Below are 144,179 nucleotides of genomic sequence, written 5' to 3'. Positions count from 1 at the left end.
AAATTTGGATAAAAGTGAATACTTTGTGGTGTCCCGGCCGGGGGGGGGGGGCTGCCATTCCATAGGGCGGTGGGCCATTATAGATACCTGGGTGTGCAGGTGGCACGGGACTGGGGATGGGAAGGGGGGGGGGGGGGGGGGCGTAGATACAATTTTACTAGCTTGGTGGGGAGGGTGGAAGGGGATTTGGCAAGGTGGGATAGTCTTCCTCTGTCACTGGCAGGTCAGGTGCAGAATGTGTTGCCATGATTTTTGTTTTGATTTTAGTTCCTGACGGTCATTTTGCCAAAGGCTTTTTTTAAGGGGGTGGATAAGCTGATCCCCTTGTTTATTTGGGGGGGGGGGGGGGGGGGGGGGGGGGCTGACATGCAAACATGCAACCAATGAACACTCAGAATCGGACACAACCAATGGGCAGTCAGGACACTCAGAGGTGGCATCACCACAAGGGGGCATGACAAACACTATAAAAGGGATGAGGCCTCTTTCCACAGACAGACATCTAGAGGGTTAGACAGGGTTGATCAGCAGCATCACACCCCAGCATGGGGCTTAGAGCAAGCTGGTACAGTTAGACTGAGTTACTACAGTTAGATCAGCAGAGAGTCAAACTCATTTGAGAACTGTGTTAATAGAACATAGAACATAGAACGATACAGCACAGTACAGGCCCTTCGGCCCTCGATGTTGCACCGACATGGGAAGTCAAAAACTAAAGGCCATCTAACCTACACTATGCCATTATCATCCATATGCTTATCCAATAAATTTTTAAATGCCCTCAATGTTGGCGAGTTCACTACTGTTGCAGGTAGGGCATTCCACGGCCTCACCACTCTTTGCGTAAAAAACCCACCTCTGACCTCTGTCCTATATCTATTACCCCTCAATTTAAGGCTATGTCCCCTCGTGCTAGCCACCTCCATCCGCGGGAGAAGGCTCTCGCTGTCCACCCTATCTAACCCTCTGATCATTTTGTATGCCTCTATTAAGTCACCTCTTAACCTTCTTCTCTCTAACGAAAACAACCTCAAGTCCATCAGCCTTTCCTCATAAGATTTTCCCTCCATACCAGGCAACATCCTGGTAAATCTCCTCTGCACCCTTTCCAAAGCTTCCACGTCCTTCCTATAATGAGGCGACCAGAACTGTATGCAATACTCCAAATGCGGTCCAAGACTTTACTCACCACAGACGTTAGGCTCACCGGCCTATAGTTACCGGGGTTATCTCTACTCCCGCTCTTTTCCAGAATCATCTTCGCCATCCTTTCCTCTACATCTCTAGAACTATTAGGTGGCCTATAGAAAACTCCCAACAGGGTGACCTCTCCTTTCCTGTTTCTAACCTCAGCCCATACTACCTCGGAAGAAGAGTCCCCATCTTGCATCCTTTCTACCACCGTAATACTGTCCTTGACTAGCAGCGCCACACCTCCCCCTCTTTTGCCCCCTTCTCTGACCTACTAAAGCACCTAAACCCCGGAACCTGCAACAACCATTCCTGTCCCTGCTCTATCCATGTCTCTGAAATGGCCACAACATCGAAGTCCCAGGTACCAACCCATGCTGCCAGTTCCCCTACCTTATTTCGTATACTCCTGGCATTGAAATAGACACACTTCAAACCACAGACCTGAACACTGCCGCCCTCCTGCGAAGTCAAAACTGTGCTCCTGACCTCTCTACTCTCAATCTCTCGCACCCCAAAACTACAATCCAGGTTCCCATGCCCCTGCTGAATTAGTTTAACCCCCCCAAAGAGTACTAACAAATCTCCCCCCCAGGATATTGGTGCCCCTCAGGTTCAGATGTAGACCATCCTGTCTATAGAGGTCCCACCTTCCCCAGAAAGAGCCCCAGTTATCCAGAAATCTGAATCCCTCCCGCCTGCACCATCCCTGTAGCCACGTGTTTAATTGCTCTCTCTCCCTATTCCTCATCTCACTATCACGTGGCACGGGCAACAACCCAGAGATAACAACTCTGTTTGTTCTCGCTCTGAGCTTCCATCCTAGCTCCCTAAAGGCCTGCCTGACATCCTTGTCCCCTTTCCTACCTATGTCGTTAGTGCCAATGTGGACTACGACTTGGGGCTGCTCCCCCTCCCCCTTAAGGACCCGGAAAACACGATCCGAGACATCACGTACCCTTGCACCTGGGAGGCAACATACCAAACGTGAGTCTCTCTCGCTCCCACAAAATCTCCTATCTGTGCCCCTGACTATTGAGTCCCCAATTACTAATGTTGTACTCCTTTCCCCCCTTCCCTTCTGAGCAACAGGGACAGACTCCGTGCCAGAGGCCCGTACCCCATGGCTTACCCCTGGTAAGTCGTCCCCCCACAAGTATCCAAACGGTATACTGTTACTCAGGGGAACGACCGCAGGGGGTCCCTGCACTGACTGCTTCTTCCCAGTCCCTCTTACAGTTACCCATCTATCTCCAGTCTTTGGTGTAACTACTTCCCTGAAGCTCCTATCTATGACCCCCTCTGCCTCCCGAATGATCCGAAGTTCATCCAGCTCAAGCTCCATATTCCTCATAGGTAGGAAAGGGGACAAGGATGTCAGGCAGGCCTTTAGGGAGCTAGGATGGAAGCTCAGAGCGAGAACAAACAGAGTTGTTATCTCTGGGTTGTTGCCCGTGCCACGTGATAGTGAGATGAGGAATAGGGAGAGAGAGCAATTAAACACGTGGCTACAGGGATGGTGCAGGCGGGAGGGATTCAGATTTCTGGATAACTGGGGCTCTTTCTGGGGAAGGTGGGACCTCTATAGACAGGATGGTCTACATCTGAACCTGAGGGGCACCAATATCCTGGGGGGGAGATTTACTAAATGAATACTTTTCGTCAGTATTCACTCAAGAAAAAGATAATATTGTGGAGGAGAATGCTGAGACCCAGGCTATTAGAATAGATGGCATTGAGGTGCGTAGGGAAGAAGTGTTGGCAATTCTGGACAAGGTGAAAATAGATAAGTCCCCGGGGCCGGATGGGATTTATCCTAGGATTCTCTGGGAAGCCAGGGAAGAGATTGCTGAGCCTTTGGCTTTGATTTTTAGGTCATCATTGGTTACAGGAATAGTGCCAGAGGACTAGAGGATAGCAAATGTGGTCCCTTTGTTCAAGAAGGGGAGTAGAGATAACCCCGGTAACTATAGGCCGGTGAGCCTAACGTCTGTGGTGGGTAAAGTCTTGGAGAGGATTATAAAAGATACGATTTATAATCATCTAGATAGGAATAATATGATTAGGGATAGTCAGCATGGTTTTGTGAAGGGTAGGTCATGCCTCACAACCTTATCGAGTTCTTTGAGAAGGTGACTGAACAGGTAGACGAGGGTAGAGCAGTGATGTGGTGTATATGGACTTCAGTAAAGCGTTTGATAAGGTTCCCCACGGTCGGCTATTGCAGAAAATACGGAGGCTGGGGATTGAGGGTGATTTAGAGATGTGGATCAGAAATTGGCTAGTTGAAAGAAGACAGAGAGTGGTAGTGATGGGAAATGTTCAGAATGGAGTTCAGTTACGAGTGGCGTACCACAAGGATCTGTTCTGGGGCCGTTGCTGTTTGTCATTTTTATAAATGACCTAGAGGAGGGCGCAGAAGGATGGGTGAGGAAATTTGCAGACGACACTAAAGTCGGTGGAGTTGTAGACAGTGCGGAAGGATGTTGCAGGTTACAGAGGGACATAGATAAGCTGCAGAGCTGGGCTGAGAGGTGGCAAATGGAGTTTAATGTGGAGAAGTGTGAGGTGATTCACTTTGGAAAGAATAACAGGAATGCGGAATATTTGGCTAATGGTAAAATTCTTGGTAGTGTGGATGAGCAGAGGGATCTCGGTGTCCATGTACATAGATCCCTGAAAGTTGCCACCCAGGTTGATAGGGTTGTGAAGAAGGCCTATGGTGTGTTGGCCTTTATTGGTAGAGGGATTGAGTTCCGGAGCCATGAGGTCATGATGCAGCTGTACCAAACTCTGGTACGGCCGCATTTGGAGTATTGCGTACAGTTCTGGTCGCCTCATTATAGGAAGGACGTGGAAGCTTTGGAACGGGTGCAGAGGAGATTTACCAGGATGTTGCCTGGTATGGAGGGAAAATCTTATGAGGAAAGGCTGATGGACTTGAGGTTGTTTTCGTTAGAGAGAAGAAGGTTAAGAGGTGACTTAATAGAGGCATACAAAATGATCAGAGGGTTAGATAGGGTGGACAGCGAGAGCCTTCTCCCGCGGATGGAGGTGGCTAGCACGAGGGGACATAGCCTTAAATTGAGGGGTAATAGATATAGGACAGAGGTCAGAGGTGGGTTTTTTACGCAAAGAGTGGTGAGGCCGTGGAATGCCCTACCTGCAACAGTAGTGAACTCGCCAACATTGAGGGCATTTAAAATTTATTGGATAAGCATATGGATGATAAGGGCATAGTGTAGGTTAGATGGCCTTTAGTTTTTTTTTTCCATGTCGGTGCAACATCGAGGGCCGAAGGGCCTGTACTGCGCTGTATCGTTCTATGTTCTATGTTCTATGTCCAGGTCCCTAACACGGTTTTTGAGGAGCTGGAGTTGGGTGCACTTCCCACAGATGAAATCAGCAGGGACACTGACGGCGTCCCTCACCTCAAACATTCTGCAGGAGGAGCATTGTACTGCCTTCCCTGACATCCCCTCTAGATTAAAAAAAAACAAGAAAAAGAAAAAGAAAGGAAGAGCTTACCTGATATTACCTCAAACCCTGATCCCGCTGAAAGGTAAGCAAATTTAAAGGCACTCACTCACCTTCACGACAGGCCCTGCTCCCGCTTCCCAACCACCGTGGGGTGGGGGGGTTGGTTAGAGGAGGAGGTAGGGTGGGAAACACTCACAAAGTGTTTCGGGTTTAACTGTCACTTGCCGACAGCCCCTCCACAAACCACCTTCAACTTAGGCTGACCGCACTGCACGTATGCAAATTTCCCCAGAACAGCTGATCAGTAGCTCTGCTCTGCTGCCCTCTGCTGGTTGCTTGCCTTTACTCAAACTCCTTGGGTCTTCTTCGCAGGTTCACCTTCAACTTAGGCTGACCGCACTGCACGTATGCAAATTTCCCCAGAACAGCTGATCAGTAGCTCTGCTCTGCTGCCCTCTGCTGGGCAGACCAACACATCCTAAGTCATGTCTAATGGCATCATAATTGCCCTTCCCCCAGCTATAACTCTTGCCCTGCGGGGTATACTTATCCCTTTCCATCACTAATGTAAAGGTCACCGAATTGTGGTCACTGTTTCCAAAGTGCTCACCTACCTCCAGATCTAACACCTGGCCTGGTTCATTACCCAAAACCAAATCCAATGTGGCCTCGCCTCTTGTTGGCCTGTCAACATATTGTGTCAGGAAACCCTCCTGCACACATTGTACAAAGAATGACCCATCTAATGTACTCGAACTATATCTTTTCCAGTCAATATTTGGAAAGTTAAAGTCTCCCATAACAACTACCCTGTTACTTTCGCTCTTTTCCAGAATCATCTTCGCCATCCTTTCCTCTACATCCCTAGAACTATTAGGTGGCCTATAGAAAACTCCCAACAGGGTGACCTCTCCTTTCCTGTTTCTAACCTCAGCCCATACTACCTCAGAAGAAGAGTCCCCATCTAGCATCCTTTCCACCACCGTAATACTGTCCTTGACTAGCAGCGCCACACCTCCCCCTCTTTTGCCCCCTTCTCTGAGCTTACTAAAACACCTAAACCCCGGAACCTGCAACAACCATTCCTGTCCCTGCTCTATCCATGTCTCTGAAATGGCCACAACATCGAAGTCCCAGGTACCAACCCATGCTGCCAGTTCCCCTACCTTATTTCGTATACTCCTGGCATTGAAGTAGACACACTTCAAACCACAGACCTGAACACTGGCACCCTCCTGCGAAGTCAAATCTGTGCTCCTGACCTCTATACTCTCAATCTCCCGTACCCCAAAACTACAATCCAGGTTCCCATGCCCCTGCTGAATTAGTTTAAACCCCCCCAAAGAGCACTAACAAATCTCCCCCCCAGGATATTGGTGCCCCTCAGGTTCAGATGTAGACCATCCTGTCTATAGAGGTCCCACCTTCCCCAGAAAGAGCCCCAGTTATCCAGAAATCTGAATCCCTCCCGCCTGCACCATCCCTGTAGCCACGTGTTTAATTGCTCTCTCTCCCTATTCCTCATCTCACTATCACGTGGCACGGGCAACAACCCAGAGATAACAACTCTGTTTGTTCTCGCTCTGAGCTTCCATCCTAGCTCCCTAAAGGCCTGCCTGACATCCTTGTCCCCTTTCCTACCTATGTCGTTAGTGCCAATGTGGACTACGACTTGGGGCTGCTCCCCCTCCCCCTTAAGGACCCGGAAAACACGATCTGAGACATCACGTACCCTTGCACCTGGGAGGCAACATACCAAACGTGAGTCTCTCTCGCTCCCACAAAATCTCCTATCTGTGCCCCTGACTATTGAGTCCCCAATTACTAATGTTCTACTCCTTTCCCCCCTTCCCTTCTGAGCAACAGGGACAGCCTCCGTGCCAGAGGCCCGTACCCCATGGCTTACCCCTGGTAAGTCCCCCCCCCCCACAAGTATCCAAAACGGTATACTTGTTACTCAGGGGAACGACCGCAGGGGGTCCCTGCACTGACTGCTTCTTCCCAGTCCCTCTTACAGTTACCCATCTATCTCCAGTCTTTGGTGTAAATACTTCCCTGAAGCTCCTATCTATGACCCCCTCTGCCTCCCGAATGATCCGAAGTTCATCCAGCTCAAGCTCCAGGTCCCTAACACGGTTTTTGAGGAGCTGGAGTTGGGTGCACTTCCCACAGATGAAATCAGCAGGGACACTGACGGCGTCCCTCACCTCAAACATTCTGCAGGAGGAGCATTGTACTGCCTTCCCTGACATCACCTCTAGATTTAAAAAAAAACAAGAAAAAGAAAGGAAGAGCTTACCTGATATTACTTCAAACCCTGCTCCCGCTGAAAGGTAAGCAAATTTAAAGGCACTCACTCACCACTCTGCAGCCCTGTGCAGATCTGCACCACCAGCGCTCCCAATTCTGACAGCGGCGCATCAGAAGTGTGCAACACCAAATGCTGGACTCTGATCCAGGCAGTGCGATGGAGCCAGATGTGAGTACCTGGACAACACTTACGGAGTGGGCATTATTACGAAGTGCGCATACGCCACACCAGACACATTACGAGTCCAATCAATCCTGGCCGTGGATTCCGAGGACGAATGGCAAGCAGTGATGAAGGTCAACCACTGCGCCATCCAGTTCAAACTGGACACAGGTGCCTCCGCCAACCTGGTTTTGCAGGTGGACTTCAAGAGAATCAAGAAGCCCAATCCTTCCAGCTGCCTGCAAACTCCTGGACTACAATCGAAACACAATCAAGGCTCTGGGGTCCTGCCATCTGCAGGTGGCCAGCCGGCACACACAAGCAGGGTTACGCTTCGAGATTGTTAAACCAGGCAGGGCGTCCCTGCTCGGTGCGCACGCCTGCAAGCAACTGAACCTCATCCAAAGGGTCTACACCACAACGCCGTCCCATTCGGATCTTCAGGCCAGCATCGACAACATCCTAACCCAGTACCCAGATGTATTTAGTGGGATGGGCACGCTGCCGTACGAGTACAAGATTCTACTGCGGCCTGATGCCAAGCCAGTGGTCCACGGACCACAACGTGTCCCTGCTCCACTGACAGAGCGCCTGAAGGCAGAGCTCACGAGTCTTAAGCAAAAAGGCATCATCTCCAAGGTCACTGAACCAACCGACTGGGTCAGCTCGATGGTGGGCGTAAAGAAGCCTTCGGGAAACCTACGCATCTACATTGACTCCACGGATCTAAAAAAAAACATTATGTGGGAACATTACCTCATCTCGAAGTGGGAAGAAATCACGAGTGAGATGGCACACGCACATTTCTTCACAAAACTGGGCGCATCCGAAGGATTTCGGCAAATCCAACTTGAAGAATCCAGCAGAAGGCTCTGCACGTTGAACACGCCTTTTGGCAGATTCTGCTACAACCGAATGCCATTTGGCATCATCTCGGCATCAGAGATTTTCCATCACATCATGGAGCAGATGATGGAGGGAAAAGAAGGGGTTCATGTCCACGTTGACAATATCATAATCTGGTCCACAACCCCACATGTGTCGCAACTCAAGAAAGTATTCCGATGCATACATGAACATAGCCTCAAGCTAAACAGGTCCAAGTGCTGTTTTGGGACATCCACGCTGATGTTCCTAGGCATCAGATTTCCCTGTTTTGGGACATCCACGCTGATGTTCCTAGGCATCAGATTTCCCTGTTTTGGGACATCCACGCTGATGTTCCTAGGCATCAGATTTCCCTGTTTTGGGACATCCACGCTGATGTTCCTAGGCATCAGATTTCCCTGTTTTGGGACATCCACGCTGATGTTCCTAGGCATCAGATTTCCCTGTTTTGGGACATCCACGCTGATGTTCCTAGGCATCAGATTTCCCTGTTTTGGGACATCCACGCTGATGTTCCTGGGTGATCAGATTTCCCTGTTTTGGGACATCCACGCTGATGTTCCTGGGTGATCAGATTTCCCTGTTTTGGGACATCCACGCTGATGTTCCTTGGCATCAGATTTCCCTGTTTTGGGACATCCACGCTGATGTTCCTAGGCATCAGATTTCCCTGTTTTGGGACATCCACGCTGATGTTCCTAGGCATCAGATTTCCCTGTTTTGGGACATCCACGCTGATGTTCCTAGGCATCAGATTTCCCTGTTTTGGGACATCCACGCTGATGTTCCTGGGTGATCAGATTTCCCTGTTTTGGGACATCCACGCTGATGTTCCTAGGCATCAGATTTCCCTGTTTTGGGACATCCACGCTGATGTTCCTAGGCATCAGATTTCCCTGTTTTGGGACATCCACGCTGATGTTCCTAGGCATCAGATTTTGTAACACGGTATGCGCCCGGACACAGACAAACTTAAAGCCACCGAAGCAATGAAAGTCCCCAAGGGCAAGAAGACAGTATTGCGCTTCCTGGGAATGGTTAATTTCGTTGTCAAGTTCATCCCGAATTTGGCCTACGCAACCTGGTGAAAAAATCAACCGTCTTGGAGTGGAAGGCGGAGCACCGAACAGAGTGGCTGGAGCTGAAAGCTAAGCTCACCACTGCACCCGCCCTGGCATTCTTTGACCCAGACCGAGAGACCAAGATATCCACAGATGCGAGTCAGGATGGCATTGGGGTGCTGTTGCTTCAAAGAGACGACACGTCATCCTGGGTACCAGTAGCATACGCGTCACAGGCAATGACACCCACTGAGACTAGATACGCGCAGATTGAGAAGGAGTGTTCAGATCTTCTCACTGGCATCCTCAAATTTCATGATTATGTCTACGACTTGCCAACATTTACTGTTGAGACAGATCATAAGCCTCTGGTCCACATCATCCAAAAGGACTTGAACGACATGACACCTCGTTTAGAACATAGAAAATAGAACAGTACAGCACAGAACAGGCCCTTCGGCCCTCGATGTTGTGCTGAGCATTGTCCAAAACCAAGATCAAGCTATCCCACTCCCGGTCATTCTAGTGTGCTCCATGTGCCTATCCAATAACCGCTTGAAAGTTCCTAAAGTGTCCGACTCCACTATCACAGCAGGCAGTCCATTCCACACCCTAACCACTCTCTGAGTAAAGAACCTACCTCGAACATCCCTCCTATATCTCCCACACTGAATCTTATAGTTATGCCCCCTTGTAACAGCTACATCCACCCGAGGAAATAGTCTCTGAACTTCCACTCTATCTATCCCCCTCATCATCTTATAAACCTCTATTAAGTTGCCTCTCATCGTCTACTGATCCAAAGAGAAAAGCCTAAGCTCCCTCAACCTTTCCTCATAAGACCTATCCTGCAAACCAGGCAGCATCCTGGTAAATCTCCTTTGCACCCTTTCCAATGCTTCCACATCCTTCCGATAGTGAGGTGACCAGAACTGCACACAATACTCCAAATGTGGTCTAACCAGGGTCCTGTACAGTTGCAGCATAACCCTGCGGCTCTTAAACTCAATCCCCCTGTTAATAAACGCTAACACACTGTAGGCCTTCTTCACGGCTCTATCCACTTGAGTGGCAACCTTCAGAGATCTGTGGACATGAACCCCAAGATCTCTCTGTTCCTCCACATTCCTCAGAACCCTGCCGTTGACCCAGTAATCCGCATTCAAATTTGTCCGACCAAAATGAATCACCTCGCACTCCATCTGCGATTTTTCGGCCCAGCTCTGCATCCTATCAATGCCTCTTTGCAGCCTACAACAGCCCTCCACCTCATACACTACACCACCAATCTTGGTGTCATCAGCAAATTTACTGACCCACCCTTCAGCCCCCTCCTCCAAGTCATTGATAAAAATCACAAATAGCAGAGGACCCAGCACTGATCCCTGTGGTACACCGCTGGTAACTGGTCTCCAGTCTGAACATTTTCCATCCACCACCACCATCTATGCATTGTCCAAAACCAAGATCAAGCTATCTTGTCTTCTATGTGATAGCCAGTTACTTATCCAATTGGCCAAATTTCCCTCTATCCCATGCCTCCTTACTTTCTTCATAAGCCGACCATGGGGAACTTTATCAAACGCCTTACTAAAATCTATGTATACGACATCAATTGCTCTACCTTCAGCTACACACTTAGTTACCTCCTCAAAGAATTCAATCAAATTTGAGAGGCAAGACTTATCCTTCACAAATTCGTGTTGACCATCCCGGATGAAGCTGCGCTTTTCCAAATGGTGATAAATCCTATCCTTCAGGACCTTTTCCATTAACTTACCGACCACCAAAGTAAGACTAACTGGCCTATAATTACCAGGGTAATTCCTATTCCCTTTCTTGAACAGAGGAACAACATTCGCCCCTCTCCAGTCCTCTGGCACTATCCCCGTGGACAGTGAGGACCCAAAGATCAAAGCCAAAGGCTCTGCAATCTCATCCTTTGCCTCCCAAAGAATCCTTGGATGTATCCCATCTGGCCCAGGGGAATTGTCGACCCTCAGGTTTTTCAAAATTGCTGATACATCCTTCCTCAGAACATCTACCTCCTCCAGCCTACCCGCCTGTGTCATACTCTCTTCCTCAAAAACACGGCCCCTCTCCTTGGTGAACACTGAAGAAAAGTATTCATTCAAAGCCCTTCCTATTTCTTCTGACTCCATGCACAAGTTCCCACTACTATCCTTGACCGGCCCTACCCTCACCCTTGTCATCCTTTTATTTCTCACATAAGAGTAAAAAGCCTTGGGGTTTTCCTTGATCCGACCCACCAGGGGCTTTTCATGCCCCCTCCTAGCTCTCCTAAGCCCCTTTGTTAGCTCATTCCTTGCTACCTTATAGCCCTCATGCGACCCAACTGAACCTTGTTTTCTCATCCTTACATACGCTTCCTTTTTTCTCTTGACAAGACATTCAACCTCTTTTGTTCCCACACACGGCCATTTCCTCCCTGCCTAACAGGGACATACCTATCAAGGACACGCAGTATTTGTTCCTTGAACAAGCTCCACTTTACATTTGGACCTTTCCCTGACAGTTTCTGTTCCCATCTTATGCTCCCTAATTCTTGCCTAATCGCACAATAATTACCCCTCCCCAATTATAAACCTTGCCCTGCCGTTTGGCCCTATCCCTCTCCATTGCAATAGTGACAGACACCGAATTGTGGTCACTATCTCCAAAGTGCTCTCCCACAAACAAATCTAACACTCGGCCCGGTTCGTTACCCAGTACCAAATCCAATGTGGCCCCCCCTCTTGTCGGCCTATCCACATATTGTGTCAGGAAACCCTCCTGCACACACTGTACAAAAACGGCCCCATCCAAACTGTTCGACCTATAGAGGTTCCAATCAATATTTGGAAAGTTAAAGTCACCCATGACAACTACCCCGAGACCTCCACACCTATCCATAACCTGCTTTGCAATTTCTTCCTCCACATCTCTATTCCTATTTGAGGGCCTATAGGAAACTCCTAACAACGTGACCGCTCCTTTCCTATTTCTAACTTCGGCCCAAATTACCTCAGTAGGCAGATCCCCTTCGAACTGCCTTTCTGCAGCCGTTAAACTATCCTTGATTAACATAGAACATCGAACACTACAGCGCAGTACGGGCCCTTCGGCCCTCAATGTTGCGCCGACTTGTGAAACCATCTGAAGCCTATCTGACACTATTCCATTTTCATCCATATGTCTATCCAGTGACCACTTAAATGCCCTTAAAGTTGGCGAGTCTACTACTGTTGCAGGCAGGGCGTTCCACACCCCTACTACTCTCTGAGTGAAGAAACTGCCTCTGATATCTGTCCTATATCTATCACCCCTCAATTTAAAGCTATGTCCCCTCGTGTTGGTCATCACCATCCGAGGAAAAAGACTCTCACTGTCCACCCTATCTAACCCTCTGACTATCTTATATGTCTCTATTAAGTCACCTCTCAGCCTTCTCCTCTCTAACGAAAACAACCTCAAGTCCCTGAGCCTTTCCTCGTAAGACCTTCCCTCCATACCAGGCAACATCCTAGTAAATCTCCTCTGAACCCTTTCCAAAGCTTCCACATCCTTCCTATAATGTGGTGACCAGAACTGCACGCAGTACTCCAGGTGCGGCCGCACCAGAATTATGTACAGCTGCAGCATGACCTTGTGGCTCCGAAACTCAATCCCCCTACTGATAAAGGCTAGCACACCATATGCCTTCTTAACAGCCCTATTAACCTGGGTGGCAACTTTCAGGGATTTATGTACCTGGATGCCGAGATCTCTGTTCATGAAATGAAAAAATGAAAATCGCTTATTGTCACGAGTAGGCTTCAATGAAGTTACTGTGAAAAGCCCCTAGTCGCCACATTCCGGCACCTGTCTGGGGAGGCTGGTACGGGAATCGAACCGTGCTGCTGGCCTGCTTTCAAAGCCAGCGATTTAGCCCAGTGAGCTAAACCAGCCCCATAACTACACTACCACGAATCTTGCCATTAGCCCAGTGCTCTGCATTCCTGTTACTCCTTCCAAAGTGAACTACCTCACACTTTTCCGCATTAAACTCCATCTGCCACCTCTCAGCCCAGCTCTGCAGCTTATCTATGTCCCTCTGTATCCTATAACATCTTTCAGCACTATCCACAACTCCACCGACCTTCGTGTCATCTGCAAATTTACTAACCCATCCTTCTACACCCTCTTCCAGGTCATTTATAAAATGACAAACAGCAGTGGCCCCAAAACAGATCCTTGCGGTACACCACTAGTAACTGAACTCCAGGATGAACATTTGCCATCAACCACCACCCTCTGACTTCTTTCAGCTAGCCAATTACTGATCCAAACCGCTAAATCACCTTCAATCCCATACTTCCTTATTTTCTGCAATAGCCTAGTGTGGGGAACCTTATCAAACGCCTTACTGAAATCCATATACACCACATCAACCGCTCTACCCTCGTCTACCTGTTCAGTCACCTTCTCAAAGAACTCGATAAGGTTTGTGAGGCATGACCTACCCTTCACAAAACCGTGTTGACTATCGCTAATCAACTTGTTCTTTTCAAGATGATTATAAACCCTATCTCTTATAACCTTTTCCAACATTTTACCCACAACCGAAGTAAGGCTCACAGGTCTATAATTACCAGGGTTGTCTCTACTCCCCTTCTTGAACAATGCTACTCCTCCACTTCTTTTGCCACCATCCCTACTCTTACTGAAACATCTATACCCCGGAACTACCAACAACCATTCCTGTCCCTGTTCTAACCATGTCTCCGTTCTGGCCAAAACATCGTAGTCCCAAGTACCAATCCACGCTCCAAGTTCACCTACCTTATTCCTGATGCTCCTTGCATTGAAGTAGACACACTTCAACCCACTTTTCGGTCTGCCGGTACAGTCCTGCGACCTTGATACCCTCCTCAGTACCTCACTACTCTCAACACTGGCTTCTGGATGACAGCTTGTTTTCCCACTCACACCCTGCCTCTTTCCATAGACAGACATCTAGAGAGTTAGACAGGGTTGATCAGCAGAATCACACCCCAGCACGTGGCTGGTACAGTTAGACTGAGTTACTACAGTTAGATTAGCAGAGAGTCGAACTCATTTGAGAACTGTGTTAATAGTTCAATAAACACGTTGAACTCATTTCAGAGTCTGGAGCATCCTTTAGTTAAGACTGCATCAAGTAGCAGCCTGTGTTATCTGAAGCAGCATAACACAACAGAAGTTAGCCAGGGTTGGGAAGGTGATCCTGCAGAGAGGGCGGTAGTCAGGCGGATTGGGCCTCCCAAATCTATTGTATTATTACTGGGTGGCGAATGCTGAAAAAGTGAGGAGTTGGGTGGGGGTGGGGGGGTGGGGGGGAGTAGGTGGAAGAGTCCCAGTGGGTTAGAATGGAGGCAATCTGTGCAGGGGGGTGGGGCTGAGGCCATTGGCAACAGCCCCACTCCCGATGGCCCTGGGTAAATACTCTGGGAGTCCGGTGGTGGTGGTGACACTGAAGATCTGGAGGCAGCTCAGGCAGCATTTTAAGCTGGGTGTGGGTTCAAGGAAAATGCCGATGGGTGGAGAGGGGGAGGTGAGGGTATTAAAGGACCTGTTCCTGGGAGGTCGATTTGCGAGGCTGGAGGCGTTTGCCTATCACCGCAACCGGGCCACAGCAGGCGCTATCTCACTGGCTCTAACACCTCGACAACAAGGACACCTATGTCAGACTGCTGTTCATGGACTACAGCTCTGCCTTCAACACCATTATCCCGACAAGACTAATAACCAAACTCTGCAATCTTGCACTTGGCCCCTCACTGTGCAGCTGGATCCTTGACTTCCTCACCAACAGACCATAATCTGTCAGCATAGGCCACAGCACCTCCTCCACAATAGTCCTCACCACCGGGGCCCCGCAAGGATGTGTGCTCAGTCCTCTGCTGTACTCCCTATGCACACATGGCTGTGTGGCAAGATTCAACTCCAACTCAATCTATAAATTTGCAGATTAAATGAGTGTGGTGGGCCGTATCTCAAACAACGACGAATCAGACTACAGAAGGGAGATCACTTGGTTGCATGGTGTACTGAAAACAACCTCTCTAAATGTTGGAAAGACCAAGGAACTGATCATCGACTTCAGGAAGCGCAGCCGCTACACACTCCCGTCTGCATCAATGGCTCCAAAGTGAAGATAGTCGATAGCTTTAAGTTCCTGAGGGTCACCATCACCAACAGTCTGTCCTGGTCCACTCACGTTGATGCAACAATCAAGAAAGCCCAACAACATCTCTACTTTGTTCATTCTCTTGGGAAGCTAAAGAAATTTGGCATGTCTGCATCGACTCTCACAAACTTCTACAGATGTTCGATAGAGAGCATCCTATCCGGCTGCATCACAGCCTGGGTATGGCAACTGCTCAGTCCAAGGTCGCAAGAAACTGCAGAGTGTGGTGAACTCAGCCCAATGCATTACACAAGCTTGCCACCCCCACAGTGATTCTGTCTACACCTCCCGCTGCCTCAGGAAGGCAGACAGCATTGTCAGAGACCCCGCCCACCCAGGCATTGCCTTCTTCCAGACCCTCCCATCAGGCATGAAGTCTGAAGACCCACACCTCCAGACATAGGAACAGCTTCTTCCCCAGACTTCTCAACGACTCCCCCTCGCTCTGATCTGTTCCCTGTAAGAACACTATTCACGGCGCCCTATGCTGCTCTTGCTCATGTATTTGCTTTCTTTGGCCCCTTGTTCTGCACTGTAACCAATCACTGTTTGTTGTTGTACCATTTGTTAATGCTCTCTGTTGATTATTCTTTTGTCTAATATCCGGCTGCATCACAGCCTGGGTATGGCAACTGCTCAGTCCAAGGTCGCAAGAAACTGCAGAGTGTGGTGAACTCAGCCCAATGCATCACACAAGCTTGCCACCCCCACAGTGATTCTGTCTCCACCTCCCGCTGCCTCAGGAAGGCAGACACTCCCGAAGGTGATGGGCTGGTGATTGTCTGGGGCAGCAGGGTAGCATGGTGGTTAGCATAAATGCTTCACAGCTCCAGGGTCCCAGGTTCGATTCCCGGCTGGGTCACTGTCTATGCGGAGTCTGCACATCCTCCCCGTGTCTGCGTGGGTTTCCTCCGGGTGCTCCGGTTTCCTCCCACAGTCCAAAGATGTGCGGGTTAGGTGGATTGGCCATGATAAATTGCCCGTAGTGTCCTACAAAAAGTAAGGTTAAGGGGGGGTTGTTGGGTTACGGGTATAGGGTGGATACGTGAGTTTGAGTAGGGTGATCATGGCTCGGCACAACATTGAGGGCCGAAGGGCCTGTTCTGTGCTGTACTGTTCTATGTTCTATGTATGTATTGTGTACGTTCTCTCGGCCGCAGAAAAATACTTTTCACTGTACCTCAGTACATGTGACAATAAATCAAATCAAATCAATCAACTAATACAGCACAGGTACAGGCCCTTCGGCCCTCCAAGCCTGTACTGGTCATGATGCCAACCATTTATATACTCCAATGTTCAGCTGCCAATCCTACCCTTGCTTTAACTATGTTTCTGTGATAGCCACAACATCATAATTCCAAGTACTAATAAATGCTCTAAGTTCATCTGCCTTACACACGATACGTCTGGCATTGAAACAAATACCCTTCAAACCGTTGTGTTTTAGCAGACAGGGTAATGTTGTGCTCTTATTTTTGTTCTCTTATTTCCCCTTCAATTTTTACACCTTCTAAGATCTTTTCACCGGGCCATGAAGTCCCCTGATGTTCGAGGTGACTCTCCTGGTGGGGGGATTCTGCCCCCCCATTCCTGCGGGATCAACCATATTTACCTATTGGACGCGCCCCTGCACTCTGGGGTTTCCCTTTGTTCGGGGGGCGTCCAAAGTGGTTAACTTGCGGCGCCATCATATTCTCTCAACCTGCACCTTACCAGCTGAAGCCAGGCTGAGAGCCATCCCTTTCTTACCCTTGTATTTCCCGCGTGGCCCCCCTTCCTCCCTTGCTGCCCCCCCCCCCAATCACATCCCCCCTCCCTATCTCCCCCTTCCATTCTCCATCCCTGCCCCTGCACCTTGCCAGGCGCTCCCTCCCTGCTGGGAGGTGCGTCGCGGCCCCCCCTTGCTTTCATGCTTCCTAGCGCTAGCTTTCCCTGCTAGTGTGGTGGCACCCCCCTCCCGGGACTGGTCTTTACTATTTCCTATGCCAGCTACTACTCAAATTCCAAAACCTGGCCTTCAAACTGCTGTAACTGATAACACTTCCTGTTCAAATGGTTATCTAGGAGGAAGCATCCTGGCGTTCCCACATAGTGCAGGATGAGCACTCTCATGGCTGGAGCAGCCTGTCATTTCTCTATTTATTAACTGATAACAAAGAACAAAAGAATAAAGAAAAGTACAGCACAGGAACAGGCCCTTTGGCCCTCCAAGCATGTGCCGACCATGCTGCCCGTCTAAACTAAAATTTTCGACACTTCCTGGATCCGTATCCCTCTATTCCCATCCAATTCATGTATTTGTCAAGATGCCCCTTAAATGTCACTATCGTCCCTGCTTCCACCACCTCCTCCAGCAGCGAGTTCCAGGCACCCACTACCCTCTGTGTAAACAACTTGCCTCGTACATCTCCTCTAAACCTTGCCCCTCGCACCTTAAACCCCTAGTAATTGACCCCTCTACCCTGGGGAAAAGCCTCTGACTATCCACTTTGTCTATGCCCCTTATAATTTTGTAGACCTCTATCAGGTCGCCCCTCAACCTCCTTCGTTCCAGTGAGAACAAACCGAGTTTATTCAACTGCGCCTCATAGCTAATGCCCTCCATACCAGGCAACATCCTGGTAAAGCTCTTCTGCACCCTCTCTAAAGCCTCCACATCCTTCTGGTAGTGTGACGACCAGAATTGAACACTATACTCCAAGTGTGGCCGAACTAAGGTTCTATACAGCTGCAACATGACTTGCCAATTTTTATACTCAATGCCCCGGCCAATGAAGGCAAGCATGCCGTATGCCTTCTTGACAACCTTCGCCACCTGTGTTGTCCCTTTCAGTGACCTGTGGACCTGTGCACCTAGATCGCTCTGACTGTTAATACTCGAGGGTTCTACCATTCACTGTATATTCCCTACATGTATTAGATCTTCCAAAATGCATGACCTCACATTTGTCCGGATTAAACTCCTTCTGCCATCTCTCCGCCCAATAGTGGCGGACTGGCCAGGGTGTCAGCTTGCCCGATGGCAAGTGGGCCCCTGATGAAGTGGGCCCCCTATATCAAATAAAAATGCAATAAAGAAACAAACACAGACAACTGTTTTAGTAATAAAAAGGAAGAAGAAAAAAAAGAGAACAGGACACAAATGAGCAGTGCATGAAAAGGAACGAAGCAGGGGAGGTAGTGGAAGGATGTGGAATAGGGGGGCCCGGGTCGGGCATAATTGAGGAAATTCCATGTTTTCAGCAAGAGTGTGTGAATTTAAAGATAAAGTTACAATTCGTAATTTGAGATGGTCGGCAACTTCAAAGGATATCAAGCAATAGTCTTGGTTCAGCCGGTACATCGGTCCGGGGCCCGGAGAGCCAAGAAGGGGCCCGTGAATCTCTGAAGGGCCCTTAAAAATTATAATTAATTAGATAAATAAATCTCCAACTTCTTCCTGAGATTTGTATTCTAACTTAATAAAATATAATTGTTTTTAAAAAGAGCAATACCAAATAAAAATGCAATAAAGAAACAAACAAATAATCACTCAGTGTATGAAGGAACGAAGCAGTGTTAAACGGATGTGAAAAGGAGTGGGGGGGGGGGGGGGGGGGGGGGGGCTCTGGTTCACCCGGGTCGGACATACTTGGAAATCCACGTTTTCAGCAAGAGTGTGTGAATTTAAAGATAAAGTTACAGTTCGTGATTTGAGAAGGTCGGCAACTTGAAAGGATATCAAGCAGTACATAGGGTCGTGAGGTCACCGAAAAGGAGAAGCGGTACCTTTGACCGTGAATCATGAGGTCAAAGATATTGAAGTGATAAGCCATGATCGGTAAACTCAAAGGGTTGCGACTTGTAACACTACACTGGTATCAAACTGGACATGTTAACTTTGGTCGTGGGACCATTCTTAATGTCTTACTATAGTCGGACCAAACTTCTAAGTTTCAACAGTTGTCTCAGTTGATTCCTGGTGTGAACACTGGACAGTGGATTGTCTCCTCTTCTGAAGCTGCATAGACTACAGTAGTATTGACTAATGAACATAGCCTATTGAAGTGTAAGTAAGTTATTTTATATTTTTTATCAAGTAGGGGTTTATCTGGCGTTCCTTCAAGTTATTCTTGCAATCATCAATATTCATTTTTCCCAATGTGGGCTATTTTTAATTAAGTTTTTATTTCAGGAATATTACCCCTACCAGCATGGAAAAGAAAAAGCATAAATCTGGGTCACTAAAACGCAAAGAACAAAAAGAAGCAGAAAGGAATGAATCAGCCAAGCGATGCAGGCCTACTACAGAGTTTATAATACCACAAGCACAATCCACATCAATATCCAGTTCTGCAACAAATAATCAAGAAGCAAGAAACAATGCTCATGGTGATGATGCAATGACATGCGAGTTACAAGAACAGAGAAGAGCTACTTTGAATGTAGAGACAAATACAAGTGCATCCATTACTAATCAACCCAGGCCCAATATTTCTTCTGGCTTCCTTGTTCTGGTATCTGTACTGCCTGTAGTTGCAACATCTGAACACATAGCTTCAACTAGTGACAGGGAATCAGATATTCCTTCAAGCATAAGTGACTTGGTTTCTGAAGCACATCCTGTAAATGAACCTACGCAAGAAAATGAAAGATCAATTACTGGAATCTTCCAATATCCATCACGAGCAAAGCTCAAACAGTTTTTTGCTGAACATCCACTTCAGCCACTTGATGATCTGCCATTTGATGCTCGTTTGTATGAGAGGAAAATTATGAATGACTCAGTCCCAAGAAAATGGCTAACATATAACAAAGAAAATAGATGCTTATATTGTTCATACTGCTTAGCCTTTGAGTTTCCCAACACTTGTAATCCATCACCCTTTGTACGTGGCTTTAGTGACTACAGGCATATTAGCCAGAGCTTGACTTTACATGAATCGACAACACATGTCAGAAATGCTCAGCAATATATCAGTGTGGTTAATGATGGCACCTTAGAAAAAGTTTTTGCAGCATCACTAATTAAAAGGAAAGAAGAAGTATTGAAGCAGAGAAGTATTGTCATGAGGATTATAGACATCATAAAGATGTTAGGCAAGCAAGCACTTCAGTTTCGAGGTCACAGAAATGAATCTGCCTACACTCTAGATAATGAGGTTCTGAATCATGGCAATTTTTTTAGCTACAGTGCAGTTGATGGCAAAATATGACCCCATTATGGCAGCTCACGTTTCTGCAGTGCAAAACAAGTCTAAACAAAGAATTAAACGATTAGAGCAATAAGGAAAGGCTCAAAGTAAAGGCCGTGGTAGACTTGTTACATACCTGAGTAAAACAACTATAAACATGTTAATCAAAATTATGAAGAATATGATACAAGAAAGAATTAGTCATGAAGTTTCTCAAGCAAAATATTCAGGTTGATTCAACACAAGATAATTCATCCATCGATCAGTTTAGCATTATTATTCAGTATGTGCTTAAAGATATTATCTGTGAGCGACTACTTTCAGTTGTGCCAAGTAATGATGGTACAGGACAGGGACTTTTTGATCTATTGATTGAAACATTACAGCATCTTAAAATTGACCCCCAAAAATGTTTATCTTATAGCACAGATGGCGCTGCAAGCTAGCATGGCCAGTATAATGGTTTACAAAGTAAAATTGCTGATGTGGCTGATCAACATGTTCATATATGGTGCTATGCCCATGTCTTGAATTTGGTGATAACTGAAACAACAAAATGTTGTGTGCCTACAGTTTCTTTTTTCAATTTGCTCCAGAATATAGCAACTTTTGTGAAAGCATCACACAAGAGAATGGCTGTATGGATAGAAGTTGTTGGAAAACATCTAGGACAAGAAAAAATGAAACAATTAAAGCTAATTGGTGAGACCAGATGGTCAGGAAAATCCAATGTAGCAACAACTATATTTGGACGTTTTGATGATGCTGCTGCCAGTACTTTCGTAAATCTATTGACATGCTTATCAATGATACAAGATTCAGAAAAGTTTGATGCAAAAACAAAACATGAAGCAAATGTTTCACTTCAAAGTCTTCTAAAGTTTGAAACCATATTGACAGCATTTACTTACTTGTATATATTTGAAACTACAACCCCGTTATCAAGTTATCTACAGACAAGTGGTTTAGGTATGTTTACTGCATGGAGTTTGGTAGATTCAGCTACAACAAAGTTGAAGGAACAGACAAGAACTTTTGATAACGTTCACAGCAAGGCTTTGGAATTTGTAAATAAATGTAATGACAGAATTTCAGTTGGTGGATTCCAGTTGCAACAATTGTAAAATTTGCAGCACTTGCCCATCGTGTGTACTAAAAATTCTGGCATCCAACAGACTTCATAACAAGGCATATGATAACCTTTATGAACTTTATAAAGTCATCTGCATACTATCAGTTACTCAAGTCCAATGTGAGAGAACATTTTCAAAGCTAAAGATCATAAAGCTAAGGTTAAGAAATTCGCTGTCTGAGGAGAATTTGGAATCATACATGTTGCTATCCATTGAAAAGGAATTGTTAGATGAATTGGATGCAGAAGTAATTATTGGCAGATTCGCACAATCATCTAGCGAGCACAAACGATTGCTCTTAATATAGTGGACTGCATGCAATGCTCTATTGTGCTTTTGAACTATCTGTTAATGTGTAAATTGTGCACTAAACTATTTAAAAATATCAACCAATTACTTAAAATTAAAAAATAAATAAAAAATTCAATTATAACATTCTGTATTTACATTTGGTATCTACTGCCAGTAATATGTACTTACTGAAGCCCATATAGACAACAACCACTGCCCTACCTGCATCAATCAGCTTTGTGACCTCCTCGAAAAACAAGTTAGTGAGACATGACCTCCCCGTCACAAAACCGTGCTGCCTCTCGCTAATACGTCCATTTGCTTCCAAATGGGAGTAGATCCTGTCTCGACGGATTCTCTCCAGTAATTTCCCTACCACTGACATAAGGCTCACCGGCCTGTAGTTCCCTGGATTATCCTTGCTACCCTTCTTAAACAAAGGAACAACATTGGCTATTCTCTAGTCCTCCGGGACATCACCTGAAGACAGTGAGGGTCCAAAGATTTCTGTCAAGGCCTCAGCAATTTCCTCTCTAGCCTCCTTCAGTATTCTGGGGTAGTTCCCATCAGACTTATCTACCTTAATATTTTTCAAGACACCCAACACCTCGTCTTTTTGGATCTCAATGTGACCCAGGCTATCTACACACCCTTCTCCAGACTCAACATCCACCAATTGGGCCTCACGGTAGCAAGGGGCCTCACGGTAGCATGGTGGTTAGCATCAATGCTTCACAGCTCCAGGGTCCCAGGTTCGATTCCCGGCTGGGTCACTGTCTGTGTGGAGTCTGCACGTCCTCCCCGTGTGTGCGTGGGTTTCCTCCGGGTGCTCCGGTTTCCTCCCACAGTCCAAAGATGTGCAGGTTAGGTGGATTGGCCATGCTAAATTGCCCGTAGTGTAAGGTTAATGGGGGGATTGTTGGGTTACGGGTAACGTGGGTTTAAGTAGGGTGATCATTGCTCGGCACAACATCGAGGGCCGAAGGGCCTGTTCTGTGCTGTACTGTTCTATGTTCTATGTTCTAATTCCTTCTCCGAGCTGTGCTCAGGCCACTGCTTGGCTTTCATTCTGCACAGGGGTGGGGGTCCATGTACTTTGAACTTTAACAACCTGCCACTGGAGGATGAGCAGTTATGGGACTTGTTCCATCAATTCTGGGCTGACTGGATAAAAAAAACAGGGAACTTCCCCTTCTTGATACCATGGAGGGACGTGGCTTACGTCCGTAGCTTTGGTCAGGTATATGTATAACGAGAAGGGAGCAATGAGGGATCTGCAGCTTGTCAGGTCCCGAAGCACATTTGTCAGATCACAGATCCATTTCCTTCAGTTCCTGGATCAAGGCACCCCGTCCCCTCTATTCACTGGAAAAAAGACATGGTCTATAAGCAGCTTCTTATGCTGCAGGCAAACAACATCCTGGTCTCGGAGCTGGAGGGTCTCAGGGCACAGATCTGAGCCTATTACAAAGCTCTCTACTGACTCCTGATCCATTGAGTGAGAATGCTTCTAGATCTTTGTGGGAGGGGCCTGCCAAAGGTGCTGAGCAGCTCAATGCTCCACGTAGCCTGGTGGAGCTGACGGGTGTTTTCGACAGGATCTCGATAAGCAAATCCCCGGAGCTGACCATGAAGTTCCTCAGAGCATTCTGGGGTCATGGAGGGACGTCTGACAACCAGGCAGCCCTATCCTGACACTGGGCTGGCATTGCCCTACTGCCCAAGGGAAAACTCTGCCTGCTTGAAAACTGGTTTCCGGTCTCCCTCTTCAGCACAGGCTGCACGATCTTTGCCAGGCTGCACGATCTTTGCCAGGCTGCACGATCTTTGCCAGGCTGCACGATCTTTGCCAGGCTGCACGATCTTTGCCAGGCTGCACGATCTTTGCCAGGCTGCACGATCTTTGCCAGGCTGCACGATCTTTGCCAGGCTGCACGATCTTTGCCAGGGCCTTATCACCTGGATCAGGAGGTGTAAAAATAATAATAGGTTAATTGTATTAGGTAATTTCAACTTTTCCAACATTTTTTTTATATAGAACAGTACAGCACAGAACAGGCCCTTCGGCCCTCGATGTTGTGCCGAGCAATGATCACCCTACTCAAACCCACGTAATCCGTAACCCAACAATCCCCCCATTAACCTTACACTACGGGCAATTTCGCATGGCCAATCCACCTAACCCGCACATCTTTGGACTGTGGGAGGAAACCGGAGCACCCGGAGGAAACCCACGCACACACGGGGAGGATGTGCAGACTCCACACAGACAGTGACCCAAGCCGGGAATCGAACCTGGGACCCTGGAGCTGTGAAGCATTGATGCTAACCACCATGCTACCGTGAGGCCTAACATTAATTGTGATAGTCACCATGTTAAGGGCTCAGATGGAGAGGAGTTCATAAAATGTATGCAGGAGAACCTTCCAGCTCAATATGTAAAGGTCCAACAAGGAACGGTGCCGTGCTGGACTGAATTCTGGGGAATGAAGCTGGACACGTGACTGATCTGTTGGTGGGGGAGCATTTTAGTGATAACGACCAAAACATGGTCCAATTTAAGTTTGTTACGAACAAAGAAACAGACAAGTTGCAAAAAAGATTTTGAATTCGGGGCAGCATGGTGGTTAGCATAAATGCTTCACAGCTCCAGGGTCCCAGTTTCGATTCCCGGCTGGGTCACTGTCTGTGTGGAGTCTGCATGTCCTCCCCCTGTTTGCGTGGGTTTCCTCTGGGTGCTCCGGTTTCCTCCCACAGTCCAAAGATGTGCGGGTTAGGTGGATTGGCCAGGCTAAATTGCCCGTAGTGTCCTAAAAAAAAAGTAAGGTTAAGGAGGGGGGGGGGGGGGGGGGGGTTGTTGGGTTACGTGTATAGGGTGGATATGTGGGTTTGAGTTGGGTGATCATTGCTCGGCACAGTAAGAAGTCTTACAACACCAGGTTAAAGTCCAACAGGTTTGTTTCAAACACGAGCTTTCGGAGCACGGCTCCTTCTTCAGGTGAATGAGCCGTGCTCCGAAAGCTCGTGTTTGAAACAAACCTGTTGGACTTTAACCTGGTGTTGTAAGACTTCTTACTGTGCTCACCCCAGTCCAACGCCGGCATCTCCACATCATTGCTCGGCACAACATCAAGGGCCGAAGGGCCTGTTCTGTGCTGTACTGTTCTATGAATTGGGAGAGAGTGGGTTTTAGTAGAATAAGGCAGGATCTGGCCACGGTTGACTGGAAAGAGCAACTTGTGGGGAAATTGACAGAAGAGCAGCAGGGATGGGGGATGGGGGGGGGGGGGGGGGGGTTCAAGAAGGAAATGGGAAGGGTACAGGCCCAACATGTTCCCTCCAGGTAATGGGAAGGAGTCACAAGCTCAGAGAACCATGGATGACCAGAGGAATTCAGGATACGATGAGAAGGAAAAGAGAGGCTTTTAGCAAGTGCAAGGGGAGCCAATCAGCGAAGGCATTAGTGGAGCACAGAAAGTGCAGGATGGAGCTTAAGACATCAATTAGGAGAGCAAAGAGGGGATGAGAAAGCTCTGTCTGGTAAAAGGAGGGAAAATCCCAAGAGTTTCTACAAGTTTATCAATGGGAAGAGTGTAACCAGGGAAAGAGTAGGGCCCATTAGGGGCCAAGGGGGAAATCTGTGGGTGGAGTCAGAGGACATTGGTAGGATGTTGAACAAATACATCACATCTGTCGTCACCCAAGAGAATGAGGAGGTAGATATGGATCTCAGAGAGAGAGACTGTGAGGCTCTTGAGTGAATGGTCATCGGAAGTGACAACGTTTTGGAGGTGTTAGCAGGCTTAAAAGTGGACAAGTCTCCAGGTCTGGATGAATCGTGTCCCAGGATTATGTGGGAGGTGAGGGAGGAGATTGTAGGGGCTCTGACCCAAATGTTTAATTCCTCTCTGGTCATGGGGAGGTGCCAGAGGACTGGAGAACAGCTAATGTGGTCCCACTATTTCAGAAAGGCTGCAGAGATAAACCAGGGAAATACAGACCAGTGAGTCTCGAGTCAGTGGGAGGGAAACTATTGGAGAAAATTCTGAAGGAGAGAATCTCTCTCCACTTGGAGAGGCAAGGTTTGATCAGGAATAGTCAGCATGGCTTTCTCAGTGGGAGGTCATGCCCAACAAATTTTGAGGAGATGACAAGGTGTGTAGATGAGGGTGGTGCAGTTGATGTAGTTTATATGGATTTCAGCAAAGCTTTTGAGAAGGTCCCACATGGAAGACTTATAAAGAAGGCAAATACAAATGGGATCCAGGGTAACTTGATGAGGTGGCATAGCTGTAGGAGACAGAGGGTGATGACAGACGGCTGCTTTTGTGACTAGGAGCCACAAGTGACCTATTATTCATCATTTGTACAAATGACGTAGATGACTATGTGGGGGGTAAGTTGTGGATAACACAGAGATTGGCCGGGTGGTTAACAGTGAGGCTGAGAGTCTTGGATTACAGGAAGATAGAGACGGGATGGTCAAATGGCAGAAAAGTGGCAGATGGAATTTAATCCTGAAAAGTGTGAGGTGATACACTTTGGAAGGAGTAATGTGACAACGAAGTATTCAATGAATGGCCTGACACTGGGAAGTTAGAATCATAGAAACGTTACAGCACAGAAGGAGACCATTTGGCCCATCTTGTCCATGCCAGCCCCAGGACACACAGGTGTCCTTTCTAATCCCACCTTCCTGTACCCGGTTTACAGCACTTGAGATGCAGATTCAGGTATTTTTTATTTATTCTTTCAGAAAATATTTTATTGAGGCATTTATAATTTTAACATTTTAAACAAAGAGATCCAACAAACACAAACACCCACAATAACACAGCACTCGCCCCCCCCCCCCCGCGGCCCCCCCCCCGCCCCCCCTCCCCCCCTCCCCCCTCTCCGGCCCCCCCGGCCCCCCCCCCCGGGCCCCCCCTCCCCCCCCCCCCGCCCTCCCGCCCCCCCCCCCCCCCCCCCGCGAGCATAAACCCTACTTCCCGCAACAGCCTCCCCGAACAGGGGAGCTTTTCACAGTAACATCATTTGAAGCCTACTCGTGACAATAAGCGATTTTCATTTTTCATTTTCTTTTTTAAAATAATTTTTATTAAGATTTTCACAAAATATAAACAAAACAATATTAACAAAACAACCATAGTAGAAACCAAAGAACAACAACCAACCCCCCAGCAACTACAAAAACAAAAAAGCAAACAACAAAAAGGAAAGAGATAACACCCGCCACATCCAACAAACCCATGTACACAATTCTCCCTCCCACCGAACCAACCCCCCCCCCCCCCTCTCAGGGCAAATTTCACCCTCTCCAACTTGATGAACCCCGCTATATCATTGACCCAGGCCTCCACGCTTGGGGGCTTCGCATCCTTCCACTGGAGCAAGATCCTCCGCCGGGCTACTAGGGACGCAAAGGCCAGAACACCGGCCTCTTTCGCCTCCTGCACTCCCGGCTCCACCCCAACCCCAAATATCGCGAGTCCCCAGCCTGGCTCGACCCTGGATCCCACCACCCTCGACACTGTCCTCGCCACCCCCTTCCAAAACTCCCCCAACGCTGGGCACGCCCAAAACATATGGGCGTGGTTCGCTGGGCTCCCCGAGCACCTAGCACACCTGTCCTCTGCCCCGAAGAACCTGCTCATCCTCGACCCAGTCATGTGGGCCCTATGCAGCACCTTGAACTGTATGAGGCTAAGCCTCACACAGGAAGAGGAGGAATTCACTCTCTCCAGGGCATCCGCCCACGTCCCTTCCTCAATCTCCTCACCCAGCTCCTCTTCCCACTTCCCCTTCAGTTCCTCCACCGAGGCCTCGTCTACCTCCTGCATTACCCGGTATATGTCCGAGATCCTCCCTCCTCCGACCCACACCCCCGAGAGCACCCTGTCCCGTACCCCAAGTGGGGGCAACAGAGGGAACCCCTCCACTTGCCGCCTGACAAACACCCTAACCTGCATGTACCGAAACATGTTCCCCGGGGGGAGCCCAAACTTCCCCTCTAACTCCCCCAAGCTCGCAAACCTCCCATCTACAAACAGGTCCCTCAACCTCCTAATACCTACCCTGTGCCAGCCCAGAAACCCGCCATCAGTGCTCCCTGGAACAAACCAGTGGTTCCCCCGTATCGGGTACTCCGTCGAGCCCCCCACCTCCCCCCTATGCTATCTCCATTGCCCCCAAATTTTGAGGGTAGCCGCCACCACCGGGCTCGTGGTATACCTCGTTGGAGGGAGCGGCAACGGCGCCGTTACCAGCGCCTCCAGGCTCGTGCCCACACAGGACGCCATCTCCATCCTTTTCCATGCTGCCCCCTCCTCATCCATTACCCACTTACGCACCATCGCTGCATCGGCAGCCCAATAGTACCCACAGAGGTTGGGCAGTGCCAGCCCCCCCCCCCCCCCCCCCCCCCCCCATCCCTGCCCCGCTCAAAAAACACCCTTCTCACCCTCGGAGTCCATGCGCCCATACAAATCCCGTAATACTCCTGTTAACCCTCCTAAAAAAGGCCTTCGGGATAAGGATGGGGAGGCACTGGAACAGGAACAAAAACCTCGGGAGCACCGTCATCTTAACGGACTGCACCCTCCCCGCCAGTGACAGCGGTAACATATCCCACCTCTTAAACTCCTCCTCCATCTGCTCCACCAACCTTGTGAGGTTGAGCTTGTGCAGGGCCCCCCAGCTCCTAGCCACCTGGACCCCTAGGTACCTGAAGCTCTTCCCTGCCTGCTTCAATGGGAGCCTACCAATCCCCTCCTCCTGATCCCCCGGGTGCACAACGAACAGCTCGCTCTTACCCAGGTTGAGCTTACACCCAGAAAAGCCCCCAAATTCGCTGAGAATCCTCATCACCTCCGGCATTCCCCCCACCGGGTCTGCCACATACAGCAACAGGTCGTCCGCGTACAGCGACACTCGATGCTCCTCCCCACCCCGCACCATGCCCCTCCAGTTCCCTGACTCCCTCAATGCCATGGCCAGGGGCTCAATTGCCAACGCGAAGAGCAAGGGGGACAGGGGGCACCCCTGTCTCGTCCCCCGATGCAGCCGAAAGTACTCCGACCTCCTCCTATTCGTGGCTACACTCGCCATCGGGGCCTCGTAGAGCAGCCTCACCCACCGAATAAACCCCTCCCCAAACCCAAACCTCTCCAACACCTCCCACAAATACTCCCACTCAACCCTATCAAAGGCCTTCTCCGCGTCTAATGCCACCACTATCCCCGCCTCCCGTTCCACAGCCGGCATCATAATTACATTCAGAAGCCTTCGTATGTTGGTAGTCAACTGCCTTCCCTTCACAAACCCCGTCTGGTCCTCGTGAATGACCCCCGGCACACAATCCTCTATCCTTGTAGCCAAGATCTTCGCCAACAGCTTGGCGCCTACATTTAGCAGTGAGATCGGCCTATATGACCCACACTGCAGAGGGTCCTTGTCCCGTTTAAGGATCAAGGAAATCAGCGCCCGCGACATAGTTGGGAGCAGAGCCCCCCCCCCCTCCCTTGCCTCGTTAAAGGTCCGGACCAACAGGGGGCCCAACAGGTCCGCATACATTTTATAGAATTCAGCCGGAAACCCGTCCGGCCCCGGCGCCTTCCCCGACTGCATGTTCCCTATCCCTTTGACCACCTCCTCCAGCTCGATCGGTGCCCCCAGCCCCTCCACCTGCCCCGCCTCCACCCTCGGGAATCGCAACTTGTCCAAGAAGCGCCCCATTCCCCCCCCCCCCCCCCCCCCCGCCTCCTCCACCGGGGGTTGAGACCGGTACAATTCCCCATAAAAGTCCCTAAAGACCCCATTAACGTCTACACCCCTCCGCACCACCTTCCCATCTCTATCCTTCACTCCCCCAATCTCCCCGGCCGTGTCCCGCTTCCGGAGCTGGTGTGCCAGCATCCTGCTCGCCTTCTCCCCGTATTCATACACCGCTCCCTGTGCTTTCCTCCACTGAGCTTCCGTCTTTCTGGTGGTCAGTAGATCGAACTCGGCCTGAAGGCTACGCCTCTCCCCCAGCAATCCCTCCTCCGGAGCCTCCGCATATCTCCTGTCCACCCTCACCATCTCCCCTACCAATCTCTCCCTCTCTCTCTGCTCTCCCCTCTCCCTATGGGTTCGGATAGAAATCAACTCCCCTCTAATCACCGCCTTCAATGCCTCCCAGACCATCCACACTCGTACCTCCCCGTTATTGTTGGCCTCGAGGTATCTCTCGATACACCCTCGAACCCTCCCGGCCACCTCCTCATCTGCCAGCAGCCCCACCTCCAAGCGCCAGAGCGGACGCTGGTCCCTCTCCTTCCCCAGCCCGAGGTCCACCCAGTGCGGGGCATGATCCGAAATGGCAATGGCGGAGTATTCAACATCCTCCACCCTCGAAACCAACCCCCTGCTCAGGACAAAAAAATCAATCCTCGAGTAGGCCTTATGTACGTGGGAGAAAAACGAGTATTCCCTGGCCCTTGGCCTCGCAAACCTCCAGCGATTCACCCCCCCCATCTGGTCCATGAATCCCCTCAGCACCTTAGCCGCCGCCGGCCTCCTACCCGTCCAGGACCTGGATCGATCCAATGGGGGATCCAGCACCGTGTTGAAGTCCCCCCCCCCCCCATGATCAGGCCCCCCGCCTCCAGATCCGGAATGCGGCCCAACATACGCCACATAAACCCAGCATCGTCCCAGTTCGGGGCGTAAACATTCACCAACACTACCCGCTCCCCCTGCAGCTTGCCACTCACCATCACGTACCTCCCGCCACTGTCAGCCACCACCTTCAACGCCTCAAACGATACCTTCTTCCCCACCAGGATCGCCACCCCCCTACTCTTCTCATCCAGCCCTGAGTGGAATACTTGGCCCACCCATCCCTTCCTCAGCCGGACCTGGTCCACCACTCTCAGGTGTGTCTCCTGGAGCATGGCCACATCCGCCTTCAGTCCCTTCAGGTGCGTAAACACCCGGGCCCGTTTGACCGGCCCATTCAGCCCCCTCACATTCCAGGTTATCAGCCGGATCCGAGGGCTCCCTGCCCCCCTCCCCTGCCGACTAGCCATAACCCATCCCCTGCCCGCCACTGGGCAGTGTCTCCCGCTCGGCCTGTTCCCCAAGGCGGCAACCCGCCCCTCCCCCCCCAGCATACTCCAGCTCCTTCCTGGCCATTTCAGCAGCAACCCCGGCGACTCCCGCCACACCTCCTACCCCTCCCCACGTGGGGCTACTCCTCCTCCTCCGTGCCCATCAGCGGGCCCTTCTCTCCCCCCCCCCCCCCGCTCTTGCGCGGGAAAATAAAACAAGCAAAGGCCTGCGCTTCTCAGCCCCGACCCCGCTCCCATCACCGCACGCTTTCGCCGTGCCCAACCCCGCCCAACCCAGCTCCCATTGCCGGTCCCCACCACCAGCTCCCCGCACTCCCAGTTTACCTCCCTGCCCGAACCCGTCCACCAGACCCATACAAAAAGACATTGCCCCACCCACCCTGAAGCCAACACACATCCAGCATGAAACAGAGAACCCCCCCTCCAAAAAAATAGACAGTTACATTTAAATACAATACCCCCATCCCTGACCCTCAGTTTGAGTCCAATTTCTCGGCCTGCACAAAGGCCCACACCTCCTCCGGGGACTCAAAATAATGGTGCCGATCCTTGTAGGTGACCCACAGACGCGCCGGCTGCAAGATGCCAAACTTCACACTCCGTCTGTGGAGCACCGCCTTCGTCCGGTTAAACCCGGCCCTCCGCCTCGCCACCTCCGCACTCCAGTCCTGGAAGATCCGCATCTCCGTGTTCTCCCACTTGCTGCTCCGCTCCTTCTTGGCCCACCGGAGCACACACTCACGATCCACAAACCGGTGGAACCGCACCAGCACCGCCCGCAGCGGCTCATTCGGCTTGGGCCTCCTGGCCAGTATTCTGTGGGCCCCCTCCAGCTCCAGGGGCCCCTGGAAGGACCCAGCTCCCATCAGCGAGTTCAGCAAAACGACCACATCGGCCGCTAGGTCCGACCCCTCCAGCCCCTCCGTGAGGCCCAGGATCCGCAAATTTTTCCGCCGCGACCGGTTCTCCAGCTCCTCGAACCGCTCCTGCCACTTTTCATCGAGCGCCTCGTGCATCTCCACCTTCCCCGCGAGGGCCGCGGCCTCATCCTCCCTTTCGGAGGCCTGCTGCTGCAGCTCCCGGATCGCAGCCCCCTGGGCTGTCTGAGTCTCCAGCAGCTTACCGGTGGTAGCCTTCAGCGACTCCAGCAGCTTCACCTTAAGCTCCTGAAAGCAGCGCTGAAGAGTCTCCTGCTGCTCCTGCGCCCACTGCCTCCACTCCTCGAGGGCTCCGCCGGCCGCCATTTTGTTTTCCTTCCCCCGCTTTTCCAGAGGCGCTGCCACCGCTTTTCTGCTCGCCCCACTCCTAGTCCGGACCATAGAACCCTGGGGATCTACTGCAGACCCCTTCCCACGTCGGGAATCGTCGAGCAAGCACCGCTGGGGGCCCTGAAAAGAGCCCAAAAGTCTGTTTCTAGCGGGAGCTGCCGAACGTGCGGCTTAGCTCCGCATAGCCGCAACCGGAAGTCTTCATTTTTCATTTTCATGGTCCATGTAACTACTTCACCTCACGGTTCTCCCTTCATTAGTTTCCCTACCCTTATTCATCACTTCAATGCCTCCCCCCCCCCCCCCCCCCCCCCGCTGACGGTCAGTTTTCCTTAACGAAGACGATGAATGGCTGCCACCTCCGAGCGAACCCCTGTATTGAACCCCTGAAGGCGAGCTGAATCTTCTCTAGCCTGAGAAACCGGCCATGTCACTGACCCACACCCCCAACGTTGGAGGCTCCAAAGCAAAATCCATCTCTGGGCCACCAGGGAGGAGAAGGGCAAAACATCAGCCTCTCTCCCCACCTAGGCTGCCGGATCTTCCGATATTCCAAATATTACCATCTCTGGACTCGGAGTCCCCCTCCCTTCCAGGACCGCAGACATGACATCCGCAAATCTCTGCCAAAATCCCCTCAGCCTCAGACACGCCCAAAACGTATGGAGATGGTTCGCAGGCCCTCCCCCACAGTGCTCACACCTGTCCTCCACCTCCTCAAAAAACCTGCTCACCCAGGCCACAGTCATATTAGCCCTGTGGACCACCTTGAACTGGATCAGGCTGAGCCTGGCACATGACGAGGATGTGTTCACTCTCCGCAGGGCCTCCTCCCATAGGCCGACTTCCAGCTCCCCTCCCAACTCGTCCTTCCCGCTCCATCAGTTCCTGAAATATTTCTGAGACCCTCCCCAACCTGTTTTAGACATCACCTTATCCTGTAGTCCCCTTAGTGGGAGGCGAGGGACGCTCGGGACCTGAATCCGAACAAAGTTCCGTACCTGCAGGTACTGAAATCTGTTCCCACCCGGCAACACTAACTCGCCCTCTAGCTCCCCCAAACTCGGAAAACCCTCCTCAATGAGAAGATCTGTGAATCTCTCGATCGCTGCCCACTGCCACCTCCTAAAGACCCCTGGAGCGAACCAGTGGTTGTCACAGATCGGTGACCACACTGACACCCCCTCCAGTCTCATGTGCTGCCTCCATTGGCCCTACACCCTCAGGGTCACCACTACCACTGGGCTTATGGAGTACCAAGCCGGCGAGAACAGCAGAGGTGCTGTAAACAAAGCCTTCAGACCCGTGCCCTTACAAGATGCCGCCTTTACCCACTCCCACACCAACCCCTCCCCACTTCCTAACCATCGATATATTAGCCACCCGGTAATAGTTAATAAAGTTTCATAAATCCCCGTGTCCCCACTCAAGAAGGACCATCTTCACCCGCAGGGCTTTCCCGGCCCATATAAAACCCGAGATCGCTGCATTCCGCTTCCTAAACAATGCTTTAGGGATAAAGATTGGGAGACACTGAAACACAAACAACAATCTCGGGAGGACTGTCATTTTCACAGTCTGTACCCTCCCCGCCAATGACAGTGGGAGCACGTCCCACCTGTGGAAGTCCCCTTTCATTTGCTCCATCAACCTGCCCAAATTTAGTTTGTGGAGCTGCCCCCCAGTCCCTTGCCACCTGAATCCCCAGATACCTAAAACTCCTTCCCACCACTTTGAACGGCATCTCCCTCAGTCTCCTCTCCTGCCCCCGTGCCTGGATCGCGAAGACCTCGCTCTTGCCCATATTCAGTTTGTAACCTGAGAACCGGCCAAATTCCTCCAGTATCCTCAGCTATTTGTGATTTTTATCAATGACTTGGAGGAGGGGGCTGAAGGGTGGGTCAGTAAATTTGCTGATGACACCAAGGTTGGTGGAGTAGTGGATGAGGTGGAGGGCTGTTGTAGGCTGCAAAGAGACATTGATAGGATGCAGAGCTGGGCCGAAAAATGGCAGATGTGAGTTTAACCCTGATACGTGCGAGGTGATTCATTTTTGTAGGACAAATTTGAATGTGGATTACAGGGTCAACGGCAGGGTTCTGAGGAATGTGGAGGAACAGAGAGATCTTGGGGTTCATGTCCACAGATCTCTGAAGGTTGCCACTCAAGTGGATAGAGCCGTGAAGAAGGCCTATAGTGTGTTAGTGTTTATTAACAGGGGGCTTGGGTTTAAGAGCCGCAGGGTTATGCTGCAACTGTACATGACCCCGGTGAGACCACATTTGGAGTATTGTGTTAGCACAGGGCTAAATCGCTGGCTTTGAAAGCAGACCAAGGCAGGCCAGCAGCACGTTTCGATTCCCCTAACAGGCGCCGGAATGCTGACATTAAGCGATTTTCTTCTTTCTTTCTTCTGGTTACCTCACTATAGGAAGGATGTGGAAGCATTGGAAAGGGTGCAAAGGAGATTTACCAGGATGCTGCCTGGTTTGCAGGATAGGTCTTATGAGGAAAGGTTGAGGGAGCTCGGGCTTTTCTCTTTGGAGCAGAGGAGGATGAGAGGTGACTTAGAGGTTTATAAGATGATGAGGGGGAGTGGAAGTTCAGAGACTATTTCCTCGGGTGGATGTAGCTGTTATAGGGAGGCATAACTATAAGGTTCAGGGTGGGAGATATAGGAGGGATGTCCGAGGTAGGTACTTTACTCAGAGAGTGGTTAGGGTGTGGAATGGACTGCCTGCTGTGATAGTGGAGTCGGACACTTTAGGAACTTTCAAGCGGTTATTGGATAGGCACATGGAGCACACCAGAATGACAGGGAGTGGGATAGCTTGATCTTGGTTTCGGACAAGGCTCGGCACAACATCGAGGGCCGAAGGGCCTGTTTTGTGCTGTACTGCTCTACGTTCTATCCCCATAATTCCTGCAATCCCCCCAATGGGTCCGTTATGTAAAGGAGTGAATTGTCTGCGTAGAACAAGGCCCTATGCTCCACCCCCCTCACTATCCCCCGCCAAATGTTTGATGTTCACAGCGTCATTGCCAACGGCTCTATGGCCAGGGCAAACAGTAGTGGGGAGAGTGGACATCCCTGTCTCGTTCCCCGGCACAGGCTAAAATATTCAGATTGCACCCGATTTGTCCTTACATTCGCCACCGGTGCCTGATATAGCAACCGGGCCCAATCCACAAATCCCTGGCGAACCAAAACCTTCCCAGGACCTCCCACAGATATTTCCATACCACTCGATCAAAAGCCTTTTCTGCGTCCATGGCCACCACCACCTGAATCTCGCGCCCCTCCGCTGGCATCATGATTACATTAAGGAGCCGCCTAATGTTGGACGCCAGGTGTCGTCCCTTATCAAATCCTGTCTGGTCCTCCCCTTTTAGCACCAGAACACAATCCTCTATGAGTGTGGCCAGGATCTTTGCCAGCAATTGCCATCCACATTTGGGAGATTGGCCTAGACGAGCCTCAGCTCTCCGGATCCTTATCCCGCTTCAAAAAAAGGGAAATTGATGCCTGTGATAACATCGGGGGGGGGAGCACTCCCAGCTCCTTTGACTCATTAAAAGCCTTTACCAAAAGCAGCCTCAACAGCCTGGAAGACTTATAGAACTCAACCGGGTATCTGTCAGGTCCCGGGGCTTTACTCGATTGCATCACCCCAACCCGTCTATAACCTCCCCAAGCCCGATTGGAGTGCTCAAACCCTCCACCAACTCTTCATCTAGCCCCGGGAACTACAGCCCCCCCCCCCCCCCCCCCCCAAATGGTTTCATCTCCTCCTCCCCGGCTGGGGGGTGAGGGGGGGGTTCTGATTTATGCAATTTACTGTAAAACACACAAAACATATCATTCACCCCACCTTCCCCCCTGTATCCCTCACCTTCCCTATTTCTCTCGCCACCTCCCGTTTCCTCAGCTGATGCACCAGTCTGCTGCCAGCTTTTGCGCCATATTCATAAACCGCCCCCCTTACCCTCCTCAGTTGTCTCTCCGCCTTACCCGTGGACAGGATTCTAGCTGCAGTCTCTGCCGCTCTTTCAGAAGCCCGTCATCCGGAGTCTCTGCACATCTCCTGTCCACCTGTAAAATTTTACCGACCAGTCTGTCTAGCTCCTCCCACTCAGCCTTCTCCTTATGGGCCTGAATTGAGATGAATTCTCCCCTGATAACTGCCTTCAATGCCTCCCAGACCATCCCCGCTGACACCTCACCCGTATCATCCTTATGTTCCGCCGAACGACCTCTCTCACCCACTCACACACCTCCTCCTCCGCTAATAGCCCCACATTCAGCCTCCATTGCGGGCGCTGGGCCTTTCCTTTACTAACTTGCAAGTCCACCCAGTGTGGGGCGTGGTCTGAAACCACTATTGCTGAATATTCAGCACCTCAGCCATCAGCGTTTTGTCCATCACAAAAAAGTCTATCAGGGAATATACCTTATGCACATGGGAGTAGAACAAATATTCCTTAGACCTCGGCCTCCCGAATCTCCACGGAGCAAGCCCCCCCCACGCTCCATGAAGCCCTCACCATGTGCTTCATGAAACCCTGGAGCTCCTTAGCTTATACCTTCCCTGACCTACAGATCGACCAATTCAACCTTGGATCAAGGACCGTGCTGAAATCTCCCCCCATAATCAGTCGATGCGAATCTAGGACCGGAATCTTTTCCAGTACCAATCTCACAAACTCCACGTCATCCCATTTCGGGGCATATATATATTATATATATTTACCAACACCACGGCCATTCACTCCAGTTTCCCACTAACCAGAACATATCTTGACCCCCATGTACGCCTCTATATTCCCCACCTCGAATGGCACCCACTTATGAACCAAGGTCACCACGCGGCTCGTTTTAAAGACTATCCCTGAATGGAACACTTGCCCAACCCATCCATCCCTTCCTTAACTTAATCTGATCCCCCACCTTCAGATGTGTCTCTTGTAACATAGCCACTTCCGCCTTCAGTTGCCTCATGTGCACGAACGCACGGGCCCTTTGACTAGTCCACAAACGTTCCACGAGACAAGTCTGGTCACCCCCCCCCCACTGATCAGCCATAGCCTCTCCTAGGCAGTCTTCGGCCCATCTCCCGCACCTCCCCTGGCCTGCCCTCAGGCAACCACCATTATCATAGAATTTACAGTGCAGGAGGCCATTCGGCCCATCGAGTCCGCACAGGCTCTTGGAAAGAGCACCCCACCCAAGGTCAACATCCCCACAACCCAGTAACCCCACCCAACACGAAGGGCAATTTTGGACATTAAGGGCAATTTATCATGGCCAATCCACCCAACCTGCACATCTTTGGACTGTGGGAGGAAACCGGAGCACCCGGAAGAAACCCACGCACACATGGGGAGGACGTGCAGACTCCGCACAGACAGTGACCCAGCCGGGAATCGAATCTGGGACCCTGGAGCTGTGAAGCAATTGTGCTATCCACAATGCTACCCTGCTGCCCTTAAGAACAAATTAATCTACACTCCATTATTCTACCCTAATCCATGTACCTATCCAATAGCCGCTTGAAGGTCCCTAATGTTTCCGACTCAACTACTACCACAGGCAGTGCATTCCATGCCCCCACTACTCTCTGGGTAAAGAACCTACCTCTGGCATCCCCTATATCTTCCACCATCAGCCACCAAGGGGCTGTTTAGCTCAGTGGGCTAATCGCTGGCTTTGAAGGGAGACCAAGGCAAGCTGGCAGCACGGTTCGATTCCCGTAACAGCCTCCCCGAACAGGCGCCGGAATGTGGCGACTAGGGACTTTTCACAGTAACTTCATTTGAAGCCTACTCGTGACAATAAGCCATTTTCATTTAATTTCATTCACCTTAAATTTATGCCCCCTTGTAATAACAAGAACAAAGAACAAAGAAAATTACAGCACAGGAACAGGCCCTTCGGCCCTCCCAGCCTGCGCCGATCCAGATCCTTTATCTAAACCTGTCCCCTATTTTCCAAGGTCTACTTCCCTCTGTTCCCGCCCGTTCATATACCTGTCCAGATGCATCTTAAATGATGCTATCGTGCCCGCCTCTACCACCTCCGCTGGTAAAGCGTTCCAGGCACCCACCACCCTTTGCGTAAAAAACTTTCCACGCACATCTCCCTTAAACTTTCCCCCTCTCACCTTGAAATCGTGACCCCTTGTAACTGACACCCCCACTCTTGGAAAAAGCTTGTTGCTATCCACCCTGTCCATACCCCTCATAATTTTATAGACCAATGGTTTGTTCCACCCGGGGAAAAGGTCTCTGACTGTCTACTCTATCTATTCCCCTGATCATCTTATAAACCTCTATCAAGTCGCCCCTCATCCTTCTCCGTTCTAATGAGAAAAGGCCGAGCACCCTCAACCTTTCCTCATAAGACCTACTCTCCATTCCAGGCAACATCCTGGTAAATCTCCTTTGCACCTTTTCCAAAGCTTCCACATCCTTCCAAAAATGAGGCGACCAGAACTGCACACAGTACTCCAAATGTGGCCTGACCAAGGGTTTGTACAGCTGCATCATCACCCCACGGCTCTTAAATTCAATCCCTCTGCTAATGAACGCTAGCACACCATAAGCCTTGATCACAGCTCTATCCACTTGAGTGGCAACTTTCAAAGATCTGTGAACATAGACCCCAAGATCTCTTTGCTCCTCCACATTGCCAAGAACCCTACCATTAACCCTGTATTCCGCATTCAGATTTGTCCTTCCAAAATGGACAACCTCACACTTTTCAGTGTTAAACTCCATCTGCCACTTCTCAGCCCAGCTCTGCATCCTATCCATGTCTCTGCAGCCGACAACAGCCCTCCTCACTATCCACAACTCCACCAATCTGCAAATTTACTGACCCACCCTTCAACTCCCTCATCCAAGTCATTAATGAAAATCACAAACAGCAGAGGACGCAGAACCCTTCTCCTCCTCCACTTTGGAAGTCCCCTCCCCTTCAGCACTATGATCCCCCCTCCCCCACCTAAACCCCCCACTCTCCCTCTAACCCACCCCAAATAGAGCTTCAGCTCAACCCCCCCCCCCTCTGCGCTTCCATGAACTAGCCCGTCCAGCTAGCCTGGCAGCCCCCTCCAGAGGGTAACATCCTACCCCCCCCCCCGCCCCCGCCCCAGATTCCCCTCCCCCGCTCTTAGTGCAAACCGTCGGAACAAAGGCAAAAAGTTAAAAAAAAAACAATCAATCCCAAGGTTTGGGGGGGGGGGGCCTTATTGATGCGTTTGAAGCCTGCCTGTGAGAGGAGGTTGGCAGAAGCCCCTGTGTCCAGCTTAAACTGGATGGAGCAGTGGTTGACCTGCATCAGCGCCGCCATTCGTCCACAGAATCCAGTGAGGATGGATTGAATTTGTGATGAGTTGGATGTGGCATATTCACATTTGGTAATGATGCCCACACAGTAGGCGGAGTCCAGGAATTCTTCCTCTGGATCCGTTGTGCTGCCAGGATCAGAATCCTGCAATTGTTGCTGTACACACTGAACCCGCCGTTGTCGGAATCGGGAGCTCTGGCCCCTGACTGGTGGTGCAGACCTGTACAAGGCTGCATAGTGTCCAGGCTTCCCGCAGTTTAAACATCGCCTGCCTCTTGCAGGGCAGCGTTTCTTTAAGTGGGCATTGCCGCAGTTTGAGCACGTCATGACATTGGTGTCCTAACGCTTCGCGCGTCGTCGCACCTGCACAGTGTGGGTGTCGGCCGCTTCGTTATCCCGTTGGCATTGCGCATGCGCGGGGCGCCACAAAATGGCTGCTTTCATCAATGCTGACACACTGCCTCCGGGATATGGCCTGCACACACACTGCCTCCGGGATATGGCCTGCACACACACTCCATCCGGGATATGGCCTGCACACACACTCCATCCGGGATATGGCCTGCACACACACTCCATCCGGGATATGGCCTGCACACACACTCCATCCGGGATATGGCCTGCACACACACTCCATCCGGGATATGGCCTGTACACACACTGCATCCGGGATATGGCCTGCACACACACTGCATCCGGGATATGGCCTGCACACACACTGCCTCCGGGATATGGCCTGCACACACACTCCATCCGGGATATGGCCTGTACACACACTGCATCCGGGATATGGCCTGCACACACACTGCATCCGGGATATGGCCTGCACACACACTGCCTCCGGGATATGGCCTGCACACACACACTGCATCCGGGATATGGCCTGCACACACACTGCCTCCGGGATATGGCCTGCACACACACTGCAGCCGGGATATGGCCTGCATACACACTGCATCCGGGATATGGCCTGCACACACACTGCATCATCCGGGATATGGCCTGCACACACACTGCATCCGGGATATGGCCTGCACACACACTGCATCCGGGATATGGCCTGCACACACACTGCCTCCGGGATATGGCCTGCACACACACTGCATCATCCGGGATATGGCCTGCACACACACTGCCTCCGGGATATGGCCTGCACACACACTGCATCATCCAGGAGATGGCCTGCACACACACTGCATCCAGGAGATGGCCAGCACACTCACTGCATCCAGGAGATGGGCAGCACACACACTGCATCATCCAGGAGATGGCCTGCACACACACTGTATCCGGGATATGGCCTGCACACACACTGCATCATCCGGGATATGGCCTGTACACACACTGCATCCGGGATATGGCCTGCGCACACACTGCCTCCGGGATATGGCCTGCACACACACTGCATCCGGGATATGGCCTGCACACACACTGCATCATCCGGGATATGGCCTGCACACACACACTGCCTCCGGGATATGGCCTGCACACACACTGCATCCGGGATATGGCCTGCACACACACTGCCTCCGGGATATGGCCTGCACACACACTGCCTCCGGGATATGGCCTGCACACACACACTGCCTCCGGGATATGGCCTGCACACACACACTGCCTCCGGGATATGGCCTGCACACACACTGCATCCGGGATATGGCCTGCACACACACTGCATCATCCGGGATATGGCCTGCACACACACACTGCCTCCGGGATATGGCCTGCACACACACTGCCTCCGGGATATGGCCTGCACACACACTGCCTCCGGGATATGGCCTGCACACACACACTGCCTCCGGGATATGGCCTGCACACACACTGCCTCCGGGATATGGCCTGCACACACACTGCATCCTCCGGGATATGGCCTGCACACACACTGCATCCGGGATATGGCCTGCACACACACTGCCTCCGGGATATGGCCTGCACACACACTGCCTCCGGATATGGCCTGCACACACACTGCATCCGGGATATGGCCTGCACACACACTGCATCCGGGATATGGCCTGCACACACACTGCCTCCGGGATATGGCCTGCACACACACACTGCATCCGGGATATGGCCTGCACACACACTGCATCATCCGGGATATGGCCTGCACACACACTGCCTCCGGGATATGGCCTGCACACACACTGCATCCGGGATATGGCCTGCACACACACTGCCTCCGGGATATGGCCTGCACACACACTGCATCCGGGATATGGCCTGCACACACACACTGCCTCCGGGATATGGCCTGCACACACACACTGCCTCCGGGATATGGCCTGCACACACACTGCCTCCGGGATATGGCCTGCACACACACTGCATCATCCGGGATATGGCCTGCACACACACACTGCCTCCGGGATATGGCCTGCACACACACTGCCTCCGGGATATGGCCTGCACACACACTGCCTCCGGGATATGGCCTGCACACACACACTGCCTCCGGGATATGGCCTGCACACACACACTGCCTCCGGGATATGGCCTGCACACACACTGCCTCCGGGATATGGCCTGCACACACACTGCATCCGGGATATGGCCTGCACACACACTGCATCCGGGATATGGCCTGCACACACACTGCCTCCGGGATATGGCCTGCACACACACACTGCATCCGGGATATGGCCTGCACACACACTGCATCATCCGGGATATGGCCTGCACACACACTGCCTCCGGGATATGGCCTGCACACACACTGCATCCGGGATATGGCCTGCACACACACTGCCTCCGGGATATGGCCTGCACACACACTGCATCCGGGATATGGCCTGCACACACACACTGCCTCCGGGATATGGCCTGCACACACACTGCATCATCCGGGATATGGCCTGCACACACACACTGCCTCCGGGATATGGCCTGCACACACACTGCATCCGGGATATGGCCTGCACACACACTGCATCATCCGGGATATGGCCTGCACACACACACTGCCTCCGGGATATGGCCTGCACACACACTGCCTCCGGGATATGGCCTGCACACACACTGCATCCGGGATATGGCCTGCACACACACTGCCTCCGGGATATGGCCTGCACACACACTGCATCCGGGATATGGCCTGCACACACACACTGCCTCCGGGATATGGCCTGCACACACACACTGCCTCCGGGATATGGCCTGCACACACACTGCCTCCGGGATATGGCCTGCACACACACTGCATCCGGGATATGGCCTGCACACACACACTGCCTCCGGGATATGGCCTGCACACACACACTGCCTCCGGGATATGGCCTGCACACACACTTCATCATCCGGGATATGGCCTGCACACACACTGCCTCCGGGATATGGCCTGCACACACACTGCCTCCGGGATATGGCCTGCACACACACTGCATCATCCGGGATATGGCCTGCACACACACTGCATCCTCCGGGATATGGCCTGCGCACACACACTGCATCCTCCGGGATATGGCCTGTACACACACACTGCCTCCGGGATATGGCCTGCACACACACTGCATCCGGGATATGGCCTGCACACACACACTGCATCCGGGATATGGCCTGCACACACACTGCATCCTCCGGGATATGGCCTGCGCACACACACTGCATCCTCCGGGATATGGCCTGCACACACACTGCCTCCGGGATATGGCCTGCACACACACTGCCTCCGGGATATGGCCTGCACACACACTGCATCCGGGATATGGCCTGCACACACACTGCCTCCGGGATATGGCCTGCGCACACACTGCCTCCGGGATATGGCCTGCACACACACTGCCTCCGGGATATGGCCTGCACACACACTGCCTCCGGGATATGGCCTGCACACACACTGCCTCCGGGATATGGCCTGCACACACACTGCATCATCCGGGATATGGCCTGCACACACACTGCATCATCCGGGATATGGCCTGCACACACACACTGCATCCGGGATATGGCCTGCACACACACTGCATCCGGGATATGGCCTGCACACACACTGCCTCCGGGATATGGCCTGCACACACACTGCATCCGGGATATGGCCTGCACACACACTGCCTCCGGGATATGGCCTGCACACACACTGCATCCGGGATATGGCCTGCACACACACACTGCATCCGGGATATGGCCTGCACACACACTGCATCCGGGATATGGCCTGCACACACACACTGCATCCGGGATATGGCCTGCACACACACTGCATCCGGGATATGGCCTGCGCACACACACTGCCTCCGGGATATGGCCTGCACACACACTGCCTCCGGGATATGGCCTGCACACACACTGCATCCGGGATATGGCCTGCACACACACTGCCTCCGGGATATGGCCTGCACACACACTGCATCCGGGATATGGCCTGCACACACACTGCCTCGTGGGAGGCAAGTTTCTCATTTTCAGCCGATTTGTACTGGGCATAGCGATTTTTGGCGTGCTCACGCACTGTGCATGTTTCAATCGTGACTGGCAGGATCATATACTTGATTTTCAGTAGCTGCTCTCTCAGAGGACCAGTGAACTCCAAAAATGATTTGTTCAATGATCATGGAGTCAGCAATATCACCAAAGTTGCAGGATTGCACTAGCAGGCGGAGGTTAGTTAAGAAGGAGTTGAAAGATTCATCTTTACCTTGTAGACGCTGTTTGAATATGTAGCGCTCGAAGATTTTATTGGTGTCCACTTCACAGTGACTGTTAAACTTGTCCAGGATGGTCTGAAACTTTGTCTTGCCGTTGCCTTCGGTGAAGTGAAAAGAGTTGAAGAGTTCGATGGCTTGATCGCCCGAGAGGATCCTTGCATCAGACGCACCCACGAGGCTTCGATGTACAGCAGAAACTTTTGCTTGAATGTCCGCCAGTTGGCACTGAGATTACCGGAGATCCTGAGCTGGTGAGGAGCCTGAATCTTCTCCCTGGTGCCGGGATACATTTGCTGGTCGTCACAGAACGGACTGAGGTAAACTACCGAGATTCAGCAGTCTCCTGGTAGCATGTCGTGTTCTGCACTCTGGGATAACACAGGCTGCAACTGGATGCAGCTTTAACCAAAAGATACTCCAGACTTTGAAGTTAGTTCAATCTGATTTATTGAACCAGTAGCACAGTTAGCTCAGTTCTCTACGAGTTTGACTCTCTGCTAACCTAAGTGTGGTTACTCTGTCTGACTGAACCAGACTAGCTCTTAGCCACGTGCTGGAGGTGTGATACTGTTCATACACCCTGACTCACCCTGTAGATGTTCATCAGTGGAAAGAGGTGGAGTGTGAGTTCCTCGTGCCTTTTATAGTCAGATCCCCCCCCCCCCCCCCCCCCGAGTGTCCTGCCTGCTCATTGGTCATGTCCTGTTCTCTGTGTTCATTAGCTGTCTGTCTGTATATCATTATCTGCATGCCTGTATGTCATGACAGGTCCGAACACAGAGACCCACCCTTATCAAAGCACTGCAAACCAGCCTGACCCCAAACAACAGAAAAACGAAAAAATAAAAGAAACCCGAACACCAAAAACCCAAAGATTTTCCACAGTGTAATACATGCACTTCAGTTCTCCTCCATCAAAGTTCAAGGTCCTCCTTCTCCTGCCTGTCCATTTGCTTTCATGAGGTCCACTGCCTCCACCACCGAACCAAAGTACGGCTCCCGGCACCCATACGTTACCCATAGGCGAGCCGGGTCCAGTGGTCCGAACTTTATGCCCTTCTTGCACAGGGCCGACTTGACCCTGTTCAAGCTCGTCCTCCTCTACGCCAGCTCTGACCCCAGGTCCTGATACGCACGGATCTCGCTATCTTCCCAGATGCATCGCCTCGTCTGCCTGGCCCACCTCATGATATGCTAAAGATGCATGGCATTAAGGGTAAAGTAGTAGCATGGATAGAGGATTGGTTAATAGAAAGCAAAGAGTTGGGATAAATGGGTGTTTCTCTGGTTGGCAATCAGTAGCTAGTGGTGTCCCTCAGGGATCCGTGTTGGGCCCACAATTGTTCACAATTTACATAGATGATTTGGAGTTGGGGACCAAGGGCAATGTGTCCAAGTTTGCAGATGACACTAAGATGAGCGGTAAAGCGAAAAGTGCAGAGGATACTGGAAGTCTGCAGAGGGATTTGGATAGGTTAAGTGAATGGGCTCGGGTCTGGCAGATGGAATACAATGTTGACAAATGTGAGGTTATCCATTTTGGTAGGAATAACAGCAAACGGGATTATTATTTAAACGATAAAATATTAAAGCATGCCGCTGTTCAGAGAGACTTGGGTGTGCTTGTGCATGAGTCACAGAAGGTTGGTTTACAAGTGCAACAGGTGATTAAGAAGGCAAATGGAATTTTGTCCTTCATTGTTAGAGGGATGGAGTTTAAGACTAGGGAGGTTATGTTGCAATTGTATAAGGTGTTAGTGCGGCCACACCTGGCGTATTGTGTTCAGTTTTGGTCTCCTTACTTGAGAAAGGACGTACTGGCGCTGGAGGGTGTGCAGAGGAGATTCACTAGGTTAATCTCAGAGCTGAAGGGGTTGGATTATGAGGAGAGGTTGAGTAGACTGGGACTGTACTTGCTGGAATTTAGAAGGATGAGGGGGGATCTTATAGAAACATTTAAAATTATGAAGGGAATAGATGGGATAGATGCGGGCAGGTTGTTTCCTCTGGCGGGTGACAGCAGAACTAGGGGACATAGCCTCAAAATAAGGGGAAGTAGATTTAGGACTGAGTTTAGGAGGAACTTCTTCACCCAATGGGTTGTGAATCTATGGAATTCCTTGCCCAGCGAAGCAGTTGAGGCTCCTTCATTACATGTTTTTAAGGTAAAGATAGTTTTTTGAAGAATAAAGGGATTAAGGGTTATGGTGTTCGGGCTGGAAAGTGGAGCTGAGTCCACAAAAGATCAGCCATGATCTAATTGAATGGCGGAGCAGGCTCGAGGGGCCAGATGGCCTACTCCTGCTTCTTATGTTCTTATGCTCCTTATCCAGGAACCGATGCAATCATACCACCATCGCCCTCGGCGGTCACCCCTCCTAGGGTTTGCGCATCAGTGCCCTGTGGGCTTGATCCACCTCCAATGGCTGGTCAAACTCACATTCCCCATCAGCTTCTCCAGCATCTTCCCAACATATGCACACGGAACCGTTCCTTCTCTCCCCTCCGGCAGTCCCATGATCCGGATGTTCTGCTATGAAAACGGTTCTCCAGGCCCTCTACTTTCTCCAGCAGCCTCTTCTGCTGGTCAAGTATCAGCCCAACCTCTGCTGCCATCAAGGTGGACTGTTCCTCACGTTCCCCTCCGGCTCCTTCAACCTCTGGATCACCTGTCCCTGGGCTGCCAGTCTTGTCTCAATGCGGTCAACCACCACCTTGATGGAGTCCACCGCCCGGGCCAGGTCCTCCAAACTTTCCTTCCGCTGCTGGGTGAACTTCTCATTCAGGAAGCTCACCAACTGCTCGATCGACCACTGGGCCAGCAGGGCCGGACCCTGTCCCTGCCCATCCGCCATCTCCACGTGCGTTGTCCGCTCCTCATTCGCCTCAACCAACTGTCCAAAGATGTACAGGTTAAGTGGATTGACTCATGCTAAATTGTCCCTTCATGTCCAAAGATGTGCACGTTAGGTGGGTTGGCCATGTTAAATTGTCCCTTAGTGACTAAAGATGTGTATAACCTCTCTGCTCTTATAGACTGCATGGTAACACAATGGTTAGCACTGTTGCTTCACAGCTCCAGGGTCCCAGGTTCAATTCTCAGCTTGGGTCACTGTTTGTGCAGAGTCTGCACGTTCTCCCCATGTCTGCGTGGGTTTCCTCCGGGTGCTCCGATTTCCTCCCACAAGTCCCGAAAGACGTGCTGTTGGATGAATTGGACATTCTGAATTCTCCCTCTGTGACCCGAACAGGCGCCGGAATGTGGTGACTAGGGGCTTTTCACAGTAACTTCATTGCAGTGTTAATGTAAGCCGACTTGTGACAATAAAGATTATTAAACTCTTGGGTTACGGGTATAGGGTGGATATGTGGGTTTGAGTAGAGTGATCATTGCTCGGCACAACATTGAGGGCCGAAGGGCCTGTTCTGTGCTGTACTGTTCTATGCCTACTTAGCCACTGTATCCACATGCCCTGCCACGTTAAGGGATGGGTGAAAGGTAATAGGTAAAGTCGCCAATATCCCATAGAACATAGAACGATACAGCGCAGTACAGGCCCTTCGGCCCTCGATGTTGCACCGACATGGAAAAAATCTAAAGGCCATCTAACCTACACTATGCCCTTATCATCCATATGTTTATCCAATAAATTTTTAAATGCCCTCAATGTTGGCGAGTTCACTACTGTTGCAGGTAGGGCATTCCACGGCCTCACCACTCTTTGCGTAAAAAACCCACCTCTGACCTCTGTCCTATATCTATTACCCCTCTATTTAAGGCTATGTCCCCTCGTGCTAGCCACCTCCATCCGCGGGAGAAGGCTCTCGCTGTCCACCCTATCTAACCCTCTGATCATTTTGTATGCCTCTATTAAGTCACCTCTTAACCTTCTTCTCTCTAACGAAAACAACCTCAAGTCCATCAGCCTTTCCTCATAAGATTTTCCCTCCATACCAGGCAACATCCTGGTAAATCTCCTCTGCACCCGTTCCAAAGCTTCCACGTCCTTCCTATAATGAGGCGACCAGAACTGTACGCAATACTCCAAATGCGGCCGTACTAGAGTTTTGTACAACTGCAACATGACCTCATGGCTCCGGAACTCAATCCCTCTACCAATAAAGGCCAACACACCATAGGCCTTCTTCACAACCCTATCAACCTGGGTGGCAACTTTCAGGGATCTATGTACATGGACACCGAGATCCCTCTGCTCATCCACACTACCAAGAATTTTACCATTAGCCAAATATTCCGCATTTCTGTTATTCTTTCCAAAGTGAATCACCTCACACTTCTCCACATTAAACTCCATTTGCCACCTCTCAGCCCAGCTCTGCAGCTTATCTATGTCCCTCTGTAACCTGCAACATCCTTCCGCACTGTCTACAACTCCACCGACTTTAGTGTCGTCTGCAAATTTACTCACCCATCCTTCTGCGCCCTCCTCTAGGTCATTTATGAAAATGACAAACAGCAACGGCCCCAGAACAGATCCTTACGCCACTCGTAACTGAACTCCATTCTGAACATTTCCCATCAACTACCACTCTCTGTCTTCTTTCAACTAGCCAATTTCTGATCCACATCCCTAAATCACCCTCAATCCCCAGCCTCCGTATTTTCTGCAATAGCCGACCGTGGGGAACCTTATCAAACGCTTTACTGAAATCCCAGTTGACCATAGGCTGTTTTCGCTTTGAGGGGGAGAGCTGACTGGTGGTGATTTAACCTGAGGGTCACCACACCTCAGGCAAGGGTCAAGTTTGAGAAGGCAGGGCCTTCATGGATAAATCTGGCCAGTGTGGGAATTGAACCTGCGCTGCTGGCGTGGCTCTGCATCATGCACCAGCTGTCTTAACCGGACCGGTGTGCATGCACTCCAAAGTCCCTCTGATCCTCAGTGCTCCCTTCAGCTATCCTTCATTACCGTACTCCCTTGAATACAACACTGAGGATGATGCTACAAGGGTTGCCAAGATTAAAAACCAACTTAAAGCGTTGAGCAGAAGCAATCAATGTTGACAATGATAACATTTTCCAACTCTGTTTTTCTAAAACCTGCTTTGTGGGTTAGCTTGGATTTTGTTTGAAGTTCTGAGTAAGATATGTCAATATACTGATGTCATGCAATACGGTTCGACTTCATAAATTCTCTTCTGCCTACAGTATAGGTGTGTGTCGAGTAACCTGCATCTGCTTCCATACAGGAAACACATTGAAATAGATACACTTTATTTTGATTGAGAGAATGTTCTGCATATTATTTGCATCAATATTTATGCAATACATTTGTTTGAAAAAGCTCAGGAACACGATATTTCACGAACTTCATGCCTAGTTTCAGGAGGAAGGAGAAATAAATGTGCTGCAATATAACTAAAAAATGCATTAACATTTATAAGCAGCTTATTATGTCTGAATGTTTTAAAGTGCTTGATATAGCATGAATTGTTTTTTCAGTTATAGTAAATGTTAAGACGACAGAATACCGATACAATCTAACAACTTCATAAGCACGCAGTTTTAAATAGAATACAAATTACCATCAAGAAATCCAAACTGTGCATTAAGACAGCAAACCACATATCATATTTTATAAGTCCTTAAGTTAGATAAGATAAAAGTAATGGTTGCAATTCACTTTTCCCACTGACAGCGCACCCCCCACCTGCTGGTTTTCCGGCAGAATGGGGCATTGACAATGAGAAATCCCATTAACACTCGACGGGAAGATAGAATCTCGACATCAGCGAATGGCGCACAGCAGAGAAAAACACAGCTAGGGAACTGGAAAATCCAGCCCAATATATTTGTCTGGCTGCAAATTTTAGAAACAAGCTTTGAAGATGTGAAGCAAGTTGTTTTATATGTGTTTTTAAATAAGTGGCATCCAATATGTATGTTTAAATAAGTGGGATTAATCATGAGAATTTTTAACAACTTCCTGACGCGCACGTCTCATATTTTCCTGCTCTTCTTGTCAGTTAACTGAGAAAATAGCAAAGCAGATGAATTAGACAAAGGCGTTCATGGTAACTCGCTTCAGAGATTAATGGACTGATAACAATGCTCTAATCCAGGAATTGTCCAGTAATCTGCCCAGCCCGAACATTATTTTGTGGTTTTGTTTGTGATACCACAGCAACATTACTCAAGAGTACACAGAGAAACATACTCTTTCCACCTTCTTTTATAAACTGCCAAAGTTTGTCAGGCGTGGAATGCAATTTATGCGAATTGGTCCCACATTGTCAGACCAGACTGCAGTTTCCCCAGACACAAAGCTGCCATTTCAATCCAATCAGCTGAACCAGTGTTTGAAAATGTGTAATTCTGATATCTTGGCAGTTGCCTGTGTGTAAGAATCCCAGAAAATGTCTACATGGGTTTTCTCGCTAATTAATGAAAACTAATTTCAATACAATGCCTGCCTTTAATTTTATTTTTAGGTTTATTCTTTTACTGAACTATTCTTTTACTCCTCCCTAGGTAAAAGCAGCTGAGGTGACTGAATGGGGAATTGTGGTTTGGGCATTCATTGACCCAATAATAAAAAGGTAAACTTCAGCAGAAGTTACTGGAGTGTGAAAAAAACTCAGATGTACTTCGAGCCGAGGCAAAGTAACTGGGTACCAAGGCAAGTAACCGGAATTAAAACATTTACAAGCTGATAGGTGTCAGAGTGCAGAAAGCCAAAGATCTTGAGAGTTTGAACTGGCTTCGGCAGGCACAGGTAGTTCAATGGCATCTTTTCTAATTGGTCCATTCAAATAACAGCACAGTGCTGACTGGGTTAAATTAGTCTCCAAAGGCTCGGCTGTGGAAAGACATAGAAAGCAAATCCCTGGGCAGGGAGAGAGAGAGATATAGTTGGCAAGAGGAGGTTCAGGCCTATTCTGCAGATGACCTTCCCAGAAGGACAAGGATGGTAAGGAGAGCACACATGTATATGACACACTGACAGGCAAGACCAGGGTGTGATTACATGGATACCATGCTTCGGCCAAGGGTCCAATGATAATGTTCCTGCATTCTTATATTGCTGTCAGACATTGGCAAGTGTCAATCGTCCCAAATTTCATCGAGTGGTACCATACTGCATCTTAATGGAAACGGGAGTTGATGCTCATTAGTGTATAATGCAAGCAGGGAATGATGCCAAGCTGAAGCTAACTTTTGAATAGTAGGAAGTCTTCCAATACCAGGTTAAAGTCCAACAGGTTTGTTTGGAATCGCTAACTTTCGGAGCGTAGCTCCTTCATCAGGTGAGAGATTTTTAATATGCAGGGAGATCAGTTTCGCTAATGTCAATGGGAGGGTTTAAACTAGTATGGCAGGGGGGTGGGTTATCATAGAATTTACAGTGCAGAAGGAGGCCATTCGGCCCATCGAGTCTGCACCGGCTCTTGGAAAGAGCACCCTACCCAAGGTCAACACCTCCCCCTATCCCAATAACCCAACCCAACACGAAGGACAATTTTGGACACTAAGGGCAATTTATCATGGCCAATCCACCTAACCTGCACATCTTTGGACTGTGGGAGGAAACCGGAGCACCCGGAGGAAACCCACGCACACACAGGGAGAACGTGCAGACTCCGCACAGACAGTGACCCAAGCCGGGAATCGAACCTGGGACCCTGGAGCTGTGAAGCCATTGTGCTATCCAAAATGCTACTGTGCTGCCCCTGTTCCAGAGCAATAGGTCAGGAGGTGAAACCATTGAGGGAGAACTAGGGAATAGGGCCACTATGGCTCTGAGGAAGAGCAGACAGGGAGATGGTGCTGAAAACAGCGGGACTGGTGGTCTGAAGTGCATATGTTTTAATGCAAGAAGTATTACGTGTAAGGCAGATGAACTTAGAGCTTGGATTAGTACTTGGAACTATGATGTTGTTGCAGAGACCTGGTTGAGGGAAGGACAGGATTGGCAGCTAAACGTTCCAGGATTTAGATGTTTCAGGCGGGATAGAGGGGGATGTAAAAGGGGTGGCGGAGTTGCGCTACTGGTTAGGGAGAATATCACAGCTGTACTGCGAGAGGACACCTCAGAGGGCAGTGAGGCTATATGGGTAGAGATCAGGAATAAGAAAGGTGCAGTCACAATGTTGGGGGTTTACTACAGGCCTCCCAACAGCCAGCGGGAGATAGAGGAGCAGATAGATAGACAGATTTTGGAAATGAGTAAAAACAACAGGGTTGTTGTGATAGGAGACTTCAACTTCCCCAATATTGACTGGGACTCACTTAGTACTCGGGGCTTAGACGGGGCAGAATTTGTAAGGAGCATCCAGGAGGGCTTCTTAAAACAATATGTAGACAGTCCAACTAGGGAAGGGGCTGTACTGGACCTGGTATTGGGGCATGAGCCCAGCCAGATGGTAGAAGTTTCAATAGGGGAGCATTACGGGAACAGTGACCATAATTCAGTAAGTTTTAAAGTGCTGGTGGACAAGGATAAGAGTGGTCCTAGGGTGAATGTGCTAATTTGGGGGAAGGCTAATTATAGCAATATTAGGCAGGAACTGAAGAATCTAGATTGGGGGCAGATGTTTTAGGGTAAATCAACATCTGACATGTGTTAGGCTTTCAAATGTCAAAGAACAAAGAAAAGTACAGCACAGGAACAGGCCCTTCGGCCCTCCAAGCCTGTGCCGACCATGCTGCCCGTCTAAACTAAAATCTTCCACACTTCCTGGGTCCTTATCCCTCTATTCCCATCCTTTCATGTATTTGTCAAGATGCCCCTTAAACATCACTATTGTCCCGGTTTCCACCACCTCCTCCGGCAGCGAGTTCCAGGCACCCACTACCCTCTGTGTAAAAAACTTGCCTTGTACATCTCCTCTAAACCTTGCCCCTCGCACCTTAAACCTATGACCCCCTAGTAATTGACCCCTCTACCCTGGGTAAAAGCCTCTGACTATCCACTCTGTCCATGCTCCTCATAATTTTGTAAGAATCCAGGACCGGCATGTTCCTGTGAGGAAGAAGGATAAATATGGCAATTTTCGGGAACCTTGGATAACGAGAGATATTGTAGGCCTCGTCAAAAAAAAGGAGGCATTTGTCAGGGCCCAGTGCCGATACAAGCATGTTGGGTGCAAAACCGCACGCGTTACCTGACCCCATGGCGAGATCTGGATCATGCCCAGCAAATCATATTTAAATATAGGCTTATTTAAATATGCACGGCCTATTCTGCATTCTCCTGGTTCCCGGGAGTCACCGGCGAGGCCTCAACTGGGCGCAGATTGATACTGGTCTCGCACGATGGCCACTCTGGAGATCTTGGAGACCATTGGAGCATCTTAGGCAGGTGGGGGATAAGGGTGGGCAGTACCCTGACAACCGGGCAGTGACAACCTGCCTGGGTGCCAGTGCTAGGTTGGCACTGCCAAAAGTTATGGCCCGAGGGGTCCATGCTCATGAAACGGGGGGGGGGGGGTTTACCTGTTTAATGCTATGGTGCTTTCATATCGTGGGATCATTTTCCACAGTTGTGTAATGTACCTGAGCTCTGGAACCCATCCTATTATATACATGAATGCATGCAATGGGTGAGGCATTGTTCAAAAGTGGAGATTGCAAATTTGAAATAGCTCACTTTGAATGCTGTTTGCCGGCTAAGAGTACAGCTTCAAGTGCCTAAGTGTGAACATCAGGAGGAAGATTCATCCTGGTCAGCACACAGCTGGCCTGTAAGGATGGGCTGAGATTGCAGAAAAACAGGGATTGAAGTGGGGGAAGATATTACCTTTTTGCTAGAGAAAATATAGGAATAAATCAAACAGAAAAAGCATTTATGCAAGCTAAATTTAAAAAAATTCAAATCCCACCCCCAAAATAATTTAACTAAACTAAATAACCTTCATATTGTCAAGTTCAGCAGAAATGTTCACGGAATACTAGTTAGATCTGATGGAATAATGTGTAAGAAGTTAGTAGAATTAATACTTTGGACATTTGGTCCTACTTTTCCAATGATTAGTGACAGAAATCAGAAACATCCCAAGTTCCTATCGCTGGTCCCCAGGCATCTTTTTTAGCACCCTAATATTTTGAGCAATGAATTTTTTTTGTGTGGCATGTTAGTTCAGTGGTCAAACTGATATAATAAAAAGCAAAGAAATAAACTACTGCTCAGATCTAAACACTTTGTTAGTTTATATATTTCTGTGATCTGGTACTTTTGTTCCTTGTTCTAATATGAATGAAATGAAATGAAAATCGCTTATTGTCACGAGTAGGCTTCAATGAAGTTACTGTGAAAAGCCCCTAGTCGCCACATTCCGGCGCCTGTTCGGGGAGGCTGGTACAGGAATCAAACCGTGCTGCTGGCCTGCCTGGGTCTGCTTTCAAAGCCAGCGATTTAGCCCAGTGAGCTAAACCAGCCCCTCCCATCCCAGCCCATCCCAAATGTGGTAATCAATGTGAACGTTAAATGGCATTGAGCAACTATTCTATGACTATATTTACCTCTTTGTTCCACGCCTGCTATCATTTCCCTGGACGTCTCCGCAGGAGCAGTCCAGAGGAGCTTTATTCCAATACGCTAATTGGGGATCGATGATAAACACTTCATGAGGGGCTGGTTTAGCACACTGGGCTAAATCGCTGGCTTTTAAAGCAGACCAAGCAGGCCAGCAGTACGGTTCAATTCCTGTACCAGCCTCCCCGAACAGGCGCCTGAATGTGGCGACTAGGGGCTTTTCACAGTAACTTCATTGAAGCCTACTTGTGACAATAAGCGATTTTCATTTCAAAGACAGGAATCTAGTGCAGATTTTTAGCTGCCAATGGGCACATTTCATCCATTTATACGCGGTCTTTACCATCTAAGCTGTGGCTCTTAAAGGAATCATGGCAGGCCACTTTGAGAAAGGTCTATTTGAAAAGATATTTTGTGGAGCGAGAAGAATGAGTGGCCCATACAAATCACCCTCCTGTTCGGAGATTTCTAGCTCCCTTCCAGAGTGGAGCCTCCCAACCAGTGAGCTAGCTACCTGTGAGATTAAATTCTAGCCACATTTATCCTTATTGGCAGCCCTCCCAGGCACCTTTTCATCAAGCTGTATATTTGTAAAGCCAGGCCTGTGAAGGGTCTTGTCTATCACCTGTGGATCAATCCGATTCGGGGATGTGATCTGGTCTGCAATCTGCACCTTCCTCAATTGCCTCTGTCCAGTGTAGGCTTGAAACTCAGTGTCATTAAATAGAGCTGGGAAAAACATGCACAGCAATTTCAAATCATGAGCTCTACAAATTTGGAAGCCCTTATAAAATCTACATGCATGTGAGTTACTTGGGAAATTTATATATTAAAGAAACCCCAATCGTATTTGGACTAACGTATGAACTGTGACAATTTGCATCACAATGTTAAATAGCATCATGGAATAGCGCTGAGACAAGTGTATTTTTGACCTTATCGCCCAATAGCAGAGACCTGACAATACATTGTGGAGGAGCCAGCTGCTGAAGATGGAAATGATATCAGTGGATTTCGAACCCCAGGTAATTTCCAATGACTGTAATATAAGCAAAAAGTGTTTCTAACTACTATCAGTCTAGATTATCCTCCTCCATTCATTCTTGTTGTTCCACTGTAAACATAATGCTGGATGCATGGTTTAATCTTGATTGTTTGCCACACAAAAGTAATGTGGCCACTCACTAATCATGGCACACAGATCTGCCCTACTGCGCCAAAAGTTGAAAACTCCTGCTTTAGATTGACGGAGAGCAGCAAAAAGCCTGGAGTTAATTACTACATAGATACAGCTTACAAGAGAGCTTTGCACCCACCAGTTACTGGACACTCTAACCAGTCAACTACACACAAACTATGTTACTAGCCAGGTAAAGACTGCTGACAAATTGTGCAACATGGGGCAAATGACATGATCCACATATTGCAAGGTCTATATTTTGGCAACAGGGAAGCTAAGTGGTCAGGCTTCTTCCGCGTATATGCGGCATGAATGTGACAAAACATTGAGAATCTTCATCAGTCTAGGCAAGGAGACCTCCTGCTGCTTCCTCCTCGGCATCATTTCCATTTGCTTTAAGGTCAACAAGTGTTTGTGCAAAACTGGTCCATTCATCGTTCCGGGGAATGGCAATTTGCTGAAAAGTGAAAAAGACAAGAGAAACACGAGATTTGATCAAGGCATATCTGCGATAATGATTGATTAGTGCTTCCTGCACTTTATTAAGGGGGTTGAAATACTCCCAAGTTAGAGAGACCCAGCATTCCTATCCCATTTGTCTCAGTTCCACTTTGTCATGCTGCACAATAGACAATGAATTACGGACTTTGGCAGCAACTTCCCAAAGCTCCTCCTGGATGTGGACTGTTTTGTTCTGACAGTCTAGTTCAGGCTTGCCAGCTGGCATGCGTCTTTGTCTGGCCTGCTACAACATTGCTGGACATACGATAGACTTTAGGTTTGAAAAATGGTGTGAAGCTGCTCATCCATTCACAGGCTGCATTGACTAGCGAGCTTATCATCAGTTAATGTGGGGAGAAACCAGCCTGTCACACGACCAGCAAATAAACAAATGCAAACACATGTCAAAGGTCTGGGATAATTATATCAACCAGAATCTGGTTTCAAACTACAAATATTCAAAATATTCTCAGTAAATTTATGAAATGCCAGTCATTTCCATTCTTGTAATCTCATCGATATTTCTATCTTTTACACATTAGGTGCAGAATAATTCTACGTTCAAGGGATGTGGGCACAGCGCCAGCATTTATTGCTCATCCCTAAAAGGGGCAGTTAAGAGCCAACCACATTGCTGTGAGTCCGGAGTCACATGTAGGCCAGACCAGGTAAGGACAGCAGATTTCCTTCTCTAAATGACATCAGTGAACCAGATAGGTTTTTACAACAATGGACAATGTGGTTTCTGGGTCTCTGGATTACTCGTCCAGTGATAATACCACTCCGCCACAGCCTTCCCCTAATATTGTCAAGCTTCCCGCGATTGATCAAAGCCTAATACACCACCCAGTGTTGAACTCAATCAGACTGGGGAATATCTTGCTCTGTGCTGAAGCAATTCATCTTAGCCAGAGATGCAGTTAGGATATGACAATTTGCCTCAGTGCATGGTGGAAACTCAGCCCTTTTCCTGTGATTGTCATTAAAACAGCGGGGATAGGACTGGAGCTGGCTGTGACATCCACTCGCTACTTCTGTCGTGGTAGAGTGGAAATGGCTACTTGCACGAGGCACTGCAAAGTTAACCAGTGCTCGTGGAAGAGTAGAACATACAGTGCAGAAGGAGGCCATTCAGCCCATCAAGTCAGCACTGACCCACTTAAGCCCTCACTTCCACCCTATCCCCGTAACCCAATAACCCCTCCTAACTTTTTTGGTCACCGAGGACAATTTATCATGGCCAATCCACCTAACAGCACGTCTTTGGACTGTGGAAGGAAACCGGAGCACCCGGAGGAAACCCACGCAAACACGGGGAGAACGTGCAGACTCCGCACAGTGACCCAGCGGGGAATCGAACCTGGGACCCTGCCGCTGTGAAGCCACAGTGTTAGCCACTTGTGCTACTGTGCTGCCTCTTGTGCTCCAGCCATTTGTGCTGCCATGCTGAGAAAGCAAATTTCTTCAGGAGAGATAGCGAGAATAAAAATTCAAATACAACAAGAAAGTAAAGACTTCAATGCAAGTTTCTTACCTCTCCCACATCGTAGATCAATACTTGGCCCTCAGAATCACCCACAGCAATCTCTCGTCCTGACTGTGCCCAGCGTACACGATGTAACGCAGGGTTCCCCTCCATGGTGACACTTGCAGTGGGAACCTGCGTATTAGAAGTGTTAAGTAACTCGTTTAATATTTGGTCTCCAAACAAAGAGGTGACAAAGTGTTTTGGATTCCACTAAGAAATCAAAATGCACGATATGAAGTTGTTAAAAGAAAAGATGGTGTGGCGATACAACCTGGCCTAAATGTGGACAAGGCTTTTGTGCAAAAAGCAACCAGATTAGGTTAATCCCAGCAGAGAGTCTGTTCCCATCACTTTGTATTTAATCTGTGCTTCTTAGTTGGTCAAACTTCAACAGCTATCCTTTATTATTTTCATAAACAATAAAATGGCTCCGGCTCTTCATTTCAGCCAACCAAATAATGTCATAACATCGATGATTAGCTGGAAGGGAACACCAGGCTAGAGATCTATTCCTCCACGGGACTGGCTTCACTGCAGCAAAAGCCTCGACAGGTCAGGAATAATAGGACACTTATTTTTTGCAGGCACATTTTCTCCAACTGAAGGACCACAGCCTCCTTATGAGGAAACAGAAGGTTACAATTAATGCTGCAGCTAGTTTGCCACCATTTAGTGTGAGAGTGTAGCCTGGACTGCAGCACCACAATTTCCCATATGTAGAGACCTTTGACCTGACGATTGGTTCAGCAAGCTGGGACATCCAATCTGCATCCACCGCTGTGTTGCTAAGTGGTGCTTCAACATGCTTTGTCACCGAAAACTATACTCGTTAAATAATAAATCATACGGACCGATTGAGAAAATCCAGTTGACACCCATTGTCTTTATCTTTATTGACTTACCTCAGAGTCTTCATTCACATTCCAGAGATCAAGCCGGCCCATCCCATCAACACATGCAAAGAGTGCAGGGTGTATTGGAGACCACATGACATCAAATACATAGTCTGAACTGTCCTCAAAGGAATACAAGGACTTGTTACTCTATAAGAGAGAAAACAAATACAAGACTTAGCCACATAAAAAGATCAATAGAATTAATTTTCTCTTTCCCAAATTCTCCCCTCCTGAAAGCACAAAGTTTTTCACTGGGATCCAGCTCCAGTTGTCCACTGCTACCTCTTTCGAGTGGCCCTCAACAGTGGGTATCATCAGACTACAAGGAACCCTCATCATGGCGGAGCCAGATACTGTTGCCACACAGAACACATTTGTTTCATTCATTCATGGGCTGTGGACCTGGGCTGGGCCCATCTCATCAATGGATTGCTCCACCATCTCGGAGGGCATTGTTGTTGATCTGGGGTCACAGTAGGTCAGACCAGATAAGGATGGCAGATTCCCTTCCCGAAATAACATTAGTGGGTGGCACAGTAGCACAGTGGTTAGCACTGTTGCTTCACAGCTCCAGGGTCCCAGGTTCGATTCCCGGCTTGGGTCACTGTCTGTGCGGAGTCTGCACGTTCTCCCCGTGTCTGCGTGGGTTTCCTCCGGGTGCTCCGGTTTCCTCCCACAAGTCCCGAAAGACGTGTTGTTAGGTGAATTGGACATTCTGAATTCTCTCTCTCTGTACCCGAACAGGCACCAGAGTGTGGCGATGAGGGGACTTTTCCAGTTCCTTGTTTGCAGTGTTAATGTAGGCCTACTTGTGACAATAAAGATTATCACTAGTGAACCAGAATGGTTTTTACAATAATCATTTCACGGTCAATTAGATTTTTAATTCCAGATATTTATCAAATTCCAATTTATTGAATTCAAATTTCACCATCTGTGGTGGGATTTTAACCTGTGACAATACCACTACGCCATTCCTTCCCCATAGCAAGCATATGGCTTTTCAATAGTGATTGCTGTAGAAGGAGCAGGAATCTTGGCTGCATTTTCTTACTCTAACGCAGGGATTGAGGTCATCTAGTTCAGTACAGCTGGGAATCGTGAGGGACGAATTCACATAATAAATGACTTGAGTCACAAATACCAGTTGAGGAATCAAGAGGTAACAATAAACAATTAAGTTGGATAAAATCAATTTGTTTCTGCTGTGTTCATGTATGTTGCTTAAATCATATTGGTATTCGAGGAAAGTGATTCTGGAAAAGATTATACATATAATATCCATTTAGACTCACCTTAGTTGACCAGAGTTTCACAGTCCAGTCGAATGATGAGGTGATAAAAAGATGAGAGAAGTCCACTGGCCCTGCCGCTGTGTGACAATGGACCCCTGTCACTGGACCTTGATGACCTTCAAACATCTCGAAGATTCCAGCTTTACTGTGATTTGCAAGACAAACAATTGATAGAATTGTGTTCTGGCTTTCTCGACACAACTTCACTTGCACAGAAGACTTTTTCTTCTGCTCTTTCCATTTCCCTCTACTCTCTCCCTGTCCGGGCTGAATTTTCTGAGGTGATAAGGGGGTCCCACACCCGCGTTCGCTATCAGGTCACCCGCTGGGCCAACTTTCTGCGAAGCTACCTGTGTAGGTGGGTTCTCGAGGTTGGAGGCCTGGAGCACAGGCCAGGTTCTGTCCCACTGGGAGAGGTGCTGATGGAGGTAGGGGAGTGGGAGGGTGTCTCAAGACGGAAGTGCCCTCTGAACAGCTCAGCAAAGTTAAAAATAAAGAATGATGGGATCCTACGCAAGGAGTCAGAGAAAGAGGGAGCAAGGACAAAAAGAAAAGGTAGAAAAGTGAATAAGAAAAGTGATAGGTGGCGACACCAAGGACAAAATTCAAACAGGGCAGGAGAGAAAAATATTGGGAGCAAGACACACATTGTGAAAAAGACAAACTTAAAGACTCTGTGCCTTAATGCACGGAGCATTTGCAATAAAGTGGATGAACTAATCGTGCAGATAGATGTAAATGGGTATGATAAAATTGGGATTTCAGAAACATGGCTGCAGGGTGACCAGGGATGGGAACTGAATGTCCCAGGGTTCTCGGTGTTTAGGAAAGACAGGCATAAAAGAAAAGGTGATGGCGTGGCATTGCTGGTTCAAGAGGAAATTAACACAATAGTGAGAAAGGATATTAGCTCTGACAATGTGGAATCTCTATGGGTAGAGTTGAGAAACACCAAGGGACAGAAAACATTAGTGGGTGTCATATATACACCCCCAAACTGCAGTGGTGATGCTGGGAATGGCATTAAACAGGAAATTAGAGATGGATGTAAGAAGGGAATATCGGTGATCATGGGTGATTTTAATCTTCACATAGATTGGGCAAATCAAATTAGCCACAATGCCGTAGAGGAGGAATTCCTGGAGTGTATACGGGATGGTTTTCTTGACCAATATGTGGAGGAAACAACTAGAGAGCAGGCCATCTCAGACTGGGTAATGTGTAATAAGAAGGGAATCGTTGCCAATCTGGCTGTACGAGAACCTCTTGGGGATGAGCGATCATAACATGCGAGAATTTATCAAGATGGAGAGTGAAGTAGTTGATTCGGAGACTACAGTGCTAAATCTTAATAAAGGGAACTATGAAGATATGAGGCGTGAGTTGGCCTTGATAGATTGGGGAGAGTTACTGAAAGGGATGACAGTGGATAGACAATGGCAAACATTCAAGGAACACATGGGGGAACTACAGCAACAGCTCATTCCTGTCTGGCAGAAAAGCAAAGAGGGTAAGAGGGCCAATCCATGGCTTACAAAGGAAATTAGAAATAGTATCCGATCCAAGGAAGAAGCAGACAGATTGGCCAAGAAAAATAATAGGTCTGAGGATTGGGAGCAGTTTAGAATTCAGCAAAGAAGGACAAAGGGATTGATTGAGAAGTACGAAGTACAGCACAAAAGGAAGTTTGCAGGGAACATAAAGACTGACACAAAGAGTTTCCATAGATATGTGAAGAGAAAGGGATTAGTAAAGAGAAATGTAGGCCCCCTCCAGACAGAAACAGAACATAGAACAGTACAGCACAGAACAGGCCCTTCGGCCCTCGATGTTGTGCCGAGCCATGATCACCCTACTCAAACCCAGAACAAAGGACAAAGAAATGGCTGAGCAATTGAATACATGCTTTGGTTCTGTCTTCACAAAAGAGGACACAAATCAGATACCAGAAATGTTGGCGAATGAAAGGTTTAGTGAGAGGGAAGAACTGAGGAAGATCAACATTAATAGAGAAATGGTGCTGAGAAAACTGATGGGATTTAAGGCGGATAAATCCCCAGACCCTGAGAATCTGCATCCCAGAGTGCTTAAGGAGGTGGCTCTGGAAATAGTGGATGCATTGGTGGTCATCTTCCGGGATTCTATAGACTCTGGAACTGTCCCTGCAGATTGGAGTGTAGCTCACGTCACTCCGATATTCAAAATGGGAGATAGAGAGAAAGCAGGGAATTATAGACCAGTGAGCCTAACATTGGTAGTGGGGAAAATTCTTGAATCCATTATCAAGGACTTTATAGCGAAGAAGAAAATGCTGGAAAATCTCAGCAGGTCTGGCAGCATCTGTAGGGAGAGAAAAGAGCGAACGTTTCTAGTCCAGATGACCCTTTGTCAAAGTTGTGACAAAAGGTCAACTGGACTCGAAACATTAGCTCTTTTCTCTCCCTACAGATGCTGCCAGACCTGCTGAGATTTTCCAGCATTTTCATTTTGGTATCAGATTCCAGCATCCGCAGTAATTTGCTTCTATCAAGGACTTTATAGCGGAACGTTTAGAAAGCAGTGGCAGGATCAGTCAGAGTCAACATGGATTTATGAAGGGGAAACCATGCTTGAGAAATCTGTTGGAATTCTTTGAAGATGTAACCAGTACAGCTGACAAGGGGAGCCAGTCGATGTGGTATATTTGGACTTTCAGAAGACTTTTGACAAAGCCCCGCATAAGAGATTATTGTGCAAGATTAAAGCGCATGGGATTGGGGGAAATGTATTGAGGTGGATAGAAAACTGGTTGGCAGAGAGGAAACAAAGAGTAGGAATTAATGGGTCATTTTCAAATTGGCAGGCAGTAACCAGTGGGGTACCACAGGGATCGGTGCTGGGACCCCAGCTATTCACAATATATATTACTGATTTGGAGGGAGATAGAATTCGAGCTGTGGGATAAAGCCCGTAAGAGAGCCAATTCATCCTCGTTGTGTGCCAGACTCAGCTTGATCCAGTTCAAGGTGGTCCACAGGGCCCACATGACGGTAGACCGAATGAGCAGGTTCTTTGAGGAGGTGGAGGACAGATGTGGCCGGTGTGGGGGTAGCCCGGCAAACCATGCACATATGTTTTGGGCATGTCCGAAATTGAGGGGATTCTGGCAGGGATTTGCAGACGTTGTGTCAGAGGTGCTGGAAGGAAGGGTAACTACGAGTCCAGAATTGGCAATATTTGGGGTATCGGAAGATCCGGGGGCCAAGGGAGGGAAGCCGATGTTCTGGCCTTCCCTTCCCTGATGGCCCGGAGACAGATTTTGCTGGGATGGAGGGACTTGGAGTCCCCGAAGTCAGGAGTGTGGGTCAGCGACATGGCAGGGTGTCTCAGTCTGGAGAAAATTGAATTTGCTTTGCGAGGATCAATTCAAGGGTTTTCCCAGAGGCGGCAGCTGTTCATAATAATAACATAAGAACTAGGAGCAGGAGTAGGCCATCTGGCCCCTCGAGCCTGCTCCGCCATTCAACTAGATCATGGCTGATCTTTTGTGGACTCAGCTCCACTTTCCGGCCCAAACACCATAACCCTTAATCCCTTTATTCTTCAAAAACTATCTATCTTTACCTTAAAAACATGTAATGAAGGAGCCTCAACTGCTTCACTGGGCAAGGAATTCCATAGATTCACAACCCTTTGGGTGAAGAAGTTCCTCCTAAACTCAGTCCTAAATCTACTTCCCCTTATTTTGAGGCTATGTCCCCTAGTTCTGCTTTCACCCGCCAGTGGAAACAACCTGCCCGCATCTATCCTATCTATTCCCTTCATAATTTTAAATGTTTCTATACGATCCCCCCCCCACATCCTTCTAAATTCCAACGAGTACAGTCCCAGTCTACTCAACCTCTCCTCATAATCCAACCCCTTCAGCTCTGGGATTAACCTAGTGAATCTCCTCTGCACACCCTCCAGCGCCAGTACGTCCTTTCTCAGGTAAGGAGACCAAAACTGAACACAATACTCCAGGTGTGGCCTCACTAACACCTTATACAATTGCAGCATAACCTCCCCAGTCTTAAACTCCATCCCTCTAGCAATGAAGGACAAATTTCCATTTGCCTTCTTAATCACCTGTTGCACCTGTAAACCAACTTTTTGCGACTCATGCATGAGCACACCCAGGTCTCTCTGCACAGCAGCATGTTTAATATTTTATCATTTAAATAATAATCCCTTTTGCTGTTATTCCTACCAAAACGAATAACCTCACATTTGTCAACATTGTATTCCATCTGCCAGACCCTAGCCCATTCACTTAACCTATCCAAATCCCTCTGCAGACTTCCAGTATCCTCTGCACTTTTTGCTTTACCACTCATCTTAGTGTCGTCTGCAAACTTGGACACATTGTCCTTGGTCCCCAACTCCAAATCATCTATGTAAATTGTGAACAATTGTGGGCCCAACACTGATCCCTGAGGGACACCACTAGCTGCTGATTGCCAACCAGAGAAACACCCATTAATCCCCACTCTTTGCTTTCTATTAATTAACCAATCCTCTATCCATGCTACTACTTTACCCTTAATGCCATGCATCATCATCTTATGCAGCAACCTTTTGTGTGGCACCTTGTCAAAGGCTTTCTGGAAATTCAGATATACCACATCTATTGGCTCCCCGTTATCTACTGCACTGGTAATTTCCTCAAAAAATTCCACCAAATTAGTCAGGCACGACCTGCCCTTTATGAACCCATGCTGCGTCTGCCCAATGGGACAATTTCTATCCAGATGCCTCGCTATTTCTTCTTTGATGATAGATTCCAGCATCTCCCTACTACCGAAGTTAAGCTCACTGGCCTATAATTTCCTGCTTTCTGCCGACCTCCTTTTTTAAACAGTGGTGTCTCGTTTGCTAATTTCCAATCCGCCGGGACCACCCCAGAGTCTAGTGAATTTTGGTAAATTATCACTAGTGCATTTGCATTTTCCCTAGCCATCTCTTTTAGCACTCTGGGATGCATTCCATCAGAACATAGAACATTACAGCGCAGTACAGGCCCTTCGGCCCTCGATGTTGCGCCGACCTGTGAAACCACTCTAAAGCCCATCTACACTATCCAATGACCATGTGAATGCCCTTAGTGTTGGCGAGTCCACTACTGTTGCAGGCAGGGCATTCCACGCCGTTACTACTCTCTGAGTAAAGAACCTACCTCTGACATCTGTCCTATATCTATCTCCCCTCAATTTAAAGCTATGTCCCCTCGTGCTAGACATCACCATCCGAGGAAAAAGGCTCTCACTGTCCACCCTATCTAATCCTCTGATCATCTTGTATGCCTCAATTAAGTCGCCTCTTAACCTTCTCCTCTCTAACGAAAACAGCCTCAAGTCCCTCAGCCTTCCCTCATATGATCTTCCCTCCATACCAGCCTAGTAAATCTCCTCTGCACCCTTTCCAATGCTTCCACATCCTTCACATAATGTGCCGACCAGAACTGCACGCAACTCCAAATGCGGCCGTACCAGAGTTTTGTACAGCTGCAACATGACCTCATGGCTCCGAAACTCAAACCCTCTACCAATAAAAGCTAACACACCATACGCCGTCTTAACAACCCTCTCAACCTGGGTGGCAACTTTCAGGGATCAATGTACATGGACACCGAGATCTCTCTGCTCATCCACACTACCAAGAATCTTACCATTAGCCCAGTACTCGTTATTCCTCCCAAAATGAATCACCTCACACTTTTCTGCATTAAACTCCATTTGCCACCTCTCAGCCCAGCGCTGCAGCTTATCTCTGTCCCTCTGTAACTTGTAACATCCTTCTGCACTCTCCACAACTCCACCGACTTTAGTGTCATCTGCAAATTTACTCACCCATCCTTCTACGCCCTCCTCCAGGTCATTTATAAAAATGACAAACAGCAGCGGCCCCAAAACAGATCCTTGTGGTACACAATGGTAACTGGACTCCAGTCTGAACATTTCCCATCAACCACCGCCCTTTGTCTTCTTCCAGCTAGCCAATTTCTGATCCAAACTGCTAAATCACCCTAAATCCCATGCCTCCGTATTTTCTGCAATAGCCTACCGTGGGGGACCTTATCAAATGCTTTACTGAAATCCATATACACCACATCAACTGCTTTACCCTCATCCACCTGTTTGGTAAACTTCTCAAAGAACTCAATAAGGTTTGTGAGGCACGACCTACCCTTCACAAAACCGTGTTGACTATCTCTAATCAAATTATTCCTTTCTAGATGATTATACATCCTATCTCTTATAAACCTCTCCAAGACTTTGCCCACAACAGAAGTAAGGCTCACTGGTCTATAGTTACCGGGGTTGTCTCTACTCCCTTTCTTGAACTAGGGGACAACATTTGCTATCCTCCAGTCTTTTGGAACTATTCCTGTAGACAAAGATGACATAAAGATCAAAGCCAAAGGCTCAGCAATCTCCTCCCTAGCTTCCCAGAGAATCCTAGGATAAATCCCATCCGGCCCAGGGGACTTATCTATTTTCACACTTTCCAGAATTGCTAACACCTCCTCCTTATGAACCTCAAGCCCTTCTAGTCTAGTAGCCTGTATCTCAGTATTCTCCTCGACAACATTGTCTTTTTCCTGTGTGAATACAGACGAAAAATATTCATTTAGCACCTCTCCTATCTCCTCGGACCCCACGCACAACTTCCCACTACTGTCCTTGACTGGCCCTACTCTTACCCTAGTCATTCTTTTATTCCTGACATATCGATAGAAAGCTTTAGGGTTATCCTTGATCCTACCTGCCAAAGGCTTCTCATGTCCCCTCCTGGATCTTCTTAGCTCTCTCTTTAGGTCCTTCCTGGCTAATTTGTAACTCTCGAGCGGCCTAACTGAACCTTCACGTCTCATCTTTACATAAGCCTCCTTCTTCCTCTTGACAAGTGCTTCAACTGCTTTAGTAAACCACGGTTCCCTCGCTTGACCACTTCCTCCCCGCCTGACAGGTACATACTTATCAAGGGCACAAAATAGCTGTTCCTTGAAAAAGCTCCACATTTCCATTGTGTCCATCCCCTGCAGTTTTCCTCTCCATCCCATGCATCGTAAGTCTTGCCTCATCACATCATAATTGCCTTTCCCCCAGATATAACTCTTGCCCTGCGGTATATACCTATCCCTTTCCATCACTAAAGTAAACGTAATCGAATTGTGGTCACTATCACCAAAGTGCTCACCTACCTCCAAATCTAACACCTGTCCTGGTTCATTACCCAGTACCAAATCCAATACGGCTTCGCCTCTCATTGGCCTATCTACATACTGTGTCAGGAAGCCCTCCTGCACACATTGGACAAAAACAGACCCATCTAAAGTACTTGAACTATAGCGTTTCCAGTCAATATTTGGAAAGTTAAAATCCCCCATAACAACTACTCTGTTACTTTCGCTCCTATCCAGAATCATCTTTGCAATCCTTTCCTCTACATCTCTGGAACTTTTCGGAGGCCTATCGAAAAGCCCTAACAGGGTGACCTCTCCTTTCCTGTTTCTAACCTCAGCCCATACTACCTCAGTACTCGAGTCCTCATCAAATGTCCTCTCAGCCACCGTAATACTGTCCTTGACTAACAATGCCACCCCTCCCCCTCTTTTACCATCTTCCCTGAGCTTACTGAAATATCTAAACCCCAGAACCTGCAACAACCATTCCTGTCCCTGCTCTATCCATGTCTCCGAAATGGCCACAACATCGAAGTCCCAGGTACCAACCCATGCCGCAAGTTCACCAACCTTATTCTGGATGCTCCTGGCATTGAAATCAGACCAGGGCCAGACTTGTCTACCTTTAGCCCCATTAGCTTGCCCATCACTACCTCCTTAGTGATAACAATCATCTCAAGGTCCTCAGCTGTCATAGCCTCAGTCGCTGGCATGTTATTTGTGTCTTACACTGTGAAGACCGACCCAAAAAACCTGTTCAGTTCCTCAGCCATTTCCTCATCTCCCATTATTAAAACTCCCTTCTCATCCTCTAAAAAAGGACCAATATTTACCTTAGCCACTCTTTTTTGTCTTATATATTTGTAGAAACTTTTACTGTCTGTTTTTATATTCTGAGCAAGTTTACTCTCATACTCTATCATACTCTTCATTATAGCTTTTTCAGTAGCTTTCTGTTGCCCCCTAAAGATTTCCCAGTCCTCTAATCTCCCAGCAATCTTTGCCACCTTATATGCTTTTTCCTTCAATTTTATACTCTCCCTTATTTCCTTAGATGTCCACGGTCGATTTTCCCTCTTTCTACCGTCCTTCCTTTTTGTTGGTATAAACCTTTGCTGAGCACTGTGAAAAATCGCTTGGAAGGTTCTCCACTGTTCCTCAACTGTTTCGCCATAAAGTCTTAGCTCCCAGTCTACCTTAGCTTTTCTCATCCCATTGTAATCTCCTTTCTTTAAACACAAAACACTAGTATTTGATTTCACCCTCTCACCCTCCATCTGTATTTTAAATTCCACCATATTTTAATCGCTCCTTCCGAGAGGATCCTTAACTATGAGATCATTAATCAATCCTGTCGCATTACACAGGACAAGATCTAGGACCGTTTGTTCCCTCGTAGGTTCCATTACATACTGTTCTAGGAAACTATCGCGGATACATTCTATAAACTCCTCCTCAAGGCTGCCTTGACCGACCTGGTTAAACCAATCGACATGTAGATTAAAATCCCCCATGATAACTGCTGTACCATTTCTACATGCACCAGTTATTTCTTTGTTTTTTGCCTGCCCCACCATAATGTTACTATTTGGAGGCCTATAGACTACTCCTATCAGTGACTTTTTCGCCTTACTATTCCGGATTTCCACCCAAATGGATTCAACCTTATCCTTCATAGCACCGATGTCATCCCTTACTATTGCCCGGATGTCATCCTTAAATAACAGAGCTACACCACCTCCCTTACCATCCACTCTGTCCTTCCGAATAGTTTGATACCCTCGGATATTTAACTCCCAGTCGTGACCATCCTTTAACCATGTTTCAGTAATGGCCACTAAATCATAGTCAGTCACGATGATTTGTGCCATCAACTCATTTACCTTATTCCGAATACTATGAGCATTCAGGTAAAGTACACTTATGTTGGCTTTTGAATACCTCTGTTTTGAATCGTAGCACCTCGATCAGTAACCTCTCCAAAGTGATATTTCCTCAACTTTTCTCCAAATTTTCCTTGTCGTTGACCCCATATCTTCATGTAACAACCTGCCGCATCGCTTACCATTAATGTCTTTACTTCCCGTTTGATTCCTTTTAGTATTGCTGGGCCTATTCACTAAGCTCCCCTCAGTCACTGTACCTTGCACTGTCGCCCTTTTTGAATTTTGACCATGGCTCCTCTGCCTTACACTTTCCCCCTTACTGCCTATTGTTTCTGTCCCTGTTTTACTACCTTCCGACTTCCTGTATTGGTTACCATCCCCCTGCCTCATTAGTTTAAACCCTCCCCAACAGCTCTAGCAAACCCCCCCCCCCCCCCCCCCCCCCCGGACATCGGTTCCAGTCCTGCCCAGGTGCAGACTGTCCGGTTTGTACTGGTCCCACCTCCCCCAGAACCGGTTCCAATGCCCCAAGAATTTGAATCCCTCCCTCTTGCACCATCTCTCGAGCCACGTTATCATCCTATCTATCCTGACATTCCTACTCTGACTAGCTCGTGGCACAGGTAGCAATCCTGTGATTACTACTTTGAGGTCTTCCTTTTTAACTCCTAACTCCCTGAATTCAGCTTGTAGGACCTTGTCCCATTTTTTCGACTATTTCAAGGAAAATTGAACGTCAGCAGTAATTGGGTGGGTGGGGGAGGAAAACAGGAGGCATAGATTTGTGAGGGTAAGTCTTGCCTCACAAGTTTGATTGTATTCTTTGAGGAGGTAACTAAGCATATAGATGAAGGTAGAGCAGTTGATGTCATATACATGGATTTTAGTAAGGCGTTTGATAAGGTGCCCCATGGTCGGCTCATGCAGAAAGTAAGGGTTGTGAATCTGTGGAATTCCCTGCCCAGTGAAGCAGTTGAGGCTCCTTCATTAAATGTTTTTAAGGTAAAGATAGATAGTTTTTGAAGTATAAAGGAATAAAGGGTTGTGGTGTTCAGGCGGGAAAGTGGAGCTGAGTCCACAAAAGATCAGCCATGATCTCATTGAATGGCGGAGCAGGCTCGAAGGGCCAGATGGCCTACTCCTGCTCCTAGTTGTTATGTTCGTATTCAATGTCTCTATATCTTTTCAGAATGTGGAAACCAGAACGTTGCAAAGTGTGGTCGAACCAAGTTGTCATCTAATCTCTGCAGTGCAGAAGGACGTCATTCAACCTATTGAGTCTGCACCGACCCTCTGAAATGGCACCGTACCCAGGCCCACTCCCCTGCACCAGTAACCCCACCTAACCTTTTGGATTCTGGGGGGAATTTATCATGGCCAATCCACCTAACCTGCACATCTTTGGACTGTGGGAGGAAACCAGAGCACCCGGAGGAAATCCATGCAGACACGGGGAGAACGTGCAGACTCCGCACAGACAGTCACCGAAGGCCGGAACTGAACCCGGGACCCTGGTGCTGTGAAACAGCAGTGCTAACCACTGTGCCACCATGCAGTGTTGAGGCAGATTCAATTATGGATTTCAAAAGAATAATTTTTTATTCTTGAGGAGAATGTGGGCGTCGCTTGTTAGGTCAGCATTTATTGCCCATCCCCAAATGCCCCCGAGAAGGTGGTGGTGAGCTGCCTTTTTGAACCGCTGCAGTCCCTGGGGTGTAGGTACACCCACAGTGCTGTTAGGGCGAGAGTTCCAGGATGTTGCCCCAGTGACAGTGAAGGAACGGCCGATATATTTACAAGTCAGGATGGTGAGTGACTTGGAGGGAAACCTCCAGCTGGTGGAATTCCCGGGTATCTGCTGCCCTTGTCCTTCTAGATGGTAGTGGTTTTGGAAGGTGCTGTCGCTGGAGTTTTGGCGAGTTGCTGCAGTGCACCTTGCAGTAAAAGTGAAAGGTAAAGTTGACATCGTCTCCATAGGCTACTTTCCCCTTTAAGGGGGAGAACTGACTGGTGGTGGTTTAACCCGAGGATCACCACACCTCAGGCAAAGGGCGAGGTTGAGAAGGCGGGTCCTTCGTGAATAACCTCAGCCGGTACGGGAATTGATCCCACGCTGTAGGCCTCGCTCTACATCACAAACCAGCGGTCAAGCCAACTGAGCTAAACCGGGCCCCCCTCTTGTGGGTGGTACATATGGCTGCCACTGCTCCTCGGTAATGGATGGGCGCTAATCAAACTGGTTTCTTTGTCCTGGATGGTGTTGAGCTCTTTTATTATTAAGTTCACGGATGACACCAAGGTTGGTGGAGTGGCAGATAGTGTTGAGGATTGTCAGAGGATACAGCAGGACACAGATAGGTTGGAGACTGGGCAGAGAAATGGCAAATGGAGTTTAATCCAGACAAATGTGAGGTAATGTATTTTGGTAGGCCTAACATAGAGGGGAAATATACCGTAAATGGCAAAACTCTGAAGATTATAGAAAGTCAGAGAGATCTGGGTGTGCAGGTCCACAGATCTTTGAAGGTGGCAACACAAGTGGACAAGGTAGTCAAGAAAGCAGACGGAATGCTTGCCTTCATTGGACGGGGCATCGAGTATAAAAACTTCCAAGTCATGCCACAGTTGTGTAGAACCTTGGTACGGCCGCATTTGGAATATTGCCCACAATTCTGGTCGCCACACTACCAGAAGGAGGTGGCGGCTTTGGAGAGGGTGCAGAGGAGGTTTACCAGGATGTTGCCTGGTCTGGAGGGTGTTAGCTATGCGGAGAAACTGAATAGACTCGGTCTGTTTTCATTAGAACGACGGAGGTTGAGGGGGTGACCTGACAGAGGTCTACAAGATTGAGGGGCATGGATAGAGTGAATGGACAGTCTCTCTTTCCCAGGGTGGAGGGGTCAGTCACCAGGGGGCAGAGGTTTAAGGTCCATGAAGCAAAGTTTAGAGGAGATGTGCGAGGCAGGGTTTTTACACAGAGGGTGGTGAGTGCCTGGAACGCGCTGCCAGGTGAGATTGTGGAAGTAGAGACATTAACGGCGTTCAAAAGGCATCTTGACAAATACATGGATAGGATGGGTATAGAGGGATACGGCACAAGGAAGGGTTGAGGGTTTTGGCAAAGGTTGGTATCATGACCAGTGCAGGCTTGGAGGCCGAAGGGCCTGTTCCTGTGCTGTATTGTTCTTTGTTCTTGTGTTATTTGAGCTGCACTCATCCAGGCAAGTGGAGAGTATTCCATCCCATTCCTGACTTGTGCCTTAGTGGAGTCAGGAGGCGAGTTATGTAGGCTACTTGGTGGACTACAGAGGAAAGACAGGAGAGTGGGGCTGAGAAGCTTTTAGATGGCTCTCAGTACCTATTGCTGTGCTTTTACCATTCAGTGATTCTATGGGTGGATACGGGCGGCCTCTGTGATGGTGAAGATATGTGGTCAGAAGCTCCTCTCAGGATAAAATATTACATCACGATGCAAAGAGTTGATGAAAGGTCAGCTTTGAGCATTAATTCAGTTTTCCTCTCCACAGATGCTGCCAGTGTTACCAAGTATTGCCAGCATTTTCTGTGTTTACTTCAGATTTTCAGCATCTGCAGTATTTTATTTGTGTGTGACAAACAGTTCAGTTTAGCCTCAGACAGTAGCCAGGAGGGCTGGAGTCTGTATGTAGGGAACGGAGTTTGGAGTCGGGCCCAAACAGGTCTTTATAATATTGATTGCAGGAAATCTCTGTCCGTTCAATACCGGATGTTGGGCAGGCAGTCTGATAATTTAGCAACGAGGGAGGAGTTGAGAGAAGTGGTGCTGAGATTCTTTGTTGTCCTTGCGTGGTGTGGTCTACATGTGACTGCTGACCCAAAGCAATGTGGTTAACTTGTAAATGCCCTCTGACACGGTAGCACAGTGGTTAGGACTGTTGCTTCACAGCTCCAGGGTCCCAGGTTCGATTCCCGGTTTGGGTCACTGTCTGTGCGGAGTCTGCACGTTCTCCCCGTGTGTGTGTGGGTTTCCTCCGGGTGCTCCGGTTTCCTCCCACAGTCCAAACATGTGCTGTTAGGTAATTTGGACATTCTGAATTCTCCCTCTGTGACCCGAACAAATGCCGGAGTGTGGCGACTAGGGGCTTTTCACAGTAACTTCATTGCAATGTTAATGTAAGCCTACTTGTAACAATAATAAAGATTATTATTAAATGGCTGACCAAGCCACTCAGTTATATCGAACCGCTACAAAGTCAAAAAGGAGTGAAACCAGGCAGAGAACCCGGCATTGACCTAAGGTTCGGAAATAACGACACATCCAGCCTTGTTGATCCTGCATAAATCCTCCGTACTAACATCAGGCACACCATCCACCACTGACACACAGTGGGTGTACTGTGTACCATTTACAAGTAGCACTGCAGCAACTTCCCAAACCTCTTTTGACAGCATCTGCCAAACTCTAGTCTCTGCTGCCTTTGCCCTTCTACATGGTAGTGGTCTTGAGTTTTGTAGTTTGTGTTTAACTACCTTGTCTTGTATTTGTCTGATGATTCCTCCCCCTCCCTCTCACCACCTTAAAGAACACACTTTCTGCGCCATACGGACCAGCTCCGAGGTCCACTTTGGTCTTCACCTGTTTGGCAATGGGCTGAGGTTTGCACTGCAGGCCTTCAATGTTGGTTTGAACCAACAAGCTAATCTGAAAGTGATAGGATGTCTACATTTGATACCATTAATAATATAGTACATTTTCTCCACAAGTGCTGCCACATGTTTGGGTTAGCACGGTAGCACAAGTGGCTTCACAGCACCAGGGTCCCAGGTTCGATTCCCGGCTTGGGTCACTGTCTGTGCAGAGTCTGCACGTTCTCCCCGTGTCTGCGTGGGTTCCTCCGGGTGCTCCGGTTTCCTCCCACAGTTCAAAGACGTGCAGGTTAGTTGGATTGGCCATGATAAATTGACCTTAGTGACCAAAAAAGTTATTGGGTTACGGGGATAGGGTGGCGGTGAGGGCTTAAGTGGGTCGGTGCAGACTCGATGGGCCGAATGGCCTCCTTCCGTACTGTATGTTCTATGTAAGTGTAATTGTTGTACCTGCCAAGGCGACATGCTGTGTAGACAGAGCCTTCTTCACTACCCACAACAAAGTTATTGATGTCTCCCAGCGGGAAGGACATGGAGGTTACAGCAACTGCTTTTGATTGCTTGTGTACCAGTTCAATACTGTCCTGCAAAACAAAAATCCCCAATAACAACTGATTTCACAATGTGCATTACCCGGTATCTCTCAGAGGACAGAGCTGACACATAACACAGTACTAAACTCTCGTGCTATAGAAGAGATACAACTTTCTAAAGCTCTGCATTGACAAGACCAAACGTGCGGCTCCAAACAACCAGGATCAGCTACTTTCATCGCTGTAATATTACCCATTTTAATTTGTCTCGCTGTTACAACTTCCAAAAGCTTCATCCAATCTTTGCCTCTTCAAGGATCAACTTCTTCGATACTCATCAATTTATCAAGCTCCATGCGACACAAACTCTAACTTTCCCAGAGCTCCAGCAACCACATCCTCCCTGTTCGAATTAACCTCTACTCACACAACCAAGTTCAAAAATCTTCATTTTGGATTATAAATCCTTTTCCTGGCCCTTCTCCATTCACCTTTGAAACTCTTCTTTCCTAACATTTCCGTGTGTACCATCAGTTCACCTGGCTCTATTAAGCAGGCCCCACTTAAGTAATGTACCCCACCCGATCCTTGGCACAGCCTTCAAAGCTGCCGTCTAAAATTCCTCACCCTTGATTATCGGGCATGGTAGCACAGTGGTTAGCACTGTGGCTTCACATCGCCAGGGTCCCAGGTTCGATTCCCCGCTGGGTCACTGTGCGGAGTCTGTACGTTCTCCCCGTGTCTGCGTGGGTTTCCTCCGGGTGCTCCGGTTTCCTCCCACAAGTCCTGAAAGACGTGCTGTTAGGTGAATTGAACATTTTCAATTCTCCCTCTGTGACCCGAACAGGTGCCGGAATGTGGCGACTAGGGGCTTTTCACAGTAACTTCATTACAGTGTTAATGTAAGCCTACTTGTGACAATAATAAAGATTATCATTCATCTCTCCAAACTTCAATAGATTCTTTCAACTCACTCCTTCAACCACACCAGCAGTAATCTCGAATAATCCCCTCCTCCTTAAAGGCAAGCGCTTTTTGAAACATAATGTTAATGCTCCTTCTGGAGGCCAAGCATGGGAACAAAAAATATCCGTTCCTCCAATTGTGCTCCTTACCTGTGGCTGAGAGAGCATGTCCAGGCTCCAGGTACACAGTTTTCCATCAGTAGAAACACTGACTAGGTTATGGGCATTTTGAGTTCCAACAACATTCACACAGTACACAGGGTGCTGTAATACAGAGAATAAGTCATATTGGGCTCGCAGTACAAAGTTCTGGAAAATCTCTTTCACATGCTCATTTTAAGTGCATTTACAAAATGCTGGCAACCGTTATGTCCATCCAATTAATATATTGGATCTATGTGATATGATGAAAGATTTGGATTCAAATATTATTCTCACTGTGTGGGCTGCAGCAGATAGTGGAGTCCGCTGGACTGGTGTCTTCTTATTACTGCGGTTATCCCAAAGGACAATCTGACCAGAATATGTTCCACCCACCATGAGATTTGGGTGAAACTGTGCAAAGCAGGCAGACATGACTTTTGACTGGAAAAGATAACAATTAAATACAATTACATTTTCTCATAACTAAAAATCAAAATAAAAAAAGACTAGCTGCTTTCATTAATATTAACTTTGGTAGCAAAAATAGGCAGGCAGATTATTATTTGGATGGGTGTAAATTGAGAGAGGTGGATACTCAGCGAGACCTTGGTGTCTTCATGCATCAGTCGCTGAAAGTAAGTGTACAGGTACAGGAGGCGGTAAAGAAGGCAAATGGTATGTTTGGCCTTCATAGCGAGAGGATTTGAGTACAGGAATAGCGATGCTTTACTGTAATTGTATCGGGCATTGATGAGGCCACACCTGGAGTATTGTGGGCAGTTTTGGTGTCCTTATCTGCGGAAGGATGTTGTTGCTATGGAGGGAGAGCAGCGAAGGTTTACCAGGCAGATTCCTGGGAGGGCGGGACTGTCATATGAGGAGAGACTAAATCGGTTAGGATTATATTCATTGGAGTTCAGAAGAGTGAGAGGGGATCTCATAGAAACTCACAAAATTCTAACAGGGTTAGATAGGGTAGATTCAGGAAGAATGTTCCCGATGGCGGGGGAGTCCAGAACTCGGGGTCATTTTAGGACTGAGATGAGGAGAAATGTTTTCACCCAGAGAGTGGTGAGTCTGTGGAATTCACTACCACAGAAAGTAGTCGAGGCCAAACGTGTAATTTCAAGAAGGAATTAGGTATAGCTTTTGGGGCTAAAGGTATCAAAGGATATGGGGGGAAGGCGGGATCAGGGTATTGAACATGATGATCAGCTATGACCATACTGAATGGCGGAGCAGACTCGAAGGGCCAAATGGCTTCCTCCTGATTCTATTTTCCATGTTTCCATGTATTAATGTTCCATCTTTGAACTCCATTTTTAAACTATAAACATCTAGCAGGTCGATCTGCTCTAAAGCGGGTATAAAAGATCCCATGGCACTCTTTGAAGAGAAGGTGAGTTCTCCCTGGTGTCTTGTGCAATGTTTATCCCTCAACCATCATTACAAAAAAAGATTTCGATTTAGATTTAGAACAGTACAGCACAGAACAGGCCCTTCGGCCCTCGATGTTGTGCCGAGCCATGATCACCCTACTCAAACCCACGTATCCACCCTATACCCGCAACCCAACAACCCCCCCCCCTTAACCTTACTTTTTTTATTAGGACACTACGGGCAATTTAGCATGGCCAATCCACCTAACCCGCACATCTTTGGACTCTGGGAGGAAACCGGAGCACCCGGAGGAAACCCACGCACACAGGGGGAGGACGTGCAGACTCCATATTATCAGTGACCCAAGCCGGGAATCGAACCTGGGACCCTGGAGCTGTGAGGCAACAGTGCTAGCTACTGTGCAGAGGAACAGATTTGCGTGTAGTTTTCTTTTCGAAAACATTTTATTGAGGCATTTATAATTTTGACATTTCAACATATTAACATTCTAAGTAACAGAGCAGTCCAACACACGCAAAAAGCCCACAGCAACACACCCAGCTTCCCTCCGTCCTAACTCCTAGTTACCGATACCTTAGATTCTCCGCCCCCATTCATCACTGCCATGCCTCCCCCCCTCCCCCGCTGACGGTCAGTTTTCCCTAAAGAAGTTGATGAACGGCTGCCACCTCCGAGCGAACCCCTTGAGGTGACCTTAATCTTCTCCAGCCCGAGAAGCCCTGCCATGTCACTGACCCACACCCCTGACTTTGGAGGCTCCGAGTCCCTTCATACCTGTAAAATCTGTCTCCAGGCCACCAGGGAGGCAAAGGCCAAAACGTCGGCCTCTCTCCTCCTCTGGGCTCCCGGATCTTCCGACACTCCAATTATTGCCACCTCTGGTCTCAGAGTCACCCTCCCTTCCAGGGCTTCTGATATGACATCCGAGAATCCCTGCCAAAATCCTCTCAGCCTCGGACACGCTCAAAACATAAGGAGATGATTCGCCGGACTACCCCCACAGCGTCCGCACCGGTCCTCCACCTCCTCAAAAACCTACATGGGATAGCTTGATCTTGGTTTTGAACAAGGCTCGGCACAACATCGAGGGCCGAAGGGCCTGTTCTGTGCTGTACTGTTCTATGGGCAGCAGGGTAGCATGGTGGTTAGCATCAATGCTTCACAGCTCCAGGGTCCCAGGTTCGATTCCCGGCTGGGTCACTGTCTGTGCGGAGTCTGCACGTCCTCCCAGTGTGTGCGTGGGTTTCCTCCGGGTGCTCCGGTTTCCTCCCACAGTCCAAAGATGTGCGGGTTAGGTGGATTGGCCATGCTAAATTGCCCGTAGTGTCCTTAATAAGTAAGGTTGGGCAGGGGGGGTTGTTGGGTTACGGGTATAGGGTGGATACGTGGGTTTGAGTAGGGCTATCATTGCTCGGCACAACATTGAGGGCCGAAGGGCCTGTTCTGTGCTGTACTGTTCTATGTTCATCCGGGCCACAGTCATATCAGCCCTGTGGACCACCTTGAACTGGATCAGGCCAAGCCTGGCACACGACGAGGATGAATTGACTCTTTTCAGGGCCTTCTCTCAGCCCGGCTTCCAACTCCCCTCCCAACTCGTCCTCCCACTTTGTTTTCACCTCCCCGATTGAGACCCCTCCCCACTCCATCAATTCCTTATATATTTCCGAGACCCTCCCCCCACTTTGCCAACCCGTTTTAGACATCACCTTATCCTGTAGTCCCCTTAGTGGGAGGCGAGGAAAGCTTGGAACCTGCCTCCGGACAAAGTTCCGTACCTGCAGGTACTGAAATCCGATCCCACCCACAACTCAAACTCCTCCTCTAGCTCTTCCAGGCTCAAGAACCCCTCCTCCATGAAGAGATCTCCAAACCTCTGCCTGCTGCCACCTCCGAAAGCCCCCGTCCAGCCCTCCCGGTAATGGTTAGAAATTGGTGACCAATCTCATGTGCTGTTTCCATTGCCCCCACACCCTCAGGGTCGCCACTACCACTGGGCTTGTGGAGTACCGAGCCGGCGAGAACGGCAGAGGTGCCGTTAACAGAGACTCCAGACTCGTGCCCTTACAAGGTGCCGCCTCCACTCGCTCCCACACCGACCCCATCCCCATTACCCACTTCCTAAGCATTGAAATATTAGCTGCCCAGTAGTAGTTAATAAAGTTTGGAAGGGCCAAGCCTCCCTCCCCGCGCCTCAAGAAGAACCTTCTGCACCCGTGGGGCTTTCCCAGCCCATACCTGAGATTGTTGGCTTTCCTAAACAATGCTTTGGGGATAAAGATTGGGAGACACTGAAACAAAAGCAACAATCTCGGGAGGACTGTCATTTTCACAGTCTGTACCCTCCCTGCCAATGACAGTGGGAGCACGTCTCACCTGTGGAAGTCCCCTTTCATTTGCTCCATCAACCTGCCCAAATTTAGTTTGTGGAGCTGCCCCCCAGTCCCTTGCCACCTGAATCCCCAGATACCTGAAACTCCTTCCCACCACTTTGAACGGCATCTCCCTCAGTCTCCTCTCCTGCCCCCTTGCCTGGATCGCGAATATCTCGCTCTTGGTCATGTTTAGTTTGTAACTGGAGAACCGTCCAAATTCCTCCAGTATCCCCATAATTCCTGCAATCCCCGCCCCAACGGGTCTGTTATATACAGGAGCAAATCTTCCGCATCGAGCGAGACCGCATGCTCCACCCCCCCCCTCACTATCCCCCGCCAAATGGTCGATGTCCTCAGTGCCATTGCCAAAGGCTCTACGGCCAGGACAAACAGCAGTGGGGAGAGTGGACACCCCTGCCTTGTCCCCACACAGAATAAAATACTCCGACCGGACCCGGTTGGTCGTTACATTCGCCACCGGTGCCTGATCAAGCAACCGGACCCAATCCACGAAACCCTGTCTAAACCCAAGCCTTCCCAGGACCTCCACAGATACCTCCATTCCACTCGATCAAAGGCCTTCTCTGCATCCATGGCCACCACCATCTCGACCTCGCGCACCTCCACAGGCATCATGATTGCATTTAGGAGCCGTTTAATATTGGACGTCAGGTGTCGTCCCTTCAGGAACTTCCACTTGTGACCATGGAGTGATTGGTCACATAAAGGGGTGTTCCTGTTCAAAGTCACAGAAAAGGGCTCTTTTTACCCAGATCCGGGTGGAATTTTGATGAAAAGGCGCAGGTGAATGTTAGAGGAGTAGTTTACCTCTGGAATGGTACGTCTTCTGATCACCGGACCCGGCAGAAAACAGTGAGAGATTTGGCTGGTAAGTTGAAACAGTCTTGTGCTTCACAGACAGTCTCTTCCAGCATGTAGGCGGGGGAGGGGCAAGCTGTAAGGCCACAGATACAGGAACTGCTGACTTTTATCAAGGAGGAATTCCATAAACAGAGGAACGAAAGGCATGAGGATCATGCAAAGGCCATTAAGAAGCTGTGGCACGCCTGGAGAGTACTTTGGGGCGGATGGAGATGTGTTTGGAGGTGCAGGGGTCACAGATTCGGGAGATTGAAAGAGTGATCTCGGACCACAGCGATCATGTGGTGGCTCTGGAGGTGGAGGTGGGGCTCCGAGGAGACCTTCGTAAAACGCTGAGGGCAAAGGTGGAGGAGCAGGAGAATGCCTCGCGAAGGCATAACCTGTGGACTCCTGCCTGAAGGAGTGGAAGGTGTGAGTGCCACGAGGTACATCTCGAGGATGTTGGAGGGACTGGTGGCAGAAGGGGTGTTAGATAAGGCCCCTGAAGTGGACTGAGCGCATCGGACTCGGAGGCAAAAGCCTAGAGCTGTGGTAAAAGAGAAAAATCTACGCTGGGCCAGGGAGAAGCGTAGCTGCGGCTGGGAGGGAAATATCAGGACATCGGAACTGAGTTGACAAAACAGCGGGCAGGTTTCAACAAGGCCGAGGCGGTGCTGTACCGGCAGCAGATCAGGTTTGGGGTGCTCTACCCGCCGAAATTATGGGTGACGTTTGGAGGCCGGGAGTATTATTTCAAGACCCCAGAAGCTGCCGAAGACTTCATTAAGGAGCATAAACTGGGGGAGAACTGAGCGGACAATGCTTGGGAACTGGGGTGCTGGCACATTGTAATGGTCGGGAGCATGTTTGAAGTGGGTGTAGGGATTGGGGGATTTTCGCCTTTTTTGTGTGTGTGTGTGTGTGTGTGTGTGTGTGTGTGTGGGGGGGGGGGGGGGTTCTGTTCAATGTTGAGATTGTAAGGAGTTGTAGGGGTGAAAGGTTTGTGGGGATGGATGTTCCCATCCCCCCTCCTATTTTATGGGACTGTTTGTGTTTAACATCCGTTTGCTTTTGGAGAAAGCTACCTGGGGTTCAGGTAGCAAGGACGTTCTGCGACACGGCAGGGGGTGAGAGATGGCATGGTGAAGGGCGAAGAAAGAAGCCATCTGGGATGGGCGAGATACAGAGTGGAATTAAAGGGGCAGGAGTTAAGTGCGGAAGATGACGGACGGTAGAGGGGATTGGAGGCGCAAGCCTCCGGTAAGGTTGGTAACGTAGAGCGTCCGGGGACTGAATGGACCGGTTAAAAGGTCGCGGGTGTTCGCGCACCTCAGGAGCTTGAAAGCGGGGGTTGTCTTTTTGCAGGAGACACACCTCCATGTGAAGGACCAGGTTAGGTTAAGGAAGGAGTGGGTCGGGCAGGTTTTTCACTCGAGGTTTGATTTGAAATCGAGGGGTGTGGCGATTTTAATGAGCAAAAAAATGGGATTCGTGAGTGTGAAGGAGGTGAGGGATCGAGGTGGGAGATATGTGATTGTGAGTGGGGTATTGGAAGGGGCACCGGTAGTGTTGGTAAATGTACGTGCCTCAAATTGGGATGATGTGGGACCTACTAGGGAACAAGCGGTCCTAGATCTTGTCCTGTGTAATGAGACAGGATTGATTCATGATCTCATAGTTAGGGATCCTCTCGGAAGGAGCGATCACAATATGGTGGAATTTAAAATACAGATGGAGGGTGAGAAAGTAAAATCAAATACTAGTGTTTTGTGTTTAAACAAAGGAGATTACAAGGGGATGAGAGAAGAACTAGCTAAGGTAGACTGGGAGCAAAGACTTTATGGTGGAACAGTTGAGGAGCAGTGGAGAACCTTCCAAGTGATTTTTTTCACAGTGCTCAGCAAAGGTTTATACCAACAAAAAGGAAGGACGGAAGAAAGAGGGAAAATCGACCGTGGATATCTAAGGAAATAAGGGAGAGTATCAAATTGAAGGAAAAAGCATATAAAGTGGCAAAGATTGCTGGGAGATTAGAGGACTGGGAAATCTTTAGGGAGCAACAGAAAGCTACTAAAAAAGCTATAAAGAAGAGTAAGATAGAGTATGAGAGTAAACTTGCTCAGAGTATAAAAACAGACAGTAAAAGTTTTTACAAATATATAAGACAAAAAAGAGTGGCTAAGGTAAATATTGGTCCTTTAGAGGATGAGAAGGGAGTTTTAATAATGGGAGATGAGGAAATGACTGAGGAACTGAACAGGTTTTTTGGGTCGGTCTTCACAGTGGAAGACACAAATAACATGCCAGCGACTGATAGAAATGAGGCTATGATAGGTGAGGACCTTGAGAGGATTGTTATCACTAAGGAGGGAGTGATGGGCAAGCTAATGGGGCTAAAGGTAGACAAGTCTCCTGGCCCTGATGGAATGCATCCCAGAGTGCTAAAAGAGATGGCTAGGGAAATTGCAGATGCACTAGTGATAATTTACCGAAATTCACTAAACTCTAGGGTGGTCCCGGTGGATTGGAAATTAGCAAACATGACGCCACTGTTTAAAAAAGGAGGTAGGCAGAAAGCAGGAAATTATAGGCCAGTGAGCTTAACTTCGGTAGTAGGGAAGATGCTGGAATCTATCATCAAGGAAGAAATAGCGAGGCATCTGGATAGAAATTGTCCCATTGGGCAGACGCAGCATGGGTTCGTAAAGGGCAGGTCGTGCCTAACTAATTTAGTGGAATTTTTTGAGGACATTACCAGTGCAGTAGCTAATGGGGAGCCGATGGATGTGGTATATCTGGATTTCCAGAAAGCCTTTGACAAGGTGCCACACAAAAGGTTGCTGCATAAGATAAAGATGCATGGCATTAAGGGTAAAGTAGTAGCATGGATAGAGGATTGGTTAATTAATAGAAAGCAAAGAGTTGGGATAAATGGGTGTTTCTCTGGTTGGCAATCAGTAGCTAGTGGTGTCCCTCAGGGATCCGTGTTGGGCCCACAATTGTTCACAATTTACATTGATGATTTGGAGTTGGGGACCAAGGGCAATGTGTCCAAGTTTGCAGATGACACTAAGATGAGTGGTAAAGCGGAAAGTGCAGAGGATACTGGAAGTTTGCAGAGGGAATTGGATAGGTTAAGTGAATGGGCTCGGGTCTGGCAGATGGAATACAATGTTGACAAATATGAGGTTATCCATTTTGGTAGGATTAACACCAAACGGGATTATTATTTAAATGATAAAATATTAAAACATGCTGCTGTGCAGAGAGACCTGGGTGTGCTGGTGCATGAGTCACAGGTGCAACAGGTGATTAAGAAGGCAAATGGTATTTTGTCCTTCATTGCTAGAGGGATGGAGTTTAAGACTAGGGAGGTTATGCTGCAATTGTATAAGGTGTTAGTGAGGCCACACCTGGAGTATTGTGTTCAGTTTTGGTCTCCTTACCTGAGAAAGGACATACTGGCACTGGAGGGTGTGCAGAGGAGATTCACTAGGTTAATCCCAGAGCTGAAGGGGTTGGATTACGAGGAGAGGTTGAGTAGACTGGGACTGTACTCGTTGGAATTTAGAAGGATGAGGGGAGATCTTATAGAAACATATAAAATTATGAAGGGAATAGATAGGATAGATGTGGGCAGGTTGTTTCCACTGGCGGGTGAAAGCAGAACTAGGGGGCATAGCCTCAAAATAAGGGGAAGTAGATTTAGGACTGAGTTTAGGAGGAACATCTTCACCCAAAGGGTTGTGAATCTATGGAATTCCTTGCCCAGTGAAGCAGTTGAGGCTCCTTCATTAAATGTTTTTAAGGTAAAGATAGATAGTTTTTTGAAGAATAAAGGGATTAAGGGTTATGGTGTTTGGGCCGGAAAGTGGAGCTGAGTCCACAAAAGATCAGCCATGATCTCATTGAATGGCGGAGCAGGCTCGAGGGGCCAGATGGCCGATTCCTGCTCCTAGTTCTTATGTTCTTATGATGGGGGTGCTGGCAGCAATCCCAGATTTGGCCATGTACCAGTTGATCATGGGAGGAGGGTGGATAGATCTAGCCCCAGGTCGATGGGTAGGGTACGAACGGCAAAGGTGCTGGGGGGTTTATGGAGAGGATGGGTACGGTGGCTCCTTGGCGCTTTCAGAACCCAGGGGGAAGGGAGTATTCCTTCTTTTCACACGTCTGTGAGGTGTATTCAAAGATTGATTACTTTGTAGTGAGTCGGGAGATTTTGGTTGGGGTGAAGGGGGCAGTGTATGCGGGGATCGTTATCCCGGATGATGCGCCCCACTGGCTGGAGATTCGGTTCAGAGCGGGATGAGAGCAGAGGAGATTTGAGGGTTGTTGGCGGATAGAGGTTTTTGTGATAAGGTGCGGTTGGCGATTAGGGATTATGTGGAGTTCAATCAGAATGGGGAGGTGTCGGCGGGCATTTTTTGGGAAGCACTGAAGGCAGTGGCCCGGGGAGAAATTATCTCATTTACGGTTTGTGTGAATAAGGAAAGGAGGGTGGAACATGACCGTCTAGAGAGCGAGATAGTGGAGGTGGACAGGGAATATTCGAGGGTGCCCACCGTGGAGGGATTGGCGAGGAGGAAAAAGTTGCAGGGGCAATTTGACAGACTGACAATGGGGAGGGCGGTAGGGCAACTGGGTAGGGCAAGAGGGGTGCAATCCGAGTATGGAGAGAAGGTGAGCCGCATGCTGGTGCACCAGCTGCGGAGGCAGGCTGCGTCCAGGGAAATATTGAAGATCCGGACTGGGGCTGGGGATGTGGTGTCAGAGCCAGGGAAGATAAATGAGGCATTTAGAGAGTATTACCAGGGACTTTATGAGGCAAACCCAGGAGGAGAGGAGGGGGACATGGGGTGGTTTCTGGATGAGCTGGAATTTCCCCAGTTGGAGGAAGCAAAGAGGCAGGCGTTGGAGGAGCCCCTGGGGCTGAGGGAGGTGCTTGATAGTATCAGGGGTATGAAGTCGGGGAAGGCCCCTGGGCCGGATGGGTACCCGGCAGAATTTTATGAGGAATTTGCGGTGGACCTGGCACCACATCTGTTGGGGGCATTTAATGAAGCACTGGAGAAGGGGGAGTTGCTGGAGACGATGAAGCAGGCAGTAATCACACTAATCCCAAAAAAAGGGAAGGATCCGGTGGAATGTGGGTCGTATGGACCCATATTACTATTGAACACGGATGTGAAAGTATTGGCTAAGTTGTTGGCGGGGAGGATGGAGGATTGTGTCCCGGGGTTGGTTGCAGAAGATCAAACAGGCTTCGTGGAGGGCAGACAGCTCACGAGTAATATAAGACGGCTGTTAAATGTGGTGATGAATCCGTCGAGAGCTCTGGTACCCGAGGTGGTAGTGTCCATGGGCGACTTGTTCGAAGCTTTTGGAAGGTTTGGGTTTGGGCCGAGATTTGTGGCGTGGGTGCGGTTGCTGTATGTGGCGCCAAGAGCGAGGGTGAGGACGAATGATATCTCACGAAGCTTTGACTTACACAGGGGTACAAGGCAGGGGTGCCCGCTGCTGTTTGCGTTGGCCATAGAGCCATTGGCGATGGCTCTCAGGGGGTCGGCAGAGTGGCGGGAGATAATGAGGGGACAGAGGGAGCACCGGGTGCCGCTCTATGCCGATGACCTGTTGCTGTATGTTTTGGATCCGTTGGAGAGTATGGGAAGGATTATGGGCCTGTTGGGGAGGTTTGGAGGGTTCTCGGGATACAAGCTGAATGTAGGGAAAAGTGAGGTATTCCTGGTGAATGAGCTGGCACAGCGGGCTAATTTAGGGGGGATGCCATTTACGGTAGCGAGGGATAGGTTTAGGTACTTGGGGATACAGCTAGCGAGGGAATTGACAGGACTTCATAAGTGGAACTTAATGAAGCTGGTGGAGGAGGCCAGGGAGGATCTTAAGAGATGGGATTCACTGTACTGAACTCTGGCAGGGAGGGTCCAAGTGGTGAAAATGAATATTCTGCCAAGGTTCTTGTTTATCTTTCAGGTTTTCCCGATCTTTATACCAAAGGCCTTTTTTCAGAAAGTGGATACAATCATCTCTGACTTTGTATGGGCGGGGAAGGTGCCGAGGGTGGGGAGGACCCTGCTACGGAGGCAGAAGCAGCAGGGGTGGGTTGGCATTGCCAAACCTGCTTCATTATTATTGGGCGGTAAATGTGGACAAGGTGCGGCGGTGGTGGGAAGGAGAAGGGGTAGAGTGAGTTAGGATGGAGGAGGAATCTTGTAAGGGGTCTAGTTTGAGGGCTATGGTGACAGCAGCATTGCCAATGGCTCCGAGTAGGTATTCAGGAAGCCCAGTGGTGCAGTCCATGGTGAAGATATGGAATCAGCTGAGGAGGCATTTTAGGGTAGAAGGGATGTCGATGCTAACGCCGCTGTGCGAGAATCATGGGTTTGAGCCGGGGGGGATGGATAATGTATACAGGAGGTGGAGAGAAGCGGGGCTGGTCAAGGTGAGGGATTTGTATTTGGAGGAAGGGTTTGCCAGTCTGGAGGAGCTAAGGGAGAGGGTAGAGCTGCCGAGGGGTAGTGAGTTCAGGTATCTACAGGTTAGGGACTTTGCACGAAAGGTCTGGAAGGGGTTCCCTAGATTGCCAGGATACACTCTGCTGGATTGACTACGGCTTCCGGATGTGGAAGGGGAGGGATGTATTGGGGATATATATAAGTGGCTGGGGGAGCAGGGAGGCGAGCGGGTGGTGAAGATCAAGGAGAAATGGGAAGCGGAGCTGGGAAGGGAGATCAATTGGGGAGTATGGAGTGAGGCACTGTGAAGGGTAAACAGGACCTCCTCTTGTGCAAGGATGAGCCTGATACAGTTTAAGGTGGAGCACAGGGTGCATATGGCTCAGGCGAGAATGAGTGGGTTCTTTCAGGGGGTAGCAGATGAGTGTGAGAGGTGTGGGCGGGGGCCAGCGAATCATGCACACATGTTGTGAAAAATTGGGAAGATTCTGGGCAGGAGTGTTCGTGGTCTTAGCCAGGATAGTGGAGGAGGAGGTGGACCCGGACCCTTTGGTGGCGATATTTGGGGTTTCAGAGAAGCCGGAGCTCATGGAGAGGAGGAAGGCCGATGTCTCGGCCTTCGTCTCTCTGATTGCACGGCGATGAATTTTGCTGGAGTGGCGGTCGGCATCGCCACCGGGGGTAGCAGCATGGTTGGGTGACCTGTATGACTTCCTGTGGTTAGAGAAGATAAAGTATGAGTTAAGGGGCTCAGCAGGGGAGTTTGAGAAAAGGTGGGGGATGTTTGTGACCGTGTTTGAGGAGCTGTTCGTCACAGGGGGGGTGGGTGCTGGGTGATTGGGGGGGGGGGGGGGGGGGGGGGGGGGTAATAAAAGGAGGAAAATCTGTACAAACTGTATAGTTGATTGTTGGGAAGAATGTTCCCCGGGGTGTTTATTTGCTGTAACCCACTTTGATACAAGTTTGAATAAAATGAGGGAAAAAAAAGGTGTCGTCCCTTCACGAATCCCGTCTGGTCCTCCCCTATTATCTCCGGTACACAATCCCCTATGCGTGTGGCCAGGATCTTTGCCAGCAATTTCGCATCCACATTTGACAGGGAGATTGGCCTTTACAATGCACAGCTCTCCGGATCCTTATCCCGCTTTAAATAAGGGAAATCGGTGCCTCTGATAACGTTGGGGGCAGCACGGTAGCATGGTGGTTAGCACAATTGCTTCACAGCCCCAGGGTCGCAGGTTCGATTCCCGGCTTGGGTCACTGTCTGTGTGGAGTCTGCACATCCTCCCCGTGTGTGCGTGGGTTTCCTCCGGGTGCTCCGGTTTCCTCCCACAGTCCAAAGATGTGCAGGTTAGGTGGATTGGCCATGATAAATTGCCCCTTAGAGTCCAAAATTGCCCTTAGTGTTGGGTGGGGTTACTGGGTTATGGGGATAGGGTGGAGGTGTTGACCTCGGGTAGGGTGCTCTTTCCAAGAGCCGGTGCAGATACGATGGGCCGAATGGCCTCCTTCTGCACTGTAAATTCTATGGTCTATGGTCCCAGCTACTTTGACTCATTAAAAGCTTTTACGAGGAGCAACCCGGAAAACTTTGATAAAACTTAACCGGGTATCCATCGGGTCCCAGGGCCTTACCCGATTGCATCGCCCCCAACCTGTCTAGAACCTCCCCAAGCCCAATTGGGGCTCAGATTTGCAGAGGTTGGTGGCGGCCCAAGGGAACTTAAAGGGGAAGGTCGAGGACCAGAAAAACAGGTCCCAACGACAAAATGTCCGTATCGTGGGCTTACCAGAGGGCATTGAGGGACCCAACGGACTACTTTGCCCAAAAGTTGGGCAACCTGGTCGGGAGAGACAGCTTCCCAAGCCCCCTAGAACTCGACAGGGCACACAGGTCGCTCTGGCCAAAACCCAAAACTGAGGAGCAGCCGAGAGCGATCACCGCGAAGTTGCACCGATACCAGGACCGGGAAAAGTTCAATAGGGCAAAATCGGAGCTCTGCAAAGTAGATGTGAGATTTGGCATGTTGTTCCCGACCAGACTCTGGGTCACGTCCCATGGGAAGGAACACTACTTCGACACCCCGGCAGAGGCTGACGAGTTTGTAAAAGCGAATAATCTGGAGAGGGAAGAAAAGCGGCAGCGATGAAGGAAGCAGGGAAAAAGGACTCAAAACGGAGGACAAAATGGGACCAGGAACTACACTGTGGACTCTGTGCTTGTGTGGGACTGTGCTCGGTTTACAGTTGGGAGGCGGAGAGGGAAGGGAGCGTGGATTGGGGAAGCAGGTGAGGGGGGTGAGTAAGGGGAGACACGCATTCAGAACAGAGACGGGGCTAAACCGACTGCTGGTAAGGAAGGGCTGGGTGGGACAGATGTATCATTCATGCCATGGGATGAGGACTAAGTGGGTAGCAATATAATTAGCAAAAGGACAACGTTTATGGAAACCAAGACAGTTACGGACCCAGGGGGACGGTACGTCATGGTCAGCCCAGGGAGGGGAGCCACAATACTAGCAGGGAGGGCTAGTACGGAAAGATAAGCAGTAAGGGGGGCCATGGTGCACGCTCAAGGGCGAGGGAACGTTTGGCCGTGTGAAGGGGGGGTAACAAGGAGGGGGGAAACTCACAGAACAGACAGGGGGCAGAACAAAATGAACGGGTTGGCAGCAAGACAGACACAGGCCTTGGCAGGAATGGAACACGCTGAGAAACCAAGATGACGCCGCAAGCAGCCACTTTGGAGGGTCCTTAAACAAAGGGAAACTCTGGAACACAGGGGCCCGACCTCATGAAAATGAAAATCGCTTATTGTCACGAGTAGGCTTCAATGAAGTTACTGTGAAAAGCCCCTAGTCGCCACATTCCGGCGCATGTCTGGGGAGGCTGGTACGGGAATCGAACCGTGCTGCTGGCCTGCTTGGTCTGCTTTAAAAGCCAGCGATTTAGCCCAGTGAGCTAAACAGCCCCAGACCTCATGGTGAGCACGGCGACCGTGGCCATTTTGGACAGCCTCCTAACAAAGGGAAACCCCGGAGTGCAGGAGCACGTCCAACAAGACCTGGGGGTCAGAAACCCCCCACCAAGATAGTCACCTGGAACGTAAGGGGACTTAACGGTCCAGTCAAAAGATCCAGAGTCTTCGCCCACCTGAGAAGCCTGAAGGCGGACATAGTTTACCTACAGGAGACGCACCTGAGGGAGAAGGACCGACTGCTGGTAAGGCAGGGCTGGGTGGGACAGACGTACCATTCACGCTACGGGATGAGGGCTAGGTGGGTAGCAATATACTTAGCAAAAGGACGAGGTTTACGGGAACCAAGACAGTTACGGACCCAAGGGGACGGTACGTCATGGTCAGCAGTGTCCTGGAAGGGGCACCTGTCGTACTGGTAAATGTGTACGCTCCCAACTGGGACGACACAGAATTCATAAAGACGACCATGGCGGAAATGCCCGACATTGCCCCTCACTGACTGATTATGGAGGGGGGCAACTTTAACCCGGAAATGCCCGACATTGCCACACACTGACTGATTATGGAGGGGGGAACTTTAACCCGGAAATGCCCGACATTGCCACACACTGACTGATTATGGGGGGGGGGCAACTTTAACCCGGAAATGCCCGACATTGCCACACACTGACTGATTATGGCGGGGGGGGGCAACTTTAACTTTAACCCGGAAATGCCCGACATTGCCTCACACTGACTGATTATGGGGGGGGGGGGCAACTTTAACCCGGAAATGCCCGACATTGCCACACACTGACTGATTATGGGGGGGGCAACTTTAACTGCGTTCAGGACCCGCTGACCGACCAAATCCCAGAACAGGAAAAAGACAGGCATGGCTAACGAACTGGGGGCATTTATGGAGCAGATGGGGGCGGTGGACCCGTGGAGATTCCTACACCCAGGAGAAAAGGAATTCTCGTTCTTTCTAAAGCAGGAGAGGAGCCGGAGATATAAAAGCGGGAGAGGAGCCGGAGATATAAAAGCGGGAGAGGAGCCGGAGATATAAAAGCGCAGGAGAGGAGCCGGAGATATAAAAGCGGGAGAGGAGCCGGAGATATAAAAGCGGGAGAGGAGCCGGAGATATAAAAGCGCAGGAGAGGAGCCGGAGATATAAAAGCGGGAGAGGAGCCGGAGATATAAAAGCGGGAGAGGAGCCGGAGATATAAAAGCGGGAGAGGAGCCGGAGATATAAAAGCAGGAGAGGAGCCGGAGATATAAAAGCGGGAGAGGAGCCGGAGATATAAAAGCGGGGAGAGGAGCCGGAGATATAAAAGCGGGAGGGGAGCCGGAGATATAAAAGCGGGAGAGGAGCCGGAGATATAAAAGCGGGAGAGGAGCCGGAGATATAAAAGCGGGAGAGGAGCCGGAGATATAAAAGCGGGAGAGGAGCCGGAGATATAAAAGCGGGAGAGGAGCCGGAGAAAAAAAGCGTGGCAGAGGAGCCGGAGATATTAAAGCAGGAGAGGAGCCGGAGATATAAAAGCGGGAGAGGAGCCGGAGATATAAAAGCGCAGGAGAGGAGCCGGAGATATAAAAGCGGGAGAGGAGCCGGAGATATAAAAGCGGGAGAGGAGCCGGAGATATAAAAGCAGGAGAGGAGCCAGAGATATAAAAGCGGGAGAGGAGCCGGAGATATAAAAGCGCAGGAGAGGAGCCGGAGATATAAAAGCGGGAGAGGAGCCGGAGATATAAAAGCGGGAGAGGAGCCGGAGATATAAAAGCGCAGGAGAGGAGCCGGAGATATAAAAGCGCAGGAGAGGAGCCGGAGATATAAAAGCAGGAGAGGAGCCGGAGATATAAAAGCGGGAGAGGAGCCGGAGATATAAAAGCGGGAGAGGAGCCACCTCCTCTAACCTAAGGGGTTGAGTGAATATCAGGTAAGCTCTTTCTTTCTTTTTCTTGTTTTATCCGCAAGTTATCTATAGGGGATGGCAGGGAAGGCAGTGCAATGCACCTCCTGCAGAATGTTTGAGGTGAGGGACGCCGTCAGTGTCCCTGCTGATTTCATCTGTCGGAAGTGCACCCATCTCCAGCTCCTCAGAAACCGTGTTAGGGAACTGGAGCTGGAGTTGGATGAACTTCGGATCATTCGGGAGGCAGAGGGGGTCATAGATAGAAGCTTCAGGGATGTAGTTACTCCGAAGAATGAAGATAGATGGGTGACGGTGAGAGGGCTGGGAGGAAGCAGTCAGTACAGGTTGTTCCCCTTAGTAACAAGTATACCGCTTTTTTGGGGGGGGGGGGGGGGGGGAATTCAGGGAGCTAGGGTGGAATCTTAGAGCTATAACAAACAGAGTTGTTATCTCTGGGTTGTTACCTGTGCCACGTGCTAGCGAGTCGAGGAATAGGGAGAGAGAGCAGTTAAACACGTGGCTACAGGGATGGTGCAGGAGGGAGGGTTTCAGATACCTGGATAATTGGGGCTCATTCTGGGGTAGGTGGGACCTCAACCAACGGGATGGTCTACACCTGCACCAGAGGGGTAGCAATGTCCTCGGGGGGAGGTTTGCTAATGCTCTTCGGGAGGGTTTAAACTAATTCAGCAGGGGATTGGGAACCTGAATTGTAGCTCCAGTATACAGGAGGTTGAGAGTGCGGAGGTCATGAGTAAGGTTTCAAGGCTGCAGGAGTGTACCGGCAGGCAGGAAGGTGGTTTGAAGTGTGTCTACTTCAACAGCAGGAGCATCCGGAATAGAATAGAATACTACAGCGCAGTACAGGCCCTCGATGTTGCGCCAACCTGTGAAACCAATGTAAAGTCCATCTACACTATTTCCTCATCATCCATATGTTTTTTCATCCAATGACCATTTAAATGCCCTTAATGCTGGCGAGTCCACTACTGTTGCAGGCAGGGCATTCCACACCCTTACTACTCTCTGAGTAAAGAACCTACCTTTGACATCTGTCCTATATCTATCTCCCCTCAATTTAAAGCTATGTCCCCTCATGCTAGCCATCACCATCCGAGGAAAAAGGCTCTCGATGTCCACTCTATCTAATCCCCTGATCATCTTGTGTGCCTCAATTAAATCACCTCTTAACCTTCTTCTCTCTAACGAAAACAGCCTCAAGTCCTTCAGCCTTTCCTCATAAGGTCTTCCCTCCGGTGGGTGAGCTTGCGGCATGGGTTGGTACCTGGGACTTCGATGTTGTGGCCATTTCGGAGACATGGATAGAGCAGGGACAGGAATGGTTGTTGCAGGTTCCGGGGTTTAGATATTTCAGTAAGCTCAGGGAAGGTGGTAAAAGAGGGGGAGGGGTGGCATTGTTAGTCAAGGACAGTATTACGGTGGCAGAAAGGACGTTTGATGAGGACTCGTCTACTGAGGTGGTATGGGCTGAGGTTAGAAACAGGAAAGGAGAGGTCACCCCGTCAGGGATTTTCTATAGGCCTCCGAAAAGTTCCAGAGATGTAGAGGAAAGGATTGCAAAGATGATTCTGGATAGGAGCGAAAGTAACAGGATAGTTGCTATGGGGGACTTTAACTTTCAAAATATTGACTGGAAACGCTATAGTTCGAATACTTTAGATGGGTCCGTTTTTGTCCAATGTGTGCAGGAGGGTTTCCTGATGCAGTATGTAGATAGGCCAACAAGAGGCGAGGCCCTATTGGATTTGGTACTGGGTAATGAACCAGGACAGGTGTTAGATTTGGAGATTTGGCACTTTGGTGATAGTGACCACAATTCACTTTAGTGATGGAAAGGGATAGGTATATACCGCAAGGTCAGAGTTATTGCTGGGGGAAAGGCAATTATGATGCGATGAGGCAAGACTTAGGATGCATAGGGTGGGAAAGGAAACTGCAGGGGATGGGCACAATGGAAATGTGGAGCTCGTTCAAGGAACAGCTACTGCGTGTCCTTGATAAGTATGTACCTGCCAGGCAGGGAGGAAGTCGTCGAGCGAGGGAACGATGTGTTACTAAAGTAGTTGAAACACTTGTCAAGAGGAAGAAGGAGGCTTATGTAAAGATTATGTAAAGGGGCAGCACGGTAGCATGGTGGTTAGCACAAATGCTTCACAGCTCCAGGGTCCCAGGTTCGATTCCGGCTTGGGTCACTGTCTGTGCGGAGTCTGCACATCCTCCTCGTGTGTGCGTGGGTTTCCTCCGGGTGCTCCGGTTTCCTCCCACAGTCCAAAAATGTGCAGGGTAGGTGGATTGGCCATGATAAATTGCCCTTAGTGTTGGGTGGGGTTACAGGGTTATGGGGATAGGGTGGAGGTGTTGACCTTGGGTAGGGTGCTCTTTCCAAGAGCCGGTGCAGACTCGATGGGCCAAATGACCTCCTTCTGCACTGTAAATTCTATGATAAACTATGATGAGACGTGAAGGTTCAGTTAGGGCACTTGAGAGTTACAAGTTAGCTAGGAAGGACGTAAAGCGAGAGCTAAGAAGAGCCAGGAGGTGACATGAAAAGTCCTTGGCAGGTAGGATCAAGGAAAACCCTAAAGCTTTCTATAGGTATGTCAGGAATAAAAGAATGACTAAGGTAAGAGTCGGGCCAGTCATGGACAGTAGGCGGAAGTTGTGCGTGGAGTCTGAGGAGATAGGAGAGGTGCTAAATGAGTATTTGTCGTCAGATTTCACACAGGAAAAAGACAATGTTGTCGAGGAGAATACTGAGATACAGGCTACTGGACTAGATGGGTTTCAGGTTCATAAGGAGGAGGTGTTAGCAATTCTGGAAAGTGTGAACATAGGCAAGTCCCCTGGGCCAGATGGGATTTATCCTAGGATTCTCTGGGAAGCTAGGGAGGAGATTGCAGAGCCTTTGGCTTTGATCTTTATGTCGTCATTGTCTACAGGAATAGTGTCAGAAGACAGGAGGATAGCAAATGTTGTCCCCTTGTTCAAGAAGGGGAGTAGAGATAACCCCGGTAACTATAGACCAGTGAGCCTTACTTCTGTTGTGGGCAAAGTCTTGGAAGGGATTATAAGTGATACGATTTATAATCATCTAGAAAGGAATAATCACCACTTTTTCATGCCTCACAAACATTGAGTTCTTTGAGAAGGTGACCAAACAGGTGGATGAGGGTAATGCGGTTGATGTGGTGTATATGGATTTCAGTAAGGCGTTTGATAAGGTTCCCCACGGTAGACTATTGCAGAAAATACGGAGGCTGGGGATTGAGGGTGATTTAGTGGGTTGGATCAGAAATTGGCTAGCTGATAGAAAACAGGTGGTTGACGGGAAATATTTGGCCTGGAGTTCTGTTACTAATGGTGTACCACAAGGATCTGTTTTGGGGCCACTGCTGTTTGTCATTTTTATAAATGACCTGGAGGAGGGCGTAGAAGGATGGGTTAGTAAATTTGCATTTCAGATCCCTGAAAGTTGCCACCCAGGTTGATAGTGTTATTAAGAAGGCGTACGGTGTGTTAGCTTTTATTGGTAGAGGGATTGAGTTTCGGAGCCATGAGGTCATGTTGCAGTTGTACAAAACTCTGGTGCAGCTGCATTTGGAGTATTGCGTACAGTTCTGGTCGCCACATTATAGGAAGGATATGGAAGCATTGGAAAGGGTACAGAGGAGGTTTACAAGGATGTTTCCTGGTATGGAGGGAAGATCTTATGAGGGAAGGCTCAGGAATTTGAGGCTGTTTTCGTTAGAGAAGAAGGTTAAGAGGTGACTTAATAGAAGAATACAAGATGATCAGAGGATTAGATAGAGTGGACAGTGAGAGCCTTTTTCCTCGGATGGTGATGTCCAGCACGAGGGACGTAGCTTTAAATTGAGGGGAGATAGATAGAGGACAGATGTGAGAGGTAGGTTCTTTACTCAGAGAGTAGTAAGGGCGTGGAATGCCCTGCCTGCAACAGTAGTGGACTCGCCAACACTAAGGGCATTCAAATGGTCATTGGATAGGCATATGGATGATAAGGGAATAGTGTAGATGGGCTTTAGAGTGGTTTCACAGGTCTGCGCAACATCGAGGGCCGAAGGGCCTGTACTGCGCTGTAATGTTCTAATGTCTTTTCACAAGTACACAAGGTATACACCCAGGCAAATGCGAGGTGATGCATTTTGGAAGATCAAATTCAAGAGCGGACTATATGGTCAATGGAAGGGTCTTGGGGAAAATTGATGTGCAGAGAGATCTGGGAGTTCAGGTCCATTGTACCCTGAAGGTGGCAACGCAGGTTGATAGAGTGGTCAAGAAGGCATACAGCATGCTTGCCTTCATCGGACGGGGTATTGAGTACAAGAGTCGGCAGGTCATGTTACAGTTGTATAGGACTTTGGTTCGGCCACATTTGGAATACTGCGTGCAGTTCTGGTCGCCACATTACCAGAAGGATGTGGATGCCTTGGAGAGGGTGCAGAGGAGGTTCACCAGGATGTTGTCTGGTATGGAGGGTGCTAGCTATGAAGAAAGGTTGAGTAGATTAGGGTTGGAAAGACGGAGGTTGAGGGGGGACCTGATTGAGGTCTACAAAATTATGAGAGGTATGGACAGGGTGGATAGCAACAAGCTTTTCCCAAGAGTGGGGGTGTCAGTTACAAGGGGGTCACGATTTCAAGGTGAGAGGGGGAAAGTTTAAGGGAGATGTGCGTGGAAAGATTTTTACGCAGAGGGTGGTGGGTGCCTGGAACGCTTTACCAGCGGAGGTGGTAGAGGCGGGCACGATAGCATCATTTAAGAAGCATCTAGACAGATATATGAACGGGCGGGAACAGAGGGAAGTAGACCTTGGAAAATAGGAGACAGGTTTAGATAAAGGATCTGGATTGGCGCAGACTGGGAGGGCCGTGCTGTAATTTTCTTTGTTCTTTATATCAACGTCTTTGCAGTGGGGAAATCGGTGCTTCCAGGGATCATGGGGACTGAATACTCCGCGATCGCTATCTCCGACCACTCTCCATACTTTTTGGATGCGAGGTTGGACACGGGCTGTGCCCAGCACCCCACATGGAGGCTGGACACGGACATCCTGGCTGACAAGACATCCGAGTACTTCTTAAATATGGTGAGAGTTTCTGCCTCTACCACCTATTTCGGCCTAGAATTCAAGGTTCCTATAATTCAATTTCATATGAACATTAACACTTTCTATAACATACAAAGCCAAATATCAGAGACTCGCATGCATATTATACAAAATACAATTTTCTGGTATCCTGCCAAGATAGATAGACCGTGCATGGTTTCTAAATCTAGCAATTGGTTTGGAAGAGCTGGAATCCAGAAACTGAATACATGTAAAACGGTTTCAATACAATCGACAATACCTGGCAGTGAAAGATATATTCTGGAGTGGTCTTCTTAAACTTCATATTCCATACAAGAGCCACACCATCAGGCTCATTCAAAGCATCTTCATTATTAGTGTAAGAAGCAACCAGTAGTTCTGGATACTATTTGAAAAAGTGGTGACAAAGGAAAGAAACAAATCAGTCCAACTCATAAAGAGTCATTATATATCGGGTATAGCCCCGACTCATTCACATGCACTCAATTTCCACAGCCCTGCTCAGGACTGCCCTTCAACTGGCTGACAAAGCAGTCAGTCTCTCTGGATTGGATTTGGATCACTGGTGGGTGAACCTGAACTGGAAGCTTGTGTAAAATATAAAATGGAGTTTGAGGAAGAGAAGCACCTCACACGCTGTTTCCTAACATTTACATGTGCAGGATACTTGTTCAGAATTCTCACTTAAGAAAACTGTGCTGCCAAGATTCCCAAGCGTGAAGCATTCAGCTTCAAAGAGCCCAGTAACAGGCCATTGCTCAATTTCTTACGTTATTACAAACTTTTATTTTCTCTTGCTGCTTCAGTATTCATTTGCCATTTATTGTTGGGTAAGTTTCTCTCTCCTGCTGCATTCTTTGGATCACAGTGGGTTAACCCATGGGACTCACCTGTACCTCTGCTTTGTGGAAGAGGAGGAAGATTGACAGGAGGAAATCAACCGCATCGAACAACACCAGGAATGTTGTGGAGTCCCCCACTGCAGTCTCATGTCCACATCGACAAAACTTGTTTTGGCAAAGGGAAGCTTCAATTACCGAATGAAGCCTCAGATAGGTGAGGATCTGCTTGCAAGATGTAGGTGAATGCATCTGCAAAGGCAGCTCACCAAGATCCATCTAGATGTACACGTCTCATCTTTCTCGCAATAAATGCGCGGAATTGTCTTCAACAAGATCAGCAGCCGGCCGGCTCAGGGCTTTGCCAAATGTGAGAACATGTATCATATGGCAGCTTTATTTAAATACATTTAAAAAGTGTAACTCGGGGTCCCAATCGCATAAGCTATTTCTTCACGATTGGTTTTTAATTTTCATCCTTGTTATTCTCCTTTAAAGCAAACTCACCTGCTGTGACCAGTCCAGACAGGTAACAACACGATCCTTTGACCAATTTTCATCGTAAAACTGCCTGTTCAGTGACAGCTTGGCCCCTGCTTGAACCTCTCTGTGGAGGCATTTTATAATGTGTTAAAAATAGCAATGCAGCACAAGACCAACTTGCAGTTTTAAAACTCAATGCAGTCCACAGACTAGTCTGTTACAAAATGGCATCAAATAGAATAGGCGATAAGGAGGAGAATTTACCCACCCTTCTTTGTCATCCAGGTTACGGCCACTGTAGTCAAAGAAAATGTCAGCATGCTCAGTAAGTGCTTGCTCAATCATTCTGGAGGTCTGATCAAAAAAGGACAAAAACCCATCTGAATGAAGGATATTTTCCTTTTCTTCCTTGGTCAGGTCAAGCTGAGTTGCTGGAAAGAAATATGACAGCATAGTTGAGCTGAATATCTATGGACCAGCTCTGTTTTTATAGAAATGTTGCTGTCTCATTCCCCTGCTGAAACTTCTATCAACCACCTTCCCCGGTACATTGAGCTGGCCCACGCAATGAAAATGTGAGCACAAAGGACTGGAATTTCAGCTTCTAGGTGAGTGGTAGACAGAAGAAATATACATTATGCCCCTTAACCCTTTTAGGACCTTTCTATGTGTACTTTGCACGATTCCACTCCGTATTTATACATATCCAATTGTGTATTCATAGAATAGAACAGAATCATAGACTCTTTACAGTACAGAAACAGTTGGCGCATCGAGTCTGCACCAACCCTTTTGAAAGACCACCCTACCCGGGCCCTATTTCCCACCCTGTAACCTCACCCTAATGGGCAATGTAGCATGGCCAATTCACCTAACCTGCACATAAGAACAAAAGAACTAGGAGCAGGAGCAGGAGTAGGCCATCTGGCCCCTCGAGCCTGCTCCGCCATTCAATTGGATCATGGCTGATCTTTTGTGAACTCAGCTCCACTTTCCGGCCCAAACACCATAAACCCTTAATCCTTCAAAAAACTATCTTTATCTTAAAAACATTTAATGAAGGAGCCTCAACTGCTTCACTGGGCAAGGAATTCCATAGATTCACAACCCTTTGGGTGAAGAATATCCTCCTAAACTCAGTCCTAAATCTACTTCCCCTTATTTTGAGGCTTTGTCCCCTAGTTCTGCTTTCACCAGCCAGTGGAAACAACCTGCCTGTATCCCAATTCCCGTCATAATTTTATAGGTTTCTATAAGGTGCTCCCGCATCCGTCTAAATTCCAATGAGTACAGTCCCAGTCTACTCAACCTCTCCTCGTAATCTAACCCCCTCAACTCTGGGATTAACCTAGTGAATCTCCTCTGCACACCCGCCAGTGCCGGTACGTCCTTTCTCAGGTAAGGAGACCAAAATTGAAGACAATACTCCAGTAACCAATTAACAAATCCTCTATTCATGCTACTACTTTACTCGTAACATCTTTATCATATGCAGCAACCTTTTGTGTGGCACCTTGTTAAAAGCTTTCTGGAAATTCAGATATACCAGATCATTGTCTCCTCATTGTCTACCGCACTGGTAATGTCCTCATAATATTCCACTAAATTAGTTAGGCATGACCTGCCCTTTCCGAACCCATGCTGCGTCTGCCCAATGGGACAATTTCTATCCAGATGCCTCGCTATTTCTTCCTTGATGATAGATTCCAGCATCTTCCCTACTACCGAAGTTAAGCTCACTGGCCTATAATTTCCTGCTCTCTGCCTACCTCCTTTTTTAAACAGTGGTGTCACGTTTGCTAATTTCCAATCAGCCGGGACCACCCCAGAGTCTAGTGAATTTTGGCAAATTATCACTAGTGCATCTGCAATTTCCCTAACCATCTTTTTTAGCACTCTGGGATGCATTCCATCAGGGCCAGGAGACTTGTCTACCTTTAGCCCCATGAGCTTGCCCATCACTACCTCCTTAGTGATAACAATCCTCTCAAGGTCCTCAGCTGTCATAGCCTCATTTCTATCAGTCACTGGCATGTTATTTGTGTCTTCCACTGTGAAGACCGACCCAAAAAACCTGTTCAGTTCCTCAGCCATTTCCTCATCTCCCATTATTAAAACTCCCTTCTCATCCTCTAAAGGACCAATATTTACCTCAGCCACTCTTTTTTGTTTTATATATTTGTAGAAACTTTTACTATCTGATTTTATATTCTGAGCAAGTTTACTCTTATAATCTATCTTACTCTTCTTTATAGCTTTTTTTAGTAGCTTTCTGTTGCCCCCTAAAGATTTCACAATCCTCTCATCTCCCACCAATCTTTGCCACTTTGCATGCTTTTCCCTTGAATTGGATACTCTCCCTTATTTCCTTAGATATCCACGGTCGATTTTCCCTCTTTCTACCGTCCTTCCTTTTTGTTGGTATAAACCTTTGCTGAGCACTGTGAAAAATCGCTTGGAAGGTTCTCCACTGTTCCTCAACTGTTTCACCATAAAGTCTTTGCTCCCAGTCTACCTTCTCTCATCCCATTGTAATCTCCTTTGCTAATCAAAAAACACTCGTGTTTGATTTGACCTTCTCACCCTCCATCTGTATTTTAAATTCTACCATATTGTGATCGCTCCTTCCGAGAGGATCCCTAACTATGAGATCATGAATCAATCCTGTCTCATTACACAGGACAAGATCTAGGACCGTTTGTTCCCTCGTAGGTTCCATTACATACTGTTCTCGGAAACTATCGCGGATACATTCTGTAAACTCCTCCTCAAGGTTGCCTTGACCAACGGTTAAACCAATCGACATGTGGATTAAAATCACCCATGGTGACTGCTGTACCATTTCTACATGCATCAGTTATTTCTTTGTTTATTGCCTGCCCCACCGTAATGTTACTATTTGGTGGCCTATAGACGACTCCTATCAGTGACTTTTTCACTACTCTTCATGATTTCCACCCAAATGGATTCAACCTTATCCTCCATAGCACCGATGTCATCCCTTACTATTGCCCGGATGTCATCCTTAAATAATCCTTCCAAATAGTTTGATATTCACTACTAGTTTGATATACACTACATATCCAAGGGGGATATTTAACTCCCAGTCGTGACCATCCTTTAACCATGTTTCAGTAATGGCCACTAAATCATAGTCATTCACATGATTTGCGCCATCAACTCATTAACCTTATTCCGAATACGACGAGCATTCAGGTAAAGTACCTTTATTATGGCTTTAATCTTAACACCTCTATCAGTAACCTCTACTAAGCTATTTTTCCTTTTAACTTTTCTCCTAATTTTCCTTGTCGTTGAACCCATATCTTCATGTAACAACCTGCCACATCGCTTACCATTTATGTTTTTACTTCCCGTTTTATTGCTTTTAGTATTACTGGGCCTATTCCCTGAGCGCCCCTCAGTCACTGTACCCTGCATTGTGGTCCTTTTTGATGATGGCTTCTCTGCCTTACACTTTCCCCCTTCCTGCCTTTTGTTTCTGTTCCTGTTTTACTACCTTCCAACTTCCTGCATCGGTTCCCATCCCCCTCCACATTAGTTTAAACCCTCCCTAACAGCTCTAGCAAACATCGGTTCCAATCCTGCCCAGGTGCAGACCATCCGGTTTGTACCGGTCCCACCTCCCCCAGAACCGGTGAGAGGGGGAAAGTTTAAGGGAGATGTGCGTGGAAAGTTTTTTACGCAGAGGGTGGTGGGTGCCTGGAACGCTTTGCCAGCGGAGGTGGTAGAGGCGGGCACGATAGCATCATTTAAGAAGCATCTAGACAGGTATATGAATGGGCGGGAACAGAGGGAAGTAGACCTTGGAAAATAAGAGACAGGTTTAGATAAAGGATCTGGATCGGCGCAGGCTGGGAGGGCCGAAGGGCCTGTTCCTGTGCTGTAATTTTCTTTGTTCTTTGTTCTATCTATCCTGACATTCCTACTGTGACTAGCTCGTGGTGAAAATGAAAATCCTGAGATTAACTACCTTTGAGGTCCTACTTTTTAGTTTAACTCCTAACCCACTGAATTCAGCTTGTCCGACCCACGACAGCTGGCTGTTCACCCCCCCCCCCCCCCCCCCCCAAGAATGTCCTGCAGCCCCTCCGGGACATCCTTGACCCTTGCACCAGGGAGGCAACATACCATCCTGGAGTCTCGTTTGCGTCCGCAGAACCGCCTGTCTATTCCCCTTACGATTGAGTCCCCTATCACTATAGCCCTGCCATTTTTCTTCCTGCCCTGCTGTGCAGCAGAGCCAGCCATGGTGCCATGAACCTGGCTGCTGCTGCCTTCCCCTGGTGAGCCATCTCCCTCAACAGTATCCAAAGCGGTATATCTGTTTTGCAGGGAGATGACCGCAGGGGACACCTGCACTGCCTTCCTACTCTTGCTCTGTCTTTTCTATCTCTCTCAGTAATTTTCACCTGCGGTGTGACCAACTCAGCGAACGTGCTATCCACGACGTCCTCAGCATCGCGGATGCTCCAAAGTGAGTCCATCCGCAGCTCCAGAGCCGTCAAGTGGTCTAACAGGAGCTGCAGCTGGACACTCCTTGCGCACATTAAGGAGCCAGGGTCAGTGGACGTGCCCCTGAGCTCCGACATCGTACACGAGGAGCATAACATGGATCTGCGATCACCTGCCATGTCTTAAACCTTAGGTTAACATCTTTGAACTGTGGGAGGAAACCGGAGCACCGGGAGGAAACCCACGCAGACACGGTCCAAAGATGTGCAGATTAGGTGGATTGACCGTGCTAAATTGCCCCTTCATGTCCAAAAGGTTAGGTGGGGTTACTGGGTTATGGGGATAGGGTGGAGGCGTGGGCTTAAGAAGAGTGCGCTGTCCAATGGTCAGTGCAGGCACGATGGGCTGAATGACCTCCTGTATGCACTGTAAGTTCTATGATTCTGTGAGGCAGAACAAGTAAGTGAACAGAAGATTAAAAATACGAGGAGGAAAAGGGGTTCAAGATTGGGGTTGCAAAAATGATGAGCAAAGTTAGAATAAAGATGATAAGCACAGTAGATAAAAGTCGGACTATAGCAATGTTTAAAGGAAATTTGAAGGAGTCACGGCAGGAGATTAAATATTTAAACTGAAACTGCAATAGTTAAGGGTGCAAATTGTACACAAGTCACCAGCACCCCATTGGTACCCACTGCAGAATACTAAAAGAGTTAAGCGCAGAAGACACCAACCATAAAACCTTTGAAAAACCTTTGGAACAGGAATTGTGCCAAAGCAATAAAACGGTGGATATAAAATGCCTCTGAATAAGTCCTTCTGCATTGAATTAGTCAACATTACTCAGCTTTATTCATACACTTTATTCATACAATGATTTTAGATTGAAGAGTGACAGGACGGTGGGGATTTTATATGCCAGCAAATTGCAAATCTTTCTCACACAAGTTGCTGACTAAACGTGTATGTTTCCTATTGGCCAGAACACGGGCTGGAGCTGAGGAACAGATCACCGCCTTTGTTCAGTTACAGACATACCTGTTCTCACCTCATAGAACGTTGAGCAAACCATAGCTTCAGAAAATGACAAAGTAAATATTGAATCTGTTAACATTTTCCAATTTCAACATAAACAATCCACAGCAAGTTTAAATGCATATTACAAAGAAAATACAACAGCCACCTAGCAGAAACTTTATACAACAGCTCAACAAAACCAGAGCCAGTACATACATAAATCATTCATTCAACTGAAGGATTTTAACTGGAATAAAACACTTTTTAAACTTTCCATTTGTAGCAATCAGTTTAACTTAGGTTTGAATAAACTGCAACCAGAAGCATCAAGCTCTCAAGTATTTCATGTTTGCAATATAACTGAAAAGCTCTTGCACATATTCTGTGAATTAAGTGAGCATTTAAGGCTGGGGGGGGGGGGGGGGGGGGGGCGAGGAGAGGGGGGAGAAGAGAAGGTGGACAAGTGCTTTTGATCCAAAGTGTTGCTCCCCTAAATTAAAATTTCATCGAATGTGTTTCACACTCACAGATGCCGATGTTTCCTGTGCTGGAGACTTTCAGATGCTTTTGAATGACAACACTGAGCACCTCCTTCAATTCGGCAGGTTCCAGTTCAAAATCTAATGTGAGTGTTCCTTGAATAACTTGGCTCAGCCAAGTGTGGTATATTAAGCTAGTCTCTTCCAAATACCCAAGAACAGTTACCTTGAGCCTCTTCTTTGGTTTCCCCTTGGGTTGCTTCAGGTGTTTCAGTCTCTGCTGCAGTTGATGCTTTCATGGGGACTGCTAGTTCTTCTTTTGCTGCAGGAAGTAAGTGAATCAAAAAGCGGCACAATTAATATCAAATATGTAGAAATGGACTAATATGGTACAGCTGTTGTTTGAGCGAATTTGTAATTCCGCCCCCCCCCTCCAAACACCAACTCAGCAGGTGTACTAGGAAATTGTTCCCGATCTGACAGAGGAACTTTTCAGATCTGTACGTTCAAGTGAGGCTGAATTGCAAAGTGTCTGCACATCACTGAGTCCTAATTGAAGGAAACTTGTGGAGGACAGATCCAACCAGGAGTCACATTAATAATGTAAGTGTAAATGCCCAGTTTCATTCAAGTAGCCCACGGACATGATGGAGGACCACTCATGCACCCCCGGTTGCCCATCACTGACTGAGACAGTTTTGTCCACTCAACTACAGCTGGAAGCAAGATGGCAACATAAATGGGGTATTAAAAGAGAGGATCTACCAACGTAAAGACACATTTTGTTCTGCCCCCTCAACACAGGCACTACGCTCTTCAAGCTCAAGGACAGCAAGTCAAACTGTCACAAATGGCTTAGGTACAGCCACTCCATGAAACGAGCAGTTGAGATTATAGACTTAGAAATTCCATGGGAGATGTATTACAACAGAGACAATCAACATAAGACAGCTACCATGAAATGCAATAGGGAATTCAGAAACTTCTTCATCCAGAGAATGGTGAAATGTGGAACTCTCTACCACACAAGGGTTTAAGCGATTAGTATCACTGGATTTAAGGTGAACAAAGAACAATACAGCACAGGAACAGGCCCTTCGGCCCTCTAAGCCTGTACCAGTCATGATAACAACCATGGCCAAAACCCTCAGCACTTCCTTGTGCCGAATCCCTCCATACCCATTGTGGAAACCTAAACTTCACCGTCTGAAGCATCATGGGATACATGACATAAAGTCTTAAAGTGTCTAATTTTAAATTGCTTTTTGTACCTCATTAATTCAGTTAGCAGCCAGATGGTCCCTTGTAAATTGATTACATTGTCTTGCATTTAATTGATCTCCTGATGAGATCAATTCAGTTTGTCTGGTGACACACACACACACCATTGTTTAAATAATACCATCGGAGCCAGTGACATCAGTCGATTAGCACGGCCATTGTATTGCTAATGTACATTCATCTCTGTAGAATTACTGCAGTAGACATTGACGTCATCTGATCAACCCCCCCCCCCGCCGCATTGTATCGGAATGGTACCTTTCAAGAGCGGACTATCAGAGAATACAAGAAAATATAGATAGATTGGAGAGTTGGGTAGAGAAATGGCAGATGGGAGTTCAATCCAGGCAAATGCGAGGTGATCCATTTTGGAAGTTCTAATTCAAGAGCGGACCAAATGGTCAATGGAAGGGTCTGGGGAAAATTGATGTACAGAGAGATCTGGGAGTTCAGGTCCATTGTACCCTGAAGGTGGCAACGCAGGTTGATAGAGTGGTCAAGAAGGCATACAGCATGCTTGCCTTCATCGGACGGGGTATTGAATACAAGAGTCGGCAGGTCATGTTACAGTTGTATAGGACTTTGGTTCGGCCACATTTGGAATACTGCCTGCAGTTCTGGTCGCCACATTACCAGAAGGACGTGGATGCCTTGGAGAGGGTGCAGAGGAGGTTCACCAGGATGTTGCCTGGTATGGAGGGTGCTAGCTATGAAGAAAGGTTGAGTAGATTAGGATTGTTTTCGTTGGAAAGACAGAGGTTGAGGGGGGACCTTATTGAGGTCTACAAAATTATGAGAGGTATGGACAGGGTGGATAGCAACAAGCTTTTTCCAAGAGTGGGGGTGTCAATTACAAGGGGTCACGATTCCAAGGTAAGAGGGGGAAAGTTTAAGGGAGATGTGCGTGGGAAGTTTTTTACGCAGAGGGTGGTGGGTGCCTGGAACGCTTTACCAGCGGAGGTGGTAGAGGCGGGCACGATAGCATCATTTAAGAAGCATCTAGACAGGTTTATGAACGGGCGGGGAACAGAGGGAAGTAGATCCTTGGAAAATAGGCAACAGGTTTAGTTAAAGGATGTGGATCGGCGCAGACTGGGAGGGCCGAAGGGCCTGTTCCTGTGCTGTAATTTTCTTTGTGTTCTCTGTGTAAGTCAACTGAAAGGCTCAGCAATTATCAGTGTATCACCTGTACGGGGAGAAGGGCTACTTTTGAGTATAAAGATCTCGACGTTCCTCATGTTTCCCAGAGTGTGCCTGCTGCGACTCTTGATTCCAGCGGCCTCTCTCCTTGTTGCAAGTAAAATCGTTTAACCTTTAACTGTGCTGTTATTTGTTACGTTTCTTTCAATCTAAACGTCTTACGGCGATATTAAAGATTTCAACACCATCCTATCTATGTGTTTGTCAAGATGCGTTTGAATGGCGTTAATGTATCTGCTTCCACAACCTCCCCTAGCAACACGATCTAGGCACTCACCACCCTCTGTGTAAAAACCCTGCCTCGCACATCTCCTCTAAACTTTGCCACATGGACCTTAAACCTCTGCCCCCTGGTGCCTGACCCCTCCACCCTGGGAAAGAGAGACTGTCCATTCACTCTATCCATGTCCCTCATAATCTTGGAGACCTCTATCAGGCCACCTCCATTGTTCTAATGAAAACAGTCTGAGTCTATCCAGCTTGTCTGCATGGCTAACACCCTCCAGACCAGGCAACATCCTAGTAAACCTCCTCTGCACCCTCTCCAAAGCCTCCACATCTTTTGGGTCGTGTGGCAACCAGAATTGTGCGCAATATTCCAAGTGCGGCCTTACCAAGGTTCTATACAACTGTAGCATAACTTGCCAGATTTTATACTCGATGCCCCGTCCAATGAAGGCAAGCATTCCATCTGCTTTCTTGACTACCTTGTCCATTTGTGTTGCCACCTTCAAAGATCTGTGGACCTGCACGCCCAGATCCCTCTGACTTTCTATATTCCTAAGAGTTTTGCCATTTACGGTATATTTTCCCTCTTTGTTAAACCTACCAAAATGCATTACCTCACATTTGTCTGGATTAAACTCCATTTGCCATTTCTCTGCCCAGTCTCCAACCTATCTGTGTCCTGCTGTATCCTCTGACAATCCTCAACACTATCTGCCATTCCACCAACCTTGGTATCATCCGCGAACTTACTAATCAGACTGGCTACATTTTCCTCCAAATCGTTTATGTACACGACAAACAACACAGGTCCCAGCACCGATCCCTGTGGAACACCACTAGTCACAACCTTCCATTCAGAAAAACACCCTTCCATTGCTACTGCCTTCTGTGACCGAGCTAGTTCTGTATCCATTTTACCACCTCACCTCTGATCTCGTGCGACCTCACCTTTTGTACCAGTCTGCCATGAGGCACCTTGTCAAAGACTTTACCGAAGTCCATGTAAACAACATCCACCGCCCTCCAATCATCAATCATCTTTGCTATCGCCTCAAAAAACTCGATTAAGTTAGTGAGGCACGACCTCCCCTTCACAAAACCATGCTGTTTATCACTAATGAGTCCATTTGTTTCCAAATGGGTATAAATCCTGTCCCTGAGAGTTCTCTCCAATAATTTATCTACTACTGATGTGAGGCTGTAGCTTCCAGGATTATCCCTGCTACCTTTCTTAAACAGTGGTACCACATTAGTTATTCTCCAGTCCTCTGGGATCTCACCTGTAGCCAATGAGGATACAAAAATATCAGTCAAGGACAAAGTAATTTCCTCCCTTGTTTCCCTCAGTATTCTGGGATAAATTCCATCTGGCCCAGGAGATTTATCTACCTTGATATTTAAAAGACCCAATACCTCCTCCTTTTCGATGTCATAGAATTTACAGTGCAAAGGAGGCCATGCGGCCCATCGAGTCTGCACTGGTCCTCGGAAAGAGCACCCTACTTAAGCCCACGCCTCCACCCTATTCCCGTAACCCCACCTAACCTTTTTGGACATAAAGGGCAATTTTTCATGGCTAATCCACCTAACCTGCACGTGTTTGGACTGTGGGAGGAAACTGGAGCACCCGGAGGAAACCCACGAACACACGGGGAGGACGTGCAGACTCCGCGCACAGTGAAACACCCGGGGATCGAACCTGGGACCCTGGCACTGTGAAGCAACTGTGCTACACCTACCGTGCTGTTAACATGACCCAGACTGTCCACACACCCGACCCAAGAATCATCTTCCACAAAGTCCTTTTCTTTGGTGAACACCTCACCCATTTCCTCTGGCTCAACACATAGTTTCCCCCCAGTGTCCTTAAGTGGTCCAATCCTTTCCATGGTCATCCTCTTGCTTTTTATATATGAATAAAAAGCTTTGGAATTCACCTTAATCCTACATGCCAAGGACTTTTCATGACCCGTCCTAATTTCTCGCTTAAGTACCTTGCTATTTTTTTTATACTCAAGGGTTTCGACTGTCCCCACCCTTCTCAACTGCATAAAAGCCTTCTTTTTCTTTTTGACGAGGTTCACAATATCCCTCGCTATCCAAGGGATAAACTCTCAGGAACGTGACTTTCCTGAATCCTAATGAACTGTCGTTTGAAAGACTCCCACATGTCCGATGATGATTTACTCTCCAACAGCTGCACCCAATCCAAATTCTTTCAATTCCTGTCTAATGTTACCGTTATCATAATTTGCCTTCCGCAGTTTAGCACCTTAAAGCAAGGGTTACCCTCAGCCCTATCCAAACTACCCTAAACCGTACAAAATTGTGGTCCCTACTCCCAAAACGTTCCCCTACGGAAACCTCAACCACTCATTCCCCAATACAAGATCCAGTACGAAAGCTGACAAAGCTGTCAGCTTTGACAAAGTAAGAAGTCTTACAACACCAGGTTAAAGTCCAACATGTTTGTTTCAAACACTAGCTTTAGGAGCACTGCTCCTTCCTCAGGTGAGCACTGCTCCTTCCATTCACCTGAGGAAGGAGCAGTGCTCCGAAAGCTAGTGTTTGAAACAAACATGTTGGACTTTAACCTGGTGTTGGAAGACTTATTTCTGTGCTCACCCCAGTCCAACGCCGGCATCTCCACATCATAGCTTTGACAAAGCAATCGGACTCGAAACGTTCGCTCTTTTCTCTCCCTACAGATGCTGCCAGACCTGCTGAGATTTTCCAGCATTTTCCCTTTGGTTTTAGATTCCAGCATCCGCAGTAATTTGCTTTTATCCAGTGGACTATCTACATACTGCATCAAGAAGCCTTCCTGCGTACACCTCACAAACTCTGCCCCATCCAAGCCTCCAGCAATAAGTGAATCCCAGTCAATATCGGGGAAATTAAAATCCCATACCACAACATTGCTCGGCAACAGGTGATGGAGAAGTTAAAGATATAGATTTAGATGCGGAAAGTTGGGAGGAGAAGTGAGTGGAACAGGAACATCAGCACGGGCTGCTTGGGCTGAATGGCCCGTTTCTGGGCTGTATGAACATATGAATATGCCTGATATGGGGCCCTCCCCACCCTGCTAAACCACCTCCCTGACTGGCCCCAGCAACCCAGCCCCTACTTCCCTTCTTCAGAGGATAGCATCCACGCTCCTTCGCCTGGCAATGGTCCTTACTCCCTGTGGGGCTGCTAGCACTGAATAGCTAGCGGCTCTTCGGTTGGTTGGCAGCTCTTAGATCTCATCTCTCAAAGAGACAGGAGTCTCAAGGGCAGCTGACTCGCTACTAGACTGCTGTGAAATCAAGCTGGGGCTCCCAAAACAGTCAATGCCAGACTGCCCCCATCCCCTACGCCCTTCTGGTCCCATTGTCAGAACCACTCACGCCCTAACACAATCTAGCCCCGGGAATCCAATTTACTCCAGATTCATTGCACAGGAGCATTTTCCTTGTCCTGTAGCAAGTTGAATCTTTTAAATTCTTCGGCAGTCTGGTACTTGAATTTGCCAATTTCATGTCAGATGTGTCCATTTTTACAAAGGCTGTTGATAAAAGTGCTTCATGAAAACAAAGCATCCCTACTTTGTAGAGGTAAAAGGTAAAAGAGGTAGAGGTAAAATAAAGTCTGGCCAGAAATCTCCGGGTGTTGCAATCTTTTCCCCCTGGCAGCGCACCCCCGCCACGGGTCCTGTGCGGCCTGATGTGTTTTCAATAGGAAATCCCATTGACCAGCAGCGGGAAGATAGAATCCCACCGTCGGGAACTGCCCACTGCTGAGGAACACAAAGCTGGGGGACCAGAGAATCCGGCCGCATCTCATTCGCCACACAGAATGTACTGCTTGATGGTAAAAAACCTAGAGTAGCAAAATACATGTTATGGAAAATCCTGTTCACTGTAAAAGAAGGATTCATGGAGAACAAGGAAACAAAACAAATCATCAAAGGAGAACATTTCTGGAAAATGTATTCACAGCCTACCTTCATCTGGTTTTGCAACCACTGGTGTTTGGGTCTCCTTACAGTGTGCAAGACGCTCACAAGGTGCAATATCCACATGGGTAATTCTGGCTATTCCTAGTTTCTGCAGGTGATGTCTATATTGGAGTTGAAAAATGAAAATCACTGTGGTGCAGTGAATAGTAAAGTGACAGTCAAACCTTGAATACCGCTATCCGTATTTAGTAATTGCAGTGGAACCCCCAAGTCCCAGAGTTTTACACAGTTCAGATAATTGTGTGAAATGCTATCTTGTTACATAATTTCTTTCGTTGTTTGCATTTTATATCTTATTGGTCAAAGCGACTACATAAATGTTTGGTTTCATTAGTTGCAGGACAACCTTATTGGTGTGCCTCAGGATAATGCTGTACCCTACATAACCAGATCAGAATTTGGATTATTCATTTATTTCCTTTAATTACATAAAGTCCCCTCTGTTTTGGCAATTAATGTACGTTCCACTGTTATGCTATTAACCAACAATTGTTTGCCGGCAACAGTCTGCATGATGAACTGGTAGTCCCAACAAACATTACACGTGTGACATACGTGTGACTAAATGTAACATATAAGCCACACAAGCAGACAACAAATGCACAAATTATAACCAGAACATGGGCAGCACGGTAGCACAGTGGTTAGCACTGTTGCTTCACAGTGCCAAGGACCTGGGTTCGATTCCCGGCTTGGGTCACTGTCTGTGCGGAGTCTGCACGTTCTCCCCGTGTCTGCGTGGGTTTCCTCCGGGTGCTCCGGTTTCCTCCCACAAGTCCTGAAAGACGTGCTGTTAGGTGAATTGGACATTCTGAATTCTCCCTCTGTGTACCCGAACAGGCGCCGGAATGTGGCGACTAGGGGCTTTTCACAGTAACTCCATTGAAGCCTACTCGTGACAATAAGCGATTATTATTAATTTTATTTGTGATAATAAAGATATGAAAAAAATGTACAGGGCCACATAAATAAACCAGCAGAAATAAAAACTTCAATCGTTCGACAGCTGTTCCTAAATCCTTTGCCAAAGTGCACACTACAAGCAGGTTTTTAGACAAGTTACAGACCTGTTTACAATGAGATTCTGAGCATGTTTGCCAGTTTAAATACTGGAGTTTCTTGAAAGCAATCAGTTTGTGATTATTTGGATGATTCACTTTTTTAATAAACTCGAGTAATCATCACAGGGAAGGCACAATTTGATTGGCTGGTGAGTATTGTTACTTCGGACTGATGTTAAACAACTGGCAAATTAAAAAAATATTAGGTATCAATAAGCAATGTGTGTGCACAGTCAGTAGTAAAGCAACAGGCTGATGAGTATTTTACTTTCAAGTAAGGTTTATTACTAAAACTAAGCTGTGTTAATTATTGGTAGGATTTAGCAGTATTCATAGGGTTTAATAAAGCCAGTAAAGTTCCTTAGACTTTGTCAGGTTTATTAGCAAGGTTAACTCCTACATAGAGAAATGGCAGCAATGCTCGAATCTCCAACGGGCATATTCTGTGCAATGTGGGAACTTCATTACGCTTCCCATGTCCTGGATAACCATTTGTGCATGAGGCAAGATCAGTTGCAGCAGCCCGATTTCGGTGTTTTGGGACTTGGGAGCAGCAGGTGGTGTCACTGCAGAATTTGAGAGGTTGAGCGCTATGTTTATAGATGTGATCACTCCACAACTTCAAGAGTATGCAAGGACAGAGGAATCGGTGACCAATACACAGTCACAAAAGGTACAGGCAGGTAATGCAGGAGTCCCCTGAATGTGGACCAGTTCCAAATCAAAATTCAGTTCTGAATACTGATCAGTGTCATGGCTCATCTGGGGGGTGCAGCCAGTGCAGGGTCTGTGGTATCGCAGGGTCTGTGGTATCGCAGGGTCTGTGGTATGGCAGGGTCTGTGGTATGGCAGGGTCTGTGGTATCGCAGGGTCTGTGGTATCGCAGGGTCTGTGGTATCGCAGGGTCTGTGGTATCGCAGGGTCTGTGGTATCGCAGGGTCTGTGGTATCGCAGGGTCTGTGGTATCGCAGGGTCTGTGGTATGGCAGGGTCTGTGGTATCGCAGGGTCTGTGGTATCGCAGGGTCTGTGGTATCGCAGGGTCTGTGGTACCGCAGGGTCTGTGGTATCGCAGGGTCTGTGGTATCGCAGGGTCTGTGGTATCGCAGGGTCTGTGGTATCGCAGGGTCTGTGGTATGGCAGGGTCTGTGGTATCGCAGGGTCTGTGGTATCGCAGGGTCTGTGGTATCGCAGGGTCTGTGGTATGGCAGGGTCTGTGGTATGGCAGGGTCTGTGGTATCGCAGGGTCTGTGGTATCGCAGGGTCTGTGGTATGGCAGGGTCTGTGGTATGGCAGGGTCTGTGGTATCGCAGGGTCTGTGGTATGGCAGGGTCTGTGGTACCGCAGGGTCTGTGGTACCGCAGGGTCTGTGGTATCGCAGGGTCTGTGGTATCGCAGGGTCTGTGGTATCGCAGGGTCTGTGGTATCGCAGGGTCTGTGGTATCGCAGGGTCTGTGGTATGGCAGGGTCTGTGGTACCGCAGGGTCTGTGGTACCGCAGGGTCTGTGGTATGGCAGGGTCTGTGGTACCGCAGGGTCTGTGGTATCGCAGGGTCTGTGGTACCGCAGGGTCTGTGGTATGGCAGGGTCTGTGGTACCGCAGGGTCTGTGGTATCGCAGGGTCTGTGGTATCGCAGGGTCTGTGGTACCGCAGGGTCTGTGGTATCGCAGGGTCTGTGGTATGGCAGGGTCTGTGGTATGGCAGGGTCTGTGGTATCGCAGGGTCTGTGGTATGGCAGGGTCTGTGGTACCGCAGGGTCTGTGGTACCGCAGGGTCTGTGGTATGGCAGGGTCTGTGGTATGGCAGGGTCTGTGGTATCGCAGGGTCTGTGGTATGGCAGGGTCTGTGGTATCGCAGGGTCTGTGGTATCGCAGGGTCTGTGGTATCGCAGGGTCTGTGGTATCGCAGGGTCTGTGGTACCGCAGGGTCTGTGGTATCGCAGGGTCTGTGGTATGGCAGGGTCTGTGGTATCGCAGGGTCTGTGGTATCGCAGGGTCTGTGGTATGGCAGGGTCTGTGGTATGGCAGGGTCTGTGGTATGGCAGGGTCTGTGGTATCGCAGGGTCTGTGGTATCGCAGGGTCTGTGGTATGGCAGGGTCTGTGGTACCGCAGGGTCTGTGGTATGGCAGGGTCTGTGGTATCGCAGGGTCTGTGGTATCGCAGGGTCTGTGGTATCGCAGGGTCTGTGGTATCGCAGGGTCTGTGGTATGGCAGGGTCTGTGGTATGGCAGGGTCTGTGGTATGGCAGGGTCTGTGGTATGGCAGGGTCTGTGGTATGGCAGGGTCTGTGGTATCGCAGGGTCTGTGGTATGGCAGGGTCTGTGGTATCGCAGGGTCTGTGGTATCGCAGGGTCTGTGGTATGGCAGGGTCTGTGGTATGGCAGGGTCTGTGGTATGGCAGGGTCTGTGGTATCGCAGGGTCTGTGGTATCGCAGGGTCTGTGGTATGGCAGGGTCTGTGGTACCGCAGGGTCTGTGGTATGGCAGGGTCTGTGGTACCGCAGGGTCTGTGGTACCGCAGGGTCTGTGGTATCGCAGGGTCTGTGGTATCGCAGGGTCTGTGGTACCGCAGGGTCTGTGGTACCGCAGGGTCTGTGGTATCGCAGGGTCTGTGGTATCGCAGGGTCTGTGGTATCGCAGGGTCTGTGGTATCGCAGGGTCTGTGGTACGGCAGGGTCTGTGGTACCGCAGGGTCTGTGGTATCGCAGGGTCTGTGGTATGGCAGGGTCTGTGGTACGGCAGGGTCTGTGGTACCGCAGGGTCTGTGGTATCGCAGGGTCTGTGGTATCGCAGGGTCTGTGGTATCGCAGGGTCTGTGGTATCGCAGGGTCTGTGGTATGGCAGGGTCTGTGGTATGGCAGGGTCTGTGGTATCGCAGGGTCTGTGGTACGGCAGGGTCTGTGGTACCGCAGGGTCTGTGGTACCGCAGGGTCTGTGGTATCGCAGGGTCTGTGGTATCGCAGGGTCTGTGGTATCGCAGGGTCTGTGGTATCGCAGGGTCTGTGGTATCGCAGGGTCTGTGGTATGGCAGGGTCTGTGGTATGGCAGGGTCTGTGGTATCGCAGGGTCTGTGGTATGGCAGGGTCTGTGGTATCACAGGGTCTGTGGTACGGCAGGGTCTGTGGTATCGCAGGGTCTGTGGTATCGCAGGGTCTGTGGTATGGCAGGGTCTGTGGTATGGCAGGGTCTGTGGTATGGCAGGGTCTGTGGTATCGCAGGGTCTGTGGTATGGCAGGGTCTGTGGTATCGCAGGGTCTGTGGTATGGCAGGGTCTGTGGTATCGCAGGGTCTGTGGTATGGCAGGGTCTGTGGTACCGCAGGGTCTGTGGTACGGCAGGGTCTGTGGTACGGCAGGGTCTGTGGTACGGCAGGGTCTGTGGTATGGCAGGGTCTGTGGTACCGCAGGGTCTGTGGTACCGCAGGGTCTGTGGTACCGCAGGGTCTGTGGTATCGCAGGGTCTGTGGTATGGCAGGGTCTGTGGTATCGCAGGGTCTGTGGTATCGCAGGGTCTGTGGTATCGCAGGGTCTGTGGTATCGCAGGGTCTGTGGTATGGCAGGGTCTGTGGTATCGCAGGGTCTGTGGTATGGCAGGGTCTGTGGTATGGCAGGGTCTGTGGTATCGCAGGGTCTGTGGTATCGCAGGGTCTGTGGTATCGCAGGGTCTGTGGTATCGCAGGGTCTGTGGTATGGCAGGGTCTGTGGTATGGCAGGGTCTGTGGTATGGCAGGGTCTGTGGTATGGCAGGGTCTGTGGTATGGCAGGGTCTGTGGTATCGCAGGGTCTGTGGTATCGCAGGGTCTGTGGTATCGCAGGGTCTGTGGTATCGCAGGGTCTGTGGTATCGCAGGGTCTGTGGTATCGCAGGGTCTGTGGTATCGCAGGGTCTGTGGTATCGCAGGGTCTGTGGTATCGCAGGGTCTGTGGTATGGCAGGGTCTGTGGTATGGCAGGGTCTGTGGTATGGCAGGGTCTGTGGTATCGCAGGGTCTGTGGTATCGCAGGGTCTGTGGTATCGCAGGGTCTGTGGTATCGCAGGGTCTGTGGTACCGCAGGGTCTGTGGTACGGCAGGGTCTGTGGTATCGCAGGGTCTGTGGTATCGCAGGGTCTGTGGTATGGCAGGGTCTGTGGTATGGCAGGGTCTGTGGTACGGCAGGGTCTGTGGTACCGCAGGGTCTGTGGTATGGCAGGGTCTGTGGTATGGCAGGGTCTGTGGTATGGCAGGGTCTGTGGTATCGCAGGGTCTGTGGTATGGCAGGGTCTGTGGTATGGCAGGGTCTGTGGTATGGCAGGGTCTGTGGTATGGCAGGGTCTGTGGTATCGCAGGGTCTGTGGTATGGCAGGGTCTGTGGTATGGCAGGGTCTGTGGTATGGCAGGGTCTGTGGTATCGCAGGGTCTGTGGTATCGCAGGGTCTGTGGTATGGCAGGGTCTGTGGTATGGCAGGGTCTGTGGTATGGCAGGGTCTGTGGTATGGCAGGGTCTGTGGTATGGCAGGGTCTGTGGTATCGCAGGGTCTGTGGTATGGCAGGGTCTGTGGTATGGCAGGGTCTGTGGTATGGCAGGGTCTGTGGTATCGCAGGGTCTGTGGTATGGCAGGGTCTGTGGTATCGCAGGGTCTGTGGTATCGCAGGGTCTGTGGTATCGCAGGGTCTGTGGTATCGCAGGGTCTGTGGTATCGCAGGGTCTGTGGTATCGCAGGGTCTGTGGTATCGCAGGGTCTGTGGTATGGCAGGGTCTGTGGTATCGCAGGGTCTGTGGTATCGCAGGGTCTGTGGTATCGCAGGGTCTGTGGTATCGCAGGGTCTGTGGTACCGCAGGGTCTGTGGTACCGCAGGGTCTGTGGTATCGCAGGGTCTGTGGTATCGCAGGGTCTGTGGTATCGCAGGGTCTGTGGTATGGCAGGGTCTGTGGTACCGCAGGGTCTGTGGTATGGCAGGGTCTGTGGTATGGCAGGGTCTGTGGTATCGCAGGGTCTGTGGTATCGCAGGGTCTGTGGTATGGCAGGGTCTGTGGTATCGCAGGGTCTGTGGTATCGCAGGGTCTGTGGTATCGCAGGGTCTGTGGTATCGCAGGGTCTGTGGTATGGCAGGGTCTGTGGTATGGCAGGGTCTGTGGTATGGCAGGGTCTGTGGTATCGCAGGGTCTGTGGTATGGCAGGGTCTGTGGTATGGCAGGGTCTGTGGTATCGCAGGGTCTGTGGTATCGCAGGGTCTGTGGTATGGCAGGGTCTGTGGTATCGCAGGGTCTGTGGTATCGCAGGGTCTGTGGTATCGCAGGGTCTGTGGTATCACAGGCGGCTCAGCTGCACAGTAGGGTACAAGGAAGACTGAAAGAAGAATCGTGATAGGTGGTTCAATAGTTAGGAGAATGCATAGGCATTTCTGTGGCCATAGACATGAATCCAGAAGAGGGAGTTGCTTCCTTAGCGTTGGAAACATGGATGTCAGTGAGCGGCTGCGAGGGTGAACAGCCAGTACTTGTGGTCCATATTGGAATGAAGCAGAAAGAGGTTTGTGGTCTTGCAGTAAGAATTTGGGGAGCAAGGGAGAAAACAAACAAGCTGGGCCCCAAAAGCAGTCTCTCATCATCGAGGATGACTTGCTTCCATTCATAGAATTTACAGTGCAGAAGGAGGCCATTCGGCCCATCGAGTCTGCACCGGCCCTTGGAAAGAGCACCCAACTTAAGCCCACATCTTCCCCCTAGACCTGTAACCCCACCTAACCTTTTAGAAACTAAGGGGCAATTTAGCACGGCCAATCCACCTAACCTAATCTTTGGACTGTGGGAGGAAACCGGAGCACCCGGATGAAACCCACGCAGACACGGGGAGGATGTTCTTCCAGCGGAGCGAGCAGAGAGGGGAGCAATTTCTGGAGCGGAGATCTGGAAGGTAATCCGAGTTTTTGATTTTTAACTTACTTTTTCGGAGCAGGAAACCGGAAGTCGGACGTGGGGAAACCTGGGAAGGTTGTATTAGCCAATAAATTTGAACGGTGAGGAAACCCGTGACACCACACGTGCAGTGTGTCCCACCCTCCCTCCTCTAACCTAAAAAAAAAAGACTCCGTGCTGTGAGCAGGTAAGCTATGGCAGCTAGGACAGTGGAATATAGAACATAGAACGATACAGCGCAGTACAGGCCCTTCGGCCCTCGATGTTGCACCGACATGGAAAAAAAAAACTAAAGGCCATCTAACCTACACTATGCCCTTATCATCCATATGCTTATCCAATAAATGTTTAAATGCCCTCAATGTTGGCGAGTTCACTACTGTTGCAGGTAGGGCATTCCACGGCCTCACCACTCTTTGCGTAAAAAACCCACCTCTGACCTCTGTCCTATATCTATTACCCCTCAATTTAAGGCTATGTCCCCTCGTGCTAGCCACCTCCATCCGCGGGAGAAGGCTCTCGCTGTCCACCCTATCTAACCCTCTGATCATTTTGTATGCCTCTATTAAGTCACCTCTTAACCTTCTTCTCTCTAACGAAAACAACCTCGTCCATCAGCCTTTCCTCATAAGATTTTCCCTCCATACCAGGCAACATCCTGGTAAATCTCCTCTGCACCCGTTCCAAAGCTTCCACGTCCTTCCTATAATGAGGCGACCAGAACTGTACGCAATACTCCAAATGCGGCCGTACCAGAGTTTGGTACAGCTGCATCATGACCTCATGGCTCCGGAACTCAATCCCTCTACCAATAAAGGCCAACACACCATAGGCCTTCTTCACAACCCTATCAACCTGGGTGGCAACTTTCAGGGATCTATGTACATGGACACCGAGATCCCTCTGCTCATCCACACTACCAAGAATTTTACCATTAGCCAAATATTCCGCATTCCTGTTATTCTTTCCAAAGTGAATCACCTCACACTTCTCCACATTAAACTCCATTTGCCACCTCTCAGCCCAGCTCTGCAGCTTATCTATGTCCCTCTGTAACCTGCAACATCCTTCCGCACTGTCTACAACTCCACCGACTTTAGTGTCGTCTGCAAATTTACTCACCCATCCTTCTGCGCCCTCCTCTAGGTCATTTATAAAAATGACAAACAGCAACGGCCCCAGAACAGATCCTTGTGGTACGCCACTCGTAACTGAACTCCATTCTGAACATTTCCCATCAACTACCACTCTCTGTCTTCTTTCAACTAGCCAATTTCTGATCCACATCTCTAAATCACCCTCAATCCCCAGCCTCCGTATTTTCTGCAATAGCCGACCGTGGGGAACCTTATCAAACGCTTTACTGAAGTCCATATACACCACATCAACTCCTCTACCCTCGTCTACCTGTTCAGTCACCTTCTCAAAGAACTCGATAAGGTTTGTGAGGCATGACCTACCCTTCACAAAACCATGCTGACTATCCCTAATCATATTATTCCTATCTAGATGATTATAAATCGTATCTTTTATAATCCTCTCCAAGAGTTTACCCACCACAGACGTTAGGCTCACCGGCCTATAGTTACCGGGGTTATCTCTACTCCCCTTCTTGAACAAAGGGACCACATTTGCTATCCTCCAGTCCTCTGGCACTATTCCTGTAGCCAATGATGACCTAAAAATCAAAGCCAAAGGCTCAGCAATCTCTTCCCTGGCTTCCCAGAGAATCCTAGGATAAATCCCATCCGGCCCCGGGGACTTATCTATTTTCACCTTGTCCAGAATTGCCAACACTTCTTCCCTACGCACCTCAATGCCATCTATTCTAATAGCCTGGGTCTCAGCATTCTCCTCCACAATGTTCATCCTGCAGAATGTTTGAGGTAAGGGAGACCACCAGTGTCCTTGCTGACTTCACCTGCGGGAAGTGCAGCCATCTCCAGCTCCTCACAGACCGTGTTAGGGAGCTGGAGCTGGATGAACTGAGGATCATTCGGGAAGCTGAGGGGGTGATAGATAGAAGCTACAGGGACATGGTTACACCGGAGAACAAAGGTAGCTGGGTAACAGTTAGAGGTGGGAAGAGGAGGGAGCAGTCAGTGCAGGGATCCCCTGTGGTTGTTCCTCTCAGAGCTGAGTATACCGTTTTGGATACGGCTGGGGGGGGAGGGGGGATTACCTAGCAGGGGGAGGCTGCAGTGACCGGGTCTCTGGCACGAGGTCCGGCTCTGGGGCTCAGGTTGCGGGGGGGGGGGGGGGGGGGGGGGGGGGGGGGGGGGGAAGGGGGGAAAGAGAGATTAGGAGAGCACTAGTTATAGAACATAGAACAGTACAGCACAGAACAGGCCCGTCGGCCCTCAATGTTGTGCCGAGCCATGATCACCCTACTCAAACCCACGTATCCACCCTATACCCGTAACCCAACAACCCCCCCCATTAACCTTACTTTTTTTAGGACACTACGGGCAATTTAGCATGGCCAATCCACCTAACCCGCACATCTTTGGACTGTGGGAGGAAACCGGAGCACCCGGAGGAAACCCACGCACACACGGGGAGGACGCGCAGACTCCACACAGACAGTGACCCAGCCGGGAATCGAACCTGGGACCCTGGAGCTGTGAAGCATTTATGCTAACCACCATGCTACCCTGCTGCCCCTAAATAGGGGACTCAATAGTTAGAGATACAGACAGGCGGTTCTGAGGGCATGGGCGAGACTGTCGGATGGTTTGTTGCCTCCCGGGTGCTCGGGTCCATGACGTCTCGGATCATGTCTTCAGGATCCTGAAGGGGGAGGGTGAGCAACCAGAAGTCGTGGTGCACATTGGTACCAACGACGTAGGTAGGAAAAGGGGTGTGGAGGTAATAAACAAGTTTAGGGAGTTAGGCTGGAAGTTAAAGGCCAGGACAGACAGAGTTGTCATCTCTGGTTTGTTGCCGGTGCCACGTGATAGCGAGGCTAGGAATAGGGAGAGAGTGCAGGTGAACACGTGGCTGCAGGAATGGTGTAGGAGGGAGGGCTTCAGGTATTTGGATAATTGGAGTGCATTCTGGGGAAGGTGGGACCTGTACAAGCAGGACGGGTTGCATCTGAACCAGAGGGGCACCAATATCCTGGGGGGGAGGTTTTCTAGTACTCTTCGGGAGGGTTTAAACTAATTTGGCAGGGGAATGGGAACCGGATCTGTAGTCCAGCAACTAAGGTAGACGATAGTCAGGACGCCAAAGCGTGTAGTGATGCAGTGGGGAAGGTAACACTGACAAAGGAGAGTACTTGCAGGCAAGGAGATGGGTTGAAGTGTGTATACTTCAACACAAGAAGCATCAGGAATAAGGTGGGTGAACTTAAGGCATGGATCAGTACTTGGGACTACGATGTGGTGGCCATCACAGAAACTTGGATAGAAGAGGGGCAGAAATGGTTGTTGGAGGTCCCTGGTTATAGATGTTTCAACAAGATTAGGGAGGATGGTAAAAGAGGTGGGGGGGGTGGCATTGTTAATTAGAGATCGTATAACAGCTGCAGAAAGGCAGTTCGAGGGGGATCTGCCTACTGAGGTAATATGGGTTCAAGTCAGAAATAGGAAAGGAGCAGTCACCTTGTTGGGAGTTTTCTATAGGCCCTCCAATAGCAGCAGAGATGTGGAGGAACAGATTGGGAAACAGATTTTGGAAAGGTGCAGAAGTCACAGGGTAGTAGTCATGGGCGACTTCAACTTCCCAAACATTGAGTGGAAACTCTTTAGATCAAATAGTTGAATTCACCTGAGGAAGGAGCAGTGCTCCGAAAGCTAGTGTTTGAAACAAACATGTTGGACTTTAACCTGGTGTTGTAAGACTTCTTATTGGAAAAACTTGAGGATAGACAAGTCCCCCGGGCCTGACGGGATATATCCAAGGATTCTATGGGAAGCAAGAAATGAAATTGCAGAGCCGTTGGCAATGATCTTTTCGTCCTCACTGTCAACAGGGGTGGTACCAGGGGATTGGAGAGTGGCGAATGTCGTGCCCCTGTTCAAAAAAGGGAACAGGGATAACCCTGGGAATTACAGGCCAGTTAGTCTTACTTCGGTGGTCGGCAAAGTAATGGAAAGGGTACTGAGGGATAGGATTTCTGAGCGTCTGGAAAGACACTGCTTGATTAGGGATAGTCAGCACGGATCTGTGAGGGGTAGGTCTTGCCTCAAGTCTCATTGAATTCTTTGAGCAGGTGACCAAGCCCGTGGCTAAAGGTAAAGCAATGGATGTAGTGTGCATGGATTTTAGTAAGGCATTTGATAAGGTTCCCCATGGCAGGCTTATGCAGAAAGTAAGGAGGCATGGGATAGTGGGAAATTTGGCCAGTTGGATAACGAACTGGCTAACTGATAGAAGTCAGAGAGTGGTGGTGGATGGCAAATATTCAGCCTGGAGTCCAGTTACCAGTGGCGTACTGCAGGGATCAGTTCTGGGTCCTTCGCCGTTTGTGATTTTCATTAATGACTTGGATGAGGGAGTTGAAGGATGGGTCAGTAAATTTGCAGACGATACGAAGATTGGTGGAGTTGTGGATAGTGAGGAGGGCTGTTGTCGGCTGCAAAGAGACATAGATAGGGTGCAGAGCTGGGCTGAGAAGTGGCAGATGGAGTTTAGAACATAGAACATGGAGCATTACAGCGCAGTACAGGCCCTTCGGCCCTCGATGGTGCGCCGACCTGTGAAACTACTCTAAAGCCCATCTACACTATTCCCTTAGCACCCATATGTCTATACAATGACCATTTGAATGACCTTAGTGTTGGCGAGTCCACTACTGTTGCAGGCAGGGCATTCCACGCCCTTACTACTCTCTGAGTAAAGAACCTACCTCTGACATCTGTCCTGTATCTATCTCCCCTCAATTTAAACCTATGTCCCCTCGTGCTGGACATCACCATCCGAGGAAAAAGGCTCTCACTGTCCACCCTATCTAATCCTCTGATCATCTTGTATGCTTCAATTAAGTCGCCTCTTAACCTTCTCCTCTCTAACGAAAACAGCCTCAATCCCTCAGCCTTCCCTCAGAAGATCTTCCCTCCATACCAGGCAACATTCTGGTAAATCTCCTCTGCACCCTTTCCAATGCTTCCACATCCTTCCGATAATGCGGCGACCAGAATTGCACGCAATACTCCAAATGCGGCCGCACCAGAGTTTTGTACAGCTGCAACATGACCTCATGGCTCTGAAACTCAATCCCTCTACCAATAAAAGCTAACACACGTACGCCTTCTGAACAACCCTCTCAACTTGGGTGGCAACTTTCAGGGATCTATGGACATGGACACCGAGATCTCTCTGCTCATCCACACTACCAAGAATCTCACCATTAGCCCAGTACTCTGTCTTCCTGTTATTCCTTCCAAAATGAATCACCTCACACTTTTCTGCATTAAACTCCATTTGCCACCTCTCAGCCCAGCTCTGCAGCTTATCTATGTCCCTCTGTAACTTGTAACATCCTTCTGCACTGTCCACAACTCCACCGATTTTAGTGTTATCTGCAAATTTACTCACCCATGCTTCTACGCCCTCCTCCAGGTCATTTATAAAAATGACAAACAGCAGTGGCCCCAAAACAGATCCTTGTGGTACACCACGAGTAACTGGACTCCAGGATGAACATTTCCCATCAACTACCACCCTTTGTCTTCTTCCAGCTAGCCAATTTCTAATCCAAACTGCTAAATCACCCTGAATCCCATGCCTCTGTATTTTCTGCAATAGCCTACCGTGGGGGACCTGGTCTATAGTTATCGGGGTTATCTCTACTCCCCTTCTTGAACAAGGGGACAACATTTGCTATCCTCCAGTCTTTTGGCAATATTCCTGCAGACAAAGATGACTTAAAGATCAAAGCCAAAGGCTCAGCAATCTCAAAGAACAAAGAAAATTACAGCACAGGAACAGGCCCTTCGGCCCTCCCGGCCTGCGCCGATCCAGATCCTTTATCTAAACCTGTCTCCTATTTTCCAAGGATCTACTTCCTTCTGTTCCCACCCATTCATATACCTGTCCAGATGCTTCTTAAATGATGCTATTGTGCCCGCCTCTACCACCTCCGCTGGTAAAGCGTTCCAGGCACCCACCACCCTCCGCGTAAAAAACGTTCCACACACATCTCCCTTAAACTTTCCCCCTCTCACCTTGAAATCGTGACCCCTTGTAACTGACACCCCCACTCTTGGAAAAAGCTTGTTGCTATCCACCCTGTCCATACCTCTCATAATTTTGTAGACCTCAATCAGGTCCCCCCCTCAACCTCCGTCTTTCCAACGAAAACAATCCTAATCTACTCAACCTTTCTTCATAGCTAGCACCCTCCATACCAGGCAACATCCTGGTGAACCTCCTCTGCACCCTCTCCAAAGCATCCACATCCTTCTGGTAATGTGGCGACCAGAACTGCACGCAGTATTCCAAATGTGGCCTAACCAAAGTCCTATACAACTGTAATATGACCTGCCGACTCTTGTACTCAATACCCCGTCCGATGAAGGCAAGCATGCTGTATGCCTTCTTGACCACTCTATCAACCTGCGTTGCCACCTTCAGGGTACAATGGACCTGAACTCCCAGATCTCTCTGTACATCAATTTTCCCCAGACCCTTCCATTGATCATATGGTCCGCTCTTGAATTTGATCTTCCAAAATGCATCACCTCGCATTTGCCTGGATTGAACTCCATCTGCCATTTCTCTACCCAACTCTCCAATCTATCTATATTTTGCTGTATTCTCTGACAGTCCTCCTCGCTATCTGCAACTCCACCAATCTTAGTGGCATCTGCAAACTTGCTAATCAGACCATCTATACCTTCCTCCAGATCATTTATGTAGATCACAAACAACAGTGGTCCAAGCACGGATCCCTGTGGAACACCACTAGTCACCCGTCTCCATTTTGAGAAACTCCCTTCCACCACTACTCTCTGTCTCCTGTTGCCCAGCCAGTTCTTTATCCATCTAGCTAGTACACCCTGAACCCCATACGACTTCACTTTTGCCATCAACCTGCCATGGGAAACTTTATCAAACGCCTTACTGAAGTCCATGTACACAACATCTACAGCCCTTCCCTCATCAATTAACTTTGTCACTTCCTCAAAGAATTCTATTAGGTTTGTAAGACATGACCTTCCCTGCACAAAACCATGCTGCCTATCACTGATAAGTCTATTTTCTTCCAGATGTGAATAGATCCTATCCCTCAGTATCTTCTCCAACAGTTTGCCTACCACTGACGTCAAGCTCACACGTCTGTAATTCCCTGGATTTTCCCTGCTACCCTTCTTAAACAAAGGGACAACATTAGCAATTCTCCAGGCCTCCGGGACGTCACCCATGCTCAAGGATGCTGCAAAGATATCTGTTAAGGCCCCAGCTATTTCATCCCTCGCTTCCCTCAGTAACCTGGGATAGATCCCATCCAGACCTGGGGACTTGTCCACCTTAATGTCTTTTAGAATACCCAAAACTTCCCCTTTCCGTATGACAACTTGACCTAGAGTATTTAAACATCCATCCCTAGCCTCAACATCCATCTTGTCCCTCTCCTTTCTGAATACCGATGCAAAGTACTCATTAAGAATCTCACCCATTTCCCCCAAGTCCATGCATAAATTCACACTCTTGCCATTGAGTGGGCCAATCCTTTCTCTAGTTACCCTCTTGCTCCTTACATACGAATAAAAGGTTTTGGGATTTTCCTTAACCCTGTTAGCCAAAGATATTTCATGACCTCTTTTAGCCCTTTTTATTGCGCGTTTGAGATTCGTCCTACTTTCCCGATATTCCTCCAAAGCTTCATCAGTTTTGAGTTGCCTCGATCCTATGTATGCTTCCTTTTTCATCTTAGCTAGTCTCACAATTTCACCCGTCATCCATGGTTCCCTAATCTTGCCATTTCTATCTCTCATTTTCACAGGAACATGTCTGTCCTGCACTCTAATCAACCTTTCCTTAAAAGACTCCCACATTTCAAATGTGAATTTACCCTTAAACAGCTGCTCCCAATCCACATTCCCGAGCTCCTGCCGAATTTTGTTATACTCTGCCTTTCCCCAATTTAGCACTCTTCCTTTAGGACCACTCTCGCCTTTGTCCATGAGTATTCTAAAACTTACGGAATTGTGATCGCTATTCCCAAAGTAATCACCGACTGAAACATCAACCACCTGGTCGGGATCATTCCCCAATACCAGGTCCAGTATGGCCCCTTCCCGAGTTGGACTATTTATATACTGCTCTAAAAAACTCTCCTGGATGCTCCTTACAAACTCTGCTCCATCTACGCCTCCAACACTACATGAGTCCCAATCAATGTTGGGGAAGTTAAAATCTCCCATCACAACCACCCTATTGCTCCTACATTTTTCTATAATCTGTCTGCATATTTGTACCTCTATTTCATGCTCACTTTTGGGAGGCCTGTAGTAAAGTCCCAACAATGTTACTGCACCCTTCCTATTTCTTAGCTCCACCCATACTGCCTCAGTGCTCGAATCCTCTATCGTGGCCTCCTTAATCACAGCTGTGATATCATCTCTGACGAGTAATGCAACTCCTCCACCCCTTTTACCTCCCTCTCTATCCCTCCTGAAGCATCTATACCCTGGGATATTCAGTTGCCAGTCCTGCCCTTCCCTCAACCAAGTCTCAGTAATACCAATAACATCATATTCCCAGGTACTGATCCTTATGAACCTCGAGCCCTTCTAGTCTAGTAGCCTGTATCTCAGTATTCTCCTCAACAACATTGTCTTTTTCCTGTGTGAATACTGACAAAAAATATTCATTTAGCACCTCTCCTATCTCCTCAGACCCCACGCACAACTTCCCACTACTGTCCTTGACTGGCCCTACTCTTACCCTAGTCATTCTTTTATTCCTGACATATCTATAGAAAGCTTGAGGGTTATCCTTGATCCTACCTGCCAAAGACTTCTCATGTCCCCTCCTGGCTCTTCTTAGCTCTCTCTTTAAGTCCTTCCTAGCTAACTTGTAACTCTCGAGCGCCGTAATTAAACCTTCACGTCTCATCTTTACATAAGCCTCCTTCCTCTTGACAAGTGTTTCAACTACTTTAGTAAACCACGGTTCCCTCGCTCGACCACTTCCTCCCTGCCTGACAGGTACATACTTATCAAGGACACAAAATAGCTGTTCCTTGAACAATCTCCACATTTCCATTGTGCCCATCCCCTGCAATTTCCCTCCCCATCCTAGGCATCCTCACCGCATCATAATCAAGTCTTGCCTCACCGCATCATAATTGCCTTTCCCCCAGCTATAACTCTTGCCTTGCGGTATATACCTATCCCTTTCCATCACTAAAGTAAACTTAACCGAATTGTGGTCACTATCACCAAAGTGCTCACCTACTTCCAAATCTAAATCTGTCCTGGTTCATTACCCAGTACCAAATCCAATACGGCCTCGCCTCTCGTTGGCCTATCTACATACTGCATCAGGAAACCCTCCTGCACACATTGGACAAAAACGGACCCATCTAAAGTACTCGAACTATAGCGTTTCCAGTCAATATTTGGAAAGTTAAAGTCCCCCATAACAACTACCCTGTTACTTTGGATCCAATCCAGAATCATCTTTAGAATCCTTTCCTCTACATCTCTGGAACTTTTCGGAGGCCTATAGAAACAGGGTGACCTCTCCTTTCCTGTTTCTAACCTCAGCCCATACTACCTCAGTAGACGAGTCCTCATCAAATGTCCTTTCTGCCACCGTAATACTGTCCTTGACTAACAATGCCACCCCTCCCCTTCTTTTACCACCTTCCCTGAGCTTACTGAAGTATCTAAACCCCGGCACCTGCAACAACCATTCCTGTCCCTGCTCTATCCATGTCTCCGAAATGGCCACAACATCGAAGTCCCAGGTACTAACCCATGCCGCAAGTTCACCCACCTTATTCCGGATGCTCCTGGCATTGAAGTAGACACACTTTAAACCACCTTCCTGCCTGCCGGTACACTCCTGCAACTTTGAAACCTTGCTCATGACCTCACTACTCTCAACCTCCTGTCTACTGGAGCTACAATTCAGGTTCCCAATCCCCTGCTGAATTTAAACCCTCCCGAAGAGCATTAGCAAATTTCCCTCCCAGGATATTGGTACCCCTCTGGTGCAGGTGTAGACCATCCCGTTTGTAGAGGTCCCACCTACCCCAGAATGAGCCCCAATTATCCAGGAATCTAAAACCCTCCCTCCTGCACCACCCCTGCAGCCACGTGTTCAACTGCTCTCTCTCCCTATTCCTCGTCTCGCTAGCACGTGGCACGGGTAACAACCCAGAGATAATAACTCTGTTTGTTCTAGCTCTGTAAGATTCCACCCTAGCTCCCTGAATTCCTGCCTTACATCCCTCTCCCTTTTCCTACCTATGTCGTTGGTACCGATGTGGACCACGACTTGGGGCTGCTCCCCCTCCCCATTAAGAATCCAGAAAACACGATCCGAGACATTGCGGACCCTGGCACCTGGGAGGCAACACACCAACCGCGAGTCTCTCTCATTCCCACAGAATCTCCTATCTACCCCCCTAACTACGGAGTCTTCAAGGACTAATGTTCTTCTCCTCTCCCCCCTTCCCGTCTGAGCAGCAGGGACAGACTCTGTACCAGAGACCTGTACCCCACAGCTTACCCCTGGTAAGTCCCCACCCCCCAACAGTATCCAAAGCGGTATACTTGTTACTGAGGGTAACGACCACAGGGGATCCCTGTATTGACTGTTTCCTCCCAGCCCTCTCACCATCACCCATCTATCTTTATTCTTCGAAGTACATGCCTGAAGCTTCTATCTATGACCACCTCTGCCTGTCGAATGATCCGAAGTTCATCCAGCTCCAGTTCCCTAACACAGTTTCTGAGGAGCTGGAGTTGGGTGCACTTCCCACAGGTGAAATCAGCAGGGACACTGACGGTGTCCCTCACCTCAAACATTCTGCAGGAGGAACATTGCACTGCCTTCCCTGCCATCCCCTCTAGATAAAAACAAGAAAAAGAAAGGAAGAGCTTACCTGATAATCACTCAACCCCTTAGGTTAGAGGAGGTGGAAGCGTGGGGGACACTACAAGTGTAGCATCTCGGGTTTAGCAACCGCCCAACTTATATTTTAACCCTGAAAAGTGTGAGGTTGTCCATTTTGGAAGGAAAAATATGAATGCGGAATACAGGGTTAATGGTAGGGTTCTTGGCAATGTGGAGGAGCAGAGAGATCTTGGGGTCTATGTTCATAGATCTTTGAAAGTTGCCACTCAAGTGGATAGAGCTGTGAAGAAGGTCTATGGTGTGCTAGCGTTCATTCGCAGAGGGATTGAATTTCAGAGCCGTCAGGTGATGATGCAGCTGTACAAAACCTTGGTCAGGCCACATGTGGAGTACTGTGTGCAGTTCTGGTCACCTCATTTTAGGAAGGATGTGGAAGCTTTGGAAAAGGTGCAAAAGATATTCACCAGGATGTTGCCTGGAATGGAGAGTAGGTCTTACGAGGAAAGGTTGAGGGTGCTAGGCCTTTTCTCAAAAAGCCGGAGAAGGATGAAGGGAGACTTCATAGAGGTCTACACAATGATCAGGGGAATAGATAGAGTAGGCAATCAGAGACTTTTCCCCCGGGTAGAACGAACCTTTACAAGGGACATAAATTTAAGGTGAATGGTGGAAGATATAGGGGGGGATGCAAGAGGTAGGTTCTTTACCCAGAGAGTAGTGGGGGCATGGAATGCATTGTCTGTGGAAGTAGTTGAGTCATTGGAAACATTAGGGACCTTCAAGCGGCTATTGGATAGGTACATGGATTACGGTAGAATGATGGGGTGAGGGGGAAGGGATGAAGCAATTCATGGACCAATTGAGGTTTCCAAAGGTGGAAGAGGATCTGGTGGAGGGACTAGGGGCCCCGATAGAGTTAGAGAATATTGTTAAGGGCCTAGGGAGTATGCAGTCGGGCAAGGCCCCGGGGCCGGACTGCTATCCTGTAGAACAGGCATTGTCAAACTCGGGGGCGCGTGTGTGGAGGGTCGCGGAGCCGTCCGTTGCTGCTTTCCTGATCATGCAAATCTGCGCACCACAGCCGGTTGTCAATAACGCCGGCTGCAAGGGGCCTTCAAAATGGCTGTGAACGTGTAAAAAAAGTGCGGCCACACTGTGCATGTGTGCCAGATCATCAAAACTATGCATATGCGCGCTGATGATCAGGTACGCATGCACATGGGGCTGGTTTAGCTCACTGAGCTAAATCACTGGCTTTGAAAGCAGACCAAGCAGGCCAGCAGCACGGTTCGATTCCTGTACCAGCCTCCCCGAACAGGCGCCGGAGTGTGGCGACTAGGGGCTTTTCACAGTAACTTCATTGAAGCCTACTTCTGACAATAAGCTATTTTCATTTTCATTTTTTTCATTTCACAGTGCGGCCGCATTTTTAAAAAATGGTCGCAGCTTTTTGTTTTAAAAGTTCGGGGGGGTTTATTCATTTATTTTATTTCATTTTATTTTAATTTTTTTCATTTATTTTATTCATTTTATTTTTTATCCAGGTTTGGGGGGGGTTTTATTCGATAAGGTTTTACAGGAAAAAAATGCAAAACGTTGGACAGATGGAGACTCCAGACTTTCCGACACCGGAAGGCGTCACCTTCATCCAACAGGTTCCATTGGAGGAGCGTGTACGAGGGCCAAAGGGACCCAAAACCATTTCCTTCATTTTTGTCAGCAGCAAACAAGGCAAGAGAAAATGGTGGGTCACAAAAGTCAACCGGCGTAGGCCGCGAAGGCCGGCCGGCGTGGGTCGCGAAGGCCGGCCGGCGTGGGTCGCGAAGGCCGGCCGGCGTGGGTCGCGAAGGCCGGCCGGCGTGGGTCGCGAAGGCCGGACGGCGTGGGTCGCGAAGGCCGGACGGCGTGGGTCGCGAAAGTTGACCGGGTTGGGTCCCGAAGGTTGGCCAGTTGCTAAAAGTTGGTCCCCAGAAATAAAGTTTGAAAAACACTGCTGTAGAATTCTACAATAAATTTTCGGAACCGTCGAGTCCACTCCTGCTAAGGACCTTTAATGAGGCTAAAGAAAGAGGGACCCTCTCCCCCCCCCCCCACCAACAATGTCACAGGCTTCAAATTCACTCATTCTCAAACGGGAGAAAGATCTGCTACAATGTGGGTCCTGCAGACCAATATCGCTCTTGAACGCAGATGCCAAATTGCTGGCCAAGATTTTGGCCGCTAGAATTGAGGACTGTGTCCCAGGGGTGATAGGGGAGGATCAGACAGGCTTCGTTAAGGGCAGGCAGCAGAACTCCAATGTATGGAGGCTCTTAAACATTATTATGATGCCGTCAGAAGGAGGGGAGGCAGAAGTAGTGGCTGCTATGGATGCAGAGAAAGCCTTTGACTGGGTGGAATGGGAGTACCCGTGGGAAACGCCAAGAAGGTTTGGATTCGGTGAGGGATTCATAGGGTGGGTCCAACTACTTTATCAGGCCCACATAGCAAGAGTATGCACGAACAGGGTGAGATCGGAATATTTTAGGCTTCGCCGAGGGACTAGGCAGGGGTGCCCCCTCTCCCCGTTACTATTCGCCCTTGCAATAGAGCTGTTGGCCATAGTACTGCGGGCTTCAAAGAACTGGCAGGGGTTGGTGAGGAGCATCGGCTCTCGCTCTATGTGGATGATCTGCTCCTGTATATTTTGGACCCACTAGAGGGGATGGGGAGGTCATGCAGATTTTGAGGGACTTCGGCAATTTTTCAGGGTACAAATTAAACGAGAAGAAAAGCGAGATGTTCGTGATCCAGGCTAAAGGGCAAGAGAAGAGACTGGGAGAGCTTTCGCTTAAGATGGTGGAGAAGAGCTTTCGATACCTAGGTATACAGGTGGTTAGGAACTGGGATGCCCTCCACGAGCTTAACTTATCCTGGCTGGTAGAGCAGTTGGAGGGGGACTTTAAAAGATGGGACATGCTCCCGCTTTCTCTAGCGGGGAGGGTGCAGACCATTAAGATGACGGTCCTCCCCAGATTTCTGTTTGTCCTCCAGGGCCTTCCCACCATCCTTCATCCCCAAGTCCTTCTTTAAGTGGATGAATAAGATCATTTCGGGATTTGTATGGGCAAATAAAACCCCGCGAGTAAAGAGACTGTATCTGGAGTGCAGTCGTGGGGTTGGGGGGGGCGGCTGGGCTGTCGCTGGCGAATTTTTGCAGCTACTACTGGGCGGCTAATATCGCCATGATTAGGAAATGGGTATTGGGTGGAGGGAGCCTCAGTCTGGACCCTGATACGCAACAATCAGATTTGCCCCGGGGAAGATAGACGGAGGGTTTCAAAGTTGGCATAGGGCAGGTATTAATAGGATGGGGACCTGTTCATAGACGGGACTTTTCCCAGCTTGAAAGCGCTGGAGGAGAAATTTAATTTGCCTCTGGAAATGCCTTCAGATACCTAGAAGGGGCTGTTTAGCTCACTGGGCTAATCGCTGGCTTTGAAGGGAGACCAAGGCAAGCTGGCAGCACGGTTCGATTCCCGTAACAGCCTCCCCGAACAGGCGCTGGAATGTGGCGACTAGGGGCTTTTCACAGTAGCTTCATTTGAAGCCTACTTGTGACAATAAGCGATTTTCATTTCATTTTTCATTTCAGGTATGTGTCTTTCTTAAAAAACAGGTGGTGACATTTCCGTTGCTACCCCCACGGAGGATACAGGATCTCCGGCACCTGGGTAGGGGAGGGGAAGGAGTCGGACATCTACCAAGAACTACAGGAGGCGGAGGAAGCCCCAGCGGGGGAACTTAAGGGTAAGTGGGAGGGGGGGCTAGGCGGGGAGCTGGATGCGGGCCTGTGGGCAGATGCCCTCAACAGGATCAATTCCTCATCATCATGTGCCAGGCTTAGCTTAATGCAGTTTAAGGTGGTCCACCCTGCACACATGACAGCAATGAGAATGAGCAAGTTTTTTGTGGTTGAGGATAGATGTGCGGGAAGCCCAGCGACCCATGTCCATATGTTCTGGCATGTCCAGCTCTTAAAGGATTCTGGCAGGGATTCGCTACTGCAACGTCCAAGATCCTAGACACGCAGGTGGTGCCGAGTCCAGAGATAGCGATCTTTGGAGTGTCAGAAGATCCTGGAGTCCCGGAAGTGAAAGAGGCCGAGGTGTTGGCCTTTGCCTCCCTGGTAGCCCGGAGCCAGATCCTGTTAATGTGGAGGGACTCGAAGCTCCTGAGTGTGGAGACCTGGGTTAGTGACATGGCTGGGTTTCTCAGTCTCGAGAAAACAAAGTTTGCCTTGAGAGGGTCCATGACGGGGTTCTCTCGGAGGTGGCAGCTGTTCCTCAACTTTTTAGATGAACACTAAAATGTCAGCAGCAGGGGGGGGGGGGGGGTAGTAAATGTTGCGTATTCTTGTTCTTTTTTCTTTATATTATGTTGACGGTCACCTTGTTTTATTAAATGTTGTTAATGGTTATGCAAAAATTATGTTTTGATAAAAATCTGAAAAAAATAATTAAAAAAAAGAATGATGGGGTGTAGATTAATTTGTTCTTAACCTAGGACAAAAGTTCGGCACAACATCGTGGGCCGAAGGGCCTGTTCTGTGCTGTATTTTTCTATGTTAAAAGTAGTAGTCGCAGGACCCGAAGCAGTAATCTCCAGGTTATTCCCAGTACCACACTCAGGTTTCCTCCCACAGTCCAAAGATGTGTTGGCCTTTATTGGTAGAGGGATTGAGTTCCGGAGCCATGAGGTCATGTTGCAGCTGTACAAAACTCTAGTACGGCCGCATTTGGAGTATTGCGTACAGTTCTGGTCGCCTCATTATAGGAAGGATGTGGAAGCTTTGGAACGGGTGCAGAGGAGATTTACCAGGATGTTGCCTGGTATGGAGGAAAAATCTTATGAGGAAAGGCTGATGGACTTGAGGTTGTTTTCGTTAGAGAGAAGGAGGTTAAGAGGTGACTTAATAGAGGCATACAAAATGATCAGAGGGTTAGATAGGGTGGACAGTGAGAGCCTTCTCCCGCGGATGGAGGTGGCTAGCACGAGGGGACATAGCCTTAAATTGAGGGGTAATAGATATAGGACAGAGGTCAGAGGTAGGTTTCTTACGCAAAGAGTGGTGAGGCCGTGGAATGCCCTACCTGCAACAGTAGTGAACTCGCCAACATTGAGGGCATTTAAAAGTTTATTGGATAAGCATATGGATGATAATGGCATAGTGTAGGTTAGATGGCCTTTAGTTTTTGACTTCTCATGTCGGTGCAACATCGTGGGCCGAAGGGCCTGTACTGCGCTGTATCGTTCTATGTTCTATGTGCAGGTTAGGTGGATTGGCTATGCTGAATTGCCCTTAAGTGTTCAAAGGCTAGGTGAGGTGAGGTTACACAGATCTGAGGATAGGGTGGGGGAATGGGCCTAGGTAGGGTGCTCTTCCAAAGGGTCAGTGCAGACTCGATGGGCCAAATGGCGTCCTTCTGCACTATAGGAATTCTATGATTACTTGAACAGAAATAATGTGCAGGGGAACAGGGAGAAGGCAGGGAAATGTCACAAAATAATAATGTTCATTTAGTTGGCCGGTGCAGAAGCTTCCTTCTGCAGCATAACAATTCTGCAATTTTATCCTGGATACCAACAGAGAAAAATTACCCAATAAGGGAGCACAGTACCAGCCCTGACTGAACAAGCAACATGCCATAATGGATTTGTAGCGTTTCAAGGCCATTATTTATGACTCTATCCCAGGACATGATATTTCACAAGCTTTCCTTATGCTAATTTTAATTTGTGGTTTAGCGTCTAATCATCGCCTTGCTTCCTTCTACCCTGCTCTCATGTTAAAAACTTTATACATCCCTATTCAGTAACTGGGAAAGATGGAGAATAATTTTTTCAGCCCCTGAAAAAAATTTGAATTTGTGATGCTTGGTTTTTCCTTCAATCCCTTCCATGTTCTCAATCACTGAGCTGGCTTGGTGGCCTCAGCTAGAAACATTACCCTACATAATAAAGCATCACTAATGCTTTAGTCTCAGGTCCTTGCATCACTTACAGTCTGTTTGCCCTATCCTGTGACCACACTTTCAATGTTTGCTCAACAACTACACTGATATCCTTTTCTTAACTCAGCTAATTTAATCATGCTCCCTTCATTTTCTAAACTTTAGATCTGCCAACAAAAGAATCGCTCCCCAATGTTTCAGCCAATGAATTTTAACCCCCCTTTTTAAAAAGCTGCTTTTTACTGCGAGGATTCTCACTCAGTGAAAGTTAACTCCCAAAGGAAACAGGTATTGCAGCTTTCACAAGTTTCACTCCATCTCATGGAACTCTTATTTGCTCTGAAAGTTAGCCAAGTAACATAATTAGCAGCAGAAAGGAGTAGAGGATAGGTACCGCATTTCTGAATGAGTCTGAAGTTGAAGGACAGAAAGATCTGTATCCCATTGCAGCATCCTGGAGAGGTTAGCAGAGTAGACGGTGAAGCAGAAATGGGAAAGGTTAGTTTCATACACATTGAATAAAGCCACACAATTAGCACAGTGGAAAGATCCACTAGCCCCATCTGATTTGTTGGATTTGCAAATATATATGACCAGATCCAATACCAAATGGTTAAGTGATGACACACAGGATTTTTCAGATAAAGCTAATTAATTTTATTTGATCATTTCACTGATTAGGGTGTTCCTCGACTGAACTGGAAGTTGAAATATTAGAGTGACCAATGCACCTCCCCTGCACATCTTTGGGTTGTGGGGGGTGAAAACCACCCAAACACGGGAAGAATGTGCAAACTCCACATGGACAGTGACCCAGAGCCGGGATCCAACCTGGGACCTCGGCACTGTGAGGCAGTAGTGCTAACCACTGCGCCGCCCATTATTCTGTGATCTTTACCATTAGACCATAAGACACAGGAGCAGAATTAGGCCACCCGGCCCATCGTGTCTGCTCCACCATTCAATCATGGCTGATACTTTTCTCACCCCATTCTCCTGCCTTCTCCCCATAAACCCCATATCCCCTTATTAATCAAGAACCTATCTATCTCTGTCGTAAAGACACCCAGTGAATTCATAGAATTTTTTTTTACAGTGCAGAAGGAGGCCATTCGACCCATCGAGTCTGGACCGGCTCTTGGAAAGAGCACCCTACCCAAGGTCAACATCTCCCCCTATCCCAATAACCCAGTAACCCCACCCAACACTAAGGGCAATTTTGGACACTAAGGGCAATTTATCATAGCCAATCCACCTAACCCGCACATCTTTGGACTGTGGGAGGAAACCGGAGCACCCGGAGGAAACCCACGCACACACGGGGAGGATGTGCAGACTCCGCACAGACAGTGACCCAAGCCGGAATCGAACCTGTCGATGGAGCTGTGAAGCCATTGTGCTATCCACAATGCTACCGTGCTGCCTTCTCCGGCAAAGAGTTCCACAAATTCACCACCCTCTGGCTGAAGAAATTCCTCCTCATCTCTGTTTTAAAGGATCGTCCTTTCAGTCTGAGATGGTGTCCGCTGGTTCTAGATTTTCCTACAAGTCGAAACATCCGCTTCACGGCCAGTCTCTCCAGGCCTCGCAGTATCCTGTAAGTTTCAATAAGATCCTCCCTCCTCCTTCCAAACTCCAACGAGTACAGACCCAGAGTCCTCAACCGTTCCTCATACAACAAGTTCTTCATTCCAGGGATCATTCTTGTGGACCTCCTCTGCACCCTTTCCAAGGCCAGCACATTCTTCCTTAGATACGGGGCCCAAAACTGCTCACAATACTCCAAATGGGGTCTGACCAGAGTCTTATACAGCCTCAGAAGTACATCCCTGGTGTTGTATTCTAGCCCTCCTGACATGAATGCTAACATTGCATTTGCCTTCTTAACTGCTGACTGAACCTGCACATTAACCTTAAGAGAATCATGAACAAGGACGCCCAACTCCCCATGTGCTTCTGATTTCCTAAGCATTTCCCCATTTTAAAAAATAGTCTATGCCTAAATTCCTCCTTCCAAAGTGCATAATCTCATCTTTAATAACAGACTCTAAAATATTACCAATGACCAGAGTCAGGCTATAATTTCCCGTCTTCTGCCTCCCTCCCTTCTTAAACAGTGGTGTTACATGAGCCACTTTCCAGACGTCTGGGACCCTTCCTGCCGCCAGTGATTCCTGAAAGATCGCCACCAATGCCTCCACAATTTCCTCAGCTAACTCTTTTAGGATCCTGGGGTGTAGTCCATCTGGTTCAGGTGACGTATCCACCTTCAGACCTTTGTTTCCCCAGAACCTTCTCCTTTGTGATGGCCACTGCATGCACCTCTGACCCCTGATTCTCCTGGAGCTCTGGCATCCCACTGGTGTCTTCCACCGTGAAGACTGATGCAAAGTGACTATTCAGAGCGGAGCTGCTGATTGGCTGTTGCGGGGAAAATTTGCATCAGTGCATTGCGGTCACTGCATCCAGAATGTGTACCTCAACAAGACACCCACCGTGTTCAAGTGAAGGCAAGCATCCAGCAGAGGGCAGTAGAGCAGAGCTGCTGATTGGCTGTTGTGGGGGAAATTTGCATCAGTGCATTGCGGTCACTGTATCTTGAAGATGGTTTGTGGAGGAGCTGTTGTCAAGTGACAACAGAATGTTTGAGGTGAGGGACGCCGTCTGTGTCCCTGCTGATTTCACCTGTGGGAAGTGCACCCATCTCCAGCTCCTCAGAAACTGTGTTAGGGAACTGGAGCTGGAGCTGGATGAACTTTGGATCATTCGGGAGCAGAGGTGGTCATAGATAGTAGCTTCAGGGATGTAGTTACTCCGAAGAATCAAGATAGACGGGTGACGGTGAGGGGCAGGGATGAAGCAGTCAGTACAGGGATCCTCTGTGGTTGTTCCCCTCAGTAACAAGTATACCGTTTTGGATACTGTTGAGGGGGACGACCTACCGGGGTAAGCCACGATGAACGAATCTCCAGCACTGAGTCCGTCCCTGTGGCTCAGAGGGGAAGGAGGGAAAGCAATAGTTATTGGGGACTCGATAATTAGAGGGACAGATAGACGGTTCTGTGGCAGCGAAAGAGACTCACGGATGGTATGTTGCCTCCCGGGTGCCAGGGTCCGTAACGTCTCGGACTGTGTTTTCAGAATCGTTAAGGGGGAGGGGGAACAGTCACAAGTCGTGGTACACATCGGTACCAACGACATAGGTAAGAGAAGGGACGGGGATTTAAAACAGGAATTTAGGGAGCTAGGATGGAAGCTGAGAGCCAGGACAAACCATGTTGTCATCTCTGGTATGTTGCCGGTGCCACGTGCTAGTGAGGTGAGGAACAGGGAGAGAGTGCAGATGAACACGTGGCTACAGGGTTGGTGTAGGAGGGAGGGTTTCAGGTACGTGGATAATTGGAGCACGTTTTCAGTTACGAGTGGCGTACCACAAGGATCTGTTCTGGGGCCGTTGCTGTTTGTCATTTTTATAAATGACCTAGAGGAGGGCGCAGAAGGATGGGTGAGTAAATTTGCAGACGACACTAAAGTCGGTGGAGTTGTAGACAGTGCGGAAGGATGTTGCAGGTTACAGAGGGACATAGATAAGCTGCAGAGCTGGGCTGAGAGGTGGCAAATGGAGTTTAATGTGGAGAAGTGTGAGGTGATTCACTTTGGAAAGAATAACAGGAATGCGGAATATTTGGCTAATGGTAAAAATCTTGGTAGTGTGGATGAGCAGAGGGATCTCGGTGTCCATGTACATAGATCCCTGAAAGTTGCCACCCAGGTTGATAGGGTTGTGAAGAAGGCCTATGGTGTGTTGGCCTTTATTGGTAGAGGGATTGAGTTCCGGAGCCATGAGGTCATGATGCAGCTGTACCAAACTCTGGTACGGCCGCATTTGGAGTATTGCGTACAGTTCTGGTCGCCTCATTATAGGAAGGACGTGGAAGCTTTGGAACGGGTGCAGAGGAGATTTACCAGGATGTTGCCTGGTATGGAGGGAAAATCTTATGAGGAAAGGCTGATGGACTTGAGGTTGTTTTCGTTAGAGAGAAGAAGGTTAAGAGGTGACTTAATAGAGGCATACAAAATGATCAGAGGGTTAGATAGGGTGGACAGCGAGAGCCTTCTCCCGCGGATGGAGGTGGCTAGCACGAGGGGACATAGCCTTAAATTGAGGGGTAATAGATATAGGACAGAGGTCAGAGGTGGGTTTTTTACGCAAAGAGTGGTGAGGCCGTGGAATGCCCTACCTGCAACAGTAGTGAACTCGCCAACATTGAGGGCATTTAAAAATTTATTGGATAAGCATATGGATGATAAGGGCATAGTGTAGGTTAGATGGCCTTTAGTTTTTTTTTCCATGTCGGTGCAACATCGAGGGCCGAAGGGCCTGTACTGCGCTGTATCGTTCTATGTTCTATGTTCTATGTTTTGGGGAAGGTGGGACCTGTACAGACAGGACGGTTTACATCTGAACCAGAGGGGCACCAATATCCTGGGAGGGAAATTTGCTATGGCTCTTCGGGGGGGTTTAAACTAATTTGTCAGGGGGGTGGGAAACGAGCTGTAGTCCAGAAGCCAGTGTTGAGAGTAAGGAGGTACTGAGGAGGGTATCAAGGTCGCAGTAGTGTAGTGTACCGGCAGACAGAAAGGTGGGTTGAAGTGTGTCTACTTCAATGCATGGAGCATCCGGAATAAGGTAGGTGAACTTGGAGCGTGGATTGGTACTTGGGACTACAATGTTGTGGCCATTACGGAGACATGGTTAGAACAGGGACAGGAATGGTTGTTGGAAGTTCCGGGGTATAGATGTTTCAGTAAGAGTAGGGAAGGTTGTAGAAGAGGTGGAGGAGTAGCATTGTTAATCAAGGTTAGTTTAACGGCTGCAGAAAGGCTGTTCAAAGGGGATCTGCCTACTGAGGTAATATGGGCCGAAGTTAGAAATAGGAAAGGAGCGGTCACGTTGTTAGGAGTTTTCTATAGGCCCCAAATAGTAATAGAGATGTGGAGGAAGAAATTGCAAAACAGATTATGGATAGGTGTGGAGGTCTCAGGGGAGTTGTCATGGGTGACTTTAACTTTCCAAATATTGATTGGAGCCTCTATAGGTCAAACAGTTTGGATGGGGCAGTTTATGTACAGTGTGTGCAGGAGGGTTTCCTGACACAATATGTGGATAGGCCGACAAGAGGGGGGGGGGCCACATTGAATTTGGTACTGGGTAACGAACCGGGCCGAGTGTTAGATTTGTTTGTGGGATAGCACTTTGGAGATAGTGACCATAATTCGGTGTCTGTCACTATTGCAATGGAGAGTGATAGGGCCATACGGCAGGGCAAGGTTTATAATTGGGGGAGGGGTAATTATGATGCGATTAGGCAAGAATTATGGAGCATAAGATGGGAACAGAAACTGTCAGGGAAAGGCACAAATGAAAAGTGGAGCTTATTCAAGGAACAAATACTGCATGTCCTTGATAGGTATGTCCCTGTCAGGCAGGGAGGAAATGGCCGTGTGAGGGAACCATGGTTCACAAAAGAGGTTGAATGTCTTGTCAAGAGAAAAAAAGAAGAGTATGTAAGGATGAGAAAACAAGGTTCAGTTGGGTCGCTTGAGGGTTACAAGGTAGCAAGGAATGAGCTAAAAAAAAAGGGCTTAGGAGAGCTAGGAGGGGGCATGAGAAGTCCTTGGTAGGTCGGATCAAGGAAAACCCCAAGGCTTTTTACTCTTATGTGAGAAATAAAAGGATGACCAGGGTGAGGGTAGGGCCGGTCAAGGACAGTCGTGGGAACTTGTGCATGGAGTCAGAAAAAATAGGAGAGGCGTTGAATTAATACTTTTCTTCAGTGTTCACCAAGGAGAGGGGCCACGTGTTTGAGGATGAGAGTATGAGGCGGTTAGGCTGGAGGAGGTAGATGTTCTGAGGAAGGATGTATTAGCAATTTTGAAAAACCTGAGGGTCGACAAGTCCCCTGGGCCAGATGGGATATATCCAAGGATTCTTTGGGAGGCAAGGGATGAGATTGCAGAGGCTTTGATCTTTGGGTCCTCACTGTCTACAGGGATAGTGCCAAAGGACTGGAGAGGGGCGAATGTTGTTCCTCTGTTCAAGAAAGGGAATAGGAATTACCCTGGTAATTATAGGCCAGTTAGTCTTACTTCGGCGGTAGGTAAGTTAATGGAAAAGGTCCTGAAGGATAGGATTTATGACCATTTGGAAAGATGCAGCTTAATCCGGGATAGTCAAACGGATTTGTCTTGCCTCACAAATTTGATTGAATTCTTTGAGGAGGTAACTAAGTGTGTAGTTGAAGATAGAGCAGTTGATGTCGTATACGTGGATTTTAGTAAGGCGTTTGATAAGGTTCCCCATGGTCGGCTCATGAAGAAAGTAAGGAGGTGTGGGATAGAGGGAAATTTGGCCAATTGGATAAGTAACTGGCTATCACATAGAAGACAGAGGGTGGTGGTGGATGGAAAATTTTCAGACTGGAGACCAGTTACCAGCGGTGTACCACAGGGATCAGTGCTGGGTCCTCTGCTATTTGTGATTTAGAACATAGAACATTACAGCGCAGTACGGGCCCTTCGGCCCTCGATGTTGCGCCGACCTGTGAAACAATCTGAAGCCTATCTGACCTACACTATTCCATTTTCATCCATATGTCTATCCAGTGACCACTTAAATGCCCTTAAAGTTGGCGAGTCTACTACTTAGAACATAGAACAGTACAGCACAGAACAGGCCCTTCGGCCCTCAATGTTGTGCCGAGCCATGATCACCCTACTCAAACCCACGTATCCACCCTATACCTGTAACCCAACAACCCCACCCCCCTTAACCTTACTTTTATTAGGACACTACGGGCAATTTAGCATGGCCAATCCACCTAACCCGCACATCTTTGGACTGTGGGAGGAAACCGGAGCACCCGGAGGAAACCCACGCACACAGGGGGAGGACGTGCAGACTCCACACAGACAGTGACCCAGCCGGGAATCGAACCTGGGACCCTGGAGCTGTGAAGCATTTATGCTAACCACCATGCTACCCTGCTGCCCCGCTACCCTGCTACTACTGTTGCAGGCAGGGCGCTCCACACCCCTACTACTCTCCGAGTAAAGAAACTGCCTCTGACATCTGTCCTATATCTGTCTCCCCTCAATTTAAAGCTCTGTCCCCTCGTGTTGGACATCACCATCCGAGGAAAGAGACTCTCATTGTCCACCCTATAGAACATAGAACGATACAGCGCAGTACAGGCCCTTCGGCCCTCGATGTTGCACCGACATGGAAAAAAACTAAAGGCCATCTAACCTACACTATGCCCTTATCATCCATATGCTTATCCAATAAACTTTTAAATGCCCTCAATGTTGGCGAGTTCACTACTGTTGCAGGTAGGGCATTCCACGGCCTCACCACTCTTTGCGTAAAAAACCCACCTCTGACCTATATCTATTACCCCTCAATTTAAGGCTATGTCCCCTCGTGCTAGCCACCTCCATCCGCGGGAGAAGGCTCTCGCTGTCCACCCTATCTAACCCTCTGATCATTTTGTAAGCCTCTATTAAGTCACCTCTTAACCTTCTTCTCTCTAACGAAAACAACCTCAAGTCCATCAGCCTTTCCTCATAAGATTTTCCCTCCATACCAGGCAACATCCTAGTAAATCTCCTCTGCACCCGTTCCAAAGCTTCCACGTCCTTCCTATAATGAGGCGACCAGAACTGTACGCAATACTCCAAATGCGGCCGTACTAGAGTTTTGTACAACTGCAACATGACCTCATGGCTCCGGAACTCAATCCCTCTACCAATAAAGGCCAACACCCCATAGGCCTTCTTCACAACCCTATCAACCTGGGTGGCAACTTTCAGGGATCTATGTACATGGACACCGAGATCCCTCTGCTCATCCACACTACCAAGAATTTTCCCATTAGCCAAATATTCCGCATTCCTGTTATTCTTTCCAAAGTGAATCACCTCACACTTCTCCACATTAAACTCCATTTGCCACCTCTCAGCCCAGCTCTGCAGCTTATCTATGTTGCTCTGTAACCTGCAACATCCTTCCGCACTGTCTACAACTCCACCGACTGCAAATTTACTCACCCATCCTTCTGCGCCCTCCTCTAGGTCATTTATAAAAATGACAAACAGCAACGGCCCCAGAACAGATCCTTGTGGTACGCCACTCGTAACTGAACTCCATTCTGAACATTTCCCATCAACTATCACTCTCTGTCTTCTTTCAACTAGCCAATTTCTGATCCACATCTCTAAATCACCCTCAATCCCCAGCCTCCGTATTTTCTGCAATAGCCGACCATGGGGAACCTTATCAAACGCTTTACTGAAATCCATATACACCACATCAACTGCACTACCCTCGTCTACCTGTTCAGTCACCTTCTCAAAGAACTCGATAAGGTTTGTGAGGCATGACCTACCCTTCACAAAACCATGCTGACTATCCCTAATCATATTCCTATCTAGATGATTATAAATCGTATCTTTTATAATCCTCTCCAAGACTTTACCCACCACAGACGTTAGGCTCACCGGCCTATAGTTACCGGGGGTTATCTCTACTCCCCTTCTTGAACAAAGGGACCACATTTGCTATCCTCCAGTCCTCTGGCACTATTCCTGTAGCCAATGATGACCTAAAAATCAAAGCCAAAGGCTCAGCAATCTCTTCCCTGGCTTCCCAGAGAATCCTAGGATAAATCCCATCAGGCCCCGGGGACTTATCTATTTTCACCTTGTCCAGAATTGCCAACACTTCTTCCCTGTGCACCTCAATGCCATCTATTCTAATAGCCTGGGTCTCAGCATTCTCCTCCACAATATTATCTTTTTCTTGAGTGAATACTGACGAAAAGTATTCATTTAGTATCTCGCTTATCTCCTCTGCCTCCACACACAACTTCCCACCACTGTCCTTGACTGGCCCTACTCTTACCCTAGTCATTCTTTTATTCGTGACATACCTAAAGAAAGCTTTTGGGTTTTCCTTGATCCTACCTGCCAAAGACTTCTCATGTCCCCTCCTTGCTCGTCTCAGCTCTCTCTTTAGATCCTTCCTCGCTTCCTTGTAACTATCAAGAGCCCCAACTGAAACTTCACGCCTCATCTTCACATAGGCCTCCTTCTTCCTCTTAACAAGAGATTCCACTTCTTTGGTAAACCACGGTTCCCTCGCTCGACCCCTTCCTCCCTGCCTGACTGGTACGTACTTATCAAGAACATGCAATAGCTGTTCCTTGAACAAGCTCCACATATCCAGTGTGCCCAACCCTTGCAGCCTACTTCTCCAACCTACACATCCTAAGTCATGTCTAATGGCATCATAATTGCCCTTCCCCCAGCTATAACTCTTGCCCTGCGGGGTATACTTATCCCTTTCCATCACTAACGTAAAGGTCACCGAATTGTGGTCACTGTTTCCAAAGTGCTCACCTACCTCCAGATCTAACACCTGGCCTGGTTCATTACCCAAAACCAAATCCAATGTGGCCTCGCCTCTTGTTGGCCTGTCAAC

The 144,179-nt window shown here is 48.7% G+C and overlaps 1 protein-coding gene across 1 annotated transcript; it reads right to left on the bottom strand.

The window, feature by feature from the left end:
* Window positions 1-54,695: 54,695 nt before the first annotated feature.
* LOC119958174 (cytoplasmic dynein 1 intermediate chain 2-like) lies at window positions 54,696-135,237 on the bottom strand. Its single transcript, XM_038786511.1, has 13 exons — window positions 135,033-135,237; window positions 110,642-110,757; window positions 104,171-104,266; window positions 98,241-98,403; window positions 97,997-98,096; window positions 96,910-97,035; window positions 75,826-75,972; window positions 75,538-75,651; window positions 74,340-74,473; window positions 60,174-60,318; window positions 58,885-59,025; window positions 57,989-58,114; window positions 54,696-56,410 (listed from the first exon to the last, which is right to left on the bottom strand). Exons 1-13 carry the CDS (start codon window positions 135,089-135,091, stop codon window positions 56,297-56,299), a joined length of 1,581 nt encoding a protein of 526 aa, XP_038642439.1. The 5' UTR covers window positions 135,092-135,237; the 3' UTR covers window positions 54,696-56,296.
* Window positions 135,238-144,179: the final 8,942 nt, after the last annotated feature.

Source organism: Scyliorhinus canicula, chromosome 28 (genome assembly GCF_902713615.1).
Source record: "Scyliorhinus canicula chromosome 28, sScyCan1.1, whole genome shotgun sequence".
Taxonomy (NCBI): Eukaryota; Metazoa; Chordata; class Chondrichthyes; order Carcharhiniformes; family Scyliorhinidae; genus Scyliorhinus; species Scyliorhinus canicula.
The sequence above is the reverse complement of the archived record's forward strand: the minus strand, read 5'-3'. Positions and strand labels throughout refer to the sequence as shown.

What these genes read in the sequence shown, in the direction of transcription:
- LOC119958174 (XM_038786511.1), bottom strand. Translation starts at nt 135,091, where the DNA reads ATGCTGCAATGGGATACAGATCTTTCTGTCCTTCAACTTCAGACTCAT. An exon ending in CAGACTCATTCAGAAATGCG is followed by an intron (nt 110,758 to 135,032) that starts GTACCTATCCTC and finishes ACTCCAATATAG; the next exon opens with ACATCACCTGCAGAAACTAG. An exon ending in TGATCTACGATGTGGGAGAG is followed by an intron (nt 56,411 to 57,988) that starts GTAAGAAACTTG and finishes TTCACTTTTCAG; the next exon opens with CAAATTGCCATTCCCCGGAA.